This window comes from Cupressus sempervirens, chromosome 4, assembly GCF_028749045.1.
Source record: "Cupressus sempervirens isolate cs-2001-9-10 chromosome 4, ASM2874904v1, whole genome shotgun sequence".
In the NCBI taxonomy this organism is placed as follows: Eukaryota; Viridiplantae; Streptophyta; class Pinopsida; order Cupressales; family Cupressaceae; genus Cupressus; species Cupressus sempervirens.
In genome coordinates this window covers 869,264,688-869,408,866 of record NC_143121.1, presented here as the reverse complement: position 1 = coordinate 869,408,866, position 144,179 = coordinate 869,264,688, and the positions used below count along the sequence as shown (strand labels likewise).

General features: G+C 34.8%; 1 non-coding gene across 1 annotated transcript; it reads right to left on the bottom strand.

The window, feature by feature from the left end:
* Positions 1 to 64,233: 64,233 nt before the first annotated feature.
* TRNAK-UUU (transfer RNA lysine (anticodon UUU)) lies at positions 64,234 to 64,308 on the bottom strand. Its single transcript has one exon. It is a non-coding gene; the product is annotated as a tRNA-Lys (tRNA).
* Between the last annotated feature and the right edge of the window lie 79,871 nt (positions 64,309 to 144,179).

Below are 144,179 nucleotides of genomic sequence, written 5' to 3'. Positions count from 1 at the left end.
GTCCAACCAATGTTTTCTGTGATGTTCGTATTGACCAGATGCAATCCTATGCCTGATAATATCTCTACTCTTTGATGAAGGACGAGTGTTATCAATCCAAAATGATATGACTAAATTTTTTAATGACTCTTCAATCCTATCAGAACAAGGTGTTCTACACATGATTTCCCAATTTCCCTCCATAGTACTGTTATTGTGATTAATCTTCTCTTAACATATTTTCTCATTATTTTCCTACTAAAACCCATTTTAGACAAAATTGAAGATATTTGTCTATTTTGGGTCATATTCTTATTTACAACAGACATCAACATCACTTTTCTTGCCACAGACTTATTTTTAGTTTGAGAGTATTTTCCTATGTTTCTCAAACCTTGTTTAACATTTTCAATTAGACCAATTTACATGCTAGAAAATCATCTCTTCTTTGATGATGTGTCTACACCTAACAATTTCAATGCCTCTTGCAACTTCTTTTGTGTAAGAAAAAGTGAAAGTAACTGAGCTTGTTCAAGTGTTATCAAATTGAGTCATAATTTCTTTTATCTTCTTATTCATTGACCTTTTCTTAGACAAACTTAATGGTTTAATAGTAGTTTCAAGTCTTCTCAATTTATCCACATCGATTTTAAGTAAATGATCAATTCTTTTTGGAGAAATAGCATTTTTTACAAATTGGGTAATATTTTGGAGTTCATCCATACCAGTTCCTACACCTGATCTTGACCCTTCTTTGACTTCTATTACTGGAATTTCTACAAGGAGTGATCTAGAGCCTTCTCCAACATCCATTGTTTGAGATTCTTCAAGGAAATATTTTGACCCTTCTCTGACTTCTGTTATTTGAACCTCTATAGGGAGTGATCTTGAGCCTTCAACATCATTCATTGTTTGAGATTTCCTATGGAGTGTTCTTGACCTCTGTCCCATATGCACTTCTTCTACATCTGTTGAGCCTTCTTTAGCATTTTCTTCACCTTGTTTGATTTGATGATAACATGTTGTAGTCTTCTAAAGATTTCTTTGTTCTACTTCATTAGATCTCTTTCTTGCATATTTGCTTTGCCTTCCTTTCTTGTTTCCCATTATAAAATTAAATTAAAAAAATTTACCTCTTGCCTTAAGATAAATTTTGCACAATAATCATATAAAAATTTTTCTATACGGATTTGCTTGTCGCTGTCACTACTTTTAAACTACTTTTCAGAAGCTGGCATCAAGTTTTTTATTTTTTTACATGTTCACATGAACATAATAAAATAGATATGTTCACACGAACATATCTTGTTAAATTTTTGGTGGCTGGGAAATTATAACCATTATGTTTGTTGCGAACAAATGTTCACTATGAATGCCAAAAACTAAGAAACTTTTACCCTCTTTTTCTTAAATTTTATTTTGCTCTTTTGACAACCATAATCACAGAAGAATGATCTCCTTATGTAAAATAAAAATGTCAAAATCTACTTCTTGGAGCAAGTTTTCCAATGACTATAATTTTAATACATATTTTAATCATTACGACTTTCAAATATGAGTTTAACTCATCATAGTTTCATTACCGATTAAACATCAACCAACTTTGACACTTCGAGAAAATTAGTAAATTAGGTCTTTTTTTTTTTGAAAAATATGTAGGAAATATCTTATTGAGATAGCTTTCTATTAAAAAAAAAAAGGTTTATGATAAATTGACTTCAAATTATTGGTGTCAAAATGAATGTATGTCTGAATTACGATTGGTGTCACTTCAAAACTTCATAAACTATACAATATTCAACCAAAACGAATCAAACCAAATGCATCCTCTAGATACTAATGCTACAAATCTAACACCGAAAGAATTACTTCATTATCATTTCTAGAAAAAAAATTATGTGTGTCAAATAGACTGTCACTCTTTAAAAATATTGAATTTTATTATGTACCACTTTTCAGAGGAGATGAAATAATTGACATAAATAAAAAAAAAATTAGATTGAAAAATATGGTTACAAAGTAGGAATAGAGTACTAGAAATCACTAGTTTATGTCATCTTGAAATTATTTATAGTTTTAGAGATATAGTCACTCAAACATGAGGTTTTTTGCAAAAATATTGATTTCAGTGTCAAAATTGGCCAAAAAGTGGAACCCATTATTGTGAGATCACCCCTTGAGATACAAAAAGCCTACACTATGGTGGATTGGCGATTCTTATGTAAAATGCTTCAAGAATTTGGCTTTTCACATCAATGGATTAACTTTATTTTCAAATGCATCTCCACCACCAAAATTTCAATCCTTGTTAATGGATCCCCATAAGACTTTTTTGAGATTTCAAGGGGCATTAGACAAGGTGATCCCTTATCACCCTTTTTATACATTATCAGGGCTAAAGCTTTTGGGAGATCACTGACTAAAGCTTATAACACACAAGATATCAAAGGTATAATCGTTACTAGGAATATCCCTAATATCACTCATTAGCAATATGCTGATGACACAATTCTTCTAGGAAAAAGTTCAATTAAAGAAGCAAATGCTCTAAAATCTATTATAGATGGATACATGATGGCATCTGGTTAGAAAGTGAATGTTTCAAAATCATATTTTTTCTTCATTAACATAGATTCCAAGGTGGAAAAATAGATCTGCCACATTATGGGATACCAAAAAGGTTCTTTTCCATGTAAGTACATCGGTATTGAGTTAGAGAAAGGGGCAACATCAAACAAGTTTTGGCACAACATAATGAAGAAATTAGAAGCATGGACTAACTATTGGAAAGATAAGTGGCTCACCAAATCTAGGAAGAGCACCAAGATTAGATCGGTGTTATCAGCTATTCCCACATACCCTCTTTCCTTTCTTCCTCTTTCCAAGACTCATCTTCGTAAGATAGAAGCTAATCTCAGAAATTTCTTATGGAATGATTGTAGAGAATCCAAAAAATTGGCCCTCATAAAATGGGACAATATTTTTCAACATAAGGAATGTGGTGGTTTAGGTATAAAAAATTTACAATGGAAAAATGAGGCTCTAGGAGCTAAATTAATATGGCATCTCTATACAAAAAGAGAGCATAAATGGGCCAAGATTATGTATAACAAGTATTTGAATGGAGAAGATTTGATCTTGATTTTTAGGATGAAATCTCTCCCTAACGAATCAAAAAGTTGGAATTCCATGGTTAAATTTTGTAACCTGGTGGGAAAATACCTTACGTGGGACATTGGTAAGGGGGATGAAGCTCTTTTTTGGGAGGATTCCTAGGATGGACATCCCCCAATAGATAGTAGTCCAATCCCAGAAGGCCTAAAAGAAAAACTAATCAATTTATGGGGACACAGAGTTTGTGATTATAAAATTAAGGTCTCCTCAAAGGAATTTTTAGTATGGATTTGGATACCAATAAAAGAAATTGATTTGGACCCAAAGGCTATAAAGGCATATGAAAAGATTTTTTGGGGAAGGAAAGTCAAATAGCTTGAAAGGAGAGATAAGTTTATTTGGATAGCATCAAATGATGGTAGGTATAATGTGAAAAATAGGTACAAAGCTTTGATTAATTCAAAAGATGGGAGGAAGTGGAAATCCCCCTCAAACTCTATTGGGATCCTGCTTGCTTACCTAAGACTAGATTCTTCGTATGGTTGGCTTCTCAAAATAAGATTATGATGGAAGATAGAATGTACAAGTTAGGATTCAAAGGTCCATTGAAGTGTGTTCTTTGCAAACAAGACAGTGAAAATCTAGATCACCTTCTCTATAGATGTTTGTTCTCTCAAACATGTTGGGATTGGTTAAGATAGAGTCTCGGTTGGTCTTCTCCTTTTCCTAGATCTTTTTTGACTTGCTTACAGGATGGCGTAACAACCTTTGTAAGGGTATATATAGTAAACTTTGGAATATTTTCCCTTCCATTCTTGTGTGGGAAATCTAAAAAGAAAGGAATAGAAGAATCTTTCATGTTTTGAAGTTAAACTTAGAAGATTTATTTCATAAAATAGAAGCAAGCATAGTGGAAATAGTTAATGCTCATCTTAGGAAATCAAGAATAGTAGAAAGATCCTTCTCATTCTAGGATGGCCAAGTTAAGAAGGTGTGGCCTAATCTGATCAATTCTCCTCATGTCTATCTGAAGAATAGTAAGGAGGCTAGAGAGAAATATCATTGGACCTCTCCACTGAAGGAATGGTTTAAGCTTAATTTTGACGAAGCTGCTAGAGGAAACCCAAGGATTGTAGGAATCAAATACATTATAAATGACCATACAAGTCACTAGATAGCTAAAAAAGCCAAACTCATCAACCCCACTTCTATAGTTTAGCAGAGCTTGAAGCACTTGAAGAAGGTCTAAAGCTTTGTTGTTCTTTAGGAATATCAAAAATTGTAGTTGAAGGTGTTTCTCAAATTTTATTATACATGCTAAGAAGCAGAGGTATTCCAAACTGGGTTCTTAATTCTAAGTTAAAAGTCATTAACATTTTGGATGAATTTGAAGAATCAAGAATTTGTCATATTTTTAGAAGAGGTAATCGAAAGGTTGACCTTCTCACAAAGAAAGGAGTGGATAGAGGTAGCCTCTATTTATTCAGGAAGGATCTTTGTTTTTAATCATTCCAATAGTTAGGCAAATGTTTCTTTTATTGGTCAGCAATAATAGTATTTCTTCCTAACATTTTAGATAACTAGTTTAGGTACTCTCAGATAGGACAAACTTTTAGAAGGTAATTATTATATATTACTTTCCTTGTTTTTTAATTATTTGGATCATAGTAGATGGGCGACTAGGGTTTAGTCTTTAATCTTTCTTTATGCCTCGTGACATCTGAATGATTTTGGGGGTTCTATGCCACCTTGCTTTTCGGCTTTGGAATAATACCATATTAGGAGGTCGAGATGATGATTAGGTTTGTTTTTCATGCTGAAAATTGAGTCTTGTTTAGTGAATGTGCCTTATGATTACATAATGACATCAGGAAATGAAGTGTGCAAGGGACTTTCGTCAAACTTCGAGGGAGTTCATTGTCTTTTTCCCCAATTTTTTCTCAGAATTTGATCTCTATCTTTGCATTAGCCTTCCTACTGATTGATTCGAATATTTGTGTTTACCACTTTGTTGAAGCTTGCACCATGCCCTTTTGGGGTAATATCAAACCTGAAAGATGGAATCACATTCTAAGGAAAGTTGATGGTATGATCAAAATTACAATTAGTAGAGCAATTACAGAAGGTTATTTCAATTATGAATACACCTAGAGGACAAATAGTGACATAATCGACATCTTCATTGGATACATAGCCAAAGCAGGGATCTCCAAATGCGTAATGGTAAGGCTCTTTTAAAACTTATTTGATTCCACTTAGAGCAAAGGCATCACTAAAGCCATTTCAAGCTTGGACGAAAACTTTCATGTGTCTTTACCTGAGATGCACATGAGCCATCCTCCTAATAGTTTGATCACAGCTAATATTTCTAGGAGGTCGACTTTAGTTATTAGGGATTGTGTTGTTTTCAATCTAAATTGGCCCAAATGGAGTCCTATTTTCATCTCCTTCTTGGATGGAGGAAGATTATGATTGGTGTTGATATATCATGGTTAAGTAATTATCTTGGTCTATTCAAAGAATATATTCACCTAGATGTCATTTTTGATAATCTTGACCTGGTCAATTTTTGTACACCTAACATCAAGATATCGAGCAAAGACAGATCTACGTTTAAATTTTCACCTCATTTCTAATCAGAATGCTAGAATGATATCTTGGAAGTTATTATAGTATACTAGAAAAAGTAAATTTGGTGAGGTTTCTACTAGGTTCCATATTTGGCTCGACTCTCAATTAGGGTGAACATTTTGGATTATTGACTTTATCATCTGGTCCTTTTTTGTAGGAGGGGTTGATCTTCAATATGTAAAAAGATAATAGGCTCATGTATTTTCATCTCTCTGAAAGAAACATGTCTCGGTTACCTCATATAGGGGTTTTTGTCCAACATAATGGGATTTATGGATTGACAGAGGCATATTGTCAATAGTCAAGTATATCCATGCTCTGTTTGACCTATTCAATTTAGACTTAACTTTTATCTCCCTAAGGGATCTAATTCCATATGATCCTCAAGATTTGATATGAATTTAGAACTCATATATGATACAATTATTATAAAAAAGGTTGCATGGTTATGGTTATATTGATCTTAAAGTATTTTGGATGCTTGTCTCAATTAAAATAAATATGGATCTTTATATTTATATCGGTGTTGTTGTATGTTATACAGGGTGTCTAGAATTAGTGTGGATTTGAATTTCTTTCTATTGGGATCTCTGCATTGATAATCTACATAGTAATACTAGAGGATTTGGCTCTCTTTTTATCTTCATTTATTCTTTCCAATTTATGCATGGTTTTCTAGATAGTAGAGGTTGCTTCTTAACTCCAATTGGTAATAATGGTTTGGTTGTATATTCCTCTCTTTAGTATATGTTTTGAATAGGTAGATACAGATTGATTCAGGTTCACTTGAGGAAGCTGACATCCAGTCCTGATTTAGATTAGTTATAGTTTTTGACCCTAGATCATCATTTTTCATTTTATAGCATATTATCAGGACATATGCTCTATTTCTAAACACCCATTTGTTAGGATTGATCAATTTATTTAGTATAGTTTATGTGCAAGAGGAGTTAAGATCAATGATAGTTTGGCTCTTCATCCCTTGGTCTAAAAGTTAACGTTGACAACATGCTCCATGATAATAAGGACAATCCTATTAAGACTCAAATTTAAGGAGGTTAATTTATGTTCAAATCTTCTCTAAACAGGGATATATGCAATATGATTCAGTTAAGGATTTTTGTTTAATGCTTAATATTTGGAATTAGGATTGAAAATGATAAAACCAAAGTTTTTATTTGTTATTGAGCACTAATACTTAGCATTTTTGGCTATTTACTGATGCTCCTTTTATAGATTGGTATAAGGTTGGTTGTTTGTTTTAAAGGTAGATTGGTTGCTTCAATTTTGATAGGTTCTTTAATAAACTTCAACATGTTTTGTGAACTAAAAAATGATTGACATCAATTATTTTGATATATGAATAGTACATATAAATCAATTTAATTTGCTAATTATTTCTTAAGGTACCCATTATATTTAATATGATCATGTAGTTTTATTAGTTACAATTTTGATGGTTAAGTTAAGAAGGTAGGGTTGAGTTTTATGCATAGTTACATAGGGATACAAAACAATAGAGGCTTAAATGGTCACTCCACAAAGATTGCAACTGTATTTAAGGATTAATGACAAATATATTATTTGGATTGTATATTGTTGGAAATAATGAACTTTTGAACTAGGGTATGCCCCCTTTATGCTGTAATAATAAAGGACGTCAGTCCTAGGCTAGATTGGAGGTTTTCTTCTCCATTCTTTCCTACTAGTGCCCATTTAAACAAAGAAATTCTTATGTAAATTAGTAATTTGATTTAATAAATATAATCAACACCTTGTTCGTATACCTATAAAAAAAAATGTCTACTTACAAGGTAAAAAAAAAAATCTATAAGACCCAATAAACACAAAAAAATGAAATTAATAACTATACAACCAATACACATTTCTATTTAGTTGTATGAAAGCATGACTTATGAGAGAAGATTTGTACCCCAAGTTGCACAAGGAAGAAGTGATTTCCATTGATTTTTTAATGGAGGAAATTTATAAACATTTGGATCATGAAAACTCTAAGAACATGCGAGTCTATAAAAATCAGACTAAAAGAAGCTTTAAAGAAAAAGAGTAATTCGTGAGCAAGTAAAAAATATAAGAGCACAGCATTGAGAAATTAAATGTTGTAGGTTATGACAAGTTTAAAAGGAAATACATAAAAATCATTAGGCTGATAGTAGTGATTTATTTTGTTGCACAAGAACAATTAGTATAAAATTATGATAGCATTATGGTACAAGTTTCTAAATATAACACCATTTAAGTTGTAAAATAATAAATAGATTCACATAATTATGTAGAAATATATGGCCAAGACAAATCAGCAATAAGATTACATAATCTTTTTACACAAAAAACTAACCTGTAACAAGTAGTTTGACTATGAACTTCAAATGAAAGAATAAAATATCATAGAGGGAGGAGATAAATGAATGGTTTATTTCATTAATGTCACAAATAGTAAGTAAAATAATATAGTATTTCTTTGACAAGTAAATTATTGATGATATGTAACCAAGACTAATAATCACTTGATTATTTAAGCAAGACTAATAATTACATGGTTATGTAACCTATACTTTAAATTTTTTACATTAAACAAAAAAAATTGAATCAAAAATAATATTAAGATTTAGTGAACTCTAATTTATCCCCAAATGTTAGTTTTTTATTATTGAAGCCAAACTTATACTATAGTATAATTGATTGTGAAGCACTTAGAATTTTAAAAATAGTAATTTAAAAATTCCTATTTTAGAGAAATATTTGTTATTTTTTTCTAATTAGCTATCTCATAATTTAAATTGTTATTTTCTTCCATTTGGAGACAAAGGAATGACAATGGAGTTGAACTTTTTCATAGACATTCTCAATTAATATTTTTAGATTTAATTTTTTAAGAAATTATGTTGTCTTTTTAATTTCTTTAAAAGTAATCTATTTTTTTATATTTAATTGTCTTTAACTATTTAACTATATTGTTAAATATGAGAGTCTAATTTATATGTTGAACTAAAAAATAAGAATTTTATATGACATTAAAATGTAATTAGTTTTAATATATATTTAGTTATAAAATTGAAATTTTATATTATAAAAAGATTGTATGAACTAGTCTCTTTCTTAAAAATAAAATATTTAAGCTGATAGGCTTATATGTGGGAGCTTTGCTCCTACTTATTATTTTTTCCAGTAGAAAGTTGTCAGCCCTTCTCCCATTTTTATTTGTTGTGATAAGAATTAGTTGTGCATATCTATTTTTTTATTTTGGAAAATATTTAAGTGAATTCTTCTTTTATTTCATTAATTGTGGAAACTATAAGAGTTTCTAATTTTGACTATTATCTTTTTTTATTTAACTCTTATGATTTTTTTTTTTCTTTATAAAAGCAATTATTTGGTTAAATCTAGAATAAAAATATCTTATTTAAGATTTCGCTTTAAATGATTTTACAAATAGAGGAAATTAGATATTATTGTCCATTTATTATAGTGAATGTGCTTTAAATCTTTTTAATAATCACTTGGAATTAGATTTTTATTTATTATTAGTACTTGCCATCATGTATTGCTTGTACTATAATAATTTTCTCATTTTGACCAATCATATCAATTTATTATTATTTTTATCAAAACAAACATACTTCTTTTAAAGTTTAAATTTATAATTATTATTTTTATATTTTAAAATTTTCATTTATCTCTTATACCAAAATATGCTTTTAGTTTAAGTGGATGATATTTTAATCATCTCGAAATAATTATGGGTATAGTAGAAATTGTGGAAGGGCAAGCTAATGCATGTGAAGATTGTAGGGTATGAAAAGAGGTGGGTGGTTCCTATGGTATATTTCTCATTGGCTTTTTCCCTTCATTAATAATATGCTCAATTATTGATTTGATGGTGATGTGTTCCAAGAGGTAGTGTTTCCCAATTGTATGATTGTTTTCATTCTCAATTTTTCGAATTAACTATTCATTTATCTCTCTAAATTAGTTTAGCTAAATTATGTAGGAAGTTCCATGTGGTGGGTTGGTAATTCATGTATGTAATTGCAAAAAGAGGGGTAAAAATTTATTAAGATAGAAAGAAATACAACAAGGAGAGCTCAACAAGGAGCTCGATCCTGAGCAACAAGATCATCAAATTCTTGCACCATCTCAAAGGACAGTTGCCTCCTATCCCTAATATTCCAACCCGGATCATGACTAGATGCCTAGTTGGCTAAACAATCAGCAGTTCTATTCCATTCATGAGGAATATACGTGAACCTAATGAACTAAAAAGAGGAAGAGAAGAAAAAAAATCTGCTTAACAACAGTGGCCAACTGCCAACTAACATCCTCAAGCTCTTGTGAAGAAAGCATGTTCACCACCACCTGGGAATCAGACTCACAGATAATCTTACTCCATCCCTGCAAGCAACACTGTTCCACAGCATATAAAATAGCCTGAGCTTCCATGAGATTGTTAGTATAATCACCCTTATGAACTGAGAAGAAAAATTTAACTTCCCCGGAACTACAACGAGCCACTCCGCCAATACCAGCCGAACCGGGATTACAACGGGAAGAACCATCAGTATTAATTTTCAAAACTCCATAGGGAGGAGGAGTCCAGTGCCCATCCCAATTAACCTGACCCTTCCTCTGATGGTGAAGCTGCCTAGACATAGAAGGAAACCTATGAGCTGTAGCCCCATCCCGCAGATGAAAATTAAGGCAATTACAGATAGCAAGATCAACCAGATCCATACCCCCATCAAGCTCACACTTCACAAGAATAGTTTCCTAAAGAGAATGTGATATTTTCCTCCAAAGATGCAAAACACCAAGCCAAACATCTTGTAATATGTGACGATTCCTCTCCAACCAGATATTCCAAAGCATGAAAGATGGGCCAGCAATCCAAGTGGCATGGAGAAAAGAAGACTTGGAGGGAGCAGTACCCAAGCGGGCCCAAAACTCAGGCAAAGAGGAAGCATGCCGACAAGAGCAACCCCAAGCACTCCACCAAAGGTGCCATATCTGAGTAGAATAGGAGCAATGGAAGAATAGATGGGAGACGGACTCCTCTCCATTACCACACAAAACATAATAAGAGGGGCCCTGAAATCAACGTTTACAAAGATTATCCCAGGTAAGACAACGGTTGTGAGCCACTAGCCACATGAAAAAATTGCACTTGGACCAAGAAACTTTATTCCAAACTTGCTTCCACCAAGGGACCTCAGCATCCCCAAATAATTGTCTAGTTATCTCCTGATACCCAGTAGAGACATGATATTTACCAGACAAGGTACCGCCCCAAGCCAAAACATCTGGACCAAGCAAAGAAGAACACTCTCTAGAAGCCAAAATTTGAGAAAGCTCCTGACAATCCATGTCTGTACCTCCAGGAGGCCAATCAAAAGAATGCTTCCATCTGTAACCAACAACAGGTCCCAATTGATAAGGAGTCTTGTAATGAGCCACTTTATCCCATCCAGCGGCAAGAAAAGAGTCACAAAGAGGCTGAAGATGAGGGTATATGGATAAAATGGAAGGGAATCCATCCCAAGCATCAGACCAAAACAAAGCCTGAGAACCTCCTTTACATATCAAAAATAGACCCCTCTTTACCAACATCGCACCTGTCTTCAAAGTATGCCAAACCATTGAGCCACGACCTTCAAGAGGAAGTGCAGAAACAGAGCAAGGATCAACACCATGAAAATATTTATGAGTGATAATACGAACCCAAATTTTATGTTGTCCAGAGCACCATCGCCAATAAAGTTTAGCAGCCAAAGCTTGACTACTCAATAGAGCAGATCGAAGACCAAGACCACCCTCCTTTTTAGGCCTACAAATAGTTGCCCAATTAACCAAGCTCCATTTAGTACTACGCAAATTACCACTCCAAAGGAATTGTCGAGAAAGAGAATCAAACTCCTTGAGAAAGTAAATAGGTGCAGCGTGAACCATGCTTCGATAAGTACGAAGAGCTTGGATAACAGCTTGAAGAAGAGTAACCCGGGTAGCAGTAGAAAGCCATCTATGAGTCCAATGATTTACCTTATCCTGAAGCTTGGTAATCAAATTTTTCCAGAAGAGATGTGGCTGCCTGGAAACAGCAATAGGGATGCCAAGATAAGTCAAAGGAAGTGATCCTATCTGAAACCGTAGGATACCAACAATCCTGTGCTGAATAGAATCAGGAGTGTTAAAAAAGTAAATGGAAGATTTGTGCTCATTAACTTTCTAGCCTGAAGCTGCCAAATAAACGTTCAAAGCATGTCGAAAGGCTTCAGCTTCCTTGATCCTAGCAAGACCAACAAGAGCAGAATCATCAACAAATTGAAGATGGGAAAGAGAAGGTAAGCTATTACCCCACCGCCAGCCTTGAATAGAATTTTGGGACACCTGATACTTAATGAATCTGCCCAAGCCTTCAGCCATGATGATGAATAGATATGGGGAGAGAGGGTCACCCTGGCGGAGGCCTCTAGAAGCACCAAATCGTTGAGAAGGTTGACCATTAATAAGAACTGAAAAAGAGGCAGAAGTAACACAACTCATAATCCAACTCACCCAGTCAGAGCTAAATCCAAAAGAAAGAAGAATACTCCTTAGGAAGCTCCACTTAATTCTATCGTAGGCCTTAGCCATATCCAACTTAACAAACATGGCTCTCTCCCTAGAAGTAGCCATAGAGTGAATAGCCTCAGTAGCAATAACCACCCCATCCAAAATTTGTCTGCCAACAACAAAACCACCTTGTTCTTCTGAGATAATAATGGGAAGCCACCTTTTCAATCTCTCAGCAATCAACTTAGTAATAACTTTGCAAACCACATTACATAAGGCAATTGGTCTAAAACACTCCAATTGATTAGCACCCTCTCTCTTAGGAATAAGAGTCAAGAATGTAGAGTTCAAAGCTTGAAGCATCTGCTTGCTAGCATAGGATTCTTTAACCACCTCCAACAAATCATGATTAATGATGTCCCAAAATTCCTGAAAGAATTCAACTAGAAAGCCATCAGGACCAGGAGCCTTCCCCTTAGGCATGCCAAAGACCACCTCCTCCAGCTCTTCCAAAGAAATAGGACGCATGAGATAATCATTCATTTCTTGAGTGATAAGGGAAGGAATATAGGACAAAATAAAATTTACTTCATTATCAACAGGAGGAGAGTCCTCAGAGAAGAGGGTAGAGAAGTACCAAATAGCCTCCTAGAACAAAGCTAACAAGGAATTCAGTTGGATACCTTGAGAATTAACCAAAGAAGAGATAGTGCTCTGATTCTGGCGAGATTGCACTATTTTATGGAAAAAGGCAGTGTTTGATATGTTGATTTTCATTTTATTTTTATTTTTAATAGTAGGTGTTTGTTTAATTTTATTTGATTTTTTTTTTTAATTAAAATAATTGAGTGTTTACTTTTTATTTAAAAAACTAGATAATAGTTCTATATGATCTTTTTTAATAAAACTTATGTATGATTTTACGTCTATATATTTATTTTTAATGAATGTCAGTTTCTAAATAAAAAATAATTTTTATTAATACTATTCTATTAGTTTAATTTCTGATTTTGACCAAATCATATCAATTTATTCTGACTTTTATTAAAATAAATATTTTAAATTTATAATTAATATTTTTTTATTTTATAAAATTCTTTTATCTCTTATGTCATTGATTCAAACAATGTTTCTAATAAGAATATTATTTTACATAATCAATCAATAAGAAATAGAAACTTCCTTTTTAAGCAATAATATTTTGCAAAGGAACTTCAATTTTAGATAGTTTTAAAAACATACTCATTTAGAATGTCCAATAAATGATATTTTAATCATCTCAAAATATATGTTAGCAAATAAAATGCCTGATATTTTTTCATGTAATCTTTTGTGACTAAGAGTCAAAGAGGCAGAGAAATTATTATTTTTGTCATTTCATTAAATAATTTGGCAAAAGACTTCCTATATAGAAATTGGGCCATGAACACTCAATAGGGAGCAATGCAATTATCAGTGCAAAGTAGAGCCATGAAAAAAGACATTTTCCAAATTCTCCATGTTATATGAGACTGTAAGGAGACCACCATTGAATTCTTAGTTTCCCACATATACATATATTCTTGGAGAATCCTATTGGGACACATGTAATGATGGAAAAGGTAGGAAAAAGACTATCAATGTAAACAAAATAGAATTTGTTATGAACATTACTATACTTTATCTCATTTCTAAAAAAATTTCATATTTAATCAAGCTTTAATTCATGATAGATTGAACATAAGCAATAATATTCTCTCATTTAATAATTTTGTGAAATTTCAATGTATTTTGTAATATATCTTTTATTTTTTATAAATTGAAATTATTATCTTGTATTTTGCTTCTCCATAGTTACAAACAAATTTTTCAAATGTATGTTTATTTTCAAGCATCAAACAAGTAGAAGAAATAATGAGTTTATTTTTCCTACAATCAAGATAGATTTACGCCTAGAACTTATCTAGATTAAAGAATAGTTATGAATATACAATTAAACAATTAAAACATCTTTTTCCTAATATACTTAAGCTTTATTTTGAATGATAGTTGGACAGAATAATTAAATTCACATTGATTAATTAAAAGAAATATAAAAATAAGAATAATAACATTAATTAAAATATTTCACATATGCACAACAATAATTTTTTTAAACATAAGGGTATGTGCAAGATCATGGTGTACCAAACTATGGCCTTAACTGGCAGTGAAAAATTAGCAAATCAGGGTTATGTCAACTTCACAGATAATTTTAAAGTGGTTATGGACTTTATATCAAAAAGATGTAAGAAAATAATCTATAGAAAATTGAATGTAGTTTATAAACTACTAGGCCTTATTTAAAGAAAAAAAAATTTGATTGGTCAAAAGTTTGGATTTTAATGCAATACTACAAAAATTTCAAGGTGAAAATAAAAAGTAGGTGTATGTCAGACCACCTTAATCAAAATCAAATTATAATATTTTTTAAATATAATTATAGATATAAAAATTAGAATCATGCCCGGATGTGATGCATATTTTTGGGTATTTTTATTCCAAATATATAATTAAATATGAATTTTCTACTTAAACTTTTTTGTAAAAAAAAACTCCTGTGTCTGACTACCTTAGCTAACAAATTTTTTTACCAAATTTAATTTAATTTTTAAAAAATTCTTATACTAGGCGAAGCATAGAATGTGACACAACTTTCGGATTTAAAAAATGTTATACCATTTGAAAGTTATAGCTATTTTTTAATCAGTATGTCAATTAGCACTTTACAATAATCTTCATTGAAAATTAAGTAATAAATACTTATCAAACTCAGAATTTGACATCAATTATATCGATGGAATCTCGAGAGTGATATAAAAAAACCCTTTTCGTTTCATTCAATTTCGATCAAAATAACATTGTCAGATGGTTACTCAAAATCTGAGTGTCACTGAAACCCTTCTCAAACACATTTTTTGGGTTGACCAAATAGGCTTGGTAAATACTAGGCCTAATCGTATATCCAATTTGAAATCAGATATTCAATTTGAAATCAAATATCTAATTTCAAATTGGATATCTAATCAAGCCTAGCAATTTTCCACACCAATTTGGAGGGAGAGAAATTTAAGAAGGAAACTTCAGACTGTTTTAGAGGGAAATTTATTTCAGGAAAGTGTAGATATTAATATTATTATTATTATTATTATTATTATATTATAGTAATAGGTATGATTATTATTATTAAATATAATATAGTTATAAATATAATTATTATTATTATACGTAAATATAATATAGTGATATATATGATATATATTATTATTATTAAATATATATAGTAGTATTATATTACTAAATTATTATATATAATAATATATATGGTTATTATTATTAATAAATCTATAATCTAGTAACATATATGATTATTATTGTTATATAATCTAATAATATATTATTATTATATTAAAATATATAATATTATATAATTATTAAATATAATATTGTCATAAAATGCATCATTTCAATGCATTTCATGACAACATATGTCCCTAGGGCCCCTAGTGACCCCTTTCGATGCATTCCCAATGGGTCTCTAGGGGTCCTAAGGATATACATTGTCATGGAATGTATTGAAAGGGGTCATAGGGCTTATGACCCCCTTCAACCTATATGAACAATTCTAATATGTCCCTAGGGGTCCTAGGACCCCTAGGGACATATGTCATCATGTAATGGGTTGAAAATGAACTATTCTAATATGTCCCTAGGGGTTGTAGGACCCCTAGGGACATATGTCATCATGGAATGTGTCTAAGGCGGTCATAGGTCACCCTATGAGCCCCTTTGAGCCATATGAATGATTCTAATATATCCCTAGGGGTCTTAGGTCCCCTAGGGACATATGTCATCATTTAATGAGTGGAAGGGGGTCATAGGTCACCCTATGATCCCCTTCGACCCATATGAACAATTCTAATATGTCCTTAGGTGTCCTAGGACCCCTAAGGACATATGTCATCATGTAATGGGTCGAAGGGGGTCATAAGTCATCCCGTGACCCCCTTTGACTACATGAACGATTCTAATATGTCCCTAGGGGTCCTAGGACCCCTAGGGACATATTAGAATCATTCATATGGGTTGAAGGGGGTCAATATATATAAAATTTATAGATTATAATAATAATAACATAATATATTATTATATATTAATAACATAGGTCATAGTAGTAATAATATATTATAGATTATAATTTATTGATTATAATAATAATATATATTAATAACATATATATAATATATTATGCCATTATATTTAATAAAAATATAGTAAAAATAATAATAATATAATATAATAATATATATTATATTTATAGATGATTATAATAATAACATAATATATTATTATATATTAATAGATTATATATTATATCTTTACATAGTCATATAACTCAAATAACTTATAACTCACAAACTCAAATTATATCATAACCCACAAATTTGTTTTTCCCTCCAAATTTGTTTGGATGGGTATCAGATATCTGATATGAAATTTGATATTCGATATCATATCAGATATCCAATATACTGACATGATTTTCCCCAAATATTCCCTATCATTGTAGACCTGACAACATCACTTTGTGGGGGTCTTTTTCACAAGTTTTACAAAAAGTCATGTTTTGGGGCCCAACCAACCAAAAAAAGTTTGATAATATAACCCTAGATGTCTGATATTGTCATCTGAATGGGGAGCAACAGTCGTCAAAAAACTAAACGCAAAAGGAAGGTATCCAATGAAGACATTGCAACATAGGGAAAGGGACAAAATGGAACACTGAAGGAAAAGACAAGGTATGTTAAATGTTAGTCAAGTTGATGATGAATTAGTTGAAGGTGAAGTCATAGAGTTGGATAATGAATATGTGTTGTTTAGGATTAAAAATGTACCAATTGAAAATGATAATGCTAGAATTGAAAATTTTGAGAATGAAAATTTTGAGGATGAAATGCTATCAGGTCATAATGTAAATTGCATAATTGACCATGCCGAACATGATAATGCAGAGGAACCTAATGCTCAAGAACCTTATGTATCTCCTAATTATAATTGACTTGAAGTCTCTAGAACACCAAAATGGATAATTGAAATTGATGAAACAATTATTACTAGTTTGGAAGTGAAAAAATTAGAAAGAACCATTCGGTTATGGGTTTTGAGACTATATAAGATGTTTTTCGGCAACAAGACAGTGGTGGAGCAATGTTAACTTTTCATGCACTTATTAAAGATGCAAAAGATGAGACCTATGCTTTCCAAATTGAAGATTCGTGTTAATAAAAAGTTGGAAAGAAATGCCATCATTGTGAAGAATCATTTCAGTGCTCTCAATAGCATTGGAAAAAATAGCAGGGAGAAGGATAACAGAGCTGCTCAAGGGGTTATTACAACCTCTTTGGTAAGTCATCATTTGAGAAAAGGTAGATATATGAGACAAACTTGTATTGATTTGAATCTAAATTGTACTAGTTTGAGAAGAGCACTTAGTCGACGAGAGAAAATTGATGATGCTCTTCAAAATGAAACATGGGCATTTGGTGGGAGACTTCCATGTTTTGATAAGAAGCTATCCGATGATGTGAAGGAAGAAATTACACAATTTTGGCACTCTAGCTCACGAGTATCACCCAATGCTAAAGACGTGTTAAAGTTGAGAATTGGCATCAAAGACCACATGCCACATCCTAAACACTATTTGGAGGTAAGTAAAACTATGATGTTCAAACAATTTAGAGAGAGTCATCCAAGTATTCATATATCACAAAGGGCTTTTGAATCTTTGAAGCCATTTTATTGTGGGCCACTCAAAATTTGAAATACATGTTGTTGCAAATATCATGTTGAGTTTTCTATGCACCATAAACTATTATGCTCCATCCGTTCTACTTTTCATAGTAAAGAAATGTTGGAGGATTGTGGTGCTAGTAGGCTTCCAAAATCATCAAGAGACTTGCTAGATCAACTTTTATGTCATAGAGTTGATGGTTGTTTCTTTTATAGAAATGCTTGCTTAAATAAGAAGTGGTCAAAATGTGGTGGCTTATCCAAGTTTGACACATGTTTCCATGAGGGGTGCAAACAAGATCTTGGAAAGACAATAGTGAGAAAAAAGGTATATGAAACAGTGAAATACACATTGAAGAGTGGGGGTGACACCTCTAGATGCGAATTAGTTGGAAAAGATATCAGTGTGGCTAGTTTTATTTCAGATTTCAAGGCAAATCTTTTCTACAAGTATGCAAGACATAGTCACAGGTCTCAGTGGTTGGATCAACAATTTAGAATGTGTAAGGAGACTTTTCCCATTGGAACTATTATATTAGTTGTTGATTTTTCTGAGAAATACACATTGCAACCTCAAAATGAGACACAATCTTAGTATTACAACTCCATTCAAATTGCTATTTTTGTTCACATAACATATAGATATGCCCCTGATAGTCTGGAAGATAATTAGAAGATTACTAGAGAGTATCATTTTTATATAAGTGACGATAGATCTCACTCTCATGAGTTTTTGCAACAATTTTTTGAGAATTATTTTGATTTCTTACATGAGCATGCAATTGCTATGGATAGACATATCATTTGGTTAGATAACTGTATAGGTCAATTCAAGAATGCTTGCATGTTTTATTGGTTGTGTAGGATGCACGTAGAGAGGGGGGTGCCTCATATTTGAAGTTTTTTTTAGTCTGGCCATGAAAAAGGGGAGTATGATGGAGCAGGGGCATGTGTGAAAAGAGCTCTAGTTAAGAAGCAACTAAATTTTAGCAGTAGAGCTTCTTGATGCTCGTAGCATTATTGATTGGTGTAGTTTAGCATTATCACAGGGGGGGACTCTTGATTCAGTGGTATGCAGGTTCTTTTGGTTGGTAGAGGAAGGGTCCATAGGTGATAGATTAGATTGTGCTATAGTGAGAGACTCATAAAAAATGCATTCATTCTGGAGCTCTGATTCTAGTACATGGACCATTTGGACACAACAACTAGCTTGCTTTTGTCCTAGTTGTTTTCAATGTGATTGGGATCACTGTGAGTTGAGTGAGTGAGTGGACAATGGGCTCCACATTATCTTACTCCATTGTCTATCATACCCTCTATCAGAAATGATGACATGGAAAGTTTACTTGAGCATAACCATTTATCAGATCTACTTTAGCCAGGAGATGTCTTTGCATTGGTTGCACCACAGGGGAATGATGAGAAATTTGATTATTGGTTAGCACGTTGTGTAAGAGGTAAACAAAAACTTACACAACCAATCATAGATGATGATGGATTCACATATCCTACTAGTTCATTGGTTGTTGTTGGAACATGGCTATGGACATAAATGCTTAGAAGGAACATAATTCCTGCATTCGAAGACTATCAGAAGCACAAAATAATTCTCATATATTTGCATCTTATTATAGCAACAAATGTAAAGTTCTTGAAGCATCAAAGAAGACTAAAAGTAAAAGAAATTTTTACTATTACTAATTCTGATCATGAAGCCCTTTTGGAGACTGTAAAATAGAGAGAGGACCCTACTGGAACACTTGATTAGGTATATTTACTTCTTATGTTATTTTCTTCAAAATGATTCAGTGAACCACTGATTATCTTGTTTAATACAAAAAGTTACTAATTTTTTTATGATATTGGAATGTAGGTACATCATGAAGAGTTGGGGGGGTGGGTGGTGGTGTTGGGGAGAATTCCTAAGATTTATGATGTATTATGATGTAAAATGTGAAGTTTTTTTGTATATCATGGTTTTTGTAATAATGAAAAAGACAAGTCATTCAAAATAACACATACACATCTAAATACATGCCAAAGATTTTAATTATTCTATTTTTATTTATGATGAGTGGTCTAAATTACATGATATAATTTAGTACTTGAAAACAAAAGATCAATTTAATTTTTCCCATGATTGTCTCTTTTACATCATTGTGATACATTAATTTCATAGAGAGGTGGTTTTTCAATTTTTATAAAATTTCTATAAGATTTTTACTCTTTAGAAACTTCCCACCCTTTAGAGGGGAGATCTCCACCATGCAAGATGATCGACCAAAAACAACCATAAGAAATTTAATTTTCTGAGAAGGATGAGAAATAGAGACACTATAGAAGAAATGAAGAGTCCTCATAGAGAATCCCCAAAAAAATCTCAACATCTGCATGGAGAAAAATCAATGGAGGAGAAAGACACATACTACTATGTCATACTTACTATTAAAGTTGCATCCCAGCTACCAAAACCTTAGATTTTAAAAAAGAATAAACGTTAAAGCACAAAGGGTATTCAAATATCATCTCCAAGATAAAGAGAGAGGGGGCCAAAGAAACTGCATAGTATCTTGATCTCTCACAAATTTCCTAACATTACTCTCACATATGAAAATAGCCATTCACCATAGGTAAGAAAAGAGAATAATCATGAGTAAGAGAGAATAAAGTCACCACTAAGAGAAGAAGCAAGAGATTGAACATAGAGCTAGGTTCTATTGGGAAACACAAAACCTATCTCAAGCACTCCAACATGAAGACAGCCTCCAAGACACCCACCTAAAGAGATCTATACACCCATCTAAAGAGATTTAAATATAATATTAAACTGACTACACTACTTAAGGATTAAATTCATACTTATTAGTCTTTGTCTTTTAGACATGAGACATTAGTTTCCATGTTTTTGAATTATTCAATTTGTAAAAGTTATTCAATTTTCAAATACACATCCATAAAAGTGCATAAAAATAACATTCTAACATTAAAGGATCACCAAAGCGTAACTCTAAAATCATTGATCTTGGCATCAAATTATCAGTGCCATTAGCTATGGGTGGGCGAGTGAACCCTAGTGACACCCTTGTTCCATCCATAGAGACCATCCATCATCCATGGCCACCCCGTACCTTGGAGTTTCCAAGGTGCTCTAAGTTCATTTCGAGGTCAATCTTTCGAGGCTCGTAACTCAGACCTTGTGAGGGCTATTGATGAAACGTCAAATTTTATAAGACGGTGATGTTGAGGCCTAAAATAAGCTATCTCATTTTTGAGAGATCACATTCCATTTGGATTTGGCACAGCAATCTCACTTGATGCCAAAACTCATAGTGTGCCTCAGTTCATAGGTGAACCAAAGTGGAACTCTGAAACCGTTGATCTTGGCATCGAATCATCAGCACCATTAGCTCTAGGTGGGCAAGTGAACCCTAATGACACCCTTTTTTTGGCCAAAAGGATCATCCATCATCCATGGCCACCCCGTACTGAGGAGTCTCCAAGGTGCTTTAAGTGCATTTCGAGGTTGATCTTTCAAGGGTCATAACTCGGAGGTCGTGAGGGCTATCGATGAACCATCAAATGCTACAAGACAGTGATGCTAAGACTTGAAATAACCTATCTCATTTTTCAGAGATCACATTCCATTTGGATTCGGCACAGCAATCTCTCTCAATGCCAAAACTCGCAGTGTGCCTCAGTTCATAGGTGCACTAGAGCGTAACTTTGAAATCACTAATCTTAGCATCAAATTGTCAGTACCATTAGCTCTAGGTGAGTGGGTGAACCATAGTGACAACCTTGTTTTGGCCATGGAGACCATCCATTGTCTACGGCAACCTTGTACCGAGGAGTCTCCAAGGTGCTCTAAGTGCAATTCAAGGTCAATCTTCCGAGGGTCATAACTTAGAGGTCATGAGGGCTATTGATGAAATGTTAAATTATATAGGATGATGATGCTAATACCTAAAATAACCTATCTCATTTTTGAGAGATCACATTCCGTTTGGATTCGGCACAATGATCTCGCTCAATGCCAAAAGTCATAGTGTGCCTCAGTTCATAGGTGCACCAGAGCGTAACTTTGAAACCACTGATCTTGGCATCCACTGAGACCATCCATCATCTATGGCCACCCTATACTGAGGAGTCTCCAAGGTGCTCTAAGTGCGTTTCGAGGTCGATCTTCTGAGGGTCATAACTTGGAGCTTGTGAGGGCTATCGATGAAATCTTAAATTCTACATGATGGTGATGTTGATACCTAAAATAACATATTTCATTTTCAAGAGATCACCTTCTGTTTGGATTTTGCACAGCGATCTCACTCAATGCCAAAACTTGTAGTGTGCGTCAGTTCATAGGTGCACTAGAGTGTAACTTTGAAACCATTGATCTTGGCATCAAATTTTCAATGCCATTAGCTCTAGGTGAGTGGGTGAACCCTACTGATACCCTTGTTCCATCCATGGAGACCATTCATCATCTGCGACCACCCTGTATCGAGGAGTCTCCAAGGTGCTCTAAGTGCATTTTGAGGTTAATCTTTCAAGGGCTATAACTCAGAGCTCATGAGGGCTATTGATGAAACGTTGAATTCTACATGATAGTGATGCTGATAGCTAAAATAAACTATCTCATTTTCAAGAGATCACATTCCATTTGGATTCGGCACAGCGATCTTGCTTGATGTCAAAACTCGCAGTGTGCCTCAGTTCATAGGTGCACCAAAGTGTAACTTTGGAACTGCTGATCTTGGCATTGAATCATCAGTACCATAAGCTTTGGGTGAGTGGGTGAACCCTAGTGACACCCTTGTTCCATCCATGGAGACCATCCATCGTCTGCAGCCACCCCATACCAAGGAGTCTCCAAGGTGCTCTAAGTGCATTTTGAGGTGAATCTTTCGAGGGTCATAACTTGGAACTCGTGAGGGCTATTGATGAAACATCAAATTCTACAAGATGATGATGTTGATACCTAAAATAACCTATCTCATTTTTGAGAGATCACATTTGATTTGGATTTGGCATAGCGATCTCACTTGATGCCAAAACTCACAATGTGCCTTAGTTCATAGGTACACCAAAGCGTAACTTTGAAACTATTGATCTTGGCATCAAATTGTCAGTTCCATTAGATCCAAGTGGGCAAGTGAACCCTAGTGACACCTTTGTTCTATCCATGGAGACCATCCATCATCTGCGGCCACCCCGTACCGAGGAGTCTCTAAGGTGCTCTAAATGCGTTTTGAGGTTGATCTTTTGAGGATCATAACTCCAAGCTTGTGAGGGCTATCAATGAAATGTCAAATTCTATGGGATGGTGATACTGATACCTAAAATAACCTATCTCATTTTTGAGAGATCACATTCCATTTGGATTCAGCACAATGATCTTGCTTGATGCCAAAACTTGTAGTGTGCCTCAATTCATAGGTGCACCAGAGCGTAACTTTGAAACTACTGATCTTGGCATCAAATTGTTAGTGCCATTAGCTCCAAGTGGGTGGGTGAGCCCTAGTGACACCCTTGTTCCATCCATAGAGACCATTCATCGTCCGCAGCCACCCCGTACCGAGGAGTCTCCAAGTGCTCTAAGTGTGTTTCGAGGATGATCTTCTGAGGGTCATAACTTAGAGCTCGTGAGGGCTGTTGATAAAATATCAAATTCTAGAGGACAGTGATGTTGATACCTAAAATAACCTATCTCATTTTTGAGAGATCACATTCTATTTGGATTTCGCACAACAATCTCAGTCAATGTCAAAACTCGTAGTGTGCCTTAGTTCATAGGTACACCAGAGTGTAACTTTGGAACCGCTAATATTGGCATCAAATTGTCAATTCCATTAGCTCTGGGTGGGTGGGTGAACCCTAATGACACCCTTGTTTTAGCCATGGAGATCATCCATCATCCGCAGCCACCCCGTACTGAGGAGTCTCCAAGGTGCTCTAAGTGCATTTTGAGGTTAATCTTCTGAGGGTCATAACTTGGAGCTCATGATGGCTATCAATGAATGTCAAATGCTACAAGATGATGATGCTAATACCTAAAATAAACTATCTCATTTTTTAGAGATCACATTTTGTTTTGATTTGGCACATTGATCTCACTTGATGCCAAAACTCGCAGTGTACCTCAGTTCATAGGTGTACTAGAGTGTAACCTTTAAACTATTGATCTTGACATCGAATCATCAGTGCCATTAGCTTCGAGTGGGTGGGTGAACCCTAGTGACAACCCTTTTTTGGCCACGAGAACCATCCATCATCCACGGCCACCCTGTACCGAGGATTCTCTAAGGTGCTCTAAGTGCATTTCGAGGTCGATCTTCTGAGGGTCATAACTCGGAGCTTGTGAGGGCTATCGATCAACCATTGAATGCTACATGACGGTGATGTTTAGGCCTAAAATAACTTGGAGCTCATGAGGGCTATCGATGAACCATCCAATCAAGTCTCTTATGTTGAGATATTTTGAGGTTATGTTGTAATTGAAAAGTTGTAGTATGACGATAGTAACAAAGTGAAGTGCTAGTTATCAAAGATTATGAATCCAGAAATGACTTTGTGGTTGGGAATAGAATCCATGGTTATGGTTGAGGAGTGGAGTCCTTAACTATGTTGAGATTATATTTGAAGCCAAGAGTTAGTTTCAAGGTTGAAGGTGGAGTTTAAAATCGGATTTGGGGTTATCTGAACCTTGTGTAGGAGGTTAACAAGTGTGTTTATGTCATGATAACACTTCAAATTAAAAATTGCATCCAAATTTGATAATAAAGGTTGTTAAAATGTTATTAAAAAATTATTGCATTTTAACTGAATATAACAAACATAACTAAAATAAATGATATTCCATAAACATGAACAATACACATGATCCATGATAAATTGAACAATACTAGATTCTAAATTAATATGTATATCATTGTGCACATAAATGAAAAAAATATATATCAAAATAAATGTATCCATAGACAAAAATTTACACAAATATATATCAAAGATCATGTATCCATAGACAAAGTACTCAAATATATATCAAAATACATAGATCCATATACAAAATGTGGCTGATCATGCCATCAGAATGTGTATAACATCAATGTTTCTATATACAATGTGGCATATGCCATCTCAAAATGTCTCATGATGCATCCTATGACAACTATACTATCCTAGTGTACTGGTGGATGATCAAAATGTAGCCTCTTCACTACACTAGGTGGATCAAATGCCTCCTACATAAACAAAAAAGGAAAACCCAAAGTTAGACTACTAAATTTATATGATTCTTTGTATCTAACATTGAATTACTCAAATGCATAATGATCTTTTTTGTAATGAAGATTTATACTATTAAAATTTTATAATAAATACCTCTCTCACCAACCTCTTGTGCTGGTTAGGAGTCCTCTCGTATGTCCTTGGCAATGCCTTTACCTCGCTAATTGTGGGCTATGTATGTTCAAATACATTTTTCAAATGAATCTACAACTTAAAATATAGCATTATAATTCATAGCATGCTAAATTTATAACATATTTATTCATGAATTCAAACTGCAACTTACTATTATAGGCTTCTCCTCAGGATAGAGTGGTTGCATCATCAAATCTACATAACTCTCCCGTCGGACCTCATGTGCACTAGGAGTCTCCTATGAGATACAAAATAATAGTTGTTAATATCACGAAAATTAGTTTTGAATTTATTTATGAAGATAAGGAAAATAAAAAATAAATGATACTTATACATACAATGGGACTCTCAGTGCGAATAGAAATCCTTGATCGCCTATGATGTGGAATCTATACAGGTTCATCGCCAGTAGCCACACCCTATATACAATAAAGAATGTAATTAAATTTCATTATGACAAACATTTTACAAAAATGCATCGATATTTAATCAAATAGAAAGCACCTAATTATCTTTCCTTTGTCAATGCGTGCAAGCTCATCCCCTGCACTTTGTCCCCTTGAGACAAGTGGTACCTGCAAGATAAAAGAAAGATTAGCAACTAGATATGCTACAATATCAAATAGAAAAAATAATGTGAACACAACATAATGTACCGTAGATGTCTCAAGGCCAAATGAAATGGCTGAGAGCATGGCATCATCAATTTTTCTGAGCTCCTCCTCGACCATCAACTAAACATGAATGAAGATCACATACATGTGTAAGTCAGTATGGCTTAAAAATTAAAATTATTCTATTTTAAAAATTAACTTTAAATCACATATGTCATAACAAAAAAATGTATACATGGACTGACACCGAAGGAGTCCATGCCTCTGCATTCCCCTACTCTCTCGTATCATGGTCTATAGCCTCTGCGCGTGTCTCTGGTGTATCCTCGTCTAATACAAAATGATACTTAGGAAGATCACCTATGGGACCTAGGAAAATATTCTTGAAAATAATGCAAGTGTGAGGCACACAAACATGTGATGAGCTAGCCCATGATGAACTAGCCCCAGCATCATCAATATGAGGAGGTAGGACTAACCTAGCCTGAGATATCATTAGGCTACTCAGCCTATGAATGGCTCTGATGATCTGAGAGCTAGCCTCTGCTATAATATCAAGATGCTACACTCGAGGAGGGGGGGAGATATCAGTGGGGGGGACAAAAGTATCAGCTTTCTTCTGTAGGGAAGAGGATCTATCTTGAGGAGCTCCTTGTCCTACACCCATGTTGGGCTTCATGCTCCAATAGTTCACTTTAAGTTTCAACACAAATTCTGCATATAATTTTCTAAGGAAATAAAATGGCACATCTAAATTTCTATGTGAAGGGATATCAAAAACCATGGACACCAACGATCCCAAAAGTTTTCACATATGGCATCATTTGTGCACCATTTAATTGATAGTTTGGATTTTTTGGGGTCGACTGGTATACCCATTTTTGGGTTCGCAAAAAGGATATCCAAATCCTCTTTGGTTATATTGAGGGCTGCAACCTCATCATAGTCCAAAACATCATCAAACATCTCGTGCATTTCATCACGCTAATGAAGAGTGACATTTTGTTGGTTCATAAGGGTTTCAATGTTATCCACTATGGTGTTTAATGTGGATAATATAGGAGCCAATGCAGGTACACTATTATATGTTCTTCACAAACCCCTCAATTCAGTGAGATTTTCATTTATCAAATCCTCGATTCGAGGAGGGTTTTAAGGCGATAGAGGATCATTTGGTGGACGGTTTTGTGGGGGCACTGGATCGTTTGGTGGGGGGTTACGAGGAATGTTATTCCCTACCTTAGTGTCATCATTTTGATCAGCCATTCCTATTGAATTGCAAAACGTAATATATATTTTTAAAAAACCTTAATTTTAACACTTTTTTTCAAAATAACCCTAGATTCAATTAAAACTAACAAAATCATGATAAAATCTATTGAATTTACATTAAAAATGATTTTTTTTTTAAAACAAAAACCTTTATATCCGATATCCAATCCTTGCCTTCAAATACTGGTGAAATAAGCCAAATATAAGCCCTCGGGTTTGTTGTTTTTTTTAAATATTGAGTCACAAGTATCAAATATATGATACAATATCAAATATTCAATACAATATCGGATATCCAATTCTAGTAAATAATGCTAGATATATTATATATAATATTATAATATATTAATTTATTATTATTATATTATATTATATGATATATATCATATTTAATATATATTATATTATATTAAATATTATATTATTATACTATTATAATACTATAATAATAATATTATATAATATAATATTACATAATATATTATACTATTATAATAGAATATTTTTATATTATACTAGTATATAATATATTATACTATTATAAAATAATAATAATAATAATAATATATTATAGTATAATTATAATTATTATATTATTATAATAATATTATATTATAGTAATATATTATTTATTTTCTATTTTATCGGATATCGATAAGCCTTGGTCCTTACTTTCTAGGTTTGGTAATTGGATAGGTGAAAAAAAGTCAAAGCAGATTTTGAAGCACTTTTAGACATCTTCAAACTCTATTTTTTTTCACATTGCCACTTTTTGGCACACCATGATCCTGCACATACCCATAACACATTTGATTTCTACTAAGAAAAAAAGAATGTATAATCATTATTAAAATTTACTTATTTATGATATAGTATTGTTTAGATAACATTTTATTGTTAAAATTATAATATTGTAATTCTAATTATAATTGTAACTTTATTAAACTAATATCATTAATTTCATTCTAAAACTCTCCTTAAACTAAGATAAGTACTCACCACTATGTGACACTAGTTAGCTCATGTCATAGGAGGTAAACTTACACAATCATTCACTTCAATAAATAACAATTAAAACTTTAGACAAAACAATTTGACATTTTTTTCAAGTTTTTAATTCTTATGAAGTTTAAAATTTTGAATGTATTTATTAAAATGAGAAATGAATTTTTTTTTAAAAAATCTTATTAGTTGAAAATAACAAGAAGAAAAATATTTTTTCAATATAAAAATTAACAATAATTTAAAAGTAGAAAGTTTCTAAAATTTGCCAATTACATTTCTTTTTGTCTTTTTTCTTATATTTTTTAACATGCATAATTTTTTTCTTATGAGAGACTATGCATATGGAGATTTTTTATTTTACATCATAATTCTTCCACTATTGTTGCATAGTTTGTAAAACAAAATTTTCAATTTTATTGCTTGTGATTTAGTGTTTCATTTTTAGAAATACTTGATTTTGGAATTAGAATTTAATTTTTAGAGATTTTTTATTTAGAGACTGTTATTGAAGAGGGATTTTGCTTTGAAGAGAATAATTTATGGATAGGTTATATTTATACAATATTTTAAATTTCAGAGATCCTTCTGGAGGGATCTTATGAATTCGTGTTTATGAAAATCAAAAATTCTATCAGCTCATTGTTGAACGTACAAAAATGTGCAACTGCTCGTTTAAAAACATTACATAATCTCTTGAAATACATTCTATTTGTTCAGTTTTAGACCTCATTATCTATGGATAGACACCTCCACAATTTCTATTTATTTATTTATATACCAATAATTTATCAAAGAATTAACTCAACAACCTTTGTTTAAGTATACAAATTGGTTCTTGCCTCCTTATTTAAATTAAGGACAAAGCAACAAATCAAATTCAATTTGATAAAATTAAAAATAGTCATAAATATATTTAACTCGTAGATTTTTTTTGCCTCATATATTTAACTCATAAATAGTCATATTTTCTACATTGTGTAGCTACTTAAATCCACAAGGATTTTTTTTAGCAATTTGAACAATTTGAAGGTCTATACAAAGCATGCACCAAGATAATAGAAAATTCACCCTATCTACATGAAAATCTAAGTAACTAATAGTGGAGGCAGTAAAGTATAATTCAAATTAAGTGTTAAATATATTGATAGGATTAGAATTGTCTATTATGTTGGAAAGGAGGAATAAATTAGGGCATTGTAATTAAGAAGCAAGGGGAATAAGATTGCGCCTACAAAATATGCATCATTATTTAAATAAATCAAATGGGAAATGGAAGTATATTTTTTCCATAGACATGTATTACTAAATCTATTGAATCAAAAGCCTAATCTATACTACTTAAATAGGAATGAGGGTTATAAATTTTGTGTGAAAAATAGTGGGATTATTGCACTGCAACATATTTCTCCTTTTCAAGTTTATCAATCTATTTGTAATGCCCTACCCAGAGATCCTTTCAAACAAAGATGAAATACAAGCAAGATAATTTTATTTTTTAAAACAAGTGTAAGTGCACATAACAACAACATACACAGATCATAAAGATCACAATGGAAGAATGACAATCATCCAAACACCAACAGATCTCCAAACGCCACTACTAACCAAAAACACAAACAAGAAAACACAAGAGATCAACCAAGCTAAAAGACAGAAGCTGATTCCTAAAAATTGGCTAAGGTTGAAATCTTGAAGCCCTGAAATTTTCTAGAATCTTTAGCTTAGCTCGTAGAGGTCTGGAACCTATCTCAAATGAATTGTTGCATATATTGAAATATATCTTAAGTATAAGGAATTAACTTAAATGATATATTTTAAACCCCAAAGGACTGATTACAAAAAAACACACAATCCAAATCAAAATGCAACACCAAAGGATTGAAGAACACTGAAGAGGGTATCCAAAACAACTCCCAAAAAGTGCCCACTACTTGCTTGCACAAGTTTTTGGAAAATTCCAAGCAATACTTTAAATCAGCACTAGGCGATACTTTCCAGTATTGTGTGATACTTCTAAAGAAGGAGGGTGATATTTTTAGGGACTAAATGATACTTCTCCCAAGGGCGTGTGATACTTTTCAAGTATCGTATGATATTTCTTCAAAGGGGGTGTGATAATGTAAATTATTGCACGACAAAAGTCCAAGAGGGGTGTGACACAATCTGGAAACGTGCAATACAATTCTAATGGGTGTGTGATACATTATTGTATCGCACCATGCTAACACATGGTCGCCCAAGAAACTAAAGAAACACTTAAGGAAAACACAAAAGGGAAAAAATAGAGAATAAAACCTCCACACCAAGGAGTATCAAATCCACATTTCAAGGCAAGAACACTCGAACTAAATATGAAAGATGGAAAGAACAATAACTAACCATCTAACAAATAGTAAGAAGTAAAAGTATGGAAAGGAAACATCACAATAACACAATTAACATTGCAATGAACAAACAACCAACAATGACATCATTAGACCATTGTGGGCCCTAGCCATCCCATACACATAATATCCCAAGCCACTTACTAGATCGTTGGTACTATCATAATAGGGAGGTCACTACTAAACATGCTACAACATAAGCATAAGAAAATCCAACACACTAGCAACAAATCATAAGATAATCCCACAAGTAAATAACATCACCTACCACATGCTAATCATCATAATAAGGAAATGTGTTAGTAACTAACATCATCAAAACATGATATACAAGAATCCCAATGAAAGCATAAGTCACCAAAAAGCATACTTTGGAAGTCGAAGTACCAAGTGAAACATCTAGCCACAATCATGCTAGAACAATAGATCATCTCTATACATTGATCCATCCTAGTGGTGTAGGCAACTACGCCTCCCAACCACATGGCACCCATAGGTCCACACCTGTCATGCTGATGGAGATAATGATCCAACCACAAACACACAAAAATAACATCCATGGCTAACACACACACTAAGTAGTATGATGGCTGAATCCAAGACATAGATAAAGCATAAACTACAGGTCTTGGTCAAACATCTCAATGGGCTATTATGTAGGGACTGACATCATGGAGAGTCGCTTGGCATCGACAAGCCCAAGCTTGGATTGTGAGGATACAACATCCCTCAACAAAAAGGCTCTCACACATACATTTTATTATCTTTAATTTTATTACCACCGAATATTTTCTTTAGTTATCACTTAATTAAAACTCCTTCTACCATACCTATGGTGTCGTGATCGTTAGGTTGCGAGATAGGAGCCCCTTCCATATGTTACCCTACCCTACCCATACTCATCTAACGATGAGTGCCCGTATGCATGCAAACTTCTAACCCAACCCCAATGATTGTAACTTTCAAAAGAAACATGGAAGATTGGGCCCTACAGGTCACCCAAAAAATGCACGTGTATGTACTTGTGTGTCGCACACCACCATCATGAAGATCAACACAAGGACTGGATGAGAACATAAGCATAAAGTCACTCAATTGAAACAGACTCGGGAGAAAAAATGCAACACCATCCCAATGCAATAGAAAGATGCAATAGTGGTCTGACTAATATTCAAATGGATCATCCAAGACCATGAACCACATTGTGCCGAGAAAACCTGAGAAAATAGGACAGCACACAAAATGAGGTAAAAACCCCAAATTTTGGAAATATTTTGAAATTAAAACCCATTTGGCCTTTAGGTGCAAAAACCTTGAAAATCTAAAAATAAATGAAATCAGACACTGTATGCAAAAATGGCTAGCATAACGGCTTGAAACCCCAAACCCTCATTCCAAAAATAGGGAAAACATTCATACTTGACCAATTGGGCAAAACCATCAAATAGAAATAGAAGGGAACACTAGTTCTCAACCTCTTAACATACAGCTACAAGAGACAAAAGCTGAAATTGAGTAAAAAAAATAAAATAGAAAGGCCCTACCTGATAGCAAAAGGGGCAAAAATTGAAACACCCACAATAAAATAAATCAACTATCGAATCTGTCAAAAATCACAGCAAAGCACAATCTACCTGAGCCAAATCCAATGAGCCCAACCTCAAAAAGATCCCATGCTCACAACTCCCAAAATGAACAAAAGTCCAATCCTGTAGAAGAGGATTTTGGAAAATACTCTCCAAATTCTCAAATCCAAAATAGAAAAAAAGTGAGGAATTAAATTCCTCTTTCAACACTTATTCACTTTTTGAGTGAATAGTTGATTAGGGAAAATAGCCAACTATAGTAGCTAGACTCTGAATTGACCCAAATGAAAATAAGTTATTCTCTGTAATGGGAATTCACCTAAGGAAAAGTTTCCAAAAATTAAATTTGAAAATATTTAAAGCTTGAAAACCCAAAATCATAAAAAATCACTTAACACTTTCATGACAATGCAAACTTCTAAATGCACAGACATGCTCACTAGTCTAATCACATAATGCAAATGAGTTTGGATTTACTAATCACCGAAAGGTTTTAATTAAAATAAGGATATGTCGACCATACAAGCACGACATTGGTAAAATATGAACAACTAAATCACTAACTCCATGTGCCATTGTTAGGGATATAATTCATGCATACTAAAATACACAATCAAGTGCAATTGGATATAATATCATAGCCAAAGAAACATGTATTAAAATACTTATTTAATCCATTTACATCACTCACATTCACAGATAGCGTAAAAATAAAAGAATGAAGTAAATAACCATGGCATAAAATTCATCTCATAGCATAACCAACAAATATGTCAACTGACGATAAAACAAGATATCATCATAGATCTACTATCATCTCAAAATAGCATCAACATGCAAATATGATAAACCAAATAGTATAGCAGTAAAGCATCTATGGTACTAAATCGAAGTATAACATCTAACCTCAAGTCATCTCAAAATACATATAATAAGAGTATCAAGTATCTCTCAAATCAAAATAGACAAGGTACAAACTACAAACATGAGAGGCACTACACTATTATTCATAGAAATATGGTGTAAAATTCTTCATTACATTTCATTGGAAGAAAATCACTAAAACATCAAGGAAAAAATAAAATCTTATGAAACTTTTTGTGGCAAACTTAACAACACTAAGAAAAAATCAAAAAATTGCGGCCATTAAACCCTTGTCCAATAATACTGGAAAAATTGAGGATAAAACCCTTAGTGCCTAATAAATGAAAAATAAAATTTCAGAATATTAAAAGAGCTATCATAGAGATAATTTGATCATAGAGATAATTTGATCATAGAAAATTAATAAAAAAATCACAAAATACTTAAGAACAATGGAATTTTTGTTTCAGAGACCAAAACCTTGATAGATAAAACTAACTTTGCAAGAAATAATTAGTTTTTTTTTTATTAAAAAAACCAAAATAAATCCATTAAATGAGGAGCAAAAATGTAGAAATTAGAGATAAACTTAGAAATATAAACAATATGTGTGAATTAAAAAGTAAACAATTAAAGGAAAGTTTCATTATCAACAAAGAATTCAGAAAAATATAAAAAATGGACATGGGCTGACAATTTACTAACAAAAAATTGTAATTTTTGGGAGCAAAGCTCCCAAATAAAAGCCTATCAACTTAAACTAGTAAATCAAAAAAAAAAAGAACAAAAAAACACAATAATAAAAAAATAAAAAAAAGAAGAAGAAGTAAGCCAATTTTTAGGGAAGAATTTTAGTTTTCAGGGAGTAAAGCTCCCATATATAAGCCTATCAACTTAATAAACATACTAGATCGTATTTTGGAAGTGACTATTTAAAAAAAAAAATTATTACTCTAAACAAATCAACTATATTTTTATTTTCTTTTATGAGTATGTGCAGGATCATGGTCAACCAAACTATGGCCTTAAGTGGGCAGTGAATCAGGGTTATGTCAACTTGACACATAATTTTAAAGTGGTTCTACACTTTATATCAAAAAGTTGTAAGAAAATAATCCATAGGAAATTGAATGTAGTTTCTAAACTACTAGGCCTTATTTGGAGAAAAAAATATTTGATTGGTCAAAAGTTTGGATTTTAATGCAATACTACGAAAAATTTTAGGGCAAAAATAAAAAGTAGGTGTATGTCTAACCACCTTAATCAAAATTGAATGATAATATTTTTTAATATAATTATAGATATAAAAAGTAGACTCATGCCCAGATGTTATGCATATTTTTGGGTATTTTTATTCCAAATATATAATTAAATATAAATTTTCTACTAAAAATTTTTCAAAATAAAAAACTCCCATGTCTGACCACCTTAACTAATTGAAAACTTTACCAAATTATTATTTTTTCCTTATACTAGGTGAAGCATAGAATGTGACTTAACTTTTAGATTTCAAAAATGTTATACTATTTGAAAGTTATAGCTATTTTTTCAATCATTATGTCAATCAACACTTTATAATCATCTTCATTGAAAATTAACTAATAAATACTTATCGAACTCAGAATTTGATAGTAATTATATGGATGGAATCTTGAGAGTGTTATAAATAAACCCTTTTTGTTTCATTTAGTTTTGATGAAAATAATATTGTCAAATGGCTACTCGAAGTCTGAGTGCCAGTGAAACCCTTCTCAAACACATTTTTTGGGTTGACCAAATAGGTTTGGCAAATACCAAGCCTAATTGGATACCTAATTTCAAATTGGGTATCTGATTACAGATCGGGTATCCAAAAATTCTAAATTTTCCAATTGGGAGGGGTACCACCCCCATTGGAAATTTTGGAGGAAAATTTTAGAGGGAAAATTTAGAGGAAAATTTTAAAGGGAAACAAAAATTTGGGAAGTGTGGGCATTATTATAATTATATATGGTTATGATTACTATTAATAACTATTATTATTATATATGATTATAATTATTATTATATATAGTAATATGTATGATTATCATGATTATTATTATTAAATATATTATAGTTATAATATAATTATTATCATAACTAAATATAATATAGTAATATATATGATAAATATTATTATTATTAAATATAATATCTAGTAATATATATGATTATTATTGTTACATAATCTAGTATTATATTATTATTATATTAAAATATATAAAATTATATTATTATTAAATATAATATTGTCATGAAATGCATCGAAAGGGGTCACAGGTTAACCTATGACCCCTCTCAATGCATTTCATAACAACATGTGTCCCTAGAGTGTAAGAAAACTTGCAACAAAGAATATAACCATTTTCACATAACCCATAATAGATCTGAAATTAAAATGAAATTAAAATCCACATGCAAGAGAATAGAAAACATACCCACAAAAAGTGACACAAGATATACCATGGGAAAGCCTCATTGAGGGAAAATCCCAGCCTCCACAAGCATCCATCACCATGTATTATTCAGCAAAAAAACACCATTGCAATACAACCATGAAAGCCTTCAAAGCCATAGCCACATCCAAGCAAACTATGTGATCAAGCATGAGTCCACACATCCCATGCCATGCTTCTAACCTTCACAAATACTCCCTTGGCTAACTTGTCAAGCCTTGTCTTGCTTGAATCTTGCCTTTTTCCCTTCTCACACTACAAAAACTACCCTTATGGTTGCTTATAAAGTAGCAAGTCTCATAAAACCACCAAGTGGTATTACATAAACCATGTGTTACCTAACCCATTGACCCCACATTTAATATTGGAATTTTAATTCCTTTTCTCAATATTAAATAATTACATGAAATATTATCACAATGTTATAATACAACTCATCAAGTATATTCCATGAGAATCTTTACATGTTGCACATCCATCTAGGTACAACATTAGATAATAAAATAAATTAATAGAATATAATAGTATTATGCAATGTGTCCAACACCCATTATCTCAATATAGGGCCCCTAGTGACCCCTTTCAACACATTCCTAATGGGTCCATATGGGCCCTAGGGCCCCTAGGAACATATGTTGTCATGAAATATATTAAGAAAACTTATAACCCCTCTCGACGCATTAGAACCAACCAAATATGTCTCTAGACACCCTAGGGCCCCTAGGGACATATGTTGTCATGAAATGTGTCGATTCAAACCAACCAACTAGGTCCCCATGGTCCCTCAGGCCCCTACAAACATTCATTCTCATGAAATGCATTGAGAGGGGTCCTAGGTTAACCTATGACCCCTCTCGCTACATTCAAACCAACCAAATGGGTCCCTAGGAGCCCTAAGGCCCCTAGCAACATTCATTGTCATGAAATGCATTGACAAATGTCATAGGTTAACCTATGACCCCTCTTGATGCATTCAAACCAACCAAATGTGTCCCTAGGGGTCCTAGGGCCCCTAGGGACATGTTTTCATGAAATACGTCGAGAGGGGTCATAGATTAGTCTATGACCTCTCGATGCATTAGAACCAACCAAATATGTCCTTAGGGGCCCTAAGGCCCCTAGGAACATATGTTGTCATGAAATGCATCAAGAGGGGTCATAGGCTAACTTATTAACCTTGTCAATGCATTTGAACCAATTAAATTGGTCCGTAGGGGTCTTAGGGCTCCTAGGGACATACGTTGTAATGAAATGCATCAAGAGGGATTATAGGTTAACCTATGACCCCTCTCGACATATTAGAACCAACCAAATGTGTCCCTAGAGGTCCTAGGGTCCCTAAGGACATATGCTATCATGAAATGCATCTAGAGGGGTCATAGATTAACCTATGACCCCTCTTGATGCATTGGAACCAACCAAATCTATCGCTAGGGGCCCTTGGGCCCCTAGGGACATATGTTGTCATGAAATGCATCAAGAGGGGTCATAGGTTAACCTATGAACTCTTTCAACACATTCGAACCAACAAAATCAATCCCTAGGGGTCTTAGGGCCCCTAGGGACATATGTTGTCATGAAATGCATCGAGAGCCTGGGTCATAGATTAACATTTGATCCCTCTCGATGCATTTGAACCAAATAAATGGGTCCTTGGGGGCCTTAGGGCCCCTAGGAACATTTATTATCATGAAATGCATCAAGAAGAGTCATAAGTTAACCTATGACCCTTCTTGACACATTAGAACCAACCAATTATGTCCCTAGGGGTCCTAGGGCCCTTAGTGACATTTATTGTTATGACATGCGTCGAGAGGGATCATGGGTTAACCTATGACCCCCACTCAATGCATTTGAACCAACCAAAGGGTAAGTGCACCGAGTTGTGGTGCCAAAAAGATGACACCCTTTTTTTCCTTTCTATTTTCAATAAGTGCGCACGCGCTATAGTGCGTGTGCGCTATAGTGCGCACGGACTATGGCTTGGGTGTGCCAAGCCATAGTGTGTACGCGCTATAGTGCGCACGTACGATAGCGCGTGCGCGCTATTTTTAAAAAAATTAATGTTTCAAAGCGCGTACGTGCTATTTAAAAGTATATTTAAATAGTGCATATGCACTATAGTGTGAACGCACCATAGCGTGTGCGCATTTTTTGAAAAAAAAAAATTACAAAGCACGTACGCGCTATTTGAAAGTAAATTTAACAAGCTTTAAATACTACCAAGCCTAACATTTGGTATTGCTTTGGGAATCCAAACCAAAGCTTTGGAGTCCATAAACTGGTCTGAGACGTGTTTTGCTGCAAACATACAAAAAATGATTGATTTTTCTTGTGTGCTCTCTGTCTAGTTTCTTCGTGGTTGAGCATCAATAAAATTAGGTTACATGACATTGTAGGTCTCTTTGTTAGCTACACAATCATATAATTTATTTTTAATTTGAACTATTTTAAGCCTTTCATCTATAGTTTCTTTTGAATGTATGTCCATTTTTTGTCAAAAACCAACATGTACTAATTGGGCTATAGATTTTAGCTCGTTCATCGAATTTTGAAAAAACTTAGTTTTTTAGAAACTAGACTCCATACTAAACACTTTGAAAAAAAGAAGTTTTGATTTTAGATTAGTTTTCAATCATTTATAGGGGGAGCACATAGATATTTCACATTTTTTGAATGTGTCCAATTAAAAAATTCATAAAAAACAAATACATATTATAAAATTACCCAAAAAATCTGGGATAAACTACATAGTGTTAGGTAACTTTTGATCAGAGCGATTAAAGAATTTCAAAAAAAAAGTTAAAATTTTAGGGGGACCACACTTTGTACTATGTTATGTTTTTCTGGAAAAACTAGCACCACTTTTTGTGGCACCCTTTTTTGGGGACCTAAAACTAAACCATTTTGAAAAAAAATTAGTAGTTTAGAAACTAGATTCAGAGGACTATGACTTTTTTTTTTGTCATATTTTAAAATTTTGAGCGTAACTATCTTCAAATTCTTGTTGAAGTCCAGAAATTGCTGATTTCAGGAAAAAGGTGTCCATTTATACCCCCCTTTTGGCACCACAACTTGGTGCACTTACCCCAAATGTGTCCCTACGGGTCTTAGGGCCCCTAGGGACATATGTTGTCTTGAAATGCATTGGGAGAACCTATGACCCCTCTTAACACATTCAAACCAACCAAATGCATCCTTAGGGGCTCTAGGGACCTTAGGGACATATGTTGTCATGAAATGCTTCAATTCGAACCAACCAAATTAGTCCCTAGGGACCCTAGGGCCCATAGGGACATTCATTGTTATGAAATGCTCTCTTGATGCATTTGAACCAACCAAATTGATTCCTAGGGCCCCTAGGGACATTTTTTGTCATGAAATGCTTTGAGAGGGGTTATGGGTTAACCTATGACCCCTCTCAATGCATTTGAACCAACCAAATGCATTCTTAGGGGTCCTAGGGCCCGTAACGACATATATTGTTGTGAAATGTGTCAAGAGGGGTCATAGGATGCATCCCTAGGGGTCCTAGGGCCCTAGGGACATATGTTGTCATGAAATGTGTTAAGAGGGGTCATAGGTTAACCTATGACCCCTCTCGACACATTAGAACCAACCTAATCCATCCCTAGGGGTCCTAGGGCCCCTAGGGACATATGTTGTCATGAAATACATTGAAAGGGGTCATAAGTTAATCTATGACCCCTTTCGATGCATTCGAACTAACAAAATTGATTCTTAGTGGTCCTAGGGTCCCTAGGAACATATGTTATCATGAAATGAATTGACAGGGGTCATAGATTAACCTATGACCCCTCTTGATGCATAAGAACCAAACAAATGTGTCGCTAGTGGTCCTAGGGCCCCTAGGGACATTTTATGCCATAATAATATGATATAATAATATAATATAATAATAGGTGCACCACAACATAACTTTGAAAGTACTAATCATGGCATCAAATTCTCAACACCACTACCTCTAGATGGGTGGGTGAACTCTTGTGACACCCTTGTTTCGATCATAGAGAGCTTCCATTGTTCGCAACCACCCCATACCGAAGAGTCTCCAAGGTACTCTAAGTGTGTATCGAGGTCAATCTCCTAATGGTCATGACTTAGAGCTTGTGGGGGCTATTGATGAAATGTCAAATACTACAGGATAGTCATGCCGAGGCCTAAAATAACCTATCTCATTTTCAAGAGATCACATTCTATTTGGATTTGGCATAGCGATCTTACTCAATGCCAAAACTCATAGTGTGCCTCAATTCATAGGTGCACCACAGTGTAATTTTGAAACTTCTGATCTTGGCATTAAATCGTCAACACCATTGGCTCTAGATGGGCAGGTGAATCCTAGTGACACTCTTGTTCTGGTCACAAAGAGCCTCCATCATCCATGGCCACCCCATACCAAAGAGTCTCTAAGGTGCTCTAAGTGTGTATCGAGGTTGATCTTCCAAGGGCTGTAACTCAAAGCTTGTGAGGGCTATCAATAAAATGTCAAATGCTACATGACAGTCATGTCAAGGCCTAAAATCTCTATCTCATTTTTGGTACACCATAGTGTAACTTTGAAATCATTGATCTTGGCATCGAATTGTCAGTGCCATTAGGTCTAGATGGGTGGGTGAACCCTTGTGACACCCATGTTTCGACTATGGAGAGCCTCCATCGTTTGTGGCCACCCCATATCAAAGAGTCTGTTGGTGTAAATTAGTACTTTACTATTTACACTTACTTAAGTTTACTTAGGTTAATGCATTAGTTAATTACTTTGCATTATTTTTATTATTTTTATTGTGAGACACTTAGGATTTTGTGCCACCTTGTAATTTGTCATGTTGACAACACAGGAGTCTGCACCTTTATTTGAGCACATGGTGTCTACAACACTGTTTTGTGTGTCCCACCCTTGTAGGCTTATCCTCTCATCACCGCACTTACTTCTGTGCTTAATGAAGGATAATCCATCACTGGTGGACATGTGCTTGGTTGTTTGACACTTCATGGTGCTAACTTCTAGGCATTCTAGAAGCTCTCCTGTAGCCTTTATAATCAGGCACTCCTAGTGTACTCTGCATTATGCATGGATATCACATTCTGAACAGAGCAATGTATTCAGACATACTCTGATTAATTGATCATATCCTTCTTTGGTCTACTGTGTGCTTGTGTTTGAGTTCTTGGTTCTTGGGTGAATTTTTCCCTTAAGCAAATTCTTACATGGTATTAGAGCTTGGAGTCTTTCTCTTCACAAGCCGTTCAAGACCTCTTGCTTCATCACCTCAGCCTGAATTCAGAGTGCTGCAAAAATTGGGAGTTTCCAACATCAGATCTGACCTCTCCATTGCATTCGGAACGCTGAATCGGTGAAAATCGACTATAAGCAAGCCTACTTTGGCTCAAAGTCGACCGTGAGGCAAAATTTTTTTGCAAATCGAAACCCGAAGGCCCGATTTGCGGTATAGGTATGGTCATTTTCAGATCTGTGATTTAATTTATTTTCAGATCTGTTATTTTTCTCTGTATTTTTCGTCAATTTTATTTGCAAAATTTTTGGCCCTTTGGGCACCCATCAGAGGAAATTTTTTAATTTTCAGCCCTTTGGGCACCCATCAGAGAAAATTTTTTATGCAATACGGGCTATCAGATCCCGTACTGCACATTGTGGTGGATTATTGTAAATTTGCAGATTTTTTAATTATTTCGACGGGTAAACAATCGGCCTCATTCATTTACCATCAGCCTGTACAACATTCTGGCGGGGGCTTACCAAACCACCGATACACCAAACCAGTGAGACACAACCGGTGGGCAGCTCATACAATCCACTGCCACTTGTTTGCTTGAATTTCTCGGCCTTCACTATTTAGAGTGAGCCGAAGCCTACAGACCCACGAATGTGGGATTATTTCGTAGCAGAAACCCCTACGGCATTCAAAATCCCAACAACGGTGGTCGACTTTCCAGCCTCCGCAGACATTTCTCGACGTGACCAGCAGATCCGGCACCCGCGTTTTCAAAATCCTCGGACAACTCGCTCAACGCTCTGCACATTGCTTAGACATTCTGATGATCGTTGATCTACGCAGCGTGTTCAACGAGATCCCGGTGCAACTGGTGTTAAATCTGACAAGGTCTTTGGTTTTCTGGCCCTGCGTATTCCTTGTTCCCGGCAGCAGCAAAGTCATTTTCCGGCAGTCTGCGACATCGGCATCTCGTTTCCCTGCAGTGGTTTTGGCGACAGTAGTTTTCTAGCACTTTGCTAAACACCCACGCCGCAGAGCATTTTTTGATAGCAATCTCCAGCACCCGATCTGCATTTTTCAGTGACGAATTGTTCTCCGACTTGGTCTTTTCCGGCGCGATCTGAAGCCTCTCCCACGCAGTTTGGGCCACCCACTCCGCCCTCGATAAGTGGCCACAACTCCGCATACATGGTACTGCCACGTAACCCAGTGGAAACTATTCCTGCGTAATTTCCACGTCATTCGTACAGATCGCCACGTGCATGTCCGTCCATCACAGTCAGCCAGACACGCCAGCCTGGGCGCATTTTTCTTGCTGACGTCATCATTTCACGGGGTTAAATTTTACGCCCGTCTGGACGTCCTCCCAAGGTATTTTTTGAACTGCGTTGATGACTGTTTGACAGTCAAATTTGGGCTCGCAGTTCCTGCTTCAGACCCCTCTCCATATTGCTTTTCAATTTGGCAGCCTGTCTTCACGAGGTTATAACTCGGGCATCCGACCTCCGATTCAGGTGCAATTTTTTTGAAATCAGGTAGAATTTCCTGAATTTTCTAGTGGTGGTATTATTTTCTATTTTTGGTGCTCGAATTGGTCAGAATTTGCATCTTTTGGCGACTGTACCTACCTCATCCTGCATTTTGCAACTTGAAATGCTCCGTACAGGCACATCCGGACTCCTTTTCAGGTTCTGTTTTTTTTGAAAGTGCATTATTTTTTGTCTACTTTCCAGATCTGCATTTAGATTCTAGGGTTGTGTGGACATATTTGTCACTTTCAGAATTAGGACATTTGGGTCTTTGGCCTCAAGCGGCAGTTGCATCTAGCAAAATCAGTAGTCTACTTTGTTCTTTTTAGACTAGTGGACACACCACATTTCACATGCCAACAACATCTTTTTAGGGGGGGTTCTTTGTTTTTTGGAGGTTCTTTTGATTGATCCATCATGGAAGAGGATGATTTGATTCAATTGACCACACACAACTATCAAGAATGGAGTCAACTTGCTATCAGATATCTTAGTCAGCACAATGTACTACCCTATGCACCAGGTCTTGAGTTTACTTTTGATCAGCATAACATCATTTTGCGTACTCTCTGGTTACATATGGAATATGACGTTATTGACTTCGTCACAGATGAAGTTAAGTTCACTGATCCCTATGATATTTGGATGTTTCTTTGGGAGACTTATGGAGATCCATCTATTCCTCCCTTCCCAAAGGACCTCATTCCTCCAGTTGCCGCTGACACTTCTTCAGATGAGATCACACCTCCAGCTCTTGTTGCTCCTACTGATCCTATTCCAGCCACAGATGCTTCGGATTCAGTGCAACAGGATACTTTATGTCTTCCTACTCTACCTTCATGCGAAGACTTCCTTTCAGACATTGCACATTTGTTCGTGGAGTCTCACATTGAAGATGTGGGAGACATTCTTGATGACATCCGTCTACTTTTTGAGGCGGACACTTCATCTTTTGCCATAGTGATAGATTCATGCACTTCAGCATTACAGGGTACACATGGTCTTCCAGGTGCTGATTTCTTGCCAGACATTTCAGCTCTGTTCTTGGAGTCACACACAGTTGATATGGGATATTTTTATGATGATTCTTTGCTTCTCTTTGCTGAGAATGATTCTTCTACAGTTATTGTACATTCTCTACATGATCAATCATTTCAGGTTGGTGTGATTGTGGATACTTATGTCCAACATCTGCAGGTGATCTCTCTCACATTCGAGAAGACTGTTGGTGTTCTGACACAGGTTTTAGAGATACCGGTTATCATAGAGATTCCTTCTCCATCCAGGGGACACTTCTCAACTGTACCCTTGTCATTGTTTCTTCCAAAGGGGAGGAATGTCATCAAGAGGTCGTGGATCAGCTTCTTCATCGGAGCACTTCTCACTGATTGGCACACTATTTTTAAGGGGGGGGGGGGGGGGGACTACCTCGTCTCTTTCTTCTCTTTTTTGGGGGGGACTTTTTCCTCATAGGAGGTTTTGTCTTTCTCCATTCTCTTTTGTATATATTGGATGTATGTCATAATGGGGGGGTCTTGATTACTCCATCCATCGATGCATCCATCTTTATCTCCCTTTTTGGGGGAGGGTTTTTCCCATGAGGTTTTCCCTCTTTCCCCGCTTTATGGGAGATTTGCATTTCATTATGTACATGGGTACCTAACATGGCCTAGTAGCTGGGACTCATTATGCATCTTCATCCTAGCTCGTAAGCTTAAGCACATTCCCCTAACTTTCACTTAAGGGGGGATGTTGGTGTAAATTAGTACTTTACTATTTACACTTACTTAAGTTTACTTAGGTTAATGCATTAGTTAATTACTTTGCATTATTTTTATTATTTTTATTGTGAGACACTTAGGATTTTGTGCCACCTTGTAATTTTTCATGTTGACAACACAGGAGTCTGCACCTTTATTTGAGCACATGGTGTCTACAACACTGTTTTGCGTGTCCCACCCTTGTAGGCTTATCCTCTCATCACCGCACTTACTTCCGTGCTTAATGAAGGATAATCCATCACTGGTGGAAATGTGCTTGGTTGTTTGACACTTCATGGTGCTAACTTCTAGGCATTCTAGAAGCTCTCATGTAGCCTTTATAATCAGGCACTCCTAGTGTACTCTGCATTATGCATGGATATCACATTCTGAACAGAGCAATGTATTCGGACATACTCTGATTAATTGATCATATCCTTCTTTGGTCTACTGTGTGCTTTTGTTTGAGTTCTTGGTTCTTGGGTGAATTTTGCCCTTAAGCAAATTCTTACAGAGTCTCCAAGGTGCTCTAGGTGTGTATCAAGGTCGATCTTCTGAGTGTCATAACTAAAAGTTCATGAGGGCTATCAATGAAATGTCAAATGCTATAGGATGATCATGCCAAGGCCTAAAGTAAACCCTTACCAAGTTCAGTGAACTTGTCTAATTAAGAATTTTAATTATAGCAAAAATTGCTCAAAATTACAAAAGTTGCAAAATTACAATTTTGCAACTTTTTCTTGCAAAGTGAAAATGAGTGCAAAGAGTTAGTTAGGGGTTTGAGCACAACCATACAAGGTTGTAAAAACCTATATAAGGTGTGAAACGACCTTGCTATGACTGTGATTTTAATGTGCTAACAACAACATCTAGTTGAAATTTGTTTGAGATATTTATTTTTAGTTATTCTAGAGCTGTTGGTTGATCCAAACTCATACATATCAATGTCATGATGCTGGTGGAAGCCTTGAATCTTTCTTGCATTGCCAAAATTTCATGTGAGCTTGGTAAGCCAAATGTGTAGTAAAGTCTCATAATAGCACTTGTTCTGATTTTTCTTTGTAAAGTTGATGTACCAAAGTAAAGGAGGTGGATTGCAGAGATTATTTCAAATTAAACATATATGATAGCATTTCAAATTAAACATTGCATCAAAATTTGATAATAAAGGTTGTTAAAATGTTATTTACAAATTATTGCATTTGAATAAAATATAGCAAACATGATCAAAATGAATGATATTCCATAAACATGAACAATACACATGATCCATGATAAATTCAGCAATACTATACTAAATTAATATGTATATCATTGTGTACATAAATGACAAAAATATATATCAAAATACATGTATCCATAGAAAAATTACACAAATGTGTGTGTGTGTGTGTGTGTGTGTGTGTGTGTGTGTGTGTGTGTCAAGGTTCATGCATCCATTAGCAAATTACACAAATATATATCAAAATACATAGATCCATATACAAAATGTGGCTGATCATGCCATCAGAATGTGTAAAATTTCAATGTTTCTATAAACAATGTGGCATATGCCATCTCAAAATGTCTCATGATGCATCCTATGACAACTATACTATCCTAAGTTGCTAGTGGATGATCAAAATGCAGCCTCTTCATTGCACTAGGTGGATTGGATGCCTCCTACATATAAAAAAAAAAAAAGGAAAACCCAAAATTAGACTACTAAATTTATATGATTCTTTGTATCTAACACTGAATTAATCAAATCCATAATGATCTTTTTTTTAATGAAGATTTATAGTATTAAACTTTCATCATAAATACATGTCTTGTTGACCTCCTGTATTGGTCAAGAGTCCTCTCATATGTCCTTGACAATGCTTGTACCTCACTGATTATGGCTTGTGTATGTTCAAATATGTTTGTTAGATGAATCTACAACTTCAACTATAACATTATAATTCATAGCATGCTAAATTTATAACATATAATCAAGAATTCAAACTACAACTTAGTTGTGTGGACTCCTCCTTAGGATATAATGGCTACATCAGGAAAGATACATAACTCTATTGTCCAACCTCTTGTGCACTAGGTGTTTCCTATGAGATACAAAATACTAGTAGTTAGTATCACAAAAATTAGTTCTGAATTTATTTATGAAAATAAGGAAAATAAAAAATATATGATACTTATACATACAATGGGGCTCTCAATGTGAATGGAAATGCTAGAGCATTTATGATATGGAATCTACATGGACTCATCACTAGTAGCCATGCCCTATACAATAAAGAATGTAATTAAATTTTATTAGCACAAACATTTTACTAGAATGCATCAATATTTAATCAAATAGAAAGAACCTAATTACCTTTCCCTTCTCAATGGGTCCTACCTCATCCCCCGCACTTTGTACCCTAGGGACAGGTGATACCTGCAAGAAAAAAGAAAGATTAAAAACCATATATGCTACAATATCAAATAGAAAAAATAATAAGAACACAACATAATGTACCATAAATGTCTCAAGGCAAAATAAAATAGCCAAGAGTGTGGCATCATCAACCTGTCTGAGCTCCTCCTCAGTCATAAACTAAACATGAATGAAGATCACATACATGTATAAGTCAGTATGGCTTAAAAATTAAAATTACTTTATTATAAAGATTAACTTTAGATTGCATATGTCATAACAAAAATATATATACACATATCGATACAGAAGGAATCCATAACTCTGCGTGCCCCTCCTCTCTCACATCAGGGTCTATAGCCTCTATATGCATGTTTCATGTATCCTCATCAAATACAAACTGATACTCAAAAAGATCACCTATGGGACCTAGACAAATATTCTTGCATGTTATGCAAGTATGGGGAACACGAAGATGTGATTACCTCGCCAATGATGAACTCACGCCAACATCATCAACATGGGGAGGTAGTATTGACCTAGCCTAGGATATCAACAGAGTACTCAATCTATGGATGGGTCTAATGATCTGAAAGCTAGCCTTTGTAATGATATCAGGATGTTGCACTCGAGGAGGGGGGGAGACATCAATAGAAGGGAAAAAAGTGCTAGCTTTCCTATGCTAGGAAGAGGGTCTATCTTGAGGAGCTCCTCCTCCTACACCCATGTTGGGCTTCATGCTCCAATAGTTCACCTTGAAGCCCAACACAAATTTTGCATACAATTTTCTAAGGAAATAAAATGGCACCTCTAAATTTCTATGTGGAGGGATGTTAAAAACCATCCACCAATGATCCCAAAAGTTTGCACATATAGTGTCATTTGTGCACCATTTAATTGATACTTTGGGCTTTTTGTAGTCGACTTGCAAACTAGTTTTTGGGTTCGCAAAAAGCACAACCAAATCATCTTTACTTATGTTGAGGGTCACAACCTCATCATTGTCCAACCCATCATCAAACATGGCATGCATTTCATCACACCAATGAAGAGTGACATTTTGTTCATTGGCAAGTGTTTCAATATTATCCACTATGGTGTTTAATGTGGATAACATAGGAGCCAATGTGGGTATAGTATTTTATGCAATTTGCAAAGCCCTCAATTTAGCAATATTTTCAAATATCAAATCTTCAAGTCGAGGAGGGTTTTGAGGAGGTAGGGGATCATTAGGTGGACGATATTGAGGGGGCATTGGATCATTTGGTAGGGGGCTACAAGGAATAGTATTTCTTGCCTCATTATCATCATTTTGGTTAGCCATACCTATTAATTCGCAAAACATAATTTCTATTAAAAATAACCTAAATTTCAACAATTTCTATTAAAAATAACCTATTTTTTAACAAATTCAATTAAAACTAACAAATTTATAACAAAATTCATTGAAATTTTTTTTTAAAAAAAACAAAAAAACACTAACCTATATCATGTATCCATTCGCTAATCAGATATCGGAGCTTAACCCAAAAACATAATGTGAAACAAACAACGCTCGAGTTTTTTTTTCAAAATCATAGTGTAGGTATCGGGTATCTGATATTTTATCAGATATCCAATATGAAATCAAATATCTAATTTGGTTTGGTCATAACTTTTTAGCTTTGGTATTAGGATGGGTGGAAAAAAGTCAAAGTGGATTTTGAAACGATTTTAGATGGTTTCAAACTCTCTTTTTTCACATCACCACTTTTTGGCACACCATGATCCTACACATACCCTTACTATAATATTAAAACTTTAATGGGGATAAAAATTTGGATTTTTAAGTTGAAGGATGCCACAATTAAAGAGGTTAAATAGAAATCTAATAAGAAAAATAATCACTTCCAACATTGTGATATTGCTATTAGGATTTAACTATGTGATTTTTGAGTCAAACTCATTGACCCATGTTTCATGAGTAGTGATTCAACATGAATCCATCTCTCATGAGAATAAATGGAACAGTTAGCACTCATTGGATCTAGGTGATGCTCACAGGGGTGAAGCACTAAGACTTCTTGGGAGGTCACCCATCCCAGTACTACTCTAGCCTGAGCATGCTTAACTACAAAGTTTCCTCCATGGTTAAACCCAAAGCTTGCAACCCCATTTACAAAACCTTCACCAAGTGTTGTGCCTTATGAACCATTCATTAGAAATCCCCTTAAGCTCATCAATTGATAAGTAGGAGTTAATTTCCACAGCAAGTCAAACTGTGATATTGCTATCAGGATTTAACTATGTGATTTTTGAGTCAAATGGGGTTGCAAACTTTGGGTTTAACCATGGAGGAAACTCCATAGTTAAGCGTGCTCAAGCTGGAGTAGTATTGGGATGGGTGACCTCCCAGGAAGCCACAGTGCTTCACCCCTATGAGCATCACCTAGATCCAATGAGTGCTAAGTGTTCCATTTATTCTCATGAGAGATGGATTCATGTTTAATGAATACTCATGAAACATGGGTCAATGAGTTTGACTCAAAAATCACACAGTTAAACCCTGATAGCAATATCACAATTTGACTTGCTATGGAAATTAACTCCTACTTATCAATTGATGAGCTTAAGGGGATTTATAATTAATGGTTCATATGGCACAACACTTGGTGAAGGTTTTGCAAATGGGGTTGCAAGCTTTGGGTTTAACCATGGAGGAAACTTTGTAGTTAAGCGCGCTCAGGCTGGAGTAGTATTGGGATGGGTGACCTCTCATGAAGTCCCAGTGCTTCACCCCTATGAGCATCACCTAGATCCAATGAGTGCTAAGTGTTCCATTTATTCTCATGAGAGATGGATTCATGTTGAATCACTACTCATGAAACATGGGTCAATGAGTTTGACTCAAAAATCACACAGTTAAATCCCGATAGCAATATCACAATTTGACTTGCTATGGAAATTAACTCCTACTTATCAACTTCCAACATTTCTTAAATTGAATTAATTTTATTTTTATATGTTTTAAAATAGAATATTCACTATTATAATTAATGGTTGTTCAACTCATTAACAAGTATATATCTACCACTCCACCCATCTACTTCAAGGAATAATGTCATTCATTATAGATGACCTGTGACTAATGACTAGCAACATTGATCGACTTTTTTCCCAAGTCAAGTGACTAGCTTTGACCACATTGAATGACCTTACCTTGAACAAGCTCCATGACTCACATTTCCTACACTAGCTAACCAACCTTAACTACTAGTCTGCACCAGTTGACAAGCCAAGCATGCACAACCTGCCTAGATTTATGCCCTTGCACATATGATGAGTGAGTGTGTTCCACCCTAGGTTGAATTTTCCAAGAAGTTGGCTACTACAAAGAGCAACTAATCCCAAACATGACTAAAGTGGCTACCTTTGGAAGGGTCAGCTAATAGAATTAATATCTAATTGATTAGATAGATTACAAGAGAAATAATTGTTGTAGTTCAATAAAGTTGAGATTATATGTGTTGTACACATTCCATAATATTTTTTATATTATAAATTATATTATTTTATTATGTAATGTTACACCTAGATGGGTGAGCAACATGTAGAGATTCTAATGGAACATCCTTGATGAGTTGTATTGTATCGTTGTGATAATATTTGATGTAGTTATTTAATATTGGAAAAATATTAAATGTGGGTCAATGGGGAGGGAGGGAGGGTTGGTAGCACATGGTTTATGTCACTACTACATTTGGGCCCAGAGTGCAATGGTGGGTCGTCACAATTATGACAATAACCCGTTGCCCCACTAACATCAATCTGAATCGGCTTCTATCAGATGAGCATCAAACTTTTGCTATCGTAAGTTGTGACGACAAGGGTTACCATCATAATTGTGATGCCTACAAGTGTCATAAATTGGGCTATCATTCTAGCAAACCATTCATTTTCACGATAAGAATTGTGATGGAAATATGTCAAAGACATTATCACAATTGTGACGTCTATGTAACAAAAATGATATGGATTCAACATCAAGCCATAGGAAGCCTCCATCATAATTGGGAAAGGCATGTGGCAAGAATGTTGTGGGATTGATGACTAGCTATCGTAATTGTTAAATCATGTTGTATTAATAAAAAAAATTGGTAGAAAACATTGAATAGCTATGATGCAATCATAGGTTAATGTTGAGATTCACTTGGTTTCGAGAATATTTTAATATTCTCTACTAATCAGGGCCAACCACGTGAAGGTAGAAGCTCATTCCCCCCCTCCTCCATCATCTAAATTCCTCATTAACATCTAAAATCTTTAAGAAATGACCAATGTTTAAAGTACAAAAAAAGGTTCCAGACTTGTAAAAGTGACATCACTTTCCCATCTTCTGGTGCATGTCATTTTTTTGTCACATCCAAAATAAGATTTTGCCACTCTAAATTGAGAATGCACATGCAACTGCACTCTTTATGCATGGACAATAGGTAGAGCTAAAAAAATGCAACACAATTACATGTATTTAATAGATCGATTAAGTTTTGAAAATTATAGACCATCATCATGAACAATTTTTATGATGGTCTGTAACTTAAAATACCTAATTAAAGACCTCTAATGAAAATACAAACCTATTGCAGTTTTCAGCTCTACCTAATGTCATATGAATATGAATTGACATTGCATTTTGAACTATGGAATCCTTCTGCATTGCTTGAAACCAAGAGATTCACACAATTAGTTGTCATACAATCATAGGTTATTGTTGAGCTTCACTTGGTTTTGAGAATAGTTTAATATTCTCTACTAATTAGGGGAAAACACATGAAGGTGGAAGCTCGTTTGCTATCCCCCCCCCCCCCCCCCACCCCACCCAATATCTAAATTCCCTATTAATGTCTAAAATCTTTAAGAAAGGATCAATCTTTAAAGTACCTAGAATGTCCTCATTGTCTCCTCCTACTCTCAAAAGAAGTCCATCTTCATTTCTCATAGGTAATTCATCACACAGGTACATCCAGGAATGTTGTCATCACCTTGTGCATAAAATAAATCAAATATTAGAAAATGCCCCCTAAGAAATAATAGTTCAACATAAATAAACACATAAAAAATAAAAGAGAGAAAGAGGAATCTACTTACCAATAGGTGTTTCCATTGCATCTATGGTCATGCTACTTGTTGACTGAGTTTTATTATTTTTCTATTGTGCCAAGATATCTTTGTTTATACACACACACACACAAATACATATGTGTATATGTATATAAATACATACATACATACATATACAAAGATCACAACAACATGACAACGAGATGTAGATATTATGAGGGCATAACAACCTATTGAGTGAGTTTTATTGTTTTTATGTTGTACCGAGATCTCCCTGTTTAGAAACATACAAATGGGGAATGATTAATGTCATTTTTTCATATCTTTTTTGTTTATAATCCATAACCCACAATCTTCAATATCTCTATAGTGATGCCCAAATTAACTTCAATACCTAGCTAATTAGCAAGTAGACCAATTTAACTGGGTTATGGCTTGGGCATGTGTTATTCCCATTTATCATATTATAAGGAGAATGCAAAAAAGTCTAGAAGACATCATGTTTTTAAAGTTGGTGAGCAAGTGATTGTTCATTTGAAGAAAGGTGGATTTCTTGTTGGAACATACAATAAGCTGAAAATGAAGAAGTTTAGACCTTGTAAGATCTTGAGGAAGTTTGACAGTGGTAATGCTTATGAACTTGACTTACCTGATGACATGGATATATCTCCTATAGTAAATGTTGCTGATTTGAATAAGTATCATGATTCAAATGATGGAGTTGTTGTACTAAATGATTATCTTAAGAAGAAAATTGAAGAGGTTGAATAGATATTGGATCAAAGAGTTGATAAGAGCACAAGAGGAAAACATTACTATGAATATTCAATGAAGTGGAAGAATAGACCAATGGAAGATGTTACATAAATTTCTCAGTCTAAGTTGGATTCATCTTGGGTTGTGACACCTCAATGATTCATGAGAATCATTCCTTTCAACTTCGCTTGTCTAATATAGGAGCATCTTGAGTTGCATTTCTATCCTGCTCATCTTTGGAATTTTGTTACTTATTGTCAAGTTCTAGTATTGGTCGAGTGCAGTGATTATTGAGTTCCAACTTTGGTTGAGTTCCTTGTTATAATTGAGTTCTATCTTTGGTTGAGTTATGTTGTTGTCGAGTTCCTTCATGTGGCATGTGAGCTCACTAGTTTGTTGATGCTCGGTTTCTTCTTTGACCAAGTTTTTCTATGATTGGTTCTTAGTGAGAGCCAACTTGTTTATTTAATTTAAGTCATGAATTTAATGTAAGGATCATACATTGGGATGTGTGGATATTATTATAAGGTCAACCTTCTCTATTGTAAAGATCTAGAATATTTTGTAATCTATTTTGGCAAGTATAAGTAGAGTTGTCTAGGCTTAGGTCAACTAGGGCTTAGAGAATTTGGAAAGAAATGTGAATAATCATAGAGAAGTGAATTTAGAATCAGAATTTGTACCTCGGTCATGGATCTTTTAATTTGTAATCATTTTGTTGGCTGCAACCTAGAAGACCTCATAGTTAGACAAGTTTGCAGACAATTTGATGAGTCAATGAAGATATTGTTGTTTCTTCTCTCCTTGGTATTGTTCTCTACTATTTTCTTTTATTGTGTTTACTTAGAAAGGTGTTTGGACTGTAAGGTCACCCTTGGCCCTAATTTCCAACCATTTGTGCATCAAGCCCAACCTCCAAAAAGATCCATCGCCATGTATTATTCAACAAAATGTCATTTTAATACAATCATGGAAGCCTTCAAATCCACACCCACAACAAAGAAATCTATGTGAACAAGCTTGAACCTTCACATCCCATGCCATGCTTCCAACCTTCACAAATGCTCCCTTGGTTAACCTATCTCACCTTGTCTTGCTCAACTTTTCTTTCTTTGTCTTTTTCCTCTACAACTACACTTATTGTTTCTTTATTAGTAGAAAAGTCCCACAAAACCACCAAGTGGTATTACATAAACCATGTGATACCAAAACCCCATTGACCCACAGTTAATATTGGGCATTTAATTTATTTTTCTCCAATAGTAAATAATTGCATCGAAAATATTATCAGAATGTTCCAATACAACTCATCAAGGATATTCTATGGGAATCTCTCCATGTTGCATGTTCATCTAGGTGCTCCTAGGTGCAACATTACATAATAATATAAATTAATACAATATAAAATATTATAAAATGTGTGTGACACACATAATCTCAACAAATTTGACATACCTACTTAAATCATTTATGTGACAATCTACAAACTATCTAGATTTAATTTTAAATTTGTATATTTAATATAATATATTATTAATCTCAACTCATTGCCCAATCAAATTTAATGTAATATATAATTTTGAAGATGGAAACCAAAAAAAATTGTCTTTCATAATTGAATGTGTATTATTTTGACTCAAATCCATCAATCTATTTTTAATCAGAATGAAACTAAAAAAACTTCTCTATCATATTTAAATGTGTAATTTTTTACTCAAGCTCATTGATCTACTTCTCATGAGAATGGGTGGTAAACATAATAAGTTCATTACATCTTGGCGATACTCACAAGATGAAGTGTCCAAAATACAAACATCCTAATAGTCTAATTTAAGCACACTTAAACTTAGAGACTCAATTTATTATCCTAATTCAAGTATATTTATAATTGTAATTTAATAAATTTAGAAGAATGGAATCTTTTGATCTACAATACTAAAATAGTTTTATTTTTTTAAGCAATCAAAACTGAAAATTACAAACATAACAAATGTGGTAGTCTAAAGGAATTACATAGAAAATAATTATAATAACAATATATGCAATAGTTGAAGTAATACAAAGAGACTAGCTGATCAAATGACATAAAAAAATACAACCTTGCCGCTAAAAAAGGACATGATATGGACAACATCAAGTTTGGAACTTTAGAAACTTGTGGAGTTGTGGGTCATTTTTCATCTCTACTTCATGCAATCGCAAAAACAAGTTAGAAAATTAGTTAGAACAAAACTTCAAAGTAAAACATTAGATTATATACTTCCAAATGCATAAAATGAATTAAAAACATAGAAAAAAAAAATCCACTTTTACATATGTACAATAAAATATATTATCTCACAGAATTTACATCATATTTTTATGAAGACCAATTCCAAAAATAACTCCTTTCCATCTCAAGGCATGCTAAAAAATGGTTGGGAAATGAGTAAAACTAAACTTCCATTTCTTTCTAGCTCTAAGACAATCCTCTAAAATGTGCTTTAAGCTTTCAATATGCTAATAAAAAGGGCATTTAATTGATTGTGAAATCAAAAATTTTAATTTATCCCCTACATGCAGTTTTTGAATAACCATCTTCCAATATAGAATCTAAGCCTTAGCCTTAGCCTTCAAATGCAAGATTTGACCACTCAACCCCCTCCATTCCCTTTCCTTAAATTTGCAACCCCATTTAATATTAAGTCTTTCATTTAACCTCATGGAGGGAAAAATTTGCAAGAAAACCTCTTTTCAAGGAATGCCCAAAAATGTGAATCTTTCCATCCATAAGAGATCCTTGATGATTCTACATGGTAAAAGTGTAGACATCTTCATTTTTAGCTCCTTAGAAACTAAGGACATAAGAAAAACTAAAAACACCTTTTTATTTAGATTAAATACGTTCTTGGTAAACTATCAACTAGTCAAGTTAAGACATGTGAAGTCCCAAAGGTCATTAAATTGCTTTACCCATTTCTTAAAAAGACGATTAACCTATTTAGGAAAAGCTACAACCAAAACCGTTCATTAGTATTGTATATGATGATTCCACCAAATAAGTAGATTAGAAATTTTTAAAAACCATGTTGTAGTGGATTATCTCTCTACTTCAAATAGGAACCAAAAACCTTTCATGCCTTCGAAATGGATTAAAAAGGAGGAGAAGCTTTAAGTTAGAAAAATGAGGCAAGTAGAATTTTTTCAATTGTCATTTTTAATTCATGTCAACTAGAGCAATTCTATTCTTTGCCAAGATTTTCCATTGTTTAGATCACATGGATGTCTAGCTCTTATTACCCATTTGGTAGATAAAAAAAATCCTTAAGGGTTGATATTGAAAAGCTATTGAAATATTAGGAAAGGTAGGATGCTACGAGGGGAGGAGAGGGAGGGGGGGGCGGGGGGGGGGGGGGGGGGTGTGAATCGGTATGTAATCACTTAACATTTACCACAATACTAGTAAATGGAATAGCTTATCTAATCTAACATGCATCAACCATAAAATCATAAACATAAACACATGACACATGAAACAAGTATTTGGTCATGCAAAAACCCTTGGTTAGAGGGAAAATTGTTGTAGGGATGGTACCCACAAATCCATCACTAATGTAGTAAGAGGATGCCTTGTTAGGGTTACAATGTTTTGTCACTTTTGGTGACTTACTCTATTAAGAAATTTACATAAAAGAGTGTAAGGTTTACCTTCTTCAAGGATTTAGTTGACTATCACAATGATTAGAAAGTAGCTACAAATGATTTTTATGATAGAAACTTACTTTTCTTGATCAAATCTCACTTTTTCTCTACTTTTTATCACCTCCTATGACTAATATTCAATTCCTCTTTCCTCTACTTGAATCTCTGATCTCTGATATACTCAACACTCTCCTCTTTCATAAAATTTTCTTTCTTGCTTCAAAACTCCTCTTAACAACATCAAAACTCTATTCTAGTTAGGTCCTTTTATAGTTCCCTTTTGCCTCTTTAATTTTTGACTGAATTAGGGTTTAGGAATCTCTAGAATAGTCCATCATTTCATGTTTTTATTTTCCACATTTTTATTGGTCTTTTCTATCTTGAAATCGTAAGTAAATTAAATCACATTCTTCAAGATATATTTTCAAATCTTTTCCTTGAACTGCACGAACAAAGTTTCCCTCTCCGTATGATCATTTCATAGAAGATTTTCATTTTTATTGGTCTTTTCTATCTTGAAATCATAAGTAAATTAAATCACATTCTTCAAGAAATATTTTCAAATCTTTTCCTTGAACTGCATGAACAAAGTTTCCCTCTCTATTTGATCATTTCATACAAGATTTTGTGCCAAATCAAACTTATATGTAGCCTCTATTCCACTTGGTAAATACTATGTTCTATATGCTATCACTCGATTGTGTCTTTGTTCTTTGATCTCTACTTGGATCTATGAAGTCTTCTCCTTGGCGGGTATAGAATAATTCAATGAGTATTGAGCTTTGTAATAACTATACACTTATCACTTCATTAATTTCTCGTGAAGTATAGTGACTTGATTACTATGTTCAACTTCACTCATCTTTTTGACACTGGTAGGTGACATAATTCTTTATTATGGGAGTGAAAAAACCTCTAGTCCCCTTAATGTTTTTGTTGAATACAATGAATTCAAGAGGAAGATCATAATACCATTTAACTATCCCAATTTGTCCAAAAAAATTATCAAACTGATTTGGTAAGGTCCTCGTAGTATTTTTCAAATGGCAACCAACAAGATATTAATAGACATTAGAGGTTGAAAAGATCTAATTCATAACTTGCACTTTACTAGCTAATACAAGAAACTTATTACTGTGATTAAAAAATTTCTCTTCAATTTTATGAGGAACCAATTCCACATATCATGGAAAGAAACTCTCAATCAAAAGGGGAGTATTATGTAATTTGGCCATGTTTGACTTGATTCCACTATTGAGCGATCCAAATAGGTGCTAGATTAGGTTGTATTGGCAATTTTTTGTCCTATTATGAGCTAGGTGTGAACCTAAAACTAAGTAGTAAAAATCCAAGGCTTCTAGAATATTATTACTTTTTGTTTTAGAATTTTGCAAAAACAACAAGCTATCACCAACAAAATGTATTTTACACAATTGAATTATTAGAAACTATGATGTCTTTAATTAGCCCCAATTGATTATGTTTTTGCAAAATATTGCCAAGAACATCTGCAACTAAAACATAAAGAAATGGAGATAATGGACAACCTTGTTTGATTGAGTATTGTAGAGGAAATGGGTTAAACAATGAGCTATTCATTCTCAAAATTGTATTGGCATTATAAAAGAGAGTTTGAATATGTTTACAAATTCTTGGACTAGAATCCAACCATTGCAACATCTTTAAAATAAAACACTAACACACTCTATCGTAGGCTTTATCAAAATCCACTTTAACCAGCAAAGTATTTTGCTTGGATTGTTGACCCTATTTACTCATTTCCTATGCCAATATCAAGTTCTACAAAATAAATCTTCCAACAAGAAATCAAATTTTCTTAGGTCTTACTGTTATTTTAGTTATTAGTTTAATCCTAGTGGCTAAGGATTTAGCAATAATCTTATAAAAACTATTTAGTAAAGTGATAGGAAACCACCCAAAGATGAAATCTGTATATTTCCCTTTTGGAAGGAGCTTAATTAAGCCTATGTTGATCTCTAGACCCAAGGAACTGACATTAATAGCTTCCAAGTAGACCAAATAGACATGATACTTGATATGATGACATAAGGTCTCATATAAGAAAATTGAGAACCCATCAATCCTAGAGCTTTTATTAGGTGCCAAGAAAAAAATAGCACATTCTAGATCCTTGATGAAAAGGTTACTATAAGAAAATGACTAAATTCTTGATCCACTTTCCTAGAGACGTACAATATCCTAAAAAGTATCTTATAAAATTAGTTACACATCTTGGTGATGCAAATCTTTAGTGAATAATTTTTCATATAAAAGATTGAAACATTTTCTTAGTTTCATCTTGATTAGTATGAATATGTCCATCCTCATCATAAATGGGACCAATTAACTCATGTTTATGCTTATACTTTAAATACTGAAAGAAATACTTAGAACCTTTGTTTCCTTCTTTAAGCCAATGTAGCTAAGCACATATTTAAGCTTATTGTCCCTTATAATGATCCAAGCTATGAATTTGAGTTTCAACAGAGGCAATGGTAGCTAAGTTGTGTGGATTATCATTTAACATTTTTCTATGCCAAAGAAGTTTCCTTGATAATGATTTTTCTTTTCTTTTATGTTGCTATGCTAATATTCTACCATAGGAGTGTATAAATTCAACACATTTACAAATAACAAGTTGCCACCAAGGGCTATATGACTCCTCTTTTTCGAGCTTACAAATAGAATTCCAAATGCCCACGAATGCATCAACACAGAGGGATTTTTCATATGAGAAACATTAAGATTTAAAATGGGAGTTCTAAATTTGAAACCTTGGAGTTTTCCTTACTAACAATACAAATGATAGGGAAGTAATTTGAAAGAGTAGGAGAATATTCTACCCACGCATAATTTTTCATGGTCATCTTGGACCACCCACTAAGTTTTCTATTGACTCCTAGCCTACAATTAGTCCAAGAAAACCAATTAGGTTTATGATAAGTGCTTTAATTAAAAAAAGGATCAACCACTCCCATAATGTTCCAAAAAAACAACCATGCATCAAATTCTTCATTGCTAAGTTTAATTTGAAAGGGCCAACTGTAATGAGTGTGGTTTTCTACCATGTTAAAATATCCACCAATAATCTAATCAATATGTGGTAGGTGATTGGACACCCATTCAATAACTCACCTTTCTTTAGAAATGTTAGGGGTGTAAACATAACAAAAAAAAATAGATTGACCATCAAAAAAGGTAAGAGCCCACACACTATTGTGTGATGGATCTTCACCTTTATCAATGACAAACTTATTTATTCATGAAGACAATCCAATTACATCACCTTTGCCCCCCACCCCACCATCACTATGTAATGTATGGAAAAAGGTAACATCTCTCCACATATTAAATAATAATGTATCCAATCAAGGGAAACTAATTTTAACCTCTTGCCAAAAAAAACAAAACAACACCAAGTTTCCAATAGACTATAGACTTCTTAGCCTTAGATTTGCAGTGAGGGGTGATAGCCCTCTTAAACATTTCATAACAAAGTTTTAAAATTCATGATCAATAGAGTAAGAAGAGTCTCCTTCCTAAGGAAAAATAACAAAGTGACACACTTCATCAAACTATCAAGATTGTTAACCTCCTTAGGTTGGGGTCCCATGGAAAGGGGCTTCCTCTAAAATAGAGTGGAAGTCACTTGCTATGTTGAGTTGCCACCAAGGGCTATATGACTCCTCTTTTTTGGGCTTAGGAATAAAATTCCAAATTCCAATGAATGCATCAACACAAGAGGGGTTTTTCATATGAGAAACATTAAGCTTAAAGGAGAGTTCTAAATTTGAAACCTCGGAGTTTTCCTTACTATCAATACAAATGATAGAGAAGTAATATGAAAGAGTAGTAGAATATTCTACCCTCACATAATTTTTCATAGTCCTCTTGAACCACTTTTAGATTAGGAGAGACATAAAACTTGTCAAGTTTGTTAAGTTTTCTATTGACTCCTAGCCTACAATTAGTCCAAGCAAACTAATTAGGTTTATGATAAGTACTTTAATTAAGAAAAAGATCAACCACTCCCATAATGTTTCGATAAAACAACCATGCATCAAATTCTTCATTCCTAAGATTAATTTGAAAGGGCCAACTGTAATATGTGTAGTTTCCTACCATGTTAAAATATCCACCAATAATCCAATCAACATGAGGTAGGTGATTGGACACTCATTCAATAACTCACCCTTCTTTAGCAATGTTAGGGGTGTAAACATAACATAAACAAATAGGTTGACCATCAAAAAATGTAAGAGCCCAAACACTATTGTGTGATGGATCTTCACCTTTATTAGTGACAAACCTATTGATTCATGAAGCCAATCCAATTACATCACCCTTGCCCCCACTGCACCATGACTATGTAATGTATGGAAAAATGTAGCATCTCTCCACACATTAAATAATAACGTATCTAAACAAGGGAAACTAATTTTAACCTCTTGCCAAAAGAAAAAAAGAAAAAAAACACTAGGTTTCCACTTAAGTATAGACTTCTTAGCCTCAGATTTGTGGTGAGGGGTGATAGCCCTCTTAAACATTTCATAACAAAGTTTTAAAATTCATGATTAATAGAATGAGAAGAGTCTCCTTCCTAAGAAAAAACAACAAATAGAGCTTAATATAAAATAGAGCTCAAATTTCTTGCTATTTTTTATGGAATATGTTAAAGCTAGTGGTCCCATTAGTTATGTTGTATATTCAAGCTCAAAAATTAGCTTTGAGATTTAAGGAAGGTATACATTAAAAATAATTCAAAATTTTAACTTTCTTTTAAAATTATGTTTTTACTAAAAGTCTAGAATTTAGATGTTTCACAAGTGGAAAAAACCATTTCTAACCCCACCCTTTTTCACCCCCTTAATAAAAATTAGGGGCTTCTACTTTTTAAGAGAAGATTATGAATAATCCCATAGCAAAATATAATTTATTTTCAGCTTTAGTTAGTCTTAGCAGTAGGAGATCTAGGTCATGTATTTTCAGCTTGAGCTAGAGGTGGACTCGTCATTGTTTATAAAATTGAAATCATTAATAAATTATTAGTCCCTCTCTTATATAAGGCAGGGAATGTTCCCATTAGCCCCATGAGCACTAGTTTGTGTAAAAGAAACTTATGCTACATTTTAGTTTTCTAAAGTTAGATTTAAAAAATCAATTTTAGTATGTTAATTCCAAATTTTTGATTTTTTGTTGCTAATTTCCTTAGGTTTATGTGTAATTTTGCAAGTAGAAAATTGAAGAAAATAAATAGACAGTGCTGACAAGAATTAATTAGCACCTTTACAGGTTTATTTTTTCTGGAACCTTTTGTTACAACTATGTTTTTTTGGAGCCTTCTTTACTTTTGTATTTTATTTTTTAATGGAGTTGGAATTTTTTACTACAACATGGAAAAACAGAAGATTGGAAGATTGGAAATTGGAAAGTAAATTGTTTTTTTACATTTGTACTAGTTTTTAATAATAAATAAATAGGTGTTCTCTAAATGTAAATTCAAAAATTATAAAGTGTAATTAAAAAAAAATGTACTTTATAATATATTTATTAAAAAAAAATTAAACTATAAATATATTTTTATTTATTTATATAAAGTAATTTGTATTTGACAAAGTTTATTTTGTATATTTATTTATTTATATGAAATATATTTTTAACTAATCTCATATACACAAATATAACCATCTAATATGAAACTTTTACATATTTAGTTTCTAGTCATATTATTATCTTTGCAATTTTTCTTTTTAATTTGAACCAACATAGATTTGTAATGAGCTTCAAATAAAATATAAGTAGGTAAGTGTGTTGCTACAAACATGATGTCTTACTCATGCAATGCTTTTTTCTACATTTCCATCCATGATAATGTAAAAAAACCATGAGTGGTAGACCAATCGTCCCTCATATCTATCCCTTAAAGATTCCTCCATGCACTTCCATATCATGTGTTGGAACATGCAAGAAGAACACCAACAAAGATCATTGAGTTTAGTTTTAAACCATGTGCATTTATCTAATATAACTTAAGAGACTTTCAAAATTTTCATGCAATAATTGCATTCCAGATCTACCTATCTCTATTAAGTTTTGAAACAACTTCATATCCTCATCATCATACTGATTTTTTTAATCGCTAGGAGACATGGTGCTCCAAGCAATAGTCTCACTTTGGAAAATCTCTCCAAAGACCTTTGAAACATCTTTTAAGACTCCATTTGTAGATATTCTCAAATTTTATGGACTTGACTGCACCTTACATTCTTGCATGTACACAAGTAATTAAAATAAAAGCAGAGTATGATTTTTAAATATAGTATTCATTGATTTCAACTATCAATTTAATAAAATTTGAGTATTTAAGAAAAAAAAATGTAAATAATACATTTTGATAAAATCTTATTTAAATGGTTTAACTACAAAGTAACCACTAGCTCATTTATGAGCTCATTTATAAGTTATGATTTATAAGTGAAGTCAGTTGTTATATATGGTTATATATAGCTGTCTACTGCATAACCATTTTTTATTAGTTCCTACCTACGGCAGGTAACTTATGCTTTCGCTTAGTCCATTGTATTAATAGTTGCACCAATCAAATTTTAGATTTCATTCATATAGTAATGTTTGTAAAAGGTTTTGTAATTTGCATGATTTTTTGGAATTGAAAAATACAATTTTTTGAAAACCTTATTGGCTCATGATGAAAAAGGCAATGAAAAAATTCAATTTTCTTCAACAAAAATACATCTATTTTTTCCAACACCTCTATTAATGCAAGCATTAATTGTAACTTTATCTTTTCTTTTCTTGTGACAAGTGGATAAATTTTATTAGGAAAAAATCATTTTCCTAACACGTCATGAATGCATTAATTTCAATTTTATCTTTTCCACATTTGTGACTAGTGGACAAACTTTTTTTTTAAAAGACAATCACTTTTAATTGATGTTTATTTTTGTAATTTGTAAAATGCTATTAAATATAGATATTTTAATCAAGTATAAGTATTTTAATCAAATATAGACATTTTAACTCTTTTAAATTGTCAATTTTCAAAAATTATTTTTTATATAGCTTAATTTCATATTTATTTTTATTTTAATTTATATATAAGTTTAAATTAGAATTTAGTTTCTTTTATTTTGACATATCTAAACCAATGCTTTTAATAGATTTATTGTTTATTTTTTTATTTTTATATATAATTTTTATTATACTGATATTTTTAATTTATACTTTAAAATACATAATACTAATTTTGTATCAATTTTAATAAAGTTCAAATTGTTTAGCTTTGTATATTATCAACTTTATTTATGATTAGTGTGTTTGGTTTTTTTAAAACATAAATGTTATTTTTAAATTAATTTATGTTTATTTATTTTTATGCATTAGATTTAAGCTTAAGAATATTGTCCAACATTTTCAATTAGATGAATTTATCGCTTAAACAAGATATATCAAACAATTTCATCATTAAAATTAATCAATTTAACTCTCTTTTAAAAAAATTATATAATTTTCTCTATATCTTATGTATAATTAGTTCATAAATATCTTTGGTATCATAAATATTCTTTACGATGTCATCTAATTTTAATTTACCATGGTACTATAATATTTATTTATATATTCTTTTACTATTTTAATTAATATATATCATTGCAGTTATATAATTTAATAATATGCTGACTATACTCTGTAATTTAATTTAGCTTACCATTATAATATTTTATTTGTCATTACTATTTATTTGTTATTTTATTAAACTAAATACATTATATTTTAACCAAAACTTACTTCAATCAACCATAAAATCATGTAGGCAGGAACTTTGGCGCCCCTTGCTCAAAATAAATTCTTACAAGTTAATCCCTATAAAACTGTGCTGGAATATATTACCGATTCACCGTACCCTATAAAACTGTGCTGGAATATATTACCGATTCACCGTACCGTATAAAAACTGTGCTGAAATATATTACTGATTCACCGTAACGCACTCGCCGTCTGTGGGAATCGAACCCACGACCACGTGGTTAAAAGCCACGCGCTCTACCAGCTGAGCTAAGACGCAGCTGTGAATGTAAACTGACAAATGATATTTCATTAATATGCAGCGGAATAATACAAATGTTTACATATACATCACGCGCTGATAGTCTGATTTCTGATTATCTCGAATGAGATAAGAGCATACTCTCTATATCAGAATATGTGCATAAGAAACTTATGGATCTGAGATCTATAGATTCTGAGACTTACAAAGACTGAAAGCTTAAAGCTTCTGACTCTTAGACTCCTTCTTCGACTCAACTAACTCTACCAAGAATGAAGATTGAATCCCCTTTTATAGATGGAGGAGATCCATTTCATGTTACAATTTTTTGACGTCCGACCATAAGGAATGGACACGTGTAAAGGTCGTTTGAGACAGAAGGAATCTGCTACAGGGACACCACTAACTAAAGGCGGTGGGAAAAGATCACACCGACAACTTTATTACAACAGCATCTTTTTGACGAGAAGGGTAACTCAGCTGACGTCATTTTTACCAAGGCTGACGACCTTGTCTTAGTTTTGCTAACACAGGTTAAGATGCTTGCGTCAAGTGACAACCCCACTTGATGAGCGCTAGTACTGATGTGAACGTGGTGAACTGACTTCCCAGTTCATGCCTTCATCATCTTCAGACATGGGTCTGTGTTCATCATCTAGTTGCATGAGGCGTTCTTCCATGGATTCTTCTCTCCATAATATCCTTTGAGTTACACGGATAAAAGCCGTAGAGCTTGGAATGTCAGGAGTTCGGTCTTCAGGTATCGTTTCATATTGTTTAAACAACCAAAGGGGCTTTCTCTGGTTAACAAAGGAAGAGAGAGTCCGTAATTCAATTGTATCTTCTTGTGCTGGAGAAGGTCCGAACTTTGAAAAGGCACCAAGGGAAATTGGTGTCGGTGTTGCTGAAAGAAATTGCAGACGGAATAAATATCCATAGTTAATGGTCAGAGGATTTTGTAGATGGCTGTGTGGATATAGGCCAAAGAAGAAATCATCAAACAGGGTTAGATACTGGTATTGGCTTTGATGTTGATTAGGAATATGCGTATTTGTGGAAAACGCAATTGGCCATTCATAACTGGATGCATAAGTAGGAATTGGTCCTATAACAGCGGCAATTTCTGGATCGGCTTCTTGACATGGATATTTGATAATGAGGGCATTAGTAAGAAGCTGTCGGCTAGCTGCAAAATGATAAGCTCGAAGCTCATCGTATATTTGCTTAGTCAGCATCCTAGTATTTGGAATCCATCTGGTGTTACATACCATTGGGTAGGTGGATTTTCTTTCCATAATCATGCGAACATGTCGCTGATTAGTTGTTTGCTGTGCAGGTTCAGGTTGTGGAGCAACAGGAGGAGCTAAAGGTATGGCAACATATCTGTCAGGCTGTGGCAGTTGTTGTATGGTCTGGTCTCTGTGATCTTCGGCAAGCCTTCCTCGTTCTTCTTCATAACTCATGCGAACTTGATCATCATATATCTGTTGATTCGTCAAGTCAGGGGCAAAGTATGAGCTATTATACAAATTACATACAATATCCGGCAATGTCTAAGCAACTGGATTCGCTCGAGGACGGATATACTCCTGGTACTCTTGTTCTTCATTTAAGGCGTTGACATGGTATCCTTCTCTGCTAAGAAAGTCTGCTAAAACATTCTTGACGCCTTCTACATATTCAGTCTCAAAATCAAATGTATCAAGGAATTGTGCCCATCGCAACAAGCGACCACGAGCAACCTTGTGTTTAGATTCCTTTTTGAAGAAACTTGCTAAATGCTTCAAATCACTTCGTAAAACAAAGGGCTTGTCACCAATAAATAACTGAAACTTAGTGAAAGCATGTATAACAGCAAGTAACTCTTTGTGTGTGCTATGATAGTTGAGTTCTGCACCTTTAAATGAGCCAGATTCATACCTGACTACTTCTTCTCGAATTTTACCTTCATGTAGAACTTCTTCAAGAAGTACAGCTCCCCATGCTTCATTAGAAGCATCTGTCTGGACAATCTTCTTACCATTTCCTGGGATTCTGAGAGGAGGAAGCTGCTGGCATTGATCCTTGATATTCTGGATTATCTGGTCATGTTGTTGAGTCCATGCTGGTGCATTCTTGCGCAGAAGCTTATTAAGCTCTTTTCTGGCTTCTGCTATCCTGTGGTAATATCCGGCTATATAGTTAACCATTCCAAGAAACCGTTGAAGGGTTTTCTTGTCTTTTACCTCTACTTTAGAGATGGCAGTCAAGAGATGGTTCTGCGGATATAATCGGCCATTAGGCTCGATTCTTGTCCCAATGAAGATGAGACTCTCAGTACACCATTGAAGCTTGGTTGGATTCAAACATAAACCATTACTTTGGCATATGCTCAGGAACTGCTTTAGATGAGTCATATGACTCTGGTAATCCTGACTAAAGATTAGAATGTCATCAATATAAGGTTGAATGAACTTGGCATATGGACTGAAGATCCTGTCCATGTGGCTCTGGAATATTGATGGTGCTGTCTTGATACCAAATGGTAGCACATTCCATTCGTATAAACCTTGAGGCACTGAAAAGGCTATTTTGTATCGATCTTCTTCTTTTATTTGGATTTGCCAGAATCCTTTGGTCAGATCGAATTTACTAAAGATATTGCAACCTTGAAGTCTCTGCCAAATATAGTCCTTACTAGGAAGTGGATGTTGGTTGTTCTGGAGACATACATTCAAAGGCTTATAGTTTACAACCAATCTTTTTTCTGGGATGATATTACCATTTTCGTCCTGCTTGGGTACATACATTACATGGCAGGAGAATGGGCTATTACTTGGCCTTATAATGGATTTGGCTAGAAGTTCTGTGATATCTTTATCACATAATACTTGTTCCTCTGGGGATAGGATAAAGTAGTTGGCTTTACTGGTAGGAAGCATTGGTTGATTATTTTCATTCACCTTGAGAGGGAGTGTACAGGTCATGTTGCGCTGATATTTGTTAAGATCTTTGGTAAGGGTAGTAGCGCTAAAATCTGACTGTATATTGGCTAATTCCCCCCGGGCGGCAAGAGACTGCGTGGTTAACCAGACACGCGATTGTGGCGGAATAGGTTTCGGCATAGAAGGGAATGATAATTTAGGGGAATATGCGCGAAACTCATTGATTTGGGATACGCGACCAAACTGAAAGTCGATGAAGGTACCTTGGTGTCCGATAGTGTAGGGCGACCATTGTTGCAGAGTATGGCTGCCAATGATGCAGTCATATTGGTCGACGGGAAACTGGAGAAAAGTAACAACACAAGTTTGCGAAGCAGACTGGATAGGGATATGTGCTTGGAAGCGTATTGGATTATTGGAATGGGTGACTGAATGTATACTGGTAGAAGTGGGAATCCAACAATCTAATGGAAAGGCTTCCTTTCGGGCGAGATTACAATCTGCGCCAGAATCTAAAAGAGCACATAGCTGGTATGGCTTTAACCCAGAAAGTTTAATAGTTAACAGAAATGCTGGGCAAGGATTTCTCATACCTTTCTGGTAACCGAATACTTGCTTCGGTTCTTCTTCTGTAGACTGCAGATGAGGGCTAGAATCTGTAGGTTCACTTATTGCTTCTTCAGGAATTGGTTCCTGAATTAATTCACTTTCCAGAAGCAATTTGTCGAAAGCAGTCAATGAACTACTGCTAGCTTCATATTCTTTTAGCTCAGTTTGAATTTGATGAATCTCTCGGAAGATATCGGCTTTTGCTTGATACAGAAAAGCCAATCTTTGAGACAACCATTCTTTGCGGGAGGTTTTGGCAAAGGCTTGTTGTCCTTGCTCATTATGCACATAGTCATGAGAACTAGATCTGTAGCTTTGGCCTGGAGCATCAGGATCATATATAGGTAAGATTTCTTCTTGTTCTCGCAACAAGAGTTTATTCCGTTGCTCTTCCAAAGAGGCTAGTTCTTTCTTTATCTGTTCAAACTGGTAAGGAGTCATGAACTCCTCTCTTCTTTTCAGTAACTGATTACTGCAAGCTTGTATTCTGTCTAGCTCTTGCTGAGGGGTCAATTTCAACCATTGAGGGTTAATTTGACTGAGGGATCGATGTCGATCTGTGAGACGATCAGCTCGGTGATACATATTACAATAGAAAGATATTTCTGACTGATCATCTTCTGCTGGTGAGAAGAAATGATCACTTTCTTCTTCTGTGGATTCTGAGGCGATATGCAAGTGTCGCACTTGCATAATTTCTTCGTCACTGTCTGACGAACTTTCTTCAATGCAAAAGTCTTCAGAATCACTGGCATCTGAAACAATGGAGACTGGTTCATTCAACAGATTAGCAGATTGTAAAGCGTGAACGCGCTTACCTTTCTTGTCTCGATCTGGACATTTATTTGCAAAGTGTTCTCCTTTGCAGATGTAGCAGGTAGGCTTGAAATCTTTTCTCTTTATCTTGCCTTTTCTTCTCAGGAACACTTTTCTTCGTTTTCTGAATTTAGGCTTATCTTCATAAGACCTATGAGCTTTGTATTTCTTGAAAGACTTGGACTTTGATTTGTGCTTATCACAGCCATAAGAGGTAGATTGGCAGTGACAGAGTCCAGCTTTGAGGTAAGGGAGTACCTCTTTCTTTTTTTTGCGATTCTTCTTTTCGCTACAAAGATCGCTGTTGATCTCTTTTATAAATTGGCAAAGCTGCGGAAAGGTTACATCATTTATACTCATATCCGGAGTATTCATTATACTATACAAAATCTTTTCCCTATAGAAAGATTGCAATTGTAAGGGAAAACCATTAAGGAACGTGTTATACATCCAAACATTGTTATTAGTTTGGCCAGATCTATAGAAGTTGGTGTACTGATCGCTACAGTATTGATCTAGCTTACTCATATCACAGATCCTATTTTCTGTGAATTTTTTCAGTGCTGCACGCTGCTCATTATCATGCTGACCCACGAACATTCTGTAGAGAGCACTACTAACAGTAGTGACACCGGCATTGATGAGGTCATCCTTATAATCCGTTGGGAGACTGTCCCAAGCACTTCTTGCAATGCCTGTAAGGGCATTCAGACCTTTTCTTATAGCCTGATCTGGTGTCATGTTGGCGGCGTAGATGGCATTATCCATCCAGGTACGGAGTGCATCTAATGTTGCTTTATTCTTCACAGCTATGACCCTGTGAAGAATAAAGCAACATTAGATGCACTCCGTACCTGGATGGATAATGCCATCTACGCCGCCAACATGACACCAGATCAGGCTATAAGAAAAGGTCTGAATGCCCTTACAGGCATTGCAAGAAGTGCTTGGGACAGTCTCCCAACGGATTATAAGGATGACCTCATCAATGCCGGTGTCACTACTGTTAGTAGTGCTCTCTACAGAATGTTCGTGGGTCAGCATGATAATGAGCAGCGTGCAGCACTGAAAAAATTCACAGAAAATAGGATCTGTGATATGAGTAAGCTAGATCAATACTGTAGCGATCAGTACACCAACTTCTATAGATCTGGCCAAACTAATAACAATGTTTGGATGTATAACACGTTCCTTAATGGTTTTCCCTTACAATTGCAATCTTTCTATAGGGAAAAGATTTTGTATAGTATAATGAATACTCCGGATATGAGTATAAATGATGTAACCTTTCCGCAGCTTTGCCAATTTATAAAAGAGATCAACAGCGATCTTTGTAGCGAAAAGCAGAATCGCAAAAAAAAGAAAGAGGTACTCCCTTACCTCAAAGCTGGACTCTGTCACTGCCAATCTACCTCTTATGGCTGTGATAAGCACAAATCAAAGTCCAAGTCTTTCAAGAAATACAAAGCTCATAGGTCTTATGAAGATAAGCCTAAATTCAGAAAACGAAGAAAAGTGTTCCTGAGAAGAAAAGGCAAGATAAAGAGAAAAGATTTCAAGCCTACCTGCTACATCTGCAAAGGAGAACACTTTGCAAATAAATGTCCAGATCGAGACAAGAAAGGTAAGCGCGTTCGCGCTTTACAATCTGCTAATCTGTTGAATGAACCAGTCTCCATTGTTTCAGATGCCAGTGATTCTGAAGACTTTTGCATTGAAGAAAGTTCGTCAGACAGTGACGAAGAAATTATGCAAGTGCGACACTTGCATATCGCCTCAGAATCCACAAAAGAAGAAAGTGATCATTTCTTCTCACCAGCAGAAGATGATCAGCCAGAAATATCTTTCTATTGTAATATGTATCACCGAGCTGATCGTCTCACAGATCGACATCGATCCCTCAGTCAAATCAACCCTCAATGGTTGAAATTGACCCCTCAGCAAGAGCTAGACAGAATACAAGCTCGCAGTAATCAGTTACTGAAAAGAAGAGAGGAGTTCATGACTCCTTACCAGTTTGAATAGATAAAGAAAGAACTAGCCTCTTTGGAAGAGCAACGGAATAAACTCTTGTTGCGAGAACAAGAAGAAATCTTACCTATATATGATCCTGATGCTCCAGGCCAAAGCTATAGATCTAGTTCTCATGACTATGTGCATAATGAGCAAGGACAACAAGCCTTTGCCAAAACCTCCCGCAAAGAATGGTTGTCTCAAAGATTGGCTTTTCTGTATCAAGCAAAAGCCGATATCTTCCGAGAGATTCATCAAATTCAAACTGAGCTAAAAGAATATGAAGCTAGCAGTAGTTCATTGACTGCTTTCGACAAATTGCTTCTGGAAAGTGAATTAATTCAGGAACCAATTCCTGAAGAAGCAATAAGTGAACCTACAGATTCCAGCCCTCATCTGCAGTCTACAGAAGAAGAACCGAAGCAAGTATTCGGTTACCAGAAAGGTATGAGAAATCCTTGCCCAGCATTTCTGTTAACTGTTAAACTTTCTGGGTTAAAGCCATACCAGCTATGTGCTCTTTTAGATTCTGGCACAGATTGTAATCTCGCCCGAAAGGAAGCCTTTCCATTAGATTGTTGGATTCCCACTTCTACCAGTATACATTCAGTCACCCATTCCAATAATCCAATACGCTTCCAAGCACATATCCCTATCCAGTTTGCTTCGCAAACTTGTGTTGTTACTTTTCTCCAGTTTCCCGTCGACCAATATGACTGCATCATTGGCAGCCATACTCTGCAACAATGGTCGCCCTACACTATCGGACACCAAGGTACCTTCATCGACTTTCAGTTTGGTCACGTATCCCAAATCAATGAGTTTCGCGCATATTCCCCTAAATTATCATTCCCTTCTATGCCGAAACCTATTCCGCCACAATCGCGTGTCTGGTTAACCACGCAGTCTCTTGCCGCCCGGGGGGAATTAGCCAATATACAGTTAGATTTTAGCGCTACTACCCTTACCAAAGATCTTAACAAATATCAGCGCAACATGACCTGTACACTCCCTCTCAAGGTGAATGAAAATAATCAACCAATGCTTCCTACCAGTAAAGCCAACTACTTTATCCTATCCCCAGAGGAACAAGTATTATGTGATAAAGATATCACAGAACTTCTAGCCAAATCCATTATAAGGCCAAGTAATAGTCCATTCTCCTGCCATGTAATGTATGTACCCAAGCAGGACGAAAATGGTAATATCATCCCAGAAAAAAGATTGGTTGTAAACTATAAGCCTTTGAATGTATGTCTCCAGAACAACCAACATCCACTTCCTAGTAAGGACTATATTTGGCAGAGACTTCAAGGTTGCAATATCTTTAGTAAATTCGATCTGACCAAAGGATTCTGGCAAATCCAAATAAAAGAAGAAGATCGATACAAAACAGCCTTTTCAGTGCCTCAAGGTTTATACGAATGGAATGTGCTACCATTTGGTATCAAGACAGCACCATCAATATTCCAGAGCCACATGGACAGGATCTTCAGTCCATATGCCAAGTTCATTCAACCTTATATTGATGACATTCTAATCTTTAGTCAGGATTACCAGAGTCATATGACTCATCTAAAGCAGTTCCTGAGCATATGCCAAAGTAATGGTTTATGTTTGAATCCAACCAAGCTTCAATGGTGTACTGAGAGTCTCATCTTCATTGGGACAAGAATCGAGCCTAATGGCCGATTATATCCGCAGAACCATCTCTTGACTGCCATCTCTAAAGTAGAGGTAAAAGACAAGAAAACCCTTCAACGGTTTCTTGGAATGGTTAACTATATAGCCGGATATTACCACAGGATAGCAGAAGCCAGAAAAGAGCTTAATAAGCTTCTGCGCAAGAATGCACCAGCATGGACTCAACAACATGACCAGATAATCCAGAATATCAAGGATCAATGCCAGCAGCTTCCTCCTCTCAGAATCCCAGGAAATGGTAAGAAGATTGTCCAGACAGATGCTTCTAATGAAGCATGGGGAGCTGTACTTCTTGAAGAAGTTCTACATGAAGGTAAAATTCGAGAAGAAGTAGTCAGGTATGAATCTGGCTCATTTAAAGGTGCAGAACTCAACTATCATAGCACACACAAAGAGTTACTTGCTGTTATACATGCTTTCACTAAGTTTCAGTTATTTATTGGTGACAAGCCCTTTGTTTTACGAAGTGATTTGAAGCATTTAGCAAGTTTCTTCAAAAAGGAATCTAAACACAAGGTTGCTCGTGGTCGCTTGTTGCGATGGGCACAATTCCTTGATACATTTGATTTTGAGACTGAATATGTAGAAGGCGTCAAGAATGTTTTAGCAGACTTTCTTAGCAGAGAAGGATACCACGTCAACGCCTTAAATGAAGAACAAGAGTACCAGGAGTATATCCGTCCTCGAGCGAATCCAGTTGCTCAGACATTGCCGGATATTGTATGTAATTTGTATAATAGCTCATACTTTGCCCCTGACTTGACGAATCAACAGATATATGATGATCAAGTTCGCATGAGTTATGAAGAAGAACGAGGAAGGCTTGCTGAAGATCACAGAGACCAGACCATACAACAACTGCCACAGCCTGACAGATATGTTGCCATACCTTTAGCTCCTCCTGTTGCTCCACAACCTGAACCTGCACAGCAAACAACTAATCAGCGACATGTTCGCATGATTATGGAAAGAAAATCCACCTACCCAATGGTATGTAACACCAGATGGATTCCAAATACTAGGATGCTGACTAAGCAAATATACGATGAGCTTCGAGCTTATCATTTTGCAGCTAGCCGACAGCTTCTTACTAATGCCCTCATTATCAAATATCCATGTCAAGAAGCCGATCCAGAAATTGCCGCTGTTATAGGACCAATTCCTACTTATGCATCCAGTTATGAATGGCCAATTGCGTTTTCCACAAATACGCATATTCCTAATCAACATCAAAGCCAATACCAGTATCTAACCCTGTTTGATGATTTCTTCTTTGGCCTATATCCACACAGCCATCTACAAAATCCTCTGACCATTAACTATGGATATTTATTCCGTCTGCAATTTCTTTCAGCAACACCGACACCAATTTCCCTTGGTGCCTTTTCAAAGTTCGGACCTTCTCCAGCACAAGAAGATACAATTGAATTACGGACTCTCTCTTCCTTTGTTAACCAGAGAAAGCCCCTTTGGTTGTTTAAACAATATGAAACGATACCTGAAGACCGAACTCCTGACATTCCAAGCTCTACGGCTTTTATCCGTGTAACTCAAAGGATATTATGGAGAGAAGAATCCATGGAAGAACGCCTCATGCAACTAGATGATGAACACAGACCCATGTCTGAAGATGATGAAGGCATGAACTGGGAAGTCAGTTCACCACGTTCACATCAGTACTAGCGCTCATCAAGTGGGGTTGTCACTTGACGCAGGCATCTTAACCTGTGTTAGCAAAACTAAGACAAGGTCGTCAGCCTTGGTAAAAATGACGTCAGCTGAGTTACCCTTCTCGTCAAAAAGATGCTGTTGTAATAAAGTTGTCGGTGTGATCTTTTCCCACCGCCTTTAGTTAGTGGTGTCCCTGTAGTAGATTCCTTCTGTCTCAAACGACCTTTACACGTGTCCATTCCTTATGGTCGGACGTCAAAAAATTGTAACACGAAATGGATCTCCTCCATCTATAAAAGGGGATTCAATCTTCATTCTTGGCAGAGTTAGTTGAGTCGAAGAAGGAGTCTAAGAGTCAGAAGCTTTAAGCTTTCAGTCTTTGTAAGTCTCAGAATCTATAGATCTCAGATCCATAAGTTTCTTATGCACATATTCTGATATAGAGAGTATGCTCTTATCTCATTCGAGATAATCAGAAATCAGACTATCAGCGCGTGATGTATATGTAAACATTTGTATTATTCCACTGCATATTAATGAAATATCATTTGTCAGTTTACATTCACAGCTGTTACAATGGTATCCATAACTTGTCAAGTAGGTCCTCGTATAAACAACGGTGGTACGCAGCTTTTCGAAAGGTCTTGTTTTCTTTTGACCCGTTTTAAATTCTTTTTCAAATTCACTCCAATTTTCAATTTATTTTTTTATAAATTAAGAGATTTTTTAACCTAATTAAATTGTAACAATTCATTTATTTATGTTTGTCATCACATTGTCTTAATAAGATATCTATATTCTTATTAGCATTCATAAAAATAATTTTTCATATATTTGATTTTGTTTTTTATAGCTTTGAAGTTATTCTTCTTAATGATGTGCTAAAAAATGTTACAATTAATATGAAAGATATAATCTTATTGTATATTATGTTAGATATTTTTTTTAAAAATATATTTTTAAATTAATTTCTATTAATCATTTATAAGAACTTATGTCTTTTTGAAAAAAAAATTATCAAACATGCTTTGCCCCTTTTAATGACCTTCAAAAGCTAGTGATTTGTTTTACCTTATTGGATCCATTACTTTAAGATTCTAAAACAAGCATCCCTTTAAGTCTTTGTGTGGTTAGAAAGTTCAAGTCTTTCAATTTCCTTGTAGGCCTTATCACAACAAACTGTCCAAGTTCTTCATCGATCAATTTATCAAGATCCTTATAAAACTTCTTAGCTCAACATGATCATCATACCTTGTGTGAAGATGGACCTCACTTCTAAGTATGAGGAAATTGTCAAGAAAGAAAATGGTTATTTTTATAGAAAAATACTTTCATTAGTTTACCAAATACCTAAGGTCTAAGGTCATTGCCAATTCCCTAACAATAAGATTAGGGATTGTCTACTTTTACTTAGAGCCCAAGCTGGAACCATACCTCCACCAAATAAATCAAGAAAATATTGTTATGGGTGGTAGAAAACCTATATATTAAAAGCCAACTAAATCTAATGAGCTACTCAGTCATCTTGGCGAATAGTCTTCCTAGTGCTTAAGATTCTGGTGGTTATATTTTACCAATATTTTTCCACTAAATGTTCAAACTTTTAGATATCCTTGAAATCCTTCTAGTTATGAGGAATCATTGAGGGGATATTTCAACAAAAATCTCACTGAGTTTCATTAAATAATTATATTTTTCCATACTAATGTTACCTTGGGAAAATTAATTTGTGGTTGGTCATGACTATATTAATCTCTTTATGGATCACTTATCCACATGAATGTTGTCTCATAGGATGCATTAAGTGTGACAAACGTTTCTTACAATATTTTTATTTAGGTTCCATCCCAACAAATTAGCTCATTTGACATCATTTGATTGGAAGTTTTATTTTATTTATTAAAAAAATTATAATACTTAAAGGGCTATTGACCTCATGCCACTCACAATACCATCTTATTAAGGAGGGAACATGATGGTGTAGGAATGTTGATCTCGACTATTTAAAGTTCTTCCACTATTAACTCACACAAACAATCAAACCACCATGTTATGGGGGCTACTTTAATTTTGATGCTATTTGACTGGTAATATTTTATTAAGTGGTGCAAAAAGTTGTGTCATAGTGGCATTTTTTATGATTTACGTCCCTCAACATAATGAAATTGTAGAGAGGATGAAGTGAAATTTGATGGAGAGGCAAAATGGCTGATGAGGCCATGTTGTTTTTTTCGGCTTCAGCCGTGGGAACTCATTCGCGGGGTGATCTTGTATCCCCCGACCTCTTTTTTGTGAATTGTAATCTTAGTAAATTTTATTAATTGAAACGGACTATTCATCAAATTTGATGGAGAGGCAAAATAGTATGTTTAACAAGTGAGGGGAACTAAAGATGGACATACATTTGATATCATAAGTGGAGTATTCAATGATATACTATTATACCTATACATGCAGAGCATTTAGTAGCTTACTCAATCTCCACATCTCCTCATGTAGCTTTCAAATAAAAGTTGTGAATAAATACTTGATTCATCACAATTCAAGTTCTTCATGAGGCATCTTCTACCCAAGCTAACAAAATGATTGTGAATAGATATTTATTTCTTATTCATTTTGTCTTCGTGATAATACACAAAGAAAAATATTCTTAAAAAACATAATACATTGTAGATAAATAGAATTGAAAACTTATGTCTTTAGAAAGAAGTCATTCTATCTCAATGACCTTTTATCTATTTGTAACCACGAAAAAGTCTCATGCAAATACTCTCAACTAAAAAATAAGATACATTACCAATTAGAAAGCTGATTTTCTTCATCTATTGGCAAGTATCCTAAAAATCATTCATAAATATTTATTTTTTTAAATACAAAGAGTACTAGAAGAAGTTTTTCCTTTGCTCAAGACAAATCATATCTCACATTCACACCGTCACCAACTAATTCAAAGTCTGCTTGTGCACAACGTATCCTACATTCTCTACTTTTGATGCCACTCTCATATGACACCTCAACCACCACATGCTAGCCACTACTCAACACATTGTCTTCTACTTTCAGTTTTTCTCCTAAAAACTTGGAAATCTACATTTTCGCATCTTTTCTCTGTCCACAAATATTGCCATTGATTCTTTCAGTCTACTTTGAATGTTTCCATTGCGTCAAATGATGACAAGTAAACCGTAACACTCCCTCAACTTACTAGTCGTCCACCCCAAAAGTAGGTGGACTAAAAGTTGAGAGGCCCATGTGATGTGCTTCAAGCAGCGGGTCCCATGGGGGGGCTGAAGACAGGCTGTTTCTGCGGCTATGATTGTTCTTCTCCACCACAAAAGGCGAAATTACAGATGGGCAACTACATGCAAACACCCCCCAACGGCAGTGGCTGTCACATGACCGTTGGCCTTCGCTTTACACCCTTTTCTATATATATTCACAACCCTCTCTCACGTCAAAATCACCCCATTCATTGTTTCTCAATCCTTCAAGAACCATACTCCATCTCGGCATTAGGGTTTTTTCTCCATTAGAACAACAGTGAGATCTTAAATTCAGCTGTGCAATTGCAGAATGGCAGCAGCAAGAAGTATGATGATGATGATTATCATGGTGGTGAGCGTCTTGATGGTGGCAATGGCAGGAGGAGCATATGCAGCAACAGCAGAAGCAGCAGAGAGCCCATCCCCTGTTCCCCAAGCAGGAGGAGCTGCACCTTCTTCTTCATTGTCTTCCCTCTCCTCCATTGCTGCTCTCTTTACCGCTTCTCTCGTTGCCTCCCTCTTCTGCTGAGGCTTCTCTATAGTTAGGGTTTCTTCTTCTTCTACACTGTAACATCATCTTGTCTGTTTCTTTAGGGTTTTCTTCGTCTACGTTGCAGCATCATATCGGGTATTCTTATTATTTGGATTGCTTAGACTTGTAGGAAATAAATGGGCCGTTTGCCCCACATTCTTGTAAACAACTGCCGTATATATTAATTTCTGCGTTTCAGGCTAAATAGCTTATCTTCTACTGTTATTAAGTTTTCCATCTTCGAAGTTGTCTGATTTGGGACTGTATCGAGTTTTTGCATGTGCCTTTCTATTGTTGAATTGAGAAAAAAGCTTTTTGGGTATGCCTTCTTTATTAGAAAATGTTATTTGGGTTTTTAATCATCAGCTGCTGGTGGAGGTATGGTCCAGACATTGATTGCAATTTACGTTTCTACAGAAATGCTTCTAATAAAATGCTTGCACTAACGTATATTTTTTGTTGAACAATACTACAAATTACACACATTGCATTTCAGGGATGGGATGTTATAAGACTATATTTTGGGTCTCAAAAAAAGAATGCACGTTCCCTACAAAAAAATTATGCCGGTTTTACTCAGATCTGTTAAAGGTTTCCATCTCTAAATGGGATTGCAAAAACTCAAATCTGCATAATATAAATGTATTTATTTTTTCGTTTTTTCAACATTCCAGAGGGAAAATAATATCAATACAAATAAACGGAAAATCTGTCTAGCATGCTATCCGAAACAGAACAATGTACTAGGCCTACTCTGTTCACCTAATAAATTTTCAAAGCAATGAACGTGATCATCATCAAACGACTAAAAGTTATGGATGAAGCAATTGTTGATGATTGTAGAATTTTAGTCTGATTTTAGTATTGTTTGTTGGTGGCTGATGAGTAAAAGATTATCTTAGTGTTTTTTTTAGTACAGGAATCTTTGCTTTAGACCCTTAGACTATTATTGAAAATTAATTTGCAACTGATAAAGGTTTCAAAGGTTTCAATTTCAATAATTGTGATAGTTTTGTCATAGATATCAATTTCTTCTTAAAAGAGTTAAGAGTCCAAATATATGAAAAGAGTTAAATCCTAATAATAATATCATAAACAAGTTTAAATAGCCCAAAAACATGAAAACACATGTACTTACTAATACTCTATCACAATTGTATTAATAGTTTGGTCATTTTTTATTTTTTAAATCTTTTTTGATTGGTGATTGACAAGGGCACTAGTATTGGGAGATTTCAGAAAGACTAGTAGCAACAATCATTTAAAGTTCTACCTAACAATTTCAAATTTGCATATTTTGTATGTAGGTAATTATTTAAAGTTCTACCCAATGCATATTTTATACTTATCTCTACATAGAGAGATAAGTTTAACCTACTAATTAGCAATTATTTGAAGATTAAAATCTAACCTACTAATTAGCAATTACTTGAAGTTTAAAATCTAACCTACTAATTAGCAATTATTTGAAGTTTTACCTAGGTACATGACCAAAGTTGTCAGTACAATGTTGACTACCCAAAATTGAATAAAATGTACTCTTAGTTGTTAGTCTCACTTTTTTATTTTGGCCAATTGATGTAGATAATTTTAATTAAATATTAAATAATAATTTAATACCCATTTTGTAAGTTGGGTAGAGTCTTCCTTCAAGTACTGGGTAATGAGTTTCAAATTCATGTATTTTGTTATTTCCTAAATTGGACCTTCCTTGACAGAAAGGAAAAATACATTTTGAACATCTTATAACCCGTCTATTATCATTGCCTGAGTTGAGCACCTTTTGGGCCCATTTGGTTGCGGGCATAGGAATGGAGAATAGGCATGTAATATTGGGAATAGGAATGGCTATTCCAATAACAACTATTTTTTGGAATGAGTATAAGCTCATTTTAGAGGCAAAATGGGAATACGTATTCCTATTCCCTATTCCAAGTGACGAACCAAACAGAAAATGGAAAACGTATTCCAACTTTTCTATTCCTATTCCAACAACCAAATGAGCCCTTTAAGAATAAAGATGAAGCCTTTTGGAATAGTGGTAAATACAACATAGCTAGACAACTACAAAGCTAAAAGAAAGGTATGCAATAAATAGGTTGTTGGAACAAGATAAAGAGTTATAATGTTTTAAAATGGTTCATGGTTACACAGTCTATTATATTCAAAGCCAAAGAGAGGCATGTAATTGAGATAAAATTATAATCTATTTTTTATATTTAGTACATGTTTGGCTTGTCTTCTATGTATATGAGATTATATTATCAATCTCATTTAAACACACATTTAGGTTCAACAATCTTGGATAATGACATGTTTATAGTTGCTAGTAATGGTTTGCCCACATTAACAAATGCTTTAGCCACAACTTGTAAGGAACTTGCAACAAAAATAAAACATTTTCCACATAATCCATAATTGATCTGAAATAAATATGCAATTAAAATCCACATGCAAGACAATAGACAACATACCCACAAAAATGTGACACAAGACATACCCTGGGAAACCTTCACTAGGGAAAAACCCTAGCCTCCAAAAGCATCTATCACTATGTATTATTTAACAAAATCGCTATGACAATACAACCATGAAAGTCTTCAAAGCCATAGCCACAACTAAGCAATATATGTGAGCAACCATGAATCGACACATACCATGCCAAACTTCCAACCTTCAGAAATGCTCCTTGGCTAATTAAGCATTGTCTTGCTCAACTCTTACTTTTTTCCCTTTCTGTCTTTCTCGTCTTGTCTCTACAACTACCTTTGTGTTTTCTTATATAGTAAAAAGTCCCACAAAACAACCAAGTGGTATTACATAAACATGTGTTAAAATCATGTCCCAAAGCAATTTGATACCTAACCTATTGACCCCACATCTAATATTGAAAATTTAATTAGTTTCCCTAATATCAAATAATTACATCAAATAGTATCACAATGTTATAATATAACACATCAAATCTATCCCATGGGAATCATTACACGTTGCATGTCCATCTAGGTGCAACATTACATAATAAAATAAACTAATAAAATATAACAATATTATGCAATGTGTGTAACATACATAATCTCAAAAATTTCCCTCTTGTATACATTGCATAGGGTCAATTCATAGCCACATTAATGAACAAGGAAACAATCCCTTCTAGCACATCCACCATCATGGATCGAAGTACACCACGTGTTTCATTTTGGTACCCACAACAAAATCAAACTATCCAGCATCTCAAATATGAATGATCTTACCTCATATTATGCCACTAGCACTAGACATACATAGAAGTCATCCAAAGAAAAAGCCACCCAACCTATTATATTAGAAGATCGTAAAATCATGTACCAACTAAAATGTCAAGCACATAAACCTGATTCAAAAGTAATCATATGTATCCATAGTTGTAAAATATTCATAACTAAAATAATACCCACAACAAGTGCTAACCCATATAGCTATCCATACCTCCAAAGGTACATACCAAGTGAATCTCACATCATGAACATATCCAATTTATGACCTGCAATCACAAGCCTCAAGAGCAATACTTGCCACATATACACCGAGAAGCTCCCATTGCAAAAGATAATGTCAAATCTATAACCAATCCACTCACAACATCTCATAGAAGTGAATCCATGTAGTATCAAGGACATCCATAATACATAAAGAAATATCCTACAAGACCAACTCTAATAACAAGTCTCTAATGCTCTCTAAGTTCTCCACAACCAACAAAGGAAAGAGATAAAGGAATAACCATGCAATCTCTCACATGACATACATGAGCACAAACCAGTGATCACAATCTCTAACCAATCTCAAATCCAATGTAATTGAAACCAAACATCTAGGAAGATGACCAAGACCAAAGAGAAACCATGCAAATCATAACGTGTATTATGTCCTTCTACATGCACCTCTAAATGTAAACTGTGCAAGTAAGATCTCCTCCGAAAAACCCCAACCAAGAAGCCACAACAACACCCAAACTATACCATATAACTAATCATAGATGTAATCCTCTCACAAGAAGATCAAACTCATAAATTGTCCCTAAACTAAGGAATAACCATTCCTAATCTAAGGAGTATGCCCAACATAAAACTATCTCTCAAACTCAATCAAAATAACAACAACATATGCACATGGACATAACCAATGCTTAACCATCTCTCAAATGAACCCTTCAAAATAACTCATGTGCCATAGCTCAAGATCCATATCCATGAAAGATAAGTATAAACATAATACATCTGTGAGAGAAAATGGGCTATACTTCTCAAGTAGTGAACCACCAAGTAGAGAAAGAGTGGGGAATGAAAATGCTCATCAAGATATCCAAGTCTCCAACCGAGACTCATCTAAGAACAATCTCCTCTAAAGTCCATATCAGTTGAATGTCCCTCGGACTTCCTACTGAAACCAAACAACTATCCCAACATCATACTTCTCTAATCAAAGAGAAATCAACATCACTACCATCTCTAAGTATCCATGAACACTTGTAACCAATCAATCCATGCCAACTCCAAAAGCAATATAGCAATATGATGAAGTATCCAGGAAATGATCAATGTACTCAATACTAAGATACTAAACTAAGATCAATGTCAAAGTTCCAACCATGGTCTCAAAAACAAAAAACATGACAACAAGATCTAAACCATCTCAACCAAAGAGGCAACATGCTCCATATGAACATACCATAATATGTTAAAAATCTAAATGTATATCAAGAGTATACCATGACATAATAATGAAACCATCCTTACACCAAGGATAACATGTCAATGCAAGCATAAACCAAACTCCTACCATGACCTCCATGAGTCCTCAAGATGAAACCATCTCTACACACCATGAAGAAAACATCTCCACATACCATGAAGAACCACCTCCACACACCATGAAGATAACCAAGAACCCCATGAGTCCTCAAGATGCAACCATCTCCAAACACCATGAAGAAAACCATCTCCACATACCATGAAGAATCATCTCCACTCACCATGAAGATAACCAAGAACCATATAAGTCCTCAAGATGCAACCATCTCCACACACCATGAAGAAAATCATCTCTACATACTATGAAGAATCATCTCCACTCACCATGAAGATAACCAAGAACCACATGAGTCCTCAAGGTATAACCATCTTTACACACCATGAAGAAAAAAAATGCACCATCCAAATGTCAAAGATGCTTCTACAACAACATGATCTAAGACAAACCTCCAACATCTACAAACACTCAATAAATATATCAATGCAAAAAACTCCCACTCAACTATGATACTAATTCACTCATGACATCATAAAATCCATCTCCTATATGAAGATCCCCCAGGTCTACACTCACACAATCAAAGCATTAGTACCAAGTGAAACCAAGATCTCTAAACCAAAAAGATACAAACCTAACCAGGAGCTAATCTTGCACTACCACCTCATCACTATCACAAGCTCCCACTAAATTGTGTATCCAAGCTATCCATGATATCTGTAAGGTCCCATCCAAGTAAGGACTTGAAAGACCATTAATTTGACTACAATATGATTTGTTTAGAAGTAATCATATTTAATTTTTTCACTAGAAAACATTACATGACTTATGGAATAATGATTAAGAAGAGCCTCTCTATGATTAATAATAAACAATTCCATGTTATGTGATTATTGTGTTGAAGTGATTTAAGTATCATATAATTCAAAGTAAAGAAGTACAAAAATGATTAGAATGTAGATAACACATTAAATATTAGTGATACTCATTATTTTATTCTAAGTGATGTTATGAGTTGAATCCTATAATTAGTGAGAGTAAGCACTTATGCTAGATGAAATTATAAATGTGAAAGAAATTGTCAATCAATTTAAATAAAAAGATCATTGATGTGAATAACAATCTAAAGATGGGAATGTTGTCATAAACATTGGTGACTTCTAGGAAGAAGTCAAGGACAAGGGGGGAAGTATGTAATACCCCATATCATTATAGACTTAGACTCATTTGTAGGAACTTGATTAATGTATGTGTAAAGTGTTATGATACATATGATATGAATTATTAATGTGGCTAAGTTATTCTTGAAAATATTGTAATTAGAGAAGTGATTATAGTAAAATGAATGATACATATTTGTAAATGATTTTCATATGCAAATGATTCTTAGAAAATGATGTTGGAATATGATATTATTCTAAAGTGTTGACATATGATTGAATTAGGGATATGTATTAATGTTTACAGTTATATATTTATATGTTTGGGTTACTAATGTTTAATTTGAATTATGCAGAGGATTATTATGAAAGTTTTTGAAGAATCTATGCTAACTCCTGTACAATAATCAAAGTCTATCTCAATGCAAAATTCTTGTAAATGTTGGATACAATTGATAATTGCATGATTGTCTTTGATGTTACACAAATGTCATATCAGTCATCAGACAGAGTCTACCGAGCTCAGAAGGTAAGTATAGCTGTTGACAGAGTTTACCGAGCTTGCAAGGTAAACAAAGGAAGTTCAGTGTTTACCGAGCTCACTCGGTAATCAAAGGATTTGTTGTCGAAAGAAAGTGTTTACCGAACTCACTCGGTAAACAAAGGATATGAGATAGGTTGTCAGTATTTACCGAGTTGACTCGGTCATCGAAGAAAAGTAGCAGACAGTGTTAACCGAGCTCACTCGGTCATCGAAGAAAAGTAGCAGACAGTGTTAACCGAGCTCACTCGGTCATCGAAGAAAAGTAGCAGACAGTGTTAACCGAGCTCACTCGGTCATCGAAGAAAAGTAGCAGACAGTGTTAACCGAGCTCACTCGGTCATCAAAGGAAAGTCGGAGAAATCGGTGTTTACCGAGTTCACTCGGCGACTGAAGGATTTCACGAAATTCTCTGTATTAACCGAGCTCAGTCGGTTAACACAGGAATTATTTTCTGTGCAGTATTTATCGAGTTAAGTCGGTTAGCGAAGGATTTCTCGAAGGTTAAGTAATTAAAGTTAATTACTTTATGTAATGTATGAAGCCGACTTATAGCACAATTATTTATAATTGTAACTTGTATTTGAGTCGACTTGATAATCTGAAAGGTATATATGAAGGATCAAGTTGTGAATTCAAGTATGGAAGTATGAATGTGAAAAAGCTAGCAGATATGATTGAATATCTAATATGCGAATTATAAGGAAGGTCAGAGCAAATTTTTGAAGGATCAGAGATGCAGAGTTGCATTTGATCAGAGAGGATCCAGAGGAACAGAACAGATATCTGTATCAGCAAAGATAAGTTGTATTTATTTCAGATCACTCATTGTTACTTTCTAACAATTGTAACAGTGTTTTCAAATCTCTTAACAGAGTGGGTTTAACAGCCTTTTGTAAAATCCTCTAACAAGGTGGCAATTCAGTTGAATTGATCTAAAGACCTCTAGCAAGGCCACTCCTAGCAGGGTGATTAAATCCTCTAACAAGGTCGCACCTAACAGTGTGTTTTGTAACCTTTAACAAGGTTGGCTCCTAACAGGGCTCACTTCAGAAGAGTGAAAAATAGTAACTAGTTACATTGGTGGTTTTTCCCATATTGGGTTTCCACGTTAAATCTGGTGTCTCTTGTCTCTTGTTTCTTGTGTTTTCAGTTTGATTATATGAGTATCAGCAATGAGTATTTCCTTTGACATCTTAAGGGACTTGTGGGAAAATTTTTTGTAGTAACTGATTCACCCCTCCCCTCTCAGTTACTCCATTCTCATTTCCAACAATTGGTATCAGAGCTTATTGGTGCTTGCAGGAAAAGATTTCAAGGATCTAAGCCAAAGATCAAGATGTCTTACAAGAGAGAAATTCCAAGACTCAACAAAAATAACTTCTCTGCATGGCAAGGATTGATGAAACTTCATTTGGCTACTATTGGTGATACAGGACTGAAATATCTTGATGAAAAATACAAAGACCCTTCCGGCACATTATCTGTCAATGATATTGCTGAAAAGAAGACTCATAACAATATGATGATAGTAACATTGCATCTGCACTAAGCTATGAAGAATTTGATGATATCAAGGATTGCCAAACCGCTTTTGACATGTGGAACAAGCTGAAAGAAATCTATGGAGGAGATGACAATGTGAAAAGAGCAAAAGCAGAAAGTCTAAGAGGACAATTTGACCAAATGAGAATGAGAGAGGATGAAAACATTGCAAAATATGTTGATAGAATCAAAGCATGTGTCAGTGCAATCAGGGCATCTGGAGGTGATATCAAAGAAGAGACGGTTATAAGCAAAGTTCTCAGAACCTTGCTTCCCATCTATGCAATCAGAGTTTCTGCAATTCAAGAAAGAAGGTGTGAAGCAAATCATAATATCAATTTGGAGGCTATAGTTGGAAGACTAACCGCATTTGAACTAGACAATTTTGACAACTATGTTCCAGCTTCCAAAAACACTGAATCAGCATTTGAGGCCAAACTTTCACTCAAAGATAAAGGCAAAAAGAAATCAGAGTCAGAAAGTGATGATGAATCAGACCAAAGTTCAGACAGTGATCTTGAAGTAATTGAAGCTCTACTGGCAAAGAAATACTCCAGAGGCAGAGGAAAATATAAAGGTAAAGTTCCTCTAATCTGTTTTTCATGTGAAGAAATTGGTCATATTGCAGCTAGGTGCCCAAACAAGCAGAACAATGATGAAAAGAAGGGTTATAAATGGAATAGAAAGAAAGATTACAAATCATTCAAGAACAAAGGTAAGAAATCATGTTTCATGGCTGAAAATTCTAAGGATTCTGATAATAGTGAAGATGAAATTGTTTATATTGCTGTGAAAGATGATTCTGATAGCGATGAGGAAGATAAAATGGCTCTTATCTCTCATATAAGTATGAATGATACATGGATTATAGACAGTGGTTGCTCTCATCATATGACTGGTGATAAAACTAAGTTTGATCAGTTTGAAGATTATGATGGTGGCAGTGTAAGGTTTGGTAATAATGAACCTCGTTTCATAAAAGGAAGAGGAAGAATCTCTCTAACCAAAGAACTTATATGCAACAATGCCTATTGGGTTGAAGGTCTTAAACATAACTTGCTAAGTGTGGCACAGTTACTCAATACTGGATTTAAGGTAGAATTCATGCATGGAAAGGAAAGACTATTGAATGAGCAAGGAAAGCTGATAGGATCTGGCACACAAACTAAAGGTAACTTGTTCTACCTAGAACTTGGTGAATGCTCATGTTTTATTGCTCAAATTGAAGAAAGTTGGTTATGACATAAGAGGTTGTGTCATGTCAATTTTGATAATCTAGTGAAGATAAGAAAATTCAAAAAGGTAAGAGGCATTCCTAATATAAAGAAACCTGAGGTCGGTTTATGCAAGAATTGTCAGATTGGAAAAATGGGAAAGACTAGTTTTAAAAGTAAAAGCTATCAGTCTGAAGATATATTAGAAATTGTGCATACTGATTTATGTGGACCCATTGGAATTGAAAGTTATACTGGAGAAAAGTTCTTCATTCTTTTTGTTGATGATTACTCAAGAATGATGACTGTTATGTATCTAAGGAACAAATCAGAAGCTTTTGAGAAATTCAAATGGTACTTGGCAAGAGTAGAAAAAGAAACAGGGAAAAGATTGAAATGGTTAAGGTCAGACAGAGGTGGTGAATTCATTTCACATGAGTTCAATAACTTCTGCATTGAAAGAGGAATTCAAAGACAAGTTTCAGCACCAGGAACTCCAGAACAAAATGGGATAGCTGAAAGAAGAAATAGATCCATTATGGATTGTGCAAAGACCCTAATGATTGAAAAGAACATTGCTATCAAATACTGGAAGGAAGCTATCAGCACTGCAGTTCATACCTTAAACCAAGTACAACTGAAAAAGGACTCATTCAAAACTCCCTATGAATTATGGTATGGCTACAAACCCAATGTAAGTTATCTGAAAGTATTTGGAAGCAAATGTTATATTCTGAAAGAATCTAGAAAAGGTAAATTTGATGTAAAAGGAGATGAAGGAATATTTCTAGGTTACTCTTGTAAAAGCAAAGCATATAGATGTTTAAATCTATCTACTCACAAGGTCATAGAAAGTGCACATGTGAAAGTTGATGAGTTTGCAGAGAAATCAGAAGAAGAAAGCAAGAAGGTTCCTAAAGACTACAGAAGATTTATTTACATTGAACCTGATACTATACCAAGTACTCCAGTTAATCAGGAATCCTCAACTCCCGAGTCATCAATGACCGAGTTGTAGGAAGTTCAAACCGAGACACAAGAAGTTTTTACCGAGCTAAAAGAATCCGAGTCACTTTCAGACTCTACCAAGCAAGTATCTACCGAGTCTAAATCTACCGAGCCAGAACAGCAAGAATCTGAAGTACAAAGGGACAACAATGAAACTCATTCAAGAAGTAAAGAACCTGTGTTAGCTAAATATGTCAGAAGGCATCATGCTCCAGATCAGATCATTGGAGACAAATCTGAAGGAACTCTGACAAGAAGTAAGTTAAAAGGCACTTGTTTACTTGCTGATTTTGAACCCAGAAATATCAAAGATGCATTGGCAAATGATAGTTGGATTGAGGCTATGAATGAAGAAATAGAACAGATAGAGAAAAACAAAACATGGACTCTTGTATCTAGACCCAAAGATAAGAATGTGATTGGAACAAAATGGGTATTCAGAAATAAACTAAATGAAGATGGCAAGGTATCAAGAAACAAAGCTAGACTAGTATGCAAAGGATATGCTCAAGAAGAAGGTATAGACTATGGAGAAACCTTTGCTCCTGTTGCAAGATTGGAAGGTGTAAGAACCTTACTTGCATATGCTGCTCACAAAGGATTCAAAGTTTATCAGATGGATGTCAAGTCAGCATTTCTCAATGGAATATTGGATGAAGAAGTTTACATTGAACAACCTGAAGGTTTTGTTGATCCAGATAAGAATAACATGGTCTGCAAATTACACAAGGCGCTGTATGGTCTAAAACAAGCTCCTAGAGCATGGTATGAAAGATTGCATAACTATCTTATTCAGATTGGTTTTCAAAGGACTAATGATAACAGTAGCTTGTATATAAAAGAAGGTCCAGATAATAAGATTGTTTTGGCAGAAATATTTGTAGATGACACTATTTTCACAGGCAATGATGATCTATGCAAAGAATTTTCAGAACAAATGAACAAGGAGTTTGAGATGTCTATGTTTGGTGAGATTAAATTCTTTGTAGGTCTTCAAATCCAACAAAGTAAGAATGGCATCTTCATCACACAGTCAAAATACATCAAGGAGATATTAAAAAAATTTGGTATGGAGGATTGTAAACCAGTTGGAACCCCTATGTGTACTGGATTGAAACTTACCAAGGTAGATGAATCCAAAGAAGTGGATCAAACACTGTATAGATCTATGATTGGAAAGTTGCAGTGTGTAGTACATACTAGGCTAGATATTGCCCTTGCAGTCGGTATTGTAGCAAGATTTTCAGCAAAACCAAGAGAAACTCATATAATGGCAATCAAAAGAATAATGAGATATTTGAAAGGAACTGAAGATTATGGGCTATGGTATAAATTTGGAGGTAATTTGGATTTGAAAGTATTTACTGATGCTGATTGGGCAGGAAACCTTGATGACAGGAAAAGCACAAGTGGAGGAGCATTCTTTCTTGGAAAGAGATTGGTTTCTTGGACAAGAAAAAAGCAGAATTGTACATCCCAATCTACAGCAGAGGCAGAGTATGTTGCTGCAGCAGTAAATTGTTCAAATATTGTTTGGTTTAAGCAGTTATTGCAAGGAATGAGGATGGAAATCAAAGAACCAGTTGTTATGTTCTGTGACAATACTAGTGCAATCAATATATCAAAAAATCTAGTGATGCATTCTAAGACCAAGCATATTGCAATCAAATATCATTTTGTCAGAGAATTGGTACAAGACAAGGAGATCAGAATGGAATATGTCAATTCAAAGGAACAAATTGCTGACATATTCACAAAGCCACTACCTAAGGATGCATTTTTGTATCTCAAAGGTAAGTTAGGGGTTACACCCCTATCCGAAATTCACTAAAAACAAGTTTTAGTGATGCATCAACGCATACCAAAATGAAAATCTATTTGTTGATGCAGTCAAATCTGGAAGCTTTGCATATGAATCAGTACTAAAGGTACATTACAATTTATTTAAGTTCTATTGTCTTTGGCATTTGTTGTCAAAGAGGGAGAGATTTACTTTACTGTCATATCTTTCTGAAATTTGTGTGAAAAAGAAAGTTCTTATGTAATTCCTTCACAGAGGGAGATTACTGAAAGAGGGAGAGTCTATCATCTTACAGGGAGAATTGTTTTGATGACACATTGTGCTGATAAGGACTTGTTTTCAAATTTCATTCTGCTATGACATGTTGTGTTGCCATCAATGCCAAAGAGGGAGATTGTTGGATACAATTGATAATTGCATGATTGTCTTTGATGTTACACAAATGTCATATCAGTCATCAGACAGAGTCTACCGAGCTCAGAAGGTAAGTACAGTTGTTGACAGAGTTTACCGAGCTTGCAAGGTAAACAAAGGAAGTTTAGTGTTTACTGAGCTCACTCGGTAATCAAAGGATTTGTTGCCGAAAGACAGTGTTTACCGAACTCACTCGGTAAACAAAGGATATGAGATAGGTTGTCAGTATTTACCGAGTTGACTTGGTCATCGAAGAAAAGTAGCAGACAGTGTTAACCGAGCTCACTCGATCATCGAAGAAAAGTAGCAGACAGTGTTAACCGAGCTCACTCGGTCATCGAAGAAAAGTAGCAGACAGTGTTAACCGAGCTCACTCGGTCATCGAAGAAAAGTAGCAGACAGTGTTAACCGAGCTCACTCGGTCATCAAAGGAAAGTCGGAGAAATCGATGTTTACCGAGTTCACTCGGCGACTAAAGGATTTCACGAAATTCTCTGTATTAACCGAGCTCAGTCGGTTAACACAGGAATTATTTTCTGTGCAGTATTTACCGAGTTAAGTCAGTCAGCGAAGGATTTCTCGAAGGTTAAGTAATTAAAGTTAATTACTTTATGTAATGTATGAAGCCGACTTATAGCACAATTATTTATAATTGTAACTTGTATTTGAGCTGACTTGATAATCTGAAAGGTATATATGAAGGATCAAGTTGCGAATTCAAGTATGGAAGTATGAATGTGAAAAAGCTAGCAGATATGATTGAATATCTAATATGCGAATTATAAGGAAGGTCAGAGAAAATTTTTGAAGGATCAGAGATGCAGAGTTGCATTTGATCAGAGAGGATCCAGAGGAACAGAACAGAGATCTATATCAGCAAAGATAAGTTGTATTTATTTCAGATCACTCATTGTTACTTTCTAACAATTGTAACAGTGTTTTCAAATCTCTTAACAGAGTGGGTTTAACAGCCTTTTGTAAAATCCTCTAACAAGGTGGAAATTCAGTTGAATTGATCTAAAGACCTCTAGCAAGGCCACTCCTAGCAGGGTGATTAAATCCTCTAACAAGGTCGCACCTAACAGTGTGTTTTGTAACCTTTAACAAGGTTGGCTCCTAACAGGGCTCACTTCAGAAGAGTGAAAAATAGTAACTAGTTACATTGGTGGTTTTTCCCATATTGGGTTTCCACGTTAAATCTGGTGTCTCTTGTCTCTTGTTTCTTGTGTTTTCAGTTTGATTATATGAGTATTAGCAATGAGTATTTCCTTTGACATCTTAAGGGACTTGTGGGAAAATTTTTTGTAGTAACTGATTCATCCCTCCCCTCTCAGTTAATCCATTCTCATTTCCAACAGTAAAATCAGATGTAAATTAAATTTGGACTTTAGAGGGGTTAAAATGGACCCTAGAGTGCATTTTGAGTTAAAATAACCTAACCCACTTATACCACTTAGGGTTGGAGGTTAGTTGAAGGTCAAATCATGGTTAAAGCTTTCATTATGACACCTCAAATGGGCCACTTCCCAAGGGTGACGAAAATGAGAAGTGGGAGACACACTCCATGCCTTCTCCTCTATTTAGGAGATGTGACATTTGAGTGGGAGACAAGGGAGGACATAGACCCTAGTGCCATCATTAAAATAATGGGGATGGAAAGAGAGAGTTAGGGTTTTAAGAAGAAGATAGGAAGACATGGAAGAGGGATTCATTTTGGAGGATGGGGGGAGAGAAGGAGAGGTGGTATGGAGAATAGGAGAAAGATGGAGAGGAAGAAGGAGATGGAGGAAGAGGAGGAATGATTCTTGGTTGAAGATGAAGATCTATCTAAAGAGAGAGCTCTTGAAAACATAAGTAACTTGTATGCATTTAGAGTAGTTCTTAGGTATTGAGATGAAATCTTGTTAGAAGAAATATTCCATAATGTTTTAGAGAGAACTCTTAGGATTTGCATCCATGATCTCTTTCTCTTGCCTGGTGGTATGGCTAGGGCACAAGAGGCCTCATGATGCCATTATGGTAGGGTGAAAACGAGCATTTGTGTGAATGGTTTTGGTAATTTTTGTGGTATTCTTGTAAATAAATATAAATGGAAATTAGATCTTAAAGTTTTTGTTAATAGATCTAAATTGTGTATGAGAGAAGAAGTCTGTGATACAAATTATAGAAATTATGCTATTGTTATTTGAGAAATTGTAAATCTTTTCTAAAAAGCTATTGTTATTTTATGGTATTGTTGGTTAAGCTTTTTTTGATAATTGAGAAATTTTTTTGGATGTAAAATTTATAGATGATTTCATTTAGTGACTATTAACTAATGTTCAAGATCATGTTATCAAAATATCTATTACAGATCTAAAACATTGAATCTAAATGTTGTTATTTATTAATTAAATTTAAGTAAGTTTTGGTAGGAAAAAGTTGGCATGACAATATCGTGATGAAAAAACCATCCTCTAACCATGAGAATAAACTAAGGCATCAAACCATCAAAATAACCAAAGTGCACATCATGATCTCCTCAAAAGAAACTGAATAACCATGATACTCGACCAAAGAAGATATACTACCATAACCAAATCAAGAATCCAAACCAATGAACATCAAGGATGTACCTATATATCCAATCATGTCATGCCAAAATCCATGACACCATGATCACATCCATAAATTGAACAACTAAACTCTCAAAGTGTCCAATCTATAAGTATAAAATAGTCACCCACAATCCTCCACTATGATTGTACCTAGTAACAACATCTCATCCCTTCTACATGAAGAAAAATCATCAAATCATTAGACTTAAGGCACAGAAAACCCAAATCCAAGCCACCAATCTGGATATGCATCAATAATGAAATATCAATGGGTAAAGACAACCCATATCCAACCCAGAAATGTAACCTATAAGTATAGACTGCTCACAAAACTACACAACTTTTAGACCCAAAAATTCATCATACATATCCAAATCAAATATTGATAACCATATCATCATGAGACCAATCTAAAATATGAACTGAGTATACAATGACATCAAATCCAAATCTCCAAAATATACAATGTCATAAACTTACAATGTTATCGCAATCAATATATATCATAAACCATTTAGATCAATATATCACCAAATAAATCATGCCAAACTTGCAACAAATTTGAACCAATTTTTAGAATTCTCCAAGAGCTTTCCATTAACTACTCAAAGTCCAAAATATGACTCTATATGCCCAAGTTATGCACAAATATGTGCTCAAAATAAATAACATCTAACTTTTGGACTCATAAAACTTGACAAAATGTCAAAATCATAACATTAAACCTACACCAAGTTGTAGTGCTCTGAATTTGTTTACCAATGACTATAAGAAGTCCAAAATTTGATACCTTGAGTGAAAGTTCTGACTATTTTACCAAGATAGTTTTTTTTACCATTTTCTCTTCAACTTTTCACCTTTTTTTTTTATGATGAAAATTTTGATGGGATTAAATTTGATGGCCATCACAAGTTGAAACTTAAAAGCTTTGCATTTTCTACCAACATGGCCAAACTAGGGCATATTATATATTAAAATTTATGGAAATATCAACCCAGATCCAATTACGAGGTCTATTTTTGCCTAGGAGGTCACTTTTGCAAACTAATTCTAAAACACTCATTTAAATGAAGCATGCAAAAAAATTCATTTGGTCAACAATTTCACATGCCCAAAATCTATAAACATCCCATCATAACAAAAAAATTAAAACCCTTAAATCTGCAATAAACAACCTACAAATCCCATATATCTTGCCCTTTTTCTTTTATCCTCTCATGCATTCCCATGGATTCAATCTACGGTTACAATAATATAACCATAACTTTTATACCACTTGTAAGGAAACTTGCAACAAAAATATAACATTCTCCACATAACCCATAATAGATCTAAAATAAATACAAAATTAAAATCCACATGCAAAAGAATATATAACATATCCACAAAAACGTGACACAAGATATACACTAGGAAGTTGTCATCGAAAGAAAAAACCAAGCCTCCAAAAGCATCCATCACCACGTATTATTTACCAAAATCACCATTGTGATATAACTATAGAAGCCTTCAAAGCCATAGCCACAACTAAACAATCTATGTGGACAAGCATGAATCCACACATCCCATGCCATACTTCTAACCTTCACAAATGCTCCTTTGGCTAACCTATCAAGCCTTGTCTTGCTCAACTCTTTTCTTTTTCCCTTTTTGTCTTTCTCATCTTGTCTCTACAACTACCCTTATGGCTTCTTATATATAGTAGCAAGTCCCACAAAACCACCAAGTGGTATTACATAAACCATGTGCTAAAACCATATCCTAAAACTATGTGCTACCTAATCCATTGACCTCACATTTAATATTGAAAATTTAATTCTTTTTCCTAATATTAAATAATTACATCAAACAATATCACAATGTTATAATAAAACTCATCAAGTCTATCCCATGAAAATCGTTACATGTTGCATGCCCATCTAGGTGCTCCTAGGTGCAACATTACATAATAAAATAAAATAAAACAATAAAATATAACAATATTATGGTTAGTAAGGAGGTTGACCAATCTCCCAACAATGACAAAAATAAGTCTCTTGAGGATGGATCGAGGAAGTGTAAGGAAACTCAGGTGCGGAAATAGCTTCCTACACTAATCTCATAAGGAAAGTATGATGCAAATCCTATTAAAATCTTCTACACTTACAGATTCAATATCATGTAAACAACAATATTGCAGCCAACCATGCATACAAAAAATAGACAGAGAAAGGAACACATAACACAAGGATTTTTTGGTGGGGAAAAATCTTTCGGTAAAACAACCCCACCCCTTCAGAACTTGCACAATGTATTATCTTCAACACGAGGTTACAATACACTTGCAATGCAAGTTCAACATCAACAACAGAAGACTCCAATAGCTACTCACAGTACCAACAATACACCTTTTTCACATCGCATCTCTTCGCAACCCTAAAATTGCTTATAACATGCGCTTCACTTTAGGGCTACTCCCAAAAAATTTTCGGGCCGATGCCCTGAACCCCACTATTGGGGTAGAATGTACAGTACTCAAATATCTTAGTTGCCACATGTCTTCACCTGTCATTGAATCTTCCTAACATAGCTCTTACATGTCATAGGAATCCATCATAACCATTTTAGTCATGATCTCCTTACACACAATTCAAGATGTCGACACATCAACATTATTTGCAAGAAATACATTTTACAAAACAAATAATAAGAATATGGATTATACAAGGTTGAGACACCTTATTCCTAACAAGAAGAGAACCAGATCCAACACAAAATAAAGGACATCTAGGAACTAGATAAAGATCTTTCAGACCTGAAAGAGGTGGCTGGAAGAATGTCTGAGCTATAAATTTGAACTGCAAAAATCCTTAGAGAAATTGCTTGAGCTGTTCTCCTAGCTTTTGGACCTTTCTTGGTTTTTTTTTCTACTTCCCTATTTTTTTCTAGTTTTTTTTTTATTTTTTTTATGGGGGGCTATTATTTAGCTTGTGGTTTTTATGTTGTTGATATTTTAAGTGTTTTTTCTTTTTTAATCTTTTAGTCTTGTAGGGTTTTAAGGCCCCATCAAATCTTGTTTTCCTTAATCATAATCAATGTTATGTAATGTGTGCAACACACATAATCTCAACACTAATTAGAGTTTCAATAGCTCTACTTCATCACTTTTTTGATGACTTTAGAAAATAGGAACTTACAACTTTACATGTCATGATACTCACTTTATAACTCAATTACAAATTGGTACCAATTGTATAGAATATAAAAGTGACATATATTATATTCAAATGAAAAATAAAATATGAATACAATATCTCTTAAATATTGTCCACAAAGAGTTGAATGTTTTGAAATTGTTCATAGGCACATGTGCTACTAGATTGGAAGCCAAAGAGAAGAGTTTAATTGAGATAACATTATGATACAATTTTTTATATTCAACATATGTTTGGCCTCTCTTCAATGTAAATGAGATTATATTGTCAATCTCATTTATGTACACCTTTATGTTTAATTCTCTTGGATAATGACATGTTTATAGATGACAATCATGATATTCCCACATCAAAAAAATTCTTTAGCCACAACTTAGAGTCTCAAATTACTCCACTTCATCACCTTTGTGATGACTTGAAGAAAACACACACAACTTTACGTGTCATGGTACTCACTTTGTAACACCATTACAAATTGGTATCAATTGTATAAAATATATGAATAGAAAGAAAATGGAAACCCTCTTCCCAACCCTAATTTTAAAAAGGAATGATCAGAATTGATTAAAGACGAGAAGGTGTTCAATGCAAAAATGGATCATGTGATGAAAAATAGGGGAAAAGGGGGGGTTATGTGTGACATTTCTATTATTAGGGAGTATGTGCCAAAATCCTAAAATAGATAAAAGATAAATACTCAATTGAATCTAGAAAATGATGTTTTTTGATGTTTGTATGTAGTTTTTGGAAAATATGCAACTTGTTCCAGAGTGAAAATGTCAAGACAAAGAAAACCTAGAAATATTTTGTCTTTTTGAAAGGAGGTCGACCTTGACCCTATTGGTGGGGCGCAATCTTACCCCGAGGCACAATTGTATCCCAAAAAGTTGACCTTGACTTGCACTTCTTTGACAAAATTTTTGTTCACAGATCTCACAAGTTTGACAAAAAGGCTATCCAAATTTTCTCTTTGATTCACTATTCCACACCTATAGTTGCAAGAAAGATGGTTTTGTTGTTTGGATGAGGGTTTTTCCTTAGTCAAACCCTAGTTTAGAATCAACCTTAATAATTGAATTGAAATAGAGAATGCTAGCAAGTAGTAGATATAAATCTAATAATGAAGCTATGATACTCAATAAATATGCAATTGTATTTGAAATGTAAACACGTATCTTGATATGAAAGCTTGAACATAACATTCACAAATGTAAATCAAAACCTTCATGATTGTATTCTTAGAATCCACCTTGAAAGAAGTATGAATAGATCTTGAAGATTAACAAAGGATCTTGAAGAAAGATCACACCATCATGATGGCTAGACCTAGGGTTTGAAATGATGAATCTTGAATGCTTGAACCAAATCTCTTCAAAGGCTTGAATGCTTCAATCCTTGATCTTCAATGGAGAACTTGAATGCTTGAATGATAGAATGCTTGCTCACAAATAATAATTGTTCATATGCGCTTTTAGGTTCTTTGCTTTCATAATAAGTGGATGTCCAAAAAGGTAGATTGATTGCCCATAGATCGTAGGTAATAGATAGATAGTGGATAGATGAGGGAAGAAGGCTTCCTTATATAGATATCTAGGGCACAAAATCCTAGAGAATGCCAACATAGGAGCATTAAATACCATTTAACTTTAACCCTTGGGAAAGGACCTAGATTAAATGTAATTTAACAATCTACCATTCTAAAACCTAAAATAGTTGACTTGAAAGTGGGAAAAGAAGCTTTCCAAAGCCCAAGATAGTGAAACTCCTAGAAATTGAAAATAGGACCTAGGGCCAAGGACAAGGTCAACCCTACCCTAGGTTACGATCAAGGTTATCCTTGACCTAGGTCAAAGTCAAGGTCAACTTAGACGTAGAAGGTCATCCTTGACCTAGAGGCCAAAGTCCTTAGTTTCACAAATAAATTTGTCAAAAATAGGCTAGAAATAAAGAGAGAAAAGTAGAATAGGGGGAAAATAGCCAGATCCATGCAAAGACCCATTCAAGGAACTTGACATGACCTCAGACCACTTACTCAGAGGGATAAATTCTGTTAACATGGAAGTGCTTCCATTTTAAGATGATAGATTAAGCCCCCACTTTAACAAGAGTATGGAATCAATGCAAACTCTTGGTAAAGTAGATCATAGCAAAAAGATAATCTTATTAAAATCAAAGGGACAAAGAAATTCTCAAGCCCCTAGAGACTCAAGTCATTATCAACTCCAAGATCACAATAAGAGAGATATTTTAAAAAAATAAAAAGAAACAATGTGATTATCTCACCCAATGAGAAATTATATCCCATTGTGAACCACATAAGGAAACTATGCAACTAGAAAGATGGAATTGAACTATCTAGTGAATGTGGCTACTCACTAGTCAACCCATCAAGGATTCAACCTCAAGAATTTTCTATTTCATAAGAGTAAAACCAAAAAGAGATCCAATCTTAAGGACACCTTCAACCTTAATGGATCAACAATATTTGAAACTGGAGGGATCAAGAGATCCTAAAATATAAATCCATGCTTTAAGGGTTAGTTACTAATCTGAAAAGGGAAAAAGGTTATCTTGAAAAATAATATATATGTATTGAAAATTGAGTGTGCATAATAAGTGATCAGAGTATATGCCCCCATTTTAGAGTCATTGATAACACTTTAACAAGAGCAATAGATTTGACAGAAAACATAAACAACTCCACTAATCATGTTTCCACTATGAAATGCCCCTAGACGAAGAAAAATCAAGGGAAATACCACATAAACATATAGCAAACACAGAAGGGATCTACCTACTATGGGGTCAGTATGATCATAAGATAATATACATGATATTATTGCAAATGCATCTATATTGTTCCCCAAAGAAAGTAAAACTACAATCAGAAAGGAGGAAAGATCACATAAGAAATACAAAGAAGAATCTTTTTGGACCATGACCTAGAGACCAAAAAGAATCAATGCTACTAAGTCATGAATCCAAGTAGATTGCACAAGGAAACATGTACAAACAATAGCACAAATACAACAAACATGAAACAACATATGGAAGAATATAGATACAAATAGAGAAATAACACAATAGGTTCAATTCTTTTATCACCTTGCACTAATGAAGACACAAAGATCATATAAAATAATCTAACAACATTTAGCAAACATATTTTGGGAGAAGCACAATACAATAGAAAAACACACAAAACATCTACCATGAAGGACTAGCCAATCAAGTGTGCTGCCTACTCTCCCAATCTCATTTTTTATCAGTTAGGAAAGGTGGGTAACTCACAAGAGGGACTATATCCAATAGACAAACACACAAAACATCTACCATGAAGGACTAGCCAATCAATTGTGCTGCCTACTCTCCCCATCTCATTTTTTATCAGTTAGGGAAGGTGGGTAACTTGCAAGAGGGACTATATCCAACATGAATGTCAACCAGTTCCAAACATGGATCCTCTTGGGAATCACAATGTTCAATACTAGGTGTAGGTGTTAATTGTGAGGAAAGCATATTAGGTAAATCAACATCATGTTTGGCCCACTTGTCGTTGCACCAAAAACCATGACTGTTAGTGAACATGGAACACCACATAATTAACCACTTGTGGGTAGGGGGGCATGTCGCATCACCCAACAATCTCCCTCTCGACGCACGTACCAGGTGCTTACGTGGGTCGAGATGGCACCGAGGAGATTTGAACCCATGACTAGGCCAAAACCAGGCTCCGATACCAATTTTTGGGCCCACTTGTCGTTGCACCAAAAGCCATGACTGTTAGTGAACATGGAACACCACATAATTAACCACCTGTGGGCAGGGGAGCGCGTCACATCACCCAACACATCAATGTCAAATAGTTTCATAAGCATCATTAACATCATTAGTATGATCAAGAGTATCTTCACCGTCTAAATGAATTAAAATAGGATCTAAGATACGAATAAAATCATTAGAATTAGGTAACTTAACATCATTATTAGTAATAACTTCTAACACATCATGCATAGTTGTATCCAAAGAAGATAAATATTTTTGAAGAATAAAATTACGAGCTTTATCTTGAGAATGATGCTTTTTATGATGTTTTTTAGTAGATTAGTTATGTTTTTCTTTACTTAAAATTTGTTGAGAACTAGGATGAACAATTACAAGATCCTTCATAGGTTTTATAGGAGGATTAACAAGATTACTAGCAGACTTACAAGAAATAAGAGAAGCTTGATTAATAGTTGTAGAAGCCATAGATAAAGGAGGTATGAAAGGTGTAGGGCAAAGACCATGGTTAAGATCTTTAGGAGGTAAGAGTAACTCAAGAATCTTCTACTACTTATAGACTTGATATGAATGATAAAGATGACTAGGTCGAGTAGGACATGAATTAGGTAAAGAAGTTAGTGGTAACAACATCCATGGGCCTAGAAGTATGGTATAAGCTATGATTAACCATCTTCACTTCATCATCATAAACATAATTAAGACATTTATGAATAGGTGAAGCAACAACATGCATGGAATTTAACCATGGTAAACCAAGCTTAAGTTGAAATTGATTAGAAGTAGGAACAACAACAAAGGTGGTTTTCACAATCTTTCTACAAAGTTCAACCGGTAAATCAATAGAACCAAATGATGGATAAAGAAAAAAATTACAAGTTTGAATCCATACATTCAATGTATCATAAACATCACATTGTAAAATTTTCATAAAAATATTTTCTTCTATAATAAAATTGACTAAGGAGGTAGTATGAACAAGACAACTATGAGTAAGTATCTCAGAAATCTTAGCATAAATATAAAGGGGACCATCAGGAGCTTTAATAGTCTCAGAATCATCAAAGGTAATCAAAAGTTCCCAAGGTCATTTTTTCTTAGATTTTTGTCAAATTTTAGGTTGAGGCTTTAATTTAGAATTATGTTTTAGTTGAGGTGGAGCTAAAACTTGAGATTGAAGTGGAGGTTGAGACTGAGATGGAGATATAGATGGAACCACATGCTCCACTTGATTAGCCGCATGATTAGGATAATCTACATTTGAATCATACATAATATCAATAGAGGATGGTTGAGCAATATTATTAGTATCATGTGTAGGCAAAGGATTCATATAGGATTGCAAATTTTGATTAGGAGGAGAAATAGACTTATTCCCACTACCATCAAAATTATCAATGGATAAATCATTAGAATCAATTAATTCCTAAGCCTTATGTTTTAAAGAATAACATTTCTTAATATCATGTCCATTCTAGAGATGATATTGACAAAAAGCTTTTGGATCAAAAGATTTAGCCACCATTTTAGCAGGTAAAAGAGGTTGAATAGGACGTAAAGTAATCATATTAGTAGTTAAAAACCTATTCATAATAGAATGTATAGATTCAAAGAGAGGAGTAAACATACGATTCAATAAAAAAAAAGTGGATGTAGAAGTGGCATCGTGAGATGCAACAACAAATTGAATAGCAATTGCATTTTCTTGTTTATTTATCTTGACATAATTGTTAAATTTTTTAACTTTATTTGAATTAGAAGTAGCATCACTTTTATCAATAGGAACAAGAGCCATTGGAGTGGCACTCTCAAATTGACTCACTTGTAATTGATAATGATGAAATGCTACATAGATTTGTTGAAAAGAAGTAAATTCAGTAAGCATAATCTTATCTCTAATATGCTTTTGCAAATTTGAAATAAACATATGTTGAATATCAATATTAGGAACATGATAGGAAATCTGTGCATGCAAATGCTTAAATCTACCAATAAATTAAGTCAATTTTTCTTTAGAGTTTTGTTTTAAATGCATTAAATTAGTCAAAGACACTTGTAGGACAATGTTGTTTTGAAATTGTTGAATAAAAGAATTAGCAAGTTAAGGAAATGAATGAATATAATAAGGAGTCAAAGAATAAAACCATTGTAAGGCCTTATCATGAAAACATTCGAGCAAGTTCAACTTCGCTAAAATTCTATGATCATGAGCATAATCACTACAAAGGATTTGAAATATTTTAACATGATGAACAAGATTCCCTTACCATTATAATTTTCAAGTTGAGGCATATTGGCTTGCTAAGGAATAAGAGTATGAATAATATCCTGAGACAAAGGACTTCCCATGTCACAAGTTGGGATACTAAACTTGTTTATAGTCAAGGATGCAAGTTGTTGTTGTAAAGATGACACAGTCTGAGCCAAACTGATAATTGTAGAATCATGAGAAGAAATAGGAGGAATAGTAACATTAGATACACTAGGTAAAGTGTAAGAAGCTGCTAGAATAGAAGACATAATTGAAGGAACACTAGGAACTACAGTTAGCAAAGGAGTAGAATAAGTAAAAGGAACATTATGATAAGAAGGTTGTGAAGTAGGGAGGAACACATAAGGAACATTGATAGAAATAGAGGGAACAATCACAGTCACCAAAGAAGGAGTGTAAGTAGGAACACTAGGATCAGGAACAAAAGAAAGTTTGACACTAGTGACAAGAGGAAACAACCCTAAATGTTGAGCTTCTTGAGCTAAAGGTTTAACATTGGAATGAATAAGGTGAGTAATACCATGCAAGAGATTAACACCTTGGTCACTATCACAAAGAAGTTTCTTAAGAGCCTCTATAGCTTGAATAGAATCTTTATTATGGTCTTCTTGAAAAATTGAATTACCCATTTTTATCAAGTTTGTTTCAAAGTTTTTGGACTTGTTCAAAAGGAACTCTTAAAGAATCATCATTATCATTAGATGAGTGAGAAGAGTTTTTCTCCATAAGAGGATTAGAATCAGGAAGAATCAAAGTTTCATCTGAAATCCTTAGGAGAGGAGAAGAAGACTCAGGCTCAACGGTAACCATAAGTCTACAACTGCATCTAACCCTAAGATTAGAAGTAGGACTCAAAGTAATAAAGATCATAAACCAATACAAAGAAAATGAACTAAACTATAAAATAACAATATTTTTGTATTTTGAAAGAGATTTTGCAAATTTTTTTTGTATTTTTGAAGTTAAAATGTAAGAGCATAAGCTAAATCTATTCTTAATGTAAGAAAATACCTAATGAAATGAAAGGAAATATAACATCACAAAGCACAATAGGGCATCTAATTCCATAAAAGAAATGAGGGTAAGCATGTCAGGTTCACCAAAATGAATAGTGAAGTGGAACACACAAGATAATATGAATATGACACCATAAAACACAATAGGACATCTAATTCCACAAAAGACAAGAGGGTAAGCATGTCAAGTTCACCAAAATGAATAGAAAGAAAATGAAAACCATCTTCCCAACCCTAATTTTCAAAGGAATGATCCAAATTGATTAAACACAAGAATGTGTTCAATGTAGAAATGGATCAAGTGATGAAAAATAGGGGAAACGAGGGGGTTATGTGTGATCTTTCTATTGTGAGGGAGTATGTACCAAAATCCTAAAATAGATAAAAGAAAATTATTCACCTTGAATCTAGAAAATGTTATGTTTTGATGTATGTATGTAGTTTCTGGAAAATCTACATCTTTTTCTAAATTAGAAATGTCAAGATAAAGAAAACCAAGAAATATTTTTTTCTTTTTGAAGGGAGGTCAAACTTGACCCTATTGGTGGGGCACAATCTTACCCCTAGGCACAATTGTATCCCAAAAAATTGTCCTTGTTTTGTACTACTCTAATGAAATTTTTGTTAGTGGATCTTGCAAGTTTGATGAAACTGGTATCTGAATCTTCTCTCTGATTCACTATTCCACACCTATATCTAAAAGAAAAATGGTTTTATTGTTTGGATGAGGGGTTTACCTTAGTCAAACCTCAGTTTGGAATCCACCTTAATAATTGAATTGAAATAGAGAATGCTAGCAAGTAGTAGAAGTAAATCTAATAATGAACCTATGATACTTAATAGATATGAAATTGTATTTGAAATGAAAACAAGTATATTGATATGAAAGCTTGAACATAACATTAAAAAACATAAATCAAAACCTCCATGATTGTATGCTTAGTATTCACCTTGAAAGAAGTATGAATAGATCTTGAAGATAAATAAAGGATCTTGAAGGAAGATTACACCATCATGATGGCTAGATCTAGGGTTTTAAATGATGAATCTTGAATGCTTGAACCAATTCCCTTCAAAGGCTTGAATGCTTCAATCCTTAATCTTCAATGAAGAACTTTAATTATTGAATGATAGAATGCTTTCTCATAGATAGTAATCATTCATATACACTTTTAGGTTCTTTTCTTACATGATAAGTGGATGTCCAAAAAGGTAGATCAATCATCCATAGACTGTAGATAATAGATAGATAGTGGATAGATGAGGGAAGAAGGCTTCCTTATATAGAGATCTAAGGCACAAAATCCTAGAGAAGGCCAACATAGGAGAATTAAATCCTATTTAACCTTAACCCCTAGGAATGGACCTAGATTAATTGTAATTTAAGAGTCTACCATTTTGAAACTTGAAACGATTGACTTAGAAGCTGGAAAAGAACCTTTCTAAAGCCCAAGATCTTGAAACTTCAAGAAATTAAAAATAGGACCTAGGGTCAAGGATGAGGTTAAGCCTACCCTAGGTCAGGGCCAAGCTTATCCATGAGCTAGGTCAAGATCAAGGTTGACCTTGACCCAGAAGGTCATCCTTGACCTAGAGGCCAAAGTCCTCAGTCTCACATAGTAGTTTGTCAGAAATAGGCTTGAAATAAAGAGAGAAAAGTAGAACATGGGGAAAAAAACTAGATCCATGCAAAGACCCATTTAAGGTGCTTGACATGACCCTAGACCACTTATTTTGAGGGTTAAATGCTCTTAACATGGAAGTGCTTCCAGTTTTAGATGATACAATATATAATTGACATTCTTGAAGTTGATGGAAGCTCAACCCCACAACTCCAAAGAATCACCTGCATGCAAACACTTATCATAGAAAGAGGGAAGTAAAAGCTATGGAGGTTAGAATTCATAGATCCATAGAGGAGATATTCTTGATGAGCAAAAAGATAAATTTTTATTAATCAAAAGTGAATAAATGAATAATACAAAGAGATATCATCCTTATAAAGGAGATCAAAACCCTAAAAGGTAAAACCTAGATTGTATGATAACAATTAATAAAATAATTAATTATTATATGCCTAAAGTTTAGCTTAACTAAGATAGATATTATAAGAAATTATCTTATTACTTTAACACCCCCCTTAAGATAAACTTAGGGAGTAGCTTAAAATCTAGAAACTACTATTGAAAGTAAATTTGGGTCTCGACAAGAAAGCCTGATGAGGTACCCCAGCACAACCAAATCTCTATAAAGAGGAGAAATAGAGAAAACCACATAAGAAAAACCTTACTCCAAGAAGAGATGGAAAGAATGCTGATAGAACTAGTGAAGGACTGCATAAGCCTTCAACTAGAGAGTGTCCTAGAAGATATGAACAAAAGGATGATCATGAAGAATACCACTGAAGCATGTCTAAGCAACAAAGCTCTATGAAAAGTAACTGTCAATTTAAAGAACCTCCACTAAAATAGAACTTTATAATGTAGATAAGACTATAATCTACATGAGTGCTCTTAGAAGACACTACTCAAATCAAGAGGCACACAAAAGAAAACAATTGAACTCAAAGATACAGATGACATAAAAGACCAAAGACTGAAGAGATGATTAATTGAACATGGAAGGTTGCGACCAAAGTATGAATGAAAAAAAAAGTGTCTATATAGTAAATGATCCATGATCTCACTAAAATGTATAGGTACCTAGCCATTGCATCCACCTAAACATAGGAATAAACATTGAATACATAGATCACTCCATCAAACCAAGGAAGCACAAGAATGAACATAAGACCCCCCTCATAATGCATATAAGGGTGATGAACAAGCAATTGGAAATGTGAGTCAACAAAACTACATGTCAAGGAACCATAATCAAGATGCACAAAATAATATATGTGTGTGTACTAAGGTGATCAATCTCAGACTTGTCGTGAGGCTAATGTCATGGATGGAATAGTCATTGACAAAGGAAGATCGAAAACAAAGGAAAAAGATCAACCTCTCCATACAATTTAATTAAAGTAGTGTATGCACAATAAGACATAAGATATGGTGAATCCCAAGAATATAATAATATGCATGAGTGTCCTTAGATGACACTTCTCAAATCAGAAGGAAAAACAAGGAAAAAAAACTAAAAAAAAACTATAGATGCAATATGGCACTTTATCTCAGTGCATTTGCAAAAAAAAAATAAAATTATTTGTACAAAGATTAGAAGAGACATAAGGCTGATACAAGAGATAGTACAACCCATGAAAATTTGTGTAAAGTAAAAAAATCAATCTTCAAACTTGAAACAACCAAGATATCCATCAGAATACAAAAATACAAAAGACTAAATAGAATGTACATGGAGTAGAATCTAGAACAAAATCAACATTACTAGAAAGAGCTCTAAATGACCTTTCCAAAAATATAAAGTATTCCCAAATCAGAGATCGAATGCTCAAGATATGTCTTTCAGAGTGCAAAAATGAACTCTTAACTTTGACAGAAAAATCCATAAACAATGCATTAAAACTTAAAACCACTTGAAACAATACAATAGGCTTTGAACCATCTTTCCAACATGTTGGTAAACATATTGTTCTTTCCAATGTAACTCTTACATGCCCAAACCTGTGAGAAACGATTTGATACCAATAGTTGGATAATCTATCATGAGGTTGATAGATTTTCTCTGAATTGAAAGGTATAGCTCCCTTATCAATGATATTCAATGAATTTGTTTGTTCCTAAACTAATTGGGTATGTTCTTAACCCGAGAACGGAAGAGGAAAACCAAGCTAGCCCTAGATAGAACTAACTCAGGTAGATTTTAGTTCCTAAACCTATTCAATGCCAAGAACCCACAATTCCTATGACTTCTTGATACTGGTAATGCAATATGGATGCAAATTATGTGAATGCAATGAAGAAATGAAGATTTAATATTTAGATTTCTGCAATAGGAATATATGCAAATACTCTGATCTACAACACATTGATTATTTGACATAAGATGCAAGATAATGTCCAAAATTGAATACAACAATACTTTTATTGAATATATTCAAAAAATAAAACCCAAATCCTTTGATTTGAAGCAAAACTATTCTTTGTTTTGAACACAACAAATACAATGCTCTGATTTTTATTTGCCTGCAACTCTGGCCAAATCTTTTGCAGAAATCAAAACATAAAACCCCTAAATGCATGAAATAAAATACATAACATAAACTAATGTCTCTCCTCTACTCCAAAAATACCTACTCTTGCAAAAAAGAATAACCCTTTGCAAATGAAAAGGTTATACAATAAATACATTCTCCAGCAACCGGTTGGTTTCTTCCAGCGACTTTTCAATTCTATAACCGATCTTGTCTCTTTGACTTCTCATATTTTTCCTTTTGAAAACTCATATGATTATTAACTTTTAAATTTAATAATGATATATATTAACATATTTAAATTATATTTTAACAATTGACATTTAAATATGTTAAATCAATATTAAAATCTTTCCTTTCTTGAGCATACAACAAAATAAATATTGTTGCTAGGTAAAAATGGGTCATGTTTCAGGGGGCATATCTTTTGATTCCACCGTTGGATCGATCTTATCTTTGGATATGTTTTTCCAAACTAATTATCTTCATTCTCATTGGAGTGATCATAAAAATAATTATTGAGTCAAAAGATATGAGCTACTGAATTTTTCTCTATATGACTGTTACAAAATCAGAATTGATAAAATAAAGTTTCCAACCATTCTTCTTTCACATGCTATGTAACCCAGAAGTCTTCAATTTGCCACTATGTTATCTTCCATGCTTACCATATTTATTCCTTTCTAAATTTTGGAAGTGATTCTCTGGAATGCTTGTGGCAAAAAATCCAAAATGAAGGTTGAAAAGCGTACCAAGTTCTCAGTTTTCCACTTCTCTGTTGTAGGTGAAATTCACACATTCTAGTAATAGCTACACTTTGAAAATAATTAACAAGCAATACTTATTCTTTGCTATCAGGTGACTGGTTATGGAACACTCTAATTCATCCTTTTTGGAAATTTGACTTTTGTCTTCTCCCTTTGTGGAAAACTCCAAACTGATTGCGAAAGGTGTAGCAGAAAATGAATTTTCCACTTCATATTATATGTCATGTTGAAGTCCAAATCTTCAAGCAATAAATCATTATGAGATTACCATTCTTTGTTTAATCAATTAAGAGGTCTTTTCCATCTCTCTATTGTGAATTTGATGCTTGGTGGAAATTCCACTTTTGAGTGTGAAAAGTGCACCCAATCTTCAATTTTCCACCTCAATGTAGTGGGCACAATTTTGATGAAGATTGATTCATAAATTACTTTTCTGAAGTGATCTTGATACTAGACCCCATATATCTTCATTTTGGATTGAGATTTTCCTTTTCTCTCCTCATGTGGAAAACTGAACTTTGACTACAAATGGCATAGTGGAAAACAAATTTTCCCCTACGCTTTTCCCTTTGGTCGAAAATAAAATATTTGTTTCTCCAATGGAAAATCTGAAAATGACTGTGAAAGGCGCAACAAAAAATGAGTTTTCCACTATGCTTTTCCCTTTGGTGGAAAATCCAAGTTGACTTCTCCATTGCAGAAAATTCAAGAAGTGCTTCTCCATGGTGGAAAAATGAACTTTGACTTTCATTTGCTTTCACATTTGCATATCTAGACTCAATAACAATTCAATCCTTCATAGAGACTTTCTTAGAATCAAGGAATGCATTAGTGGAAATTTATCATGGGTGGCAACATAAAGCTTTAAAAATTGGGATACTTTTAGTGCACCTACACAACAGTATCCTATTTGCAAAAAATAGAGATTGTATGCTCGAGATATGAGGAAAAATGTGAAGGTATGTCCAAACAAAGGTAGAAGGGCAATCAAGTGTGACGAATAGTGCTGATATGGCACTAATGTTAGCAAGTGGTGGGCATAAATTTTATGCTCAAATGGTTGTTGAGGCCAAAAAAGACTTGCAAAATGACTAGTTCACTAGAAAAAATTGCTAGAAAAAAAGTCCAATCTGCCAAGTGTTACTGTAGTTTTTTATTTCCTAGTGGGTTATTTATTTTTCCCTATATTGCTAGTTTTTCCCTATACTTTTAATAATCTTTCTTAGGTTAATAAAGCATGTCTTATTTAGAAAGTGGTTATGAGGTGTCACCTTCCTATGTGTGAGCATTCATTAACAATCTTAGGAAGATACTTTACTATCTTTAATCTGATAGATGGTTGCTCCTCATTGGTCGGTGTTGCCACCTCCTCCCTCTTCCTAGTCTATATAAGCATGCTACCTATCTTGAATTCGGGATTGATTTCTTATGTATCCTCTTAATACTATTTTGCTTCTAGCATTTGCATTACTCTCTTGAAGACTAACTCTATGTTACTATTTTGATTTTCTATCATTTGCATTCATAGTTTAGACATCTATTCTTTGCACTAGTTTTTTGGATTATCAATCTTTTCAGATTCTAACATGTTGTCAGAGCTTTTCTATGTGCATGAGTAGATTTTAGCTTCCTTATTTGAGAGATTCAAGGGGGGTTAATAAATCTTATTGTAGTTTATTTTAAAAAGAAGTATGCTCTTCTCTTGCATCTTTGAATGATCTTGAGAATCAGAAAAGTTTTGACAAAAATCATTTTAATCTTTGGGGTTTTGATCTCAAATCTGATAACCAACGTGGATATTTGAAGTTTTCAATCAATATTGCAGGTTCAAGCATGCCATTGATGGACTTAGGAAGCCGATTCAACATTTTCATGTCATATTTTGGTTGCTAGGGTCATTTCGTGGTTTTTGGAGCTATTTTTTATTGTTAAAGGCATCTAATTTACACTATAGCTGCATCTTCTGTACATTAGCAAGAAAAACACTTTCTGGGTTTTTTTCTCAGCACCAAAAAACTATCTAGGTATCTTTTAGTTTTTGCATGCAATCTATATATTTTTTAGAATTGAGCATAGAAAGCTATAGCTGTACCCCTCTCCATTGGTAGTCATAGATTTGAACGCAAGTTTCAAATGCCTCGTTCTTGCTCATACGGACTCAAATTTCAATGATTCTTGTTATCACCTTGGCTATTTCTTTTTGGCTCTATTGACTAGTGGAGTTTTTTTAATTTTCATGCATAAATTTTTCAAAAATTGCAAATTCTCGATCGTGACTGTGCACAGTTCTCATTTTGGAAACTTCGAAGGATCATAACTTTCTCATACAACCTCGTATCGAGGTGATTCTTTTTTTTAAAGTACATATTTTTTGAGTAGATCACAATGGTGCTATTTTTTTCCTTGATTATTCTACCCAAGTTTCACTTTCAACATATGCTCTTCATGAGGGTTTGTAATGCATTGAAATCGAGACCACCAAATATTTCTCTCTAGTGGTAGTTGTAAATGCACTAAAATAAAGTGCCAAGTCATATTTCTTTGGGGAGGGTTCTTTGATTGAGTAAAAGGTGGAGGGGGGAGGGGGGGGGGAGGGGGGCAATGTCATTGTTGAGTTCTCTCTTTTTTGGCATTTCTTCTCTGCATTTCGTCATCATGGATCAAAAAAATATTCCAATCCTAACTCCATACAATTATTTTGAGTGGAAATCATGCCTGACATATCACTTAAGGAAAGCTAGATTAAATAGGATAACTATGGGACTTGAAATTGAACCTGATAAAGATGAAGATAAGCCTAAGTGGTTTAACAAATGTGATGAGGCATATGGAACATTGTGTTTGTCTATTTCTCCTGATTTTCTATTTCACATTGACTCTTTGAATACACCAAATGAAATATGGTTAAAGCTAGAAACACTATTTGGTACACACGATTCAATGAGGGGTCATATGTGATGGGAACGCAACCCAAGACCAAAATGAACACAATAGAAAAAGGGGAATATTATTATCAGTGAAAATCTGCTATTACATTTACTACAAAGAAAATAGACCCAAAGACATGCCCCATGGGCTTACACTAGTATGATTCTGTAGAAAAGAATTCCTCCTCACAGTACCTTCTCTCAAACTCCACTGAGGACTCCCTTTATAATGCTAGAAATGTTCTTAAATAGACCTGAAATGGTTTAGGGTTAGGAATACATTCTAGAATATGCTAGTTGGCATCCACCGCCAAAATAGAAGGTTCCAAAAGTCATGTTAGAAGTCGGTGAAAAATTAGAAGAATCTAGAAACGGTAGCCCAACTTCTGGAAGGCATAACTTTTGAACTGAGAATCTGATTGACAAACCATTTACATTTTTGAAAAACTCTTGAAGTGCTCTATATCCCTATGGACTATCTTTTCTTGTCCCCCATTTTTAAGGCTTGTACGAGGCCATTTAGTGCCTCAAATCTGACTTTGAAGCACTCTTAGGAGGTCACTAAGAAAATTAAAACTACAATAACTTTCTAACCGTAAAGCCTTTTGACTTGATTCTTTTTTCTAGAGCAATTTAAATTACAAGTATAATCATACCTCCAACTTACACTCTCTAACTCATCATCATTTTGGATCAATTACAAAATAACTCATTTTCTACTTTGACACATCCTAAGGTACTCAAAAACTCTCCCAAAAAACTAATAGTGGAACTGTGAGAGTTGGAACCTTTATTTGACCCAAATGGGTATCCAGAAATGAAAACACATTAAACATAAACTATCTCTAAGCATATTTTTGGGTGATATAGGATTGCCCTTACACCACTAGATGCTTCTACATCAATATGTTGGAAAATGAACTAATTAGTTTAAGTCCAAGCAATTTTAACACAATCTAGTATTTCTTCACTAAATTGAAGTCACTAAGGTTGTAGTTAAAACAATGTGGAATTGAAAAGAAAGATGAACAATTGATTCTTAGTATTCTCTCTAAGATAAGTTCAGAATATTCTATGTTTGTCTCTACCTTCTATGCTACTAAGGGTGCACTTGGTACTCAATTCACCATGCCATCTTTAGGTGATTTTGCTGTCAATATCATTCAAGAATAGGAAAAGCTAATCTGGATGGGCACTCTTAAGTCCTCTAAGTCACATGCCTTGGCTGCCGACCAAGGCACAAAAGAACAAAAAGGAAAAAGTAGTAACAACAATAGTGAGGATGAGAAACAAAATAATAGTGAGGAAAAGAAGGATCGGATATAGGTTGCTTCAAAAGCAACTATTGATACCCCATCTTCCAAGGGTGATAAGCCTAAGAAAGAAAAGGTCAAATGTGCCTATTGTAAAAGACTTGGTCATGATGAACATAAATGTTGAAAGAAACAAATTGATCAATTGACATACATTCTTGAGAAGAGTAATATCAGTGTTCTTGAGTCTATCAAAAAAAGTTCTAATGAAGGGTCTAACAAGAAAAAAGAAAACAACAAGGGGAAAGGAAAGGGCAAGGCCCTTGTTGCAGTTGCTTCCTCACCATCCACTTGGGTTCTTGATTTAGGTACCTTGCACCACATGGCTTTATCTAAGGAAGAACTTGCATCCTTGGAGCCATGTACTATGCCTTCTATTATGATGGGTGATGACACTCCTGTTGAAGTGTGTGGGAGAGGGTCTCTTGATGTGGGGGATGGAACATTCCATGATTTTTTTTGTGTACCCTCATTATCAACTAAACTCCTATCGATATACTAGATCACTCAGACAGGTTCAGGCAAGCAGGTTGAGTTCACTCCTGATTCAGTGGAGATATGTGAGTTGCACAATGATTCTACAGTTGTAGTTGGAAGAGAAGATCATTAGTCATGACTCTATTTGTTTTCTCACTTTGTTCTTGATCCTCCTTCGTCTATTTTTCTCACTCACTCTAATGATGTGAGTAAATTATGACATGAGCGGTTTGGCCATCTTGACTTCTACTATTTGCATCAGCTCAACCAACAAAGCATGGTCATAGGGTTACCTTCCATTCAGTTCTTAGACAATGTTTTCCAAGGTTGCATTCTTGGTAAGCATCTAAGGAAAAGTTTGACAAAAGTAAGGCATGGAGAGCTTCACAGATACTATAGTTAGTTCACAATGATTTGACTAGTTTATTTTAACATCCTTCTTTTAGTAGGGCCCGATATGTCCTCACATTCATTGACGACTTTTCTTGAAATAATTTTTTGTAATTTTTCAAATAGAAGTAAGAGGTATTTGATCATTTTTAGGACTTCAAAACTTTTGTAGAGAAGTAATCTAGGATAGCCATCAAAGTTTTGTGCACAGATAGTGGTGGTGAGTATGTCAACCATTAGTTCGAATGATTTTGCACTTTAGAGGGGATTGATTTACAACATTTAGTTCTATACAATCCTCAATAGAATAGTGTTGCAGAATGGAAAAATAGATCTTTGAAGGAAATGGCCAACTATATGATTCACTCTAGATCTCTTGGACCACAATATTGGGTAGAGGCCATTAATTGTGCTTGTTATATCCAAAACTATGTTCCTCACTGAGCCTTGAAGGGAGTTACTCCTTTTGAAGCTTGGAATGGTCGAAAACCATCAGTTAAGCACTTTCAAGTTTTTGGCTCTCCTACATGGGCACACATGTAATGCCCCGCCAAGGGATCCAAAGAATTAACCTAGAATTTCACTAAGTTTGGTAACTTTTTTTTTTTTTCCATGAAAGTAAATACCACATAAAACTTATGCACAATAATGGAAGCAATAGCAATGACCATCTAAAGAGTAAACACAACATATTACATTCTTTGAGATCCCTTAACGTGAGTACTTACATGAATCCATCTAGTACAACATCCACATGAATAAATAATGATAAGTCCAATGTTCAATTATTACATATCCAACTGCTCATTCATCCACTGTACATGTCACAGGGTATGAAGGCTTAAAAGAATATACATATGTAGAATAAGGTACATCATCCTATTCTAATCCATGATACATCAAAGTAAAGATAATCACATGATACTTATGATACATAATCATAGAAGTCATATACATCCATCATAAAGATCAACAAAATAAACTAAGTACACGGTTCCTCCCAACCGTTAATAGCATCATTAGACCATCGTGGGCCCTAGCCATCCCTGCATGCGTAACATCCCAAATTACCGAAGAGATCATCGGTATTAACATAGTAGGAATGTCACTCCTAATAAATACAACATCATATGTAGAAAATAATCTAACATGCAGATATAAGCATAAGATAACATCATCTAACATATGCTAATCATCAATGAAAGGATACATATCCACCATCACGAAGGATGCATCAACCACGATGTCTCAAGTAATCTCAAATGATAAGAGTGGAAAATACACTACCATCCGACCACGTGGTACCTAAGTGGTCCACTCCCACCGTGCTGAGGAGATAATCCCAAGTCCCAAACAGGCTATCAAAACCACATAGCACAAGTCTCTAAAGTCCAGGAATCCTAAAAGTATACTAACTCAAAGGTTCCAATCACCAAAATAGACATCTACTTCCCAGAGGCACACAATGACATGTAGGAACCTACTATGCAAGTGGGAAAGTGTCATCGCATTTATCTCATACAAGTTACCCTGGCAGTTAGCTAAACTCCACGGGTCCATACAGATCTCATGCGGCCACTAGTATCCTTTCATACTGACAAGGCATACTATGGAATGCAAAGTCACAACCATGCGTTCTCTCTACTCCCATCCTAGCCTATACAAGCACTCAAGGCATGGGCGAGAACCAAAAATCTTATCTTTTTAGGTTCATTCAGTTAGTATTAAGTGTGAATGTTATCACTTATTAATCCAACTTACAATGAGTTATCCTGGCAGCCTCTTAGGGCCCCGGCCCCCATTGCAAACCACTTCCCGACACTACATGTAGATATCCTACCCTAATGCTCATGGTATCATAATCATAAAGAAAGTCCACAAAATCATCAAATATCCATAATAAGAATCATCAAATATCCATGATAAAATCATCAAATATGCATAAAAGCATCAAATCTCCATGAGCAATATCCATAGAAAATCATGACTACAACAACTCTCTATTGGCAACTAAAGTATCACTGATAATCAAAGTATCCATTGGTTCTTATTAACCAGAATATATCTCAAAATAGATCATCATATCCATTGGTTCTCAACAAACAACCAAGAATATCTCAAACATACTGATCGAAGACTCCAAAATGGTTGAGTCATACATGTCACCACATGACATCATCAAGAATAAATCCACATATTAGTTCCATCATGGCGACTAAAATACATCCAAGGATAACTGATCGATGACCAAAAATAATGGTTAAGTCAAGGGTCTCAAACATAAGAATGTCAACTATAACAATCAGTATTCACAACCAATACATAGAGCATTCCATCACATATTCATGGTTGGGTCTATAAAGACTGGAAAATAAAAAATCATCATGACATCACAATCACATAACCCCCAAGCCTCTGGTAGATGTCCTATAATCAGTCAACACTAGTCAACCCAAAACCCAAAACATTAGCATAAGGAATACACAATGTAAACACATGTTTTGGTTTTGCTAAGTTTCGAATTTAAATTTCAAATGTCTCATTTTACGTTTTTCCCAAATTTAATTTCAAGTGGAGAAATTTCACGTTTTACCTAAGCCATGTATTTACTTGATAGATAAAAGTTCCTCCATTAGATTCAATTTTCTAATTGATCCAATAATATTTTATTTATAAAAACTTCATTTGAGAAATATCATTTCCAATGATCAAAACTTCGATTATGTATATGCTAATAATTAATCTTAATTAAAACTAATGTTTAATTAAATTAATTATTAAAATCTCTACTAACTCACATCTTTTATTGATATAATAATTACTTGTTAAAAATTACATATATAAATATATATAAATACATATATACATATATAATAATTAAAATCAAAAAATATATAAAAATCGAAATATTGATAACCGATTTCATGAAATGTTTTTATAAAAATCGAAATGCTTAAACAAATCTTAAGGGGCCGCGCGGTACAAGGTACCTGCTATCGCAGGTCTACCCGATAGCGGGTACAGAGTACCCCTGTCATCGCAGTCCCTGCGATGGCAAGCCCTCTGCATACCCGCGGGGTGATACGGCTCCGCCGAAATTTTTATATCATTTAAACATTTTTTTAAAAATGTTTCCGCTGCACGCGGTGCGATTTGGTTTGTAAATAATGTTTAACATTTTTTTTCCAAAACGTTTATGATATTCGACTTTCATCACACATGAATATATATATATATTATATACATATGTATGTATATATATATATGTATATATATATATATATATATATATATATATATATATATATATATATATATATATATATATATATATATATATATATATATATATATATATATATATATATATAATATACAGAATCACAGTATATATGTAAAAATAATAATTTATGAATACAGGCTTTCATTTTCAGAATCTCTCTATGAAACTTGTTTTCTTCAAAATTTTCTAATAACTAATTCTAATGAGTTTGTCCATGAATTGTAACCCTAGCCCATGTCATTTTTAGATCTAAGCATATAGAATCCTCAAATAAATTTTAATTGCCCAAAATGCATAATGAAGGCATATGGAAGACATGAAGAAGACAGGGGAAAACAAGATGCAGAAGTAGCATAAGTGAAAACACAAGAATCTACCTAGATTCTGGTGCTAACTCGCTCTTCCTTAGATAACCCACTAAGCAAGCTCCCCTTCTTCAGAATTCCCAAATCCTCCAGTGCTTCAATTGTTCTCCATGCTATCCACACTATACATGCTATGTCCAAGCTTCTAAGAAATGCCCGAATATAAAGAGCTCTCAGGAAAACCCTAGAATGCTTCTAGAACTAGCTGGAAGATGTCGCCAACTAAGCATGGGCCTTTTTCCAACCTTTTTGATAAGCCCTAGGGTTGTAGACACCATTTGCTCAATTGATGCACTAACCCTAGTGTTGTTGACACATGAAAAAATGGAGAACTGCATTACTTTCGAAGCAAGCTTATAATTCCAATTATTTTAAAATAATTTCCATTTAAATATTTATAACTCCCATTTTAATTTAATAACTTTTATTTTAATTTTTATAACTTTTATTATTATTATTTGTTTATTAATTTATTAGTATTTTATAATTATTATTTATTTTAATTTTCTAATTTTCTTTTTATTTAATTCTTTTCTCCCAATTAATTCTCCTTGAATTAATTATAATCAAAATATCAAAATCATGATATTTAATCTTCTCAAATAATTAATTTTATTAATTAAATCTATATGTTAAGATTTAATTAACAGAAAATTCACCATAGACCTTCATAACAAAATATGAAAACCCATCATAGGTCAATTCATACAAAACCAGTCTAAAGGATTAAAAATCATGAAATATGTCATCCGACACATTCAGTGGGTGCTCAACTCTGATACTTGTCCCAACTCACTAGGACAAATGGTTTTAGGGTTTGGGATTTGGACTTGAGAACTTATCTCCCTTCTCTTATCATTGAGATGGTATAATAGGGTACGCTCATCCTGGCAATTTAGGGAAGTCGATGCCCGATACCTGCAACTTGCAGAAAAACTATGCATGTACATACAATATATATATAGTGCTAAGCTAAACAGGCAATGGCAGGAAGTGGTGCATCATGTAGATCTCAACTAAGCAGGTGACTACGAATCCCTTCCATAACCACATCAGAAACACCATACAATAAGAAAACACGCACACCATACACATGCAAGTATGGGGTAAGTATCCATAATAAAACACATGAAATAATAACCATCTAACTAATCATCAACAATAACTAAAAACAATATAATGATCATCATACATACATGAATTGTAAAGTCTAAATAATCTCATCATATAACAACTGAATCCATAACATAATGTCTGATAGTGTCAAAACAATACCTACTAATCCATCAACATAATACTAGTCCATCAAAGTCTGATAATAATAGCAACAATGAGTCTAGAAAAGATGTGAACGAGGGTAGGCACTACAACACATTCTTGCAGAGAGACAAAAGGCCTTGGATCCGTAGAGCAGACCTTGCATATTTGTAGGTTGTCCTAATGGTGTTAAGGGTTATCGGTTGCTCCACCCTACTACACATGAGTTGTTCATTCAGAGGAGTGTTCAATTTGAGGGGGGACCTTCAAGCTCCCTTTCTATCACTTCTCCAACTCCTACTTTGACATTGGAGTCACTTGGAATACATGATAGATCTTCTGATGAGTTAGATTCACCTGAGTTGTCTTCTACCTCCACTTTTGATGTAGAGAGTGATTTAGATGACTCACCTCCTTCCTCTCCTAGTCATCATTCACAGGTTGATGATTCTCCTCTAGATTCTCCATCTTTTGGTCCACTTTGGGCTAGACAGGCCTTGCAGTCTGGAGGTGATTGGGTTGGGGATCCATTAGACACTAGGCATACTCATTCACAATTCCAAGATGCTCCACATGTCTTCATTGCTACTACCTCAGAGCTATAGTACTTTCATGAGGCTTATGGTATTCCTGAGTGGGATACAACTATGTAGGAAGAGTATCATTCGAGGAACCACACTTGGGATCTTGTCCCTCTTCCTAAGGGAAGAAAACTTATTCAATGTAAGTGGATCTATCAAAAAAAATTGTAGAAGATGCGTTAGTTGACAAACATAAGGCTCACTTAGTTGCCAAAGGTTTCTCCTAGGTTCCTTGGATTGACTACTCTGAGACTTTTGTGCCAATTGCCTGAATGAATTCTATTCAACTTGTTCTTGCCATTGCTGTAGCTAATCATTGAGAAGTACATCAAATGGATGTGAAGAGTGCTTTTCTTTACGGTGACCTTCATGAGCAGATCTACACAAGGATCACTTGGTTGCCAAAGGTTTCTCTCAGGTTCCTGGGATTGACTACTCTAAGACTTTTGTGCCAATTGCTTGAATGAATTCCATTCAACTTGTTCTTTCCATTGTTGCAGCTAATCATTGAGAAGTAAATTAGATGGATGTGAAAAGTGATTTTCTTTACGGTGACCTTCATGAGGAGATCTACATGGAGCAGCCATAGGGTTTCCTTCAAGATTCTTCACTTGTGTGCCATCTTTAAAAGTCTCTCTATGGCCTCAAATAGGCTTCTTAGGCTTGGTATGCCAAGATGGACTCCTTTCTTCTATCAGTTGGGTTCATTCGGTGCCATTTTAATCCTAGCGTCTACATTCTACAATAGGGCGATTCACTCCTATTTTTGGTTTTGTATGTTGATGACTTGCCCTTCCAGATAGTTTCTTGATGACTGACTTAGGCTTATTGCATTACTTTCTTAGGATTGAGATCTTTTAGTCTCCTTCTGGGATCACCATCACATAGTCCAAGTATACTCTAGATTTACCCTCAAGGTTTCATATGGCTAATTGTAAGCCTTCTTTGACTCCCTTCCTTTTTGGAGTCAAATTTGAGGCTCAATGTTCTTCTCCACTATTTTATGGCACCTTGTATCACCAACTTGTTGGGAGTCTCATTTATTTGACTCATACAAGACTTGACATCTCATATGTTGTAGGCATGTTCTCTCAATTCATGTAGGAGCCTCATGAGCTACACTAGAAAGCAAGCAAGTGGATCCTTCACTACATTCAGGGTCCTCACAATTATGGCATTCACTATGTAGTAGGTATTGAGCTTGATTTGGTGGGCTACACAGATTCATATTGGGTAGGTAATTCTCAGGATGGCAAGTCTACTTCAAGTAACAACTTCTCACTTGGTTCCATTCCTATTTTTTGGTCGAGCAAGAAGCAATTTTCTATTGCTCTATCTTCTATTGAGGCTGAGTATCAAGGGGCTATGAATGCCACCACTGAGGCCATTAGGTTTCAACATCTTCTCACTAAGTTTGGTATCTAGATCAAATAACCATTGGTCATATTTTGTGACAACTAGAGTGCCATTCAAATCTCATGTAACCTGGTCCATCATCAACGGACCAAACACATCAAGATCCACATGTACTACATCTGGGAGCTCATCCATGGTCATGTCATTGACCTTCACTATTGTCTGACTTTTGAGCAGGTTACTGATATCTTCACCAAACCCTTCACTAAGAGAAAGTTCCTTCATTTGTGAGCTTTTATGGGGTTGCATGATGCTTCATCTATTGGGGGGGCCTCTTCCTCTCACTTGGAGTCCTAATTATTTTTGGGGGTCTCTTCTCTCTATTTTGGGCGAATTTTATGTACATGGGTACCTCATCAGTCCTGACTTTCCGGGACCCATTTCTCTATCCACCTAAGCTTCACTTATGGGGAGGTGTTAGTGTAGTTTTTTATTTCCTAGTGGGTTATTTAATTTTCCCCATATATTGCTAGTTTTTTCCTATACTTTTAATAATCTTGCTTAGGTTAATAAAACATGTCTTATTTAGAAAGTGGTTGTGAAATGTCACCTTCCTACATGTGAGCATCCATTAGCTATCTTAGGAAGATACTTTGCTATCTTTAGTTTGATAGATGGTTCCTCCTCATTGGTCATTGTTTCCACCTCCTCCCTCTTCCTAGTCTATATAAGCATGCTACCTAGCTTGTATTTGGGATCGATTTCTTCTACATCCTCTTAATGCTATTTTTCTTCTAGCATTCACATTACTCTCTTGGAGACTAACTCTATGTTACTATTTTGATTTTGCATCATTTACATTCATAGTTCAGATATCTATTCTTTGCACTAGTTTTCTAGGTTATCAATCTTTTTAGATTATAAATTTTATGGCCAAATGGTTGTTGAGGCAAAAAAAACCCTACAAAATGACTAGTTTGCTGGAAATACTTACTAGAAAAAATATCCAATCTGCGAAGAAACAAGAGCTAGTGGCTAGAGAAAATATATGGTTGCCTTGTATCCACAAATCTAACTGTATGCACCTTCAATATGGCCAATGCAAAAGGAAAGGTGAGGTGCCATCAACATGTGCAAAGGCTAGGTTGAAAATCACACCCAAAGTTGCAGACCCACAAAAGTGATGCGATGACTTTAAATATCAAACCCATTAAAAATGTAGGTGCTGACTATGAGTACGAACATTTCAAAAGGTAGGTGCATAGAATGTTAGTGACTATCCAACCCTTGGTACCGCATTCCCCATATATCTCATCTTCTCCATCTCCATCCATAACATCATTGTCTAGAAGTCACCGTCAGTGCTTAGAAAGCTGTCAAAGTCTTGTGTACGAAAATTGTTTGTCTTACAATAAATAATAAAATTTATTTCAAACTTTTTGTTATACCTACTTAGTCTTTTCAATGTTTACCTTACTTTTATATTCTATGTTTTAGATTTATTCCTAATTAAGTTTGGGGTGAACCCACAATAATGGGTTCCACTTTAGTGGGACGAAGAAAAATGAAAAAAATTGCAAAATGAGAAATTGAGTTTACCATATGTTCACGCGAACACACTTATTGTGTTTGCACAAACTTTTTTTTTAATCATGTTTGTGCGAACATATTTTGTATGTTCACATGAACATATGCGATAAATATGTTTGTGTAAACATGATTTGCATGTTCGTGCGAACATATGTTCACGTGAACATGGTAAACGTGTTCGCACGAATGCCATGTTCGCAAGAACATGCAAAATCACAAAAATTTTAACTTTTTTTTCATTTTTTTTTGCTCTTTTGACTGCCATAATTGCAAGAGAATGATCTCCTACTATAAAATAAAAAATGTTAAAATGTGCTGCTCAGAGCAAGCTTTCTAACGACTATAATTTTATTACATAATTTAATTATTAAGACTTTCAAATATGAGTTTAACTCATTATAGGTTCATTACCAATTGAACATCAACCGACTTTGACACCTTGGGAAAATTAGTAAATTAGGTCAAATTTTTTTTGAAAAATATGGAGGCACTGGCTTATTGAGATACCTTTCTATTCAAAAAATAAAATAAAAAAGGTTTATGATAAATTGACTTCAAATTATCTGTGTCAAACAGAACGCATGTCTGAATTACGGTTCATGCCACTTCAAAACTTCATAAACTATTCAATATTCAACCAAAATAAATCAAACCAAATGCATCCTCTAGATATTGAGGTTACAAATCTAACATCGAAAGAATTACTTCATTATCATTTCTAGAAAAAAAGTTATGTGTGTCAAACAGACTGTCACTTTTTAAAATATTGAATTTTATTATGTACCACTTTTCGGACGAGATAAAAAAAATTGACATAAATAAATTTTTTTTTTAAGATTAAAAAATATGGTTACAAAGTAGGAACAAAGTACTCAAAATCACTAGTTTATGTCATCTTGAAATTATTTATAGTTTTGGAGATATAGTCACTTGAACGTGATGTTTGTTGCAAAAATATTGATTTCAGTGTCAAAATTGGTCAAAAAGTGGAACCCATTATTGTGGGATCAAAATGAGCAATTTAGATAATTTAATTTATGAAATATTTTAATAATTTAATTTTTAGAAAAGTATAAAATTATTTTAAATTTTTAAAATAAATTATATATATATATGAAAATTATTATTCTTAAAGTTAAATTAAAAATCAATAATTTCAATTATAAAGATTTTTTCTCAAATTTCAAAATATTTTATTTAATAAAAGATATTAATTTTAAAAAAAAGGTATATTATTGTATGCAATTAAAGCTTTATAATAGTATTATCGTAAAATTATTTTGACAATTTTTTTATTTGTTTACTATTCTAGGTTTGGATTTGATTTAAAGAATTTGAAGACCAAATGAATAATTGAATTTGGATGTAATTGAAGTGAGAAAGGTCATTTTAAGGGTAAAGATTACTTAACACAGTTTGTACTTATTTAATATTATTGCTTTTTATTTAAATTTCATTTCTCAATTATAATTTTCATAAGAGTTATTGATTTATATTTATTAAAAAAATTAATTAATATTAAAGATTAATTTTTATTTATTATATAAACTTTCGGTGACATTCACTTATTTAATTATACTTAATTTATAAATAATTATATAAAAATTTAGATTATATGTTATTTTTATTATATAGTCTTCTTTAATTGATAAAGTTCTATTTCATTTCTGAATTGATTATTCTTTTCTCCTCATCAATAAATTCTCTTAAATATAGATTGATATCATTTATTTATTTTTTATTTTTTCATACTCTAAATATTCAATTTTCTTTTTATATTTATTAGTTAACAATTTATTTTTTAAGTTCTTCATAATTAAAATAGTTAATTTTAAAATTTATTTTTTTGAAAATAATAATTTTTACTATTATATCTACTTATATTGTTTTACAAACAAATTAAAAATATAAAAAATATATATTTTTAAAATGTTTTGTTAAAAAATTAAATTATAAAATACATCATATAAATGAAAACTCATTAGAAAAATATGCACCAAGATAAGTATGAAAAAAAAAAGTGAGTATAAATTTGTTTTGAAATAAAACATTCTTTTTAATCACATTCTTCTTTATTAATGTAAGATTTTGACAATTTTCTATGTGTACTGATGGTGAGTGTTGTACAATTATGTTATGCATGAATGGCGGGCATAAGATATATAAGTCATGGGGCATCCAACCACGATGAATTTTGTGGCTAGATAATTGCTGTCACATAGAATTAAGGGCATTGGCATGGTGACTTTTTACAGCTCTATGAGCATGCATGGGACGAGACCCCTAGAAAAACCTTTCTTTTCCAAATAACACCTCTTTCTTTGGTAGAAAAAAACTCCACCATACAATTATTAAAAAAATAAAAGATGCATGTGCTTAAAAAGGGCAATATAAAATTTTTATTTGTAATAAAATAATCACTACCTCGTAAAATGTGTCCAGACTGTACAACTTGGGTGGAAAAAAGTTTTGTGTCAAACTTTAACAATGTCCAAACTAGATGAACCATATATAGAAATAGGGGGTTTTGAGTGCTCTAAGCTCAATGCTAATGTTCATTTGGGTCAGCAAAGTGACTTAAAATGAAGGTCCTCTAGATCCAATACATAAAACTTCGGAAAACACAAATCTAAAAGACCATATCCAAACCTCTCATGAAGAGGACATGGGCATGAAGATCTAGAGCTTTGATGCCATGTTGAAGTTGATAAAAGCTCAACCCTACATCTCTTAAGAATCACCTACATTTAAACATCTATCACAAAAAGATAGAAGCAAAAGCAATGGAGGCTAGAATTCATAGATTTATGGAGGAGACATTCTTGATGAGCAAAATAATAAATTTCTATTAATGAAAAATGAATGAATGCATAATACAAAGTGAGATCATCCTTATAAAGGGGATCAAAACCCTAAAAGGTAAAATCTATGTTTTATGATAATAATTAATAAAATAGTTAATTATTATATGCTTAAAGTCTAGCTTAAGTAAAATAGAGATAATAAGAAAATATCTTATTACTCTAACATATATCTATTACATGCAAACGACAAATTAATACATACAATATCTCTTAAATTAAACCAAATGCAACCATGCATCAAAAAGATCAAATGAAGTATTGATGGAGATAAATAAATGTGATTTCTTATGATTCAATTTATAAAATGATTAAATGGTCAAATTGATTAGATATCAGATGAACAACATAAAACTAGCATAAGATTTGATCCCATTGACTAGATGAGAGGCCTCCCTAAATGAGATTCTAAATAATATAATCAAGGGGTAGGATTAAGAGGTTTGATGGATGACTAAGATTGAAGGAGGATTAGAGATTTAAATCAAATTTGTAGGTATGTGGCAAGTGTCACATAAAGGATAAAATATATGGCTTGAGATAAGGTTACATAAGCATTTTTATAGTAATGGATAGGAATAAGAGGGTTGAGATGGATGGATGAGGTATAATGTTAAGGTTATATTGATAAGAACTTTATTTTTTGTTACATCTTTTGTAAACTTTATCAAATATTAAAAGTGTTGCACTTTTTAATATTTATATAATTCACTAGTATAGTTATGTAATTTTTGAGAATAATAATTTTATTAATTTTAATACAAATTTTTAATTCATCAAGAAATTTTCTATTGGTGTGTAAACTACGAAAATATTACAAACAAATGATTTATTAAAGTATCAATAAAAAATAGAATTCACATTCTAGAACATCTTGAAATCATTATAATGAATGATTACATTTATTTGAATACACTAGAACATTGCCAACTATATTATGTTTCTCTTGGATATGGGAAAAAATAATTCACCAACAATTTCCAACTAAGTTTGGTCTATTGCAATTTATTCACCAACAATAGAAAACAAAAAAATAGTTGTCTACATATTTACAATTGATTTCTAAAAATATTTTAAAAATACTACGAATTATTTGCCATTGCAATTGAGTGAGTAGGGTCTTAAAGTTATTATTTCTCAGGATACACATGGAAACAAAGCAGGAGGAAGGTAAATGCCCAAATTAATGTGTCATTGGTTGACTGATTTCATTTGGAAATAGCGCTTCTTTTTCTATTGTCCAACTATGCTTGATTATTTTGATTTGAGTATGTTCCTCTCATTTTCAAGAATCGTCCAAAAAATAACTCTTGGTTATGAAATTAATCCAAAAATACATTATTAATAAATCATGACTGTATATGTATATGTGTATAGATACATACATGTACATGTGCACACACACATACACACATGCGCGCGCACGCACGCACACACACACACACACGCACATGCACACGCACACGTACACGCACATGCACACGCACACGCACACGCACACGCACACGCACACGCACACGCACACGCACACGCACATGCACACGAATAGGCACACGCACACACACACACACGGACACGCACACGCACACGCACATGCACACATGCACATGCACGCACACACACCCGTGCACATACACACACACACATGCGTGCACATGCACGCGCACACACGCACACACATGCACATGCACACACACGCATGCACGCACGCACACACACACACACACACACACACACACACACACACACACACACACACACACACACACACACACACACACACACACACACACACACACACACACACACACACGCACGCACACACACACACCATTTGAAATTAGAGGTTGAAATATAACATTTAAAGAAATTTTTTGAATGAATATCTTAAATTTAAATACCTAATAGATGTAAGTTGTTGTTTCTTAGAGATAATATAAATTTTGTTTTGACAAGTTGATTTTTATGGAGCTTTGAAGTGAATTATGAATATGACTAGATCTGGTAACTTAATTCACTTCCAAAGATTATTTTTGTAAGATAAATAATTCTCCCATAAAGTACAAAGTAACAATGAAGTGATAATTCTCCTTTTATTTGAAGTTATTGAATGTGTGAACTCTTATAATTAATGTAACTTTAAACATGATAGTTCCTAAGTGATTATCTAGAAGTGTGTTAAAAACACATTGAGAGTTTGAACTATATTATTTTGGGTGAAATTATTAAAGCTGGCAATGTTTTTGAAGAAACCATTCTCACTTAATTATTAAAAGGAATATAAACAAGTTGTATTGGATCACTTAGCGAACCAAGGTATTTAAAACATATGCATGTGAAAATGAACAAGGGTTTAAGTTTAAATACTGAAAAAATTATTTTTAAGTTTCATTCTCCTACAATTGAGTATGATTATACCTAGGTGTTATACTTATTATGTAAACAATTATTTTAGAGAAGAGTCCCCTAAGTGCTATTCTAATTTGCTCTCATTTCGGTTTTCCAATCACATTTATTTTTTATAAGTATTAATTAGAATTAAAAGTGAGAAAGAGCATTACACATCACATGACATTATGTAGGATTATGAGAAAGGTTTAAAAGTCTCATTCATCATTGTGTAGCCCTTTTTATTTAATCATGACAAGTTAGTATATTAAAGTATGAGGTTTCTATATTTTCTAGGTTTTTTCCTATCATTTATGAGTTTTAGTGTTGGAATTATAGAGTAGGAGACAACAATGAGGAAATATTTCTATAATTAAGTTGTTTCAAGTAGAGGCTTAGATACATTTTTTGTTATTTAGGATGCAAATACCATGAATTTGGTCTAGGATAATTTAGGAGAGGAAGGCCTCAACATTGCTATGGTTCTAAGAACTAAAGCTTCTATTAGGGAGAGTTTGTGAAAAATCTAATTGATCGCATGCATAAAAAATTAGTAAAAGATTAAATTATGAATTGTATTCGCTCAAGAAGATTCCCTTACAAAAGAGTTTTGAGCCAAGATTGAGAAGAGACAAATGCAAGTTATAAAAAAGTTCAAAAAAATTCCTCAACTATTGTCAAACAACAAGTTTACTTGATTTTACAGGTGAAATCAAGGAGGGACTTCCATTAATTTGTATTTATTTTTAAGATTAATCCTAATTCTAATAAAAGTGTCCTAAATTTTTGTCCTCATCATTCATTATCTCTGTATTCGAGTAAAGTTTATGTATACCCCACCTTTTTTGTCCTTAGTGAGTTTCATTAGGGCACCTCAATGGATCTTTGTAGAGCTGGGATCTAGGTGATGACAAACCAAGATAAATTTGGAGATCCTAGATTTTTGTGGCATTAGTTGTGTAGTATTTTGTTTTTGATTAAGTAAAACAAGTTTTTATAAGGTTTCCTAAAACCCACCAGTTAACAATGAAAAAGTACTAAAAGTTTAGGTCTAGTAACCAAGCAATAGAAAAAATAATAGGCAAAACCCAACCATCAGACATAAACAAAAAACACATGGCCAAAAGCTAGGTAATAGACAAAAAACTAGGAGCAACAATCAGGGCACTAATTCTTTAGCCAACTTCACTTTCTTGAGCTCCAACTCTTCCATGGCCTCAGCCTCATTGATATTTGAATGGATATCATCTAGGGAGACCTCTTCTTCCCCCTTCCTCTTTTTCACTCTCCTTTTTCTTGGGCTCTCTCCTTGCAAAGAAACATCCTCATCAGTCACCCTAGTTTTCTTTTTGTCCTTTTCCTCCCCCTTTTTTCTTTCCTCCATCATCATGTGCAGCTAAATGATGTTATCCTTAAGACCTATTATGTTAAGGCTTTGGTTAACTGAGCTATGTGTAGACACCTAAATTTGATTAAATCGCTTGAGTAATCCTATTTAGTTATCTCTAAAGGCATCATTAATTAAATTCTTATTTAATTAATCCTTTTCCATCCCCTAGCTGATTAATTTAATTAATCATCTATAGTCCTAATTGATAAATCAAATAACCTATTATTTATCAATTAAATCCTATTCTTCTATCTAATTCCAAAAATCTTCATTTATTAAATAAATCTATTTAATAAATAAAATCCTCAAATCCAAAAACCCCTAACCTATCTCTAATCCTCCATTTAGCCTAATCCACCCCATCCACCCATACTAACCTAGCTTAGCCACTAACTCACCCACCCTCATTAATGCCATCCACTTGCACATCTCTAACATCTCTAATCTAATCCTAAACCCAAGCCTAATCTACCCCATAATGTTGTCACATTCCCTATGTAAGTTTAAGACTTTCCTAAACCAAATCAAAGTTTCTCCTCAAAAATCCCAACCACCAAGTCATGAGTGCTCTTACAAACCATAAAAGACTCTTACAAGACCACTCATTCCTCTTACATCCATATTCCACACTCTTCCCTCTTTCACACTCATTCCTTTTACATCTCTCTTACATACTCAACCCCACTCATCATGCCTTTAACCAACCCTTTACCCTACCCTCTCACACTCATCCTCCTTGTGACAAGTATCACCGTTCCATTGGTGCTAAACAAGCACAATCCATGTGCTCTCCTTTGAGTGCATCCTAGCCCTCCTTAAGCCTTCATCTCTCCTTGCATCTTAGCCCTCCATCCCTCATGGATTTAGCCTATAAATTGAATCCCCTCTCAAGCCATTTCAATCACAATCTTTGAGTAAAGTTATCATGCCCTTTTGAGAGCCAAAAGCCATACCCATACCCTTATAATGCCAAATTGAGAGCTCACAAGGCTACCAATTTGTCATTACCCATCTCTACCATTGAAGCAATTCGGCAAGCAATTGAGCATACATCTACATCAAAGGACACATCTTCAAAATCAAGAAAGCATGGAGTGTTTTCTCTTTTGAGATTTGCATTTCTTGTTTGCTTTTCTTGTCTAAGCATATATGTGAATTTAGTTTTAGTTTGTGAATGTTCACTTCATTGTTAATGTTCTTTGCATACTAAGATCTAGTTCTACATTTTGGCACGCCCGATGAGACCCCACTATGGGTCATTCCTTAATCTTTTTCAATCCATATTTTGTGCTTACAGACTAACCATCTAATGTTTGTTGAGATTTGAGTGGGTGCAAGGTGCTTTTGCTTGTTTTTGTAGGTTGAACGATGCACTAGAGAGAAAGACATACCCTTTAAATCCAAAAATAACAAAAAAAAAAACAAAATTCTGAAAAAAAACTTGCGCTCGTCGGTTCACTTCGTGCAGTGTCATCTGCGCAAATTGGCATCTCCGCCTGTCGTCTCCGCAGAACGTTGTCTGTGAAAGCTCAATCGTAATGTCCGCTGACTCAAACTGTCGTCTATGAATTTTAGCATCTTCGCCCATCTCTCGACAGCCTGGACTGTCATCTCTACCAACTCAAGATGTCGTCTGCGAGTTTCGACATCTCCGCCTGTTTGCTGGTAGTCTGTGCCGAAACCTAAACTATCATCTGTGAATTTTGGCATCTGCGCAGATTAGCGTCTACAAGTTTTAGCATCTCCTCCTAGCTTCTTTCGTCTGTGTCGCCTTCAAAAGCTCAAACTGTCGTGTTCACCCAATCAATTATCGTCTCCACCTAGAAACTGTCATCTTCGTCGTCGCCAGCAGTCAACTGTCATCTCCGACACTGCCAACTGCCTTCTTCATCAAACTATTGTCTACGAGTTTCAACGTCTACGAGTTTTGGTGTCTCCTTAGTTTGGCGTCTCCGCCTGATAAACTGTTGTCTCTGCCTGTTTATGTTGCATTTTCGTTTTAGCATATCAAAATTTGACTTTTAGTGGTTCTGTAGGATTTAGACCATTCTAAGCATTTTTACGCATAGGAAAAACAACAAAAAAAGTTAAAATTTTTTTTCTCATAGTTAAGCTTTCATTTTAAAAGATTTTGGGTGACTAACTAAATTGCTTTTTTTTTGTCTCATTACAGGTTGAAGCACATATGAAACCACTAACCATGTTTCTTGCAAGTTCTCATGTTGCTAAAAAATGAACTTGAATATTTAATCATTTGTCTTTGAATGCATGTTGCTAAAATGAACTTGAATGTTTAATCATTTGTCTTTGAATGCATATTGCTAAAATGAACTTGAATGGTTAAATACATTTTCCATTGAATGAATGTTGCTCAAAACACACTCTTGAATTCCATGGATTAAAATCAATTTTCCTTGGAATGCATGCTTAAAACAAACAAACTCAATCTTGAATGTAAAGGATCAATGAATCAATGCAATATCTCACACTTCAATTTTTGGTGCATTAAAAAGAACAAACAAATCTCTCTTTTGCATGCAATTTAGGCAAAGTTTGATTTTTGAAAAATTACGAAACTTTGTTAAGTTAAATACAAATTAGCAAAAATCAATTTGAGTAGTTCCTTGGGCTCACCTCTTTTGTAATCACCCATCAATTCAACCATTGGTTGCAATCTCAGCGCCATTTATGGGGATGGGTCTACTTGAAAAAGGTGTTAAATGTTCCACAATCTAACTAACTCACTTGGTCTTTGAACGTTTGCTTTAACTTTATCAAAATTCTTAAATGACCAAAACTCTAGATTAAATCGACCACACTTCAAGTTTGGGCACTAAAATTGAACAACAATTGACATGGAGAGCCTCCAGGCGCGCGCTTGAAATCGAATCTCACACACTTTTTTTTTGGGCTTAAAGCAAATTCACACTCAATCTTGAATGCCTTAAAAGAAAATTAATCGATATTTGACATGGAGGGCCTCCAGGCATGCAAGTTTTCTTTTGTTAACCCTAACTCTTCTTCTTGTTTGCATTCTTCGATCGATTTACTTTTGTTGGCGCTTCAAGTTGGAATCGAACACTGTCTCTTAAACATGAGTGCTTGCAAAGTCTAGATTAGCACACAAAGAGTTAGTTGGTAAAAGAACAAGTGTGTTTTTTAGCCCAAGGTCATCCAAGTCTTCTCTCCCCTTGTCGTCTTTCGAGGCCATCTTGGGTGCATAAGATTAGAATCCAAAACCTCGTTTCTTTTTAGGAGGCCTGCTTGGGGATATCATCACCCCTTGGACGACCTCAAATCCAACATTCTGGTAGAGTATAAGAATCGAAAGGTGAATCGAAAGAAACCTCTCTTGGGATCAAGATTTTTTCACTCGGGCTAAGCCTCAAGGAACTTTATACCCTTGAGAAGTGAAAGAGGAGAAGTGGGTTATCGCTCCTCTCGGCTGTGTGACATCTTTTTGGTCTCATCTATGGATTTGGGCCTCACGTACCTTGCGTATATCAAGGACTCCCTAGCTAAAACCAACTGTCAGCCTTGTAGAAAACCATCTAGGGTGTTAATGTGTTTGAAGTGACTGATCGAAACATTTGTAGAACATACACACTCCTCAGTGCAAGTATCACATTCTGAGAACCACAAACTTCTATTTGGGCGTTCCTATCTATTGCTTGATTTTATTTTACTTGTTGAATGAATGTTTGCCAAACTTGGTCAATCCTAGCTTAGGGCACACTTAGCGTAGTCACTGCCTATTTTAGAAGTTGAACAAGTTGAAACAAAACAACCAGAATCTTCCAAAGCCAAGCAGATTCAGGAATTTATGTCGGAACAACCCAAACCCAAACAGAAGTTTCACAAAGTCAAACTCAAGCCATCTCTGGCATACCAAGAAATTTCAGCCAAGAGAAAAGAAATAACACCAAGCCCACGAATTGCCAAACTTCACAAAACAGAGGACAAAGCTATCAACAAAGCACTTCAAGAGGCCTAGTTAGAGTGCACCATCAAATTTAGCCAACATCCAGGAGTTAATCTTGCTTATGCCTTACCAACTAGGCATGATTTCTATGATTAGGCACCCTTGTTTCTCCACATCTTCTTGGATAAGCTTCACTTTAGAGTCATCTTTGTAGAAAATCCAACCATCTTAGGTTATCCCTGTAAGCATTATTAGCTCATCCATCTCATTTAGAACCAAACCATCTAGCCGACAATCCAAAAATTGCACATCTAAGCTTCAAAAATTGTTGTCACCTTGCCAAAAGTTTGCCATTCCTAAAATCTTCCAAATCCACCAATCTCACCAAGGTTATCCCTTTGACAGAGCTTTGTCTAGGGTAATCTAGCTTTGTCACTTGTTATCCCTCATCACCTTGTGCTAAAGGTTGGGATCCACAAGTGGTCAATCTCATGTTCTTCCTAAAGGATCATCAGTCTATCCTTAAGTTGACACAATCACCACCAAGCTTGCACATAGGAAAGCAGACCTTTCATGCTTTGGCAACATATCTTTGAAGTTAGAATCCCCAACCCAATCCTCCTTAGGTTTTTCCATATAGCTTTGCCTCAACCTAGGAAATCATTTGCATAGAAAAGCCTCCCCCCTTTTGCATACACCAGCATTTATTGCATCTCATCCCTAGGAACATTTTTCATGCCACCCCTCACTCGCTTAGCCAAGAAGAAAGAAACAATGGAGCCCTATCATTTGGATCAAACAGCCTCACCCCCCTTGAGCACTCAGCCATCCTTCAGCCCAGAGAAAGCTATGCCATCATCTATTGACATTGAAGCTTTCATGAACCAACCAGGAAATGCAATATTAGTAAACGCCATTATAGACAAGAATAAAGAGACAATCATGGCTAATTTTCAAAGGGACAATGTAGGAACCTTTGACTTTGGAAGACCCCCTCCATTATAGATCCATCTCACCCATTGTTTGGGCAGCTGCCACCACCCATCGACTCTTATGATCCAAATTATCCTCAATATATGCCGAAAGAAGAGCCTCCAGCCAATCCATATGATCCAACAGACCCAAACATACCATCCTCCACCCAAGTCGAAATCTCCATTTTGCAAGCCAATCCAGCCACTACCACTCCATCCTTGGTTCATACCTCTCCACTCCAAATTGCCTTTGCCAAAACACCTCACCATTCGCTCCCTTCACTATTGCTGCTGCTGCTCCCCAACCTAACCTTCCAAATCCACCCATCTCCCAAATCAGCGCTAGCATCTTTGGCCAACCTCAGCAATATACAATAGGGATGCTACCCATGGGGCCAAGTAATCAACCTTTCATCACCCCCAGCTTGTTCACCAAAGCCCAAAGCACAATCCCATCATTTCCATTAGGTTTTGGGAGCTGAATACCATCAGCCACAAACCCACAAGCTACTACCTTCACTCCACAAAGCTATCAAATCCCACAAGCTACTACCAATTTTCTGCCAAGCTCCCAAGTAACCTTAGCTCTCGCCACCACTCTACCAAGCTTCCAAATCTAGCCACCAAGCTATCAAACCCCATCAGTTCCATTCCCAAGCTTTCAATTCCCACCACCTCCACCACCAACTAATCCATTACCTCCTATTACCAACTACTTTTCAATGCCACTTCTAGGAGGTAATCCACCACCCCAACCAACCACCAATTATTTGCAGATACCATCCCAAATGGGGGCGCAACCCACATATATTGGTCAAACCCCACAAGCCCCCTGATCCTTTCCCCAAGCTTCACAACCATCTTATACCTTACCTCCAAAAAGAAATCCATTTATCCCACAACCAACTTATGTTCCTCAACCCCAACCTCAAATCCCATATCAACAACAAGCCTCATAGCAAATGCAGCAATATGTGCCACCTCCACCTTAGCAACCTGTCATCCACCATGGAGCTACTTAAACAATGTACAATCCCTATCAGAAAATCCCTCACAGCCATCCATATTCAATGGCCCCATCTAGTGCATACCTACCTCAAGTCACTCCTACATTGGGGTCACCCTAGCCATCACCTATCAATTCAGAATGGGAGCAAATGAAGACAGCTCTGAAAGCTATCCAAGAAGGGAATGATCCGAAGAAATTCAAGTTTGAGACTGTGTGTCCTTATCCATTTGATAGAGCCATTACTATGACTCCATTCCCCAAGCATTTTGAGGTACCTAAATTTGACAAATTTAGAGGAAAAGGAGACCCAGTCACCCACATCAAAGAATTTTACATGCACTGCCAAGAAGTGGCATACAGTGACGTCTTCCTCTTACGCCTCTTTCCCAAAAGCTTGGCCGGGCCAGCTCTTGAATGGTTTTATAGAATCCCATATGGCACAATTAAAAAATTCGTTGAATTGTCCAAGGCATTTGTAGCCCAATATGCCCATCTTGTTGAAATAGAGTTATCAATAGTTGACCTTGTCCACACTAAGCAAAAAGGTGGAGAAAGCCTTGCTGAATACCTGCAAAGATGGAAAACCCTTACCACTCACATATCCTGCACCTTGCTAGAGTGCCATGTGGTGAAAATGTTTATTGATAATGCTCATCCCAGCTTGGCTCACCACATGACCATGAACTGTTTGCAGACCTATAAAGATATCAAAGAAAACGGAATGATCCTTGAGCAAGGACTCATCAAAGATGGTGTGGTCAAGATCTAGAAGGAGGCCAATCAAAATCAATCACATTCCAATGACAAGTCTAGATATTGGAACAAAAAAAAGCATGTTGCAACAGATGGGGTTACTGACACTAGACATGTGAATATTGTTGGTCCTTCCCAAAACCAGTCTAACCCACCATATCAAACAAACAACCAACAAGCTATCAACTACCAATAGCAGAGTAACCAAAGCTATCAAAACCGCAATCCAAGACCCAACTTCCAAGGATCTAGTAATCAAGCTAATGCCATCGATGTAGCTGCAGGGCAAAAGCCCAGATTCCAACCTGCACCTAGAAACTATACACTCCTTGGTGAGCCATTGGACGTCATTTTTGAGAAATTGGCTAAGGAAAACCTCATCAAATTTCCTCCTACCCAAAAAATTGATCCAAGCCAATCTAAAGCTGTATGGTACAAAGATAATGAGTATTGCAAGTTCAACGGTCACAGTACCCTCAGATGCATGAAATTGAAAGATTATGTGTAGGACCTCATTGATCGAAAAGAAATCATAGTTGGTGCCCAAACCTCTCCCAATGTAGGCTTACAGATTTATCAAAATGCTTTTCCTCCACACAACAACCAAAATCTTGGAAAAACACCTATCCAAAAAAACAACAACACCAACAACCGCCAACCAAACCAACAACATGGGAAGAACAATGACGACACTTCATCCTATATAGACTATGGTAGCCTTATAGGTTGTATATCTGAGAAAGAGCCTTCTGTCAATGTTATCAATATCTAAGGACCAGACAATGAGTGTGCAGTTACCACTCGAAGAGCGCGATTTAACATCGCAGGCCTACCAATTTCATCAGCACCATCAACTCCATCAAAAAGCTGGTACAATATCTTGGAACGCCTTGGGAACATGCCAGCCCAAATCTCCATTTTAGACCTTCTTCGCACTAGTCCTGTGTACAAAGAAATCCTTGACAGTGCTCTCATAGAATCCCATGTCCCTTCTGATATCAATGCTATTGATTTTCATAATCTTGTTGGACACCTTTCATCCTCATGTGCCCTATCTTTCAAACCCACCGACATACCCATGGTTGATCCAGATCACACCCTTCCGCTTCGCATAGCCATCATGGTATCCAATTTTGCTGTGAAAAGAGTAATGATAGATAATGGATCATCCTTGAATATTTGCACCCTAAAATTCATAAAACAAGCTAGGTATACTGAGGTAGATATGATCAGTGATGTTATCACCATCAAAGCTTATGACAACTTGGAAAGAACCACAGAAGGGACTATTCTGCTACCAATCAAGGTTTGGCTGGTCATCCAAGAGACAGTTTGCCATGTTGTTGATCTAAACCTACCATTTAACATCCTTCTCGGTCATCCACGGATTCACACTATGAAGGCCATTCCATCCACATACCATTAGTGCATCAAATTTCTGCATCAGGGCACTGAGGTGACCATCCATGCCAATCCAAAACCCTTTGCTTATTGCAATGAGGTTGAAGCCTCATATACAAATCATTGCCCTAGAATTGATATCGGCACAGCCATCGCCAGCTCATCCCACACTTGTAATGAACCAGAAACCATCCTCGCCTCCACCCTATCTACCGTGAAGATCAATAACAAAGGCTATGGAGAGTATAGTCTATCAGATGCATTTTCTATCGAGGCACTCCCACTTGATCCACATGCCCATGGACGACTGACATATCACAAAGCTAAGGAGATTCCACCTCCTCAATACAAATAGTTTGGCCCAACCACCTTCGTATCCTCAAAAACCCCCTCTTCATGAAGAGTTCACTCCAGAAATAAATAATTGGTTACATAAGGATGCACCTACAAGAAATCAAGTACGCCTTGACCACTTCAGCCAGAAGTATCCCCAAGAACATAATCCAATCACTAAAAAATGGAACTATCAAGGAGGTGGTCTAGGACCAGAAGAAAGAGGCATGCAGTGCCCCATCGATGCACACAAGTGGGAATCAAAGTCAGGTCTTGGCTTTGGCATACCCACAATTGGGGGCACCAATACGGAGGGTCACACTTTTTTGAACATTCACCACGGCCTTGTCGAAATCGAAGACATTCCTGAGGAAGTTGAAAAGAGAACCTATGACAATATCCTAGACCAAATCTCCCTTGGAAACTCTATTCTCCAAGAACTATCCATCCACCTCATTGACCTACCACTCGCCCATCCACAACTCATAGGTTGGGACCAACCAAGCGTCATACACATTGATGAGTTTGCATCAGAGGAAGCACTTCTGAGATTCATGGGAGCCGAAACTCCTCATAAGAAAAAAAAGCCAGATTCTGCCTACATCTACAAGCTAGATCCCAAGGGGTATTTTGGAGAAAATCCCCAACCTAGTTTCGATACACCCAAAAATGGAACTAAGGTGAATCCAGGACTAGCTAAGGCAGCGAAGAGAACCCCTCAGAAAGAAAATCCAGAGCCACAAGAAGAACATGAGGATTTAGTATTACCTCCTCAAGATAATTGACTAGAGGTGTCTTCTATTCTAATTAAGGATACTAGAGAAGTCAACATCTGCTCTTCAAAGATCCCTAGACTTGTTCATATTGCTGCATCCCTATCACAAGACCAAGCTAATCTCCTCTTTGAGGTCTTAAGAGAAAACATTGGCCAATTTGCATGGTCATATCAAGACATGGCAAGACTTGATCCAAAGCTTGTAGTTCATCATCTTGCAGTCGATCCAAAGATCAAGCTCGTCAGACAAAAGCTTAGAAAAATGCACCCCAAGGTGGCATTACTAGTCAAAGTTGAATTAGAAAGAATGTTAGCTGCTAAGGTTATGTGACCTATCGACTACTCAGAGTGGATCTCCAACATGGTCCCTGTCACTAAGCCTTTCGGTGACATCAGAATCTGTATTGATTTTAGAGATCTTAACAAAGCTTGTACAAAGGATGATTTTTCCTTGCCTAACATAGATATGATTGTAGATCTTACAGCTGGACATGAAATTTTGTCCCTTATGGATGGATTTTCTGGGTATAATCATATCAAGATTGCAGAAGAGGATCAGCATTAGACAACATTCACTACCCCTTGGGGAACCTTTTGCTACACCATGATGCCTTTTGGCCTAAAGAATGCTGGGGCTACCTATCAAAGAGCTATGACAACCATTTTCCATGATCTTATCCATGGCATTTTGGAAGACTATATGGATGATATCCTAGTCAAATCTCACACCTTCATGGATCATCTCACTGACTTGGAGAAAGTCTTTGATAGGTTAGCCCAATATCATCTCATGCTAAATCCAAAGAAGTGTGTCTTTGGGGTCACATCTGGCAAGCTTCTAGGCTTCATAGTTTTTAAACAAGGTATAGAGATCGACCCCAAGAAGGTCAAGGCTATCTTAGACATGCCTCCTCCCAAGACACTGCGACAGCTTCACTCTCTTCAGGGAAAGCTTCAATCTGTCCGACTCTTCATCTCCCAACTTGCAGATAAGTGTACACTGTCATGTCCCCTATTCAAATAATTTAAAAAAAAATAAACTTTGTTAAGACAGGCAGGCTCCAAAAAGGTGAAATTTCGGAAAAAGGGGCTAATCTTTGGAAACCAATGGACTAATAAATAAAAATTATTATTAAATTATATTTTATTAACCCCTCTTGGACGTGAGTTAGGGTTATGCCCTCTTTAAAAGGGTTTTGGAGGCATTTTGGGCTCATTCTACATCTTGATTCTTGCTAATTTTCTTGTTGTTCTTCAGAGGCTGCCAAACCTGTGGAGAAGGAGACCCAAGAACGGGAGTTTGCAGGTTTCCAGGAAGGCTAAGGATGGGAGTTTGAAGCCATTCCATGTGCATGCTCATACAGAGTTTGCCTTTGTGCTGAATAGTGCCGATTTGGGTGTTTTCGGGGTTATTTTTGGTTTGAGTTTGGGTTTTTAGTTGAGTGTTTCATATTAGTTTGGTTTGCTGCTATATTTCAGACTTTATGATGTTAAAATAGGGCTGAATATATGTATTGGGTCGTGATTAAACTCCTGAGATAGTTTATGAGTGTTTTGTGGTATTTTCGAGCATTTTTTTGTGTTAATTTCGGGAGCCCGATTGAGCATAGTTTTGCCCTACATTTGTGAGCTGTTGTGTAAAGGCTATACAAATTTGGAAATGTCATTTTGTAGGCTGTTATGCTGCTGAAATTTCTATAAAAATGTCCATTTTCAGATTTATTAATAATTTGTGAAGTTGTGAAGTTTTTAGCACTAATTTGGACATACTCGATTTGGGTTTTATTGGGAAATTGGCAGATCTTTGTAATATGGGTTGTTTGATTTTAAAGTTCTGATTTGAGGCTGGAAATATCATAAAAAAATCAGTAAAGGGACATTACAGTGGTATCAGAGCCATGATCTTGCCAGCCTGAGGGTTTGTAGATCTTGCATGTCAAGTTTTGATAACTACCCAGATCTTGCATGTCATATTTTATGATTGCATGCAACTAAGTGAAAGAGAAAAAAGATATTTGCAGCAAGAAAAGAAAAAAGAAATTTTGATCAAACCCCCAGTTGAAAGAAAAAGTACAAAATCCAAGGAAGAAAAAAGTATGGCTGATCCAGATGAGATGGCAAAGAAATTCTTCCAAGACATCCAAAATACTCAGAAGCAAACAGTGGATGGTTTGGCGGAAACTAGAGAGGCTTTGTGAATATTGACAGAAAAATTACAAGGAATTGCATCTATTAATGAGAAAGGGAGCACTTCAGAGGAGCCAAGAAATGGGATATCCACACCATCTAAATCAACCAAATCTATTTTCTTGCCTGCAGATGAGCCACCAGTACCAAATCCAGCCATTAATCTAGTGGAAGAGGTTACAGGTAATTTGATTACATTAAGAGCTACTTACAATGGCTTAGATGATGACTTTTGTAGTTCAGTTCCTTTTAGAGAATATGTGGATATGATGAACACTTTGATGCCCAAGAAAGAGAATAGGAGGGAGCATGACACAAGTGGGAGAGAGCTCAAAAATAAAATAAGCAAGTTTACAGCACCTACTTTTGATGGAACAAATAAAATTTCAGCTAGAGCATGGCTACAAAAATTACAAACTTTCTTCACACTTAACCCCATGAAAGAGAGTGATGCTATTCAATTTGCAAGTCTACACTTGGAAGATGCAGCCTATGATTGGTGGTATCATGGAATGACTACTCAAGGTCACGATCAGGTAACTACATTTGAAGATTTCAGTCAAAGGGTGATAGATAGATTTGACCTCAAGGATGATGAAGAGTACTTTAAAGAATTGTCAAAGTTGAAGCAAACCAAATCAATTAATGAGTATATAGAAGAATTTCAAAAAGTGGCTGTTATGGTACCTGATATGAGTGAAAAGAGGATCGTTTATCTTTTTCTTGATGGTTTAGAAGATTCTGTTAAGGGTTTGGTTAAGGCTTTCTCACCCTCAACCTTACAGGAAGCTATCAAAAGAAGCTTGCAACTTGAAACTTGCGTGCCTATGAAATCAATCACTAATCAAAAACCCCCAAATCTTTGGTAACATAAGGGAAATTTTCAGAAAAAGACTTTCCCAACACTACCACCAAAAGATGTGACAAATGTGGCAAAAAAGAAGGTAGATGAAGAGACTAGGAGTGAATTACGAAGGAAAAAGCTTTGTTTTACTTGTAGAGAACAATGGGTTCCAGGACACAGATGTTTGGGGAAAGGTCAAGTGCACTATATTGAAGTTGCTTCAGAATCTGATTCAGATGAGCATGAGGAATTTCATGATACTAAGGAGGAGGTAGAAGAAGAGAAAGTAAAAGAAATCAGCAAGGATGGCACTTTAGCAGCATTATCAGGAGTCCCAAGATACCATCCCTTCCAAATTTGAGGGGTACTAGCAGGGCAAAGGTTGACTGTTCTTCTTGATAGTGGGGCAACTCACAATTTTATTGATGAGGGATTTGTCATGAAAAGAGGGCTTAAAGCAGAAGATTTTGAGGGATTCAATGTTACTGTAGCTGATGGATTCACTATGCCTTGCACACGGGTGGTGAAACAACTCAAGATGACCTTAGGAGATTATGAGTTATGTGATGACTTCTATGTGGTTGGTATTGGGGAGACAGATCTTGTATTGGGTGTTCAATGGTTGCACTCTATCGGAGGCTATTACATGAACCATCAAACTATGGAGTTTAAATTTCATTCCAATGGGAAAGAAGTCATATTGAGAGGGTTATCGAATGGAGTACCTAAGGTGGTCTCTGCAAAGAGGATGGAGAGGACTTTTTGAAGAGGACAAGTAACATGGGCAGCAGGAGTCATAATCCAACCAACAAGCTCTCCAAAGAATCAAGGTAATTTCCATTTTGAAATTCAAAATATTCTTGATAAGCATAGTATAGTTTTCAATGATTTGCCTCTAGGATTACCACCAGATAGAGGTTTTGAGCATGTTATAGAGTTAGAACAGGGTGCCAAACCAGTTATAACAACCCCATACCGCCATCCAAGAGGTTATAAGGAAGAAATTGAAAAAACTATTAAAGAACTCCTGGACATGGGATTCATAAGGCCTAGCTCTAGTCCATTTGCATCATCTGTGGTACTTGTCAAGAAAAAGGATGGTACAATGAGAATGTGTATAGACTACAAGGCTCTAAACAAGAAGACCATATAAAATAGGTATCCCATAACACACATAGATGAACTTATTGATGAGTTACATGGTGCTGTATACTTCTCAAAAATTGACTTAAGATCAGGCTACCATCAAATCCAAATGAGGAGTGAAGATGTGGAAAAGACTACTTTCCGATGTCACTATGGGCACTTTGAATTTCTTGTTATGCCATTTGGACTCACTAATACACCTGCAACATTCCAATCTTGTATGAATAAGGTATTCAGTCAGCATCTTTGAAAATTTGTTTTGGTATTTTTTGATGATATCTTGATATACAGTAAAACATGGGAAGAGCATCTAAAGCACATAGACACTGTTTTGGGAATCTTGGAGCAGCAATCCTTCTATGCTAAGCTACCTAAATTTGAGTTTGGTTTGACAGAGATCCTATATTTGGGACATATTATAAGCTCTAAAGGAGTACAGGTTGATCAACAAAAAATCCAGGCAATTTTGGATTGGCCTCCTCCCACTAATCTTACACAATTGAGAGGTTTCTTCGGGTTGTGTAGCTACTATAGGAGATTTGCCAAGGGATTTTCTTAGCTTGCTGCCCCCTTGACTGATTTGACAAAGAAAGGAGCTTTTGTTTGGACAGAAGAGGCACAAAAAACATTTGATAAGCTTAAGGAGGCAATGAGTTCATGCCCTGTTCTTGCAATTCCAGATTTCTCTTTACCTTTTGTTGTTGAATGTGATGCTTCTGGAGAAGGTATAGGGGCTGTCCTAACTCAAAGGGGACATCCAATAGCATTTGAGAGTTGAAAATTAAATCAATCAGAGAAAGGGTACTCCATCTATGATAAGGAAATGCTGGCAATCATGCATGCACTTCATAAGTTTAGACAATATTTGGTATGTGGGAGATTCATTGTAAAGACAGACCATAATAGCCTCAGGTTCTTCTTGAACCAAAGGGATTTGAATGATCGTCAAAAAAAATGGTAAGAAAATTGCAAGCTTATGATTTTGATATTGAATACATGAAAGGAAATAATAATGTGGTTGCTGATGCTCTCTCAAGAAAGCCCACTTTGTGTTCCTTATCATCTATCTCGGCTGATTGGAAGGTCTCCATAATTTTAAAGTATGCTAAAGATTCATTTGCCACCAAGATTTTGGATAAGTTAGTGGATGATAACAGGTACAAGGTTGTTGATGAATTGATTTATTACAAGAACAGGATCTTCTTAGTGCCAGGGTCAAAAACTAAGGAGAGGATATTGAGAGCCTTTCATGACACACCTTTGGCTGGTCACCAGGGATACTTCAAGACATACAGGCAAATTCGAGAGCGGTTTTCATGGAAGGGTATGAAGAAGGATGTCCTTAAACACATTAAGGAATGTATGGTATGCCAACAAAGCAAGAGTGAGCAAAATTTTCTTGCAGGGTTGTTGTAGCCACTTCCTATTTCCGAACAAAAATGGGAAAGTATTTCCATGGATTTCATCACTGGGTTGCCCAAGGTTCAAGGTAAGGATTGCATATATGTGGTGGTAGATAGACTAACTAAGTATGCACATTTCTTTCCTATCACATCTGATTTCAAGGCATCACAAGTGGCCGAATTGTTCTTCAAGGAAATTTTTAGATTACATGGTTTGCCTAGAAACATTGTTAGTGACCGGGACAGTAGATTCCTCAGCTCTTTTTGGAAGGAGCTCTTTCATTTGGCAGGAACTGAACTCACTCCCAGTACTAGCTATCACCCTCAAACAGATGGACAAATAAAGATAGTTAATAAATGGATAGAAGGATATTTGAGGAACTATGTTTCAAATCAACAACATGCTTGGGTGAAATGGTTACACCTAGGGGAGTATTGTTACAATACATCTCATCACATGTCTATTGGTATGCCTCCTTTTCATGCTCTTTATGGTTATGATGCCCTTTCCTTTGTTGATCTAATACTTTCCGATAGCAGAGTACCCGCAACAAGTGATTTCATCAAGCAAAGCCAAGACATAATAAGGTCCCTCAAGGATAATCTACAACATGCACAAAACCAACAAAAGATATATGCTGACAGGAAAATGATTGAAAGATCTTTTGAGGTGGGAGATTTGGTATTTGTTAGGTTGCAGTCATATAAACAAAGCACCTTGAAGAGAAGTGGGGCAGAGAAACTCAAGCCAAGGTTCTATGGGCCTTATAAAATCATCATGAAGGTAGGAGAGGTAGCTTATGAATTGGAGCTCCCACCAAACAACAAAATACATAATATTTTTCATGTATCTTACTTAAAGAAGGTTCTAGGCCAGCAAACCATAGTATCTACAGAATTACCACCTCTTGATGATGAAGGGAAATTAGTTTTGATACCAAAAGAGATTTTGGATACAAGAGAGAAAAGGTTGAGAAATAGGAGCATCATAGAGCATTTGGTCAAATGGAAAGGATTACCACTAGAGGATGCAACTTGGGAAGGAGCACATATTCTTGAGAATTCCAACCTTCATTCCTTGAGGACAAGCAATATTTGGGAGGGGAAGACTTGTCATGTCCCCTATTCAAATAATTTAAAAAAAAAAAAAACTTTGTTAAGGCAGGCAGGCTCCAAAA